The 144,179-nt window shown below is 41.3% G+C and overlaps 1 protein-coding gene and 2 long non-coding RNA genes across 3 annotated transcripts; 2 read left to right on the top strand and 1 right to left on the bottom strand.

The window, feature by feature from the left end:
- Positions 1–71,022: 71,022 nt before the first annotated feature.
- LOC117504127 lies at positions 71,023–93,397 on the top strand. Its single transcript, XR_004558730.1, has 3 exons — positions 71,023–71,035; positions 71,252–71,259; positions 93,206–93,397. It is a non-coding gene; the product is annotated as an uncharacterized LOC117504127 (long non-coding RNA).
- A 13,550-nt stretch (positions 93,398–106,947) lies between these two features.
- Positions 106,948–128,727, bottom strand: brd1a (bromodomain containing 1a). Its single transcript, XM_034163121.1, has 13 exons — positions 128,441–128,727; positions 123,250–124,663; positions 122,851–123,007; positions 121,605–121,736; positions 121,308–121,436; positions 120,662–120,974; positions 119,735–120,061; positions 117,948–118,523; positions 116,086–116,227; positions 115,311–115,444; positions 112,691–112,800; positions 112,240–112,394; positions 106,948–109,682 (listed from the first exon to the last, which is right to left on the bottom strand). Exons 2-13 carry the CDS (start codon positions 124,644–124,646, stop codon positions 109,499–109,501), a joined length of 3,756 nt encoding a protein of 1,251 aa, XP_034019012.1. The 5' UTR covers positions 124,647–124,663; positions 128,441–128,727; the 3' UTR covers positions 106,948–109,498.
- LOC117503851 lies at positions 125,800–138,725 on the top strand. The gene is made up of 3 exons (XR_004558685.1): positions 125,800–125,810; positions 128,676–128,680; positions 138,535–138,725. It is a non-coding gene; the product is annotated as an uncharacterized LOC117503851 (long non-coding RNA).
- The last annotated feature ends 5,454 nt before the right edge of the window (positions 138,726–144,179 follow it).

Here is a 144,179-nt window from a genome sequence, read left to right as displayed (position 1 = left end):
GTTAAAGGAATACTCGGCTCAATAGAGCTCTGACTCTTTGTCAGCCTGGCTACAGTGCTGAAAAGAAACCTGGGGTTGTTCTTATTTTCTTCAATTAGTGATGAGTAGTAAGATGTCTTAGCTTTACGGGGGGCTTTTTTATAGAGCAACAGACTCTTTTTCCAGGCTAAGTGAAGATCTTCTAAATTAGTGAGACGCCATTTCCTCTCCAACTTACGGGTTATCTGCTTTAAGCTGCGAGTTTGTGAGTTATACCACAGAGTCAGGCACTTCTGATTTAAGGCTCTTTTTCAGAGCATCCAAAGTTGTCCTCAATGAGGATATAAAACTATTGACAAGATAATCTATCTCACTCACAGAGTTTAGGTAGCTACTCTGCCCTGTGTTGGTATATGGCATTGGAGAACATAAAGAAGGAATCATATCCTTAAACCTAGTTACAGCACTTTCTGAAAGACTTCTAGTGTAATGAAACTTATTCCCCACTGCTGGGTAGTCCATCAGAGTAAATGTAAATGTTATTAAGAAATGATCAGACAGAAGGGGGTTTCAGGGAATACTGTTAAGTCTTCAATTTCCATACCATAAGTCAGAACAAGATCTAAGATATGATTAAAGTGGTGGGTGGACTCATTTACATTTTGAGCAAAGCCAATTGAGTCTAATAATAGATTAAGTGCAGTGTTGAGGCTGTCATTCTCAGCATCTGTGTGGATGTTAAAATCGCACACTACGAGCGTTCTGGCAGTTAGTGTGACTCGGGGGTGTTGACTCATTTAAACTAACATATTCATCCTGCTGTAACCAGGTTTCTGTAAGGCAGAATAAATCAATATGTTGATCAATTATTATATCATTTACTAACAGGGACTTAGAAGAGAGAGACCTAATGTTTAATAGACCACATTTAACTGTTTTAGTCTGTGGTGCAGTTGAAGGTGCTATATTATTTTTTCTTTTTGAATTTTTATGCTTAAATAGATTTTTGCTGGTTATTGGTAGTCTGGGAGCAGGCACCGTCTCTACGGGGATGGGATAATGAGGGGATGGCAGGGGGAGAGAAGCTGCAGAGAGGTGTGTAAGACTACAACTCTGCTTCCTGGTCCCAACCCTGGATAGTCACGGTTTGGAGGATTTAAGAAATTGGCCAGATTTCTAGAAATGAGAGCTGCTCCATCCAAAGTGGGATGGATGCCGTCTCTCCTAACAAGACCAGGTTTTCCCCAGAAGCTTTGCCAATTATCTATGAAGCCCACCTCATTTTTTTTTTTTTTTTGGACACCACTCAGACAGCCAGCAATTCAGGGAGAACATGCGGCTAAACATGTCACTCCCGGTCCGATTGGGGAGGGGCCCAGAGAAAACTACAGAGTCCGACATTGTTTTTGCACAGTTACACACCAATTCAATGTTAATTTTAGTGACCTCCAATTGGCGTAACCGGGTGTCATTACTGCCGACATGAATTATAATCTTACCAAATTTACACTTAGCCTTAGCCAGCAGTTTCAAATTTCCTTCAATGTCGCCTGCTCTGGCCCTTGGAAGACATTTGACTATGGTTGCTGGTGTCGCTAACTTCACATTTCTCAAAACAGAGTCGCCAATAACCAGAGTTTGTTCCTCGGCGGGTGTGTCGCCGAGTGGGGAAAAACGATTAGAGATGTGAACGGGTTGGCGGTGTACACGGGGCTTCTGTTTAGGACTACGCTTCCTCCTCACAGTCACCCAGTCGGCCTGCTTTCCCGGCTGCTCGGGATCTGCCAGAGGGAAACTAATGGCGGCTAAGCTACCTTGGTCCGCACCGACTACAGGGGCCTAGCTAGCTGTAGAATTTTCAACGGTGCGGTTCGCCCAGCCTGGCCTCCAAAGCTACGAATAAGCTACACTTATTACAAGTACCATTACTGCTAAACGAGGCCGAGGAATAACTAAACATTTCACACCCAGAGCAGAAAAGTGCAGGAGAGACAGGAGAAGCCGCCATGCTAAACCGGCTAAGAGCTAGTAGCTGCGCTAAGCTAGCGGATTCCTAAAAACACACAAAGTGAATAATGTGTAAATAATTTAGAGGTGATTCAGCAGAGGGAGTGCTTTAGTTAAGGCACGTGAAGATTACACTGTGAAACAAATTGTTATCTAGTTAACTAGATCAATCTAACTGCGCAGATTAAACAGCTAACAGATACAGAAAAACACCGCTGTGCTCTGGAACAGGAAGTGATACAATACCGCAGTGAGAGCCAACCACCAACCACAAATGACCTTCTTGCTGTGAGGCAACAGTACCTCACAGCAAGAACAACAGTTATACGAGGGCTGTCAATAAAGTAACGGTCCTTTTTATTTTTTCAAGAACTATATGGATTTCATTCATATGTTTTTACGTCAGACATGCTTGAACCCTCGTGCGCATGCGTGAGTTTTTCCACGCCTGTCGGTGACGTCATTCGCCTGTGAGCACTCCTTGTGGGAGGAGTCGTCCAGCCCCTCGTCAGAATTCCTTTGTCTGAGAAGCTGCTGAGAGACTGGCGCTTTGTTTGATCAAAATTGTTTCTAAACCTGTGAGACACATCGAAGTGGACATGGTTCAAAAAATTAAGCTGGTTTTCAGTGAAAATTTTAACGGCTGATGAGAGATTTTGAAGTGATTCTGTCGCTTTAAGGACTTCCCACGGTGCGAGACGTCGCTCAGCGCTCTCAGCCGCCGTCGTCAGCCTGTTCAAGCTGAAAACCTCCACATTTCAGGTTCTATTGATCCAGGACGTCGTGAGAGAACAGAGAAGTTTCAGAAGAAGTTGGTTTCAGCATTTTATCCGGATATTCCACTGTTAAAGGAGATTTTTTTAATGAAAGACGTGCGGACGGGTCCGCGCGTCGGGACGCAGCCGCCGTGATGCTCCGCCACAGGAAAAACACCTCTGTTGAAAGCCTTAAGGACAAGTTGGAACATGTCCTGCCTGTTAAACAATTTCTCATATACTCACTCCACTGAAAGCCATCAAAAGCCGCCTGGATTTTACAAATGGTTATCAACACGGAGGTGTTTTTCCTGTGCCGCCGCACCGCGCCGGCTGCGTCCCGACGCGCGGATCCGTCCGCACGTCTTTCATTAAAAAAATCTCCTTTAACAGTGGAATATCCGGATAAAATGCTGAAACCGACTTCTTCTGAAACTTCTCTGTTCTCTCACGACGTCCTGGATCAATAGAGCCTGAAATGTGGAGGTTTTCAGCTTGAACAGGCTGACGACGGCGCCTGAGAGCGCTGAGCGACGTCTCGCACCGTGGGAAGTCCTTAAAGCGACAGAATCACCTCAAAATCTCTCATCAGCCGTTAAAATTTTCACTGAAAACCGGCTTAATTTTTCGAACCATGTCCACTTCGATGTGTCTCACAGGTTTAGAAAAAATTTTGATCAAACAACGCGCCAGTCTCTCAGCAATTTCTCAGACAAAGGAATTCCGACGAGGGGCTGGACGACTCCTCCCACAAGGCGTGCTCACAGGCGAATGACGTCACCGACAGGCGTGGAAAAACTCACGCATGCGCACGAGGGTTCAAGCATGTCTGACGTAAAAACATATGAATGAAATCCATATAGTTTTTGAAAAAATAAAAAGGACCGTTACTTTATTGACAGCCCTCGTGTATATATATATATATATATATATATATATATATATATACACACACACACACATTTATTTTTTAATTGACTCCTCCCCTAATCGGTATTCATCAAAGACTTCTCAATTAGGAGACATCTCTGTTGACACCGGAGAGCTTTTCCGTCTAATGAAGTACCTCACATTATTGCCCTGCTAGTAAATTATTCAACTAAACTCCTGATGGGCAGCGAATGGCACTCGATGGCAAGATAGAAAAATAAAAAAAAATAAAAATGAAAGATGTCGCCTCATCATTTTAAATTCATCACCTTCCTTCCATATTGCCCTCCAGATCAGAGAGAATATTCACCTAATCAGATTTATGATTTATCCCATTTAAATTCACTCGAGTTTCTCAAAACGCAGAGATGGTGGGTGGAGAGAAAGAAAGAGAGAGAGAAAGGCAATTTATAATCTACAGAAGAAAGACACCTAGTGTGGGTGACCTCTATTTGAATGAATAAAGATTGGCTCTTTATATGTCGCGCTATTGTGCCATTTCTAATGAGAATAAATTATTAACAGCATCTCAAACTGAGAAATTGCAGTGCAGCTTCCTTTCATGAGCCATATTATACACCCACCATGATAACAGCAGAAGAAAAGCTACCAGACTATTATGCCATTGTTCTATTTTTGTATCACTTGTTTTTTATAGGAATATAATGATCTTATGTTTAATGACATCAAATCGTGCTAGAGGTTAAGCTGATGGGCAGGAGGGAGAATCAAAGACTGACTAATATAAAACATAATCATCACGACTAGAGATTAAGGCTGAATGGTAAATTGGTGCCTTGGGTTGAGGATGGTGATCACCCAGTAGACAACTGGTCCATCTTCGCCTCTTGAAAGTAACCGTCAATCTGCTGTAATCAGGTGAAATATGGGTGTTGCCTTCAACACCAAAGCACCTGGACGCTGGATCAAAGAAATGTACCACATGGCTAAAATGTTGGCGCCAATACCAGTGATACCCCTCAGCTGAGTCTCGTGGCACCCAAGGATCTTCCAATGACATCGATCCAGTTGTTGATTTAGGTCGCTGGTTTATGTTCCCCTAGGTCTCCCTAGGTGACCGCTTGTTTGACACGGTCATTCCAGTGGTACCCAAGGAACCTACAAAGAGTCCTGGTACCAAAGATATGGAGTTATTGCCTTTGGTGACTGACTAGCGTCCAAGTCTCGACAACCATACAGTAAGACAGGTAGCACCAGGAACCTCATGATTAGGACTTTTGTTCTCCTGCAAATTTATTGGCATTGTCAAATACCTCTCACCAGCAACCTCATGACTCCATATGATCTTCTTCCATACCCCAAACAACTGTCAAACGTGAATTCATAGGGTTGATGGCTAACAATGTTTTAATAAGATGCCAGTTTTTAACAATTGAACTTCTCCTTTAATAAATGCTCACAGCACAGTCGTTCATTTTTGTCAGCACAGTAGAGTCTGTGTGAAAGCGTGACTATAAATGCGGTGCTAAGAATTAAAGCCGCCACTATGACAAGATATTCTCGTAACTGGTCATAAAAGTATATCAAGTTTTACAATTTAATGGCAGAAAAATCACATTAGTTTAGATCTTTCTTCCCATTCTGAGCTACAGCAGCACATTATTTTACTGCATATAAACTACCACTGATGATCTGAATCTGCATTTTTGCATTAACTCACACTTTCAGGTCACACACACACACACACACACACACACACACACACACACAAGCAGATTGAAAACTCAACAGCATGAAGAGCCTGGAAATGATGATGGCTTGATTCCTGCCAATTATTTGTGCCTGTCTTTCTTCGTTAGAGGTCAGGTCAGGTCAGGTAGCATGCGCCGTCACTGCTTCCACACAACAGTACCGGGTTGAGTAAATGATCCCGACTTCACCCAATTTTAACTAGACTAAAAAAAAAAAAAAACAGTGGTAACATTGACTTTGGGAGCTTGGTGGGTGAGGAGGTTTGGTTCAATGGAGCTCTAGAGTGGAGCAGAGTTTCTTTTTTCTTCTTCTCCTTCTTCTTAAATTGGCTGTTAGTCCCGTCTCTCGTGTACTGTATATGTGAGTTAACAACATGTATGCAGTAGGCACTTCATTCATGTATATTCCTGGGCGCTGACTGGCTGGAGTACCACAAATTGGATTACCAGCCGATAGATCTGGCTTTAATCCCAGGTGTGTACCTCAGACAACCTGTCTGTGTCCTTGGACAAGACACTTTATCCACCTTGTCTTAGTCCATCCAGCTGCAAATTGCTTGGTTAGAGAAGTAATGACTTACTGATGTCTCCTTCAAAGGGAGTTTTTTTTGTTGTTGTTGTTGTTTTGCAGTAAACTCATCTGCATCAAGCTGCATTATCCAGGGATAAGCACCAATCTAAAAAGGCCTAAGGACCCGTTCAGGACTTCTTAAAATGTATCCCTAGGCTTTGACAGAGCTGATGTATGTACTCTATAAAAGGCAGTGAGTGAACAAATAGATCGATAAAATCATAAATGTAAGATTGAATAGTGAGTGAACCAATTAACAGTCCATCCCTTTCAGTTGGTGAACACAGTACCGATTAAATGGTCTCGTCTTCTGCAACGAAGCCAATATCTTTGCAAAAGAACAAAGGACCAAGTCTTTAAGGGTCTTGGTGCTTCTCATTTTACCGTATGGTTTTGAGGCTTAGACGCCAAGTAATGGGCACAGTTCAGCTAATCTGATAACAGATAATTATCAAAGATAATGTTTTTGTTAGCGGATTAGCTTTTCAGATAAGTTTACAAACCATCAGCGGACCAATTATCTTCCGATAAATTTAGTTCCGATAACTTTCAGTCCGCTAACAATTTTTTTTTGCTGGTAAAGTGAGCAAAGTTTAACAGTCAAAAACGTTTGTAAACCCTAAAAACAAACATTTTAATCCCTGTCGTGTGTACATCAGAGGTTTGTGGCAGGCTGGCTGTCACTTGCTGATGATGTCATCATTAAGCACAAGGCGTGATTGGCTGGTCGACGCAGGCTGCATTGTGGGTAGTGTAGTTCAGATTCACTTTGGATGTTACACTGTTACCGACCACTCAACACAAATAAAATGGACTAATTTTAACATTATTTTATTTATTTGTGGCTGAATGGATAATTTAATAGCCAAGACCCGGTGAGAGAGAGGAGATCTCACAGTGCAGCTATGTTACAGAGGGACTTTTCTTCACCATTTTAGACACTGTTTTGGATAATCAGGATGCTTTATGTGGATTATTTTCTTCATGAATCCCACTGAAACTAACAGGCAAGAATTTATGCCAATCAATGCATTAATGGACATATTTCGGTTATTTTTAAGCCACAGGGTTGAAAGCATGTGAAAAAAACAGCAGCTTTTAGTTCATAAATGACGGTGTATCTAATACCGAGATAAACTGTGACTTCTAATACTGCGTTTTACTGCTTTTGAAAGATGATGACAGTGTTTGGGGTTTTATTTATTTTTTTATTCATTCATTCTTCATGTGTTCTTTTAGTTTTTGTGATCCTTGAATTTACCCAGCAGCCCCTGCAGTGCTGCATGCATGGTGGAAATTAGGAGCAGGTGTGGGTTGAAGTTGTGAGCATGTTTTCAGTTTGTTTCATTTCCAATATCTGGGCTTGATGGTCACCAAGGCCACAGCTACATTTACAACAAATTACAGATCGTACAAACAATCAAGCCCCTACACAATGGCACCGAACAAACAAACAAACAACAACAACAACGACGACGACTCTGGAGCTGTGGGTTGTTGCAAGGCATGACAGAAATCTGCTTTCCCATTTGGATTACTGGATTACGAAATTTTCCGCAAGTGCATGTGAAAAATGGCCTTAATTGAAGACCAGGTGTCTTCTGGGTAAGATAAATCACACTGAGAGGGAACGTCACATTTATTGTTGAGCCAGTATGCAAGGATGTCATAAACACACACTCAATTTCACTGCAAACACTTGTGCATACACTTCAGACGCACAGAGAGAAGTTAAACATTGCTCACAAACATGTCCCAGCACACACACACACACACACACACACACAACAAATGACTACTGAACTCAAACACAAACACCCTCGGGCATTTTGACAATGAAATAGGTGTGAAATGAGTGCGTGACGGGTTGCGCCGTGGGAAGGTTTTCAACACATGCCTGGACACCATGGAGCAGTCACAGTCCTGCTTCCTGTGAGCTGGTCACCGCCACTTGCTAGACTGGCAGAAAACAATTAAGTGCATCATCTCTCGCTCTGAACCGTGTCTCACTGGAGGCTCAGGGCTGCAGCCAGAGGCTCGGTGATATATTCCTGAGTGTTACACGGTGATAAACCCAACTAATCTCCAAAACAGTTGGTCTTCAACTCAGATGTGTAGCCAGAAATAATTTGATGAGCATATACCTTACGGTGCAACAAAAATGCACCCTAGATTTGGGAAATCTGAGTGCGTACCTCGTTTGAGGTGGAAAAATCTGATCCAATGTCAGTAATTTGTTCCTAATTGCCACAAAACTTTGATGGGGTCTTCGTTGTGATGAGATTGTTCTGTTCACCAATTCTTGTGAAAATCACCTCAAAGCTATTTAGGTTTTATTAACTAACCGCAGTCGACTAAGTAAGTTTAGCAGACTGAAAGATTAGACCGCTTTATGAAACCGGGTCCTGGGTTGTTACCACTCAGGACACAAGCCAGTTCCGTGGTGTTATGGATGTGGCAAAACGCAGCACCAGAGCATGTTCCCAGACTTGACATGATCTGGCTTATTGCAGAAACATGGGGCCGCCTTGGCTCATCTTTTATTCACCACTAGGGGCAGCACCACATATAGTAGTAGAAAGCCTACCATAGAAGAAGCCCAGGACGAAGAAGCCAGTTGTTGTTGTTAGCATAGCATAAGCTCACTTCCTGATCATGTCGTTCTGGGGGAAAGTTAAGTTTGCTCTTTAACGTCTTGATTATTGTTCTTTACAACACTGTTTGTCCTCTTTGTTCCAGACTAATATATATAATATGTCTGAAATTCGGTTTGGCGCTTATAAATTCCACGCAGATTAAACATAGCAGACACGGATTTTTTGTTATAATTGTTTTAGCAAGTTTTCAGGGGTATCATGCAGCAGTCTCTTATTAACGTGATGAAAAGCATTTTAAAAATGACATTTTTGTAGTATAATATTCATTTATAATTGTCATCGCGTGGATTCTCTATGTTGTTTTGACTGCAGCGACTCTCTGGCACGCAAGGGATTATGGAATACGTGAAAACCCCGAATGAGACCATATTGCCAATCTTTAAACTTTTGTGAGAGTTTGAGGACGTGGGAGAAGCACAAACATCATTAAATTCAACGTATTTATAACGCTAAAATGGATCCATCAACCAGTTCATTGTCCAGTTAAATGGATTCAAGGGTTTATGTATCGATGTAGTCATATCTATTACTTTAAAACCAAATTTTGATTTGTATAGCTTAACCACTCTGCAGTACGGTTGCGAGACTCTTACTTGTATTTGAGAAGAAAACTATAATTTATGATGAGTACAGGAAAAAATGAAGGCGCATCACTGTCATGTAGAAAAATTGCAAAGTGGGTCCCATAAAAAATCCTGCAGAGCGATATAGTGCACAGTGGTGCCAAAACCAGAATATGACATTTGCATGCACTTTTTATTACAAAAGCTTTTTCCACATTTTCTTTGTTTTTTACCATAAAATTACACTGAACAAGGATTTAGACATTTCGTTACCCATCTGAGAATTTGAATTTACCGCCTCCGAGTTGACCTACTTTTTCGCTGCGACGGATGTGATGTCATGCGAGTAAATGTGTCTAACCACGGCTCGGTTTACCAATACGGCAGACACGGACAGCGAAGGCATAGTGAGTGATTATAGTGAAGATTTAAGTGACATATCGATTGTTTCTGAAGAAGATGAGGAAGTTTCTGATGAAGAGATTAACGGTGTAAATAATGAGTGGCTTCAAACCGTGTATGTTCGAGCCGAACACGATAGAAAGAGAATGTGAAGCGCAGCTATCAGCTGACAACAACTGTCGGATATAAGCTGCTTACAAAACACAGAATGTTTGTTCACTCACCACCTTTTCTTATAAATAATCATTTATTCCTGGCACGGTGTGTTTGTGCATGAAAAAAATATTTCAGCAGCACAGTATGCTTAAATTCAGGAGTTTGTTCTAAAATTACTGAAAATAAATTTTCTGTACATTCTGTATATATTTAATCATTTATAAGTCAGTTTCTTGTGATTGCTAATTCTTGACATTTTATTCAAAGCAAAATATTGCAAATTTTTATCTGAAAAGCTGTAGACCCACATGGGATGGGGAGAAAGGATTTCTAAATAAAAGAAAATTTTACTTCTATTTCTGTTGTCAAATTTTATCAGGCATAATATTGTAGAAAAATGTTTATGCTAAATGGAGACTTTCCTGTCTAAAATGCACATACAGAACATCTGTAATCATAAATTGTATCACATCTAATCTACTTTGAATGAACAGACATCTGAACAAAAAACAGGCTGTTCAGTTTACATGCATATGTATGTTTGGAAAACACAAACATGTCAATGTTGTTTTTTTCCAGTGCTCATGTGAACACAGTTGTTAACCCTTTAATGTCAAATTAACAGCTGCAAGTTTGTCAATTCATGACTCATCTTTATATAGTTTATCTTCCTTAAAAAAAAAAATCTGATTGAACATAAGTTCTGATGTGTTTACGTGATGTTTCCAATTCAAATAATCTTGTAAACAGTCATTTCATTGTTTCACTATGTCAAGAGAAAAAGTGCTCCGAGAACAGTGACCCCGTGGGCACAATTCAAAGTATCAGACATGTAACAATATGGTCCATGGGCTTTTAGACAGTCAAGTTCATATACAATAAAACATATGAATTGCTATGTGTGCATGTACCTGTTTTTAACTTACCTTATCCTAACCATTTTCCTTGATGTCCACCAGCTATCCCACAAAGTGCAGACAAATCTAGAGTTGAGAGGTATGAAAGTTATTACCAGTCTTTATTCAAGGGTGCATGAAGGTCATTCCCTTTATTCGAGTGTGGTCTTTCAGTTTGAGAGCATGATTTATTGTGTCATTTGTTCTAAGATCCAGCAGATCCTCCTCATTCAAGGAAGTAAATAAAAAGTGTGACTAATGGGCTGGAAAATATAGTAATTTCTATCACATTAGCAGCTTTCCTATATATTAGCAAAGGGTTGGAAATTCAACTTCTACCTCTGCCCAGTCGAAGGTAAAATCAAATCACATCTTCATGACTGGTAATTAAATCAGCCCTCAGGGTCCATGCTCAAGTAGTTCTACTTTATTATAATAGATGTACCATTGTTTACACATTTTTATTAATTGTATTCCAGTAATACTGGTGTTTTTAATTTGTTTAACCATACATTTTATATTTTGTTCAAAAAAACTACATACTCTACATCAAGAGAAAAAGCACTTCTACTTTTATTGTTTGCTTGTTTTGGACTTGTAATAATTGCAGTCATGATGGAAAACTCCATGTAGCAAAAAATACATAAATAAATAAAAAAGGACATAATTCCATCAAATGTGATAATATATTCAACACCATCAACGACATTGTACAGGAGCGCAAGATCATTGGATAATTAATGTAATTTGCAAAATGCCAAAATGGTGCAATGACAATCATCTTCCCCACCACCCAAGCTAAGTTTTATTAAAATCCAATCACTCCCATCTGTGATATTACCATGACATTTGGATGGATGACCAGCATCAATCTATATTTTCTCTCTGGATTTCATTGTGTGGGAACAATTAAAAAGATGTTCTAATCTCATTTCATGTCTTGGCTTATTGCAGGATTATTGTTGGGTTTAACAACATTGAGATGCCATTGAGAAATGTTTACCAGTACACCCTTACATTTCTCAGAAACAGCGATGACAAATAAATTGTAAATCCACATGGATTGCTCATTACCTGAAAGTACTCATTTCGTATGTAAAACCAAACACTCAACTTTGAAGTTAAGACAAAGAAGAATAACCTACTTATGTGAAGGTTATCTTACCTTCGAAACAATAAAGCTGTTTGTGTGGCTTCAAAAAACTTGATTCAAGGTTCAGGCGAAACCAAGAAAGGTAAAGTTTGAAAAACAAATTGTGCAAAAAGACTTTCTACCATCTCATACAACAGATACAGTCTCAGTGTTTTAAAGAGTTATGTGGCTTTCACACCGGAAGCGCCAGAAGTGTCGCAAATCAGTCTAAAAAGCATTATTTTCAATGAAACGCGTTGCAAGCTAAAAGCAACGCTTCGCCGGATGCGCGCATTGCCACTCGTCGTCAAGCTACTGCGGTCAAAGTTTAACCTAATCCAACGTTCGCTGCTGTGCACTGTGACATAGCTTCGCGCTATCCAATAGAAACAAGGCATCAGGCCAAAACACGGAAGATTGCAGTGCAGAAACCACTGAGGTATATAAAACACTGTGTTATATACAGATCAGTGGCAGAAATGTGTCACAGAACTGCTTATTTATGCACAGCAGTTTTCTGAAGAAAATCTTTGCAAATGTTTTTTTGTTGTTGTTGTACCTCGAAATAAAAGAATCTTTAGAAACCTTTCTTCATCTGTAAATTAAAACCATAACTTACCTGTTATTTCAGATGAAATGATTTCTTCTTTAACATAAGGAACCTTGGTTATTTATTTTTACACAAATAAAATAGCATGGAAATGTGCACATTTTTAAGTCCATCCATCCATCCATTTCTTCCACTTTATCCAGGGTCAGGTCGCGGGGGCAGCAGTTCAAGCAAAGCTGCCCAGACCTCCCGATCCACACACACCTCCCCCAGCTCCTCCGGGGGAACCCCAAGGCGTTCCCAAGCCAGCCGAGAGACGTAGTCCCTCCAGCATGTCCTGGGTCTTCCCCGGGGCCTCCTCCTGATGGGACGTGCCCGGAACTCCTCTTCAGCGAGGCGTCCAGGGGGCATCTGGAAAAGATGCCCGAGCCACCTCAACTGGCTCCTTTCGACGTGGAGGAGCAGCGGCTCGACTCCGAGCTCGAGCATTTTTAGGTCTGGTAGATTATTCATATCTCATTTCAACCAGAAAAAAAGACACTGTAAATTAAAAACAAATGTTTATTATAAATGCAACAGATGATTTAACAATGACTGCAGTGTGATTGTAAATTATGTGACAAAAACCTCATGATGAAATCATTAGTCATTTTAACTTATAATTATGTCAGAAAATATGATTGACTTTAATGTTGTGGTCAGGACAGAGTAATTTCTAAAATATTAATTTGACTAGCACAACAGGGGCAGGGCTTCTACCTGTGCAACTGACTTTTGACTGAACTTTGACTTAATGGACATTTTTAATGATCCATTCATTTAATGATAAAATAATAAAATAGTTTCTGATTTCTGATTGTTTTATTTAGAAGCATAGATGTTGGTTTGCTGGACTCTCACGACATTTAACCAGATGAAGGTCTCTTCTGCTGCTTTGACCTTTTGACACTTTTCTCCCATTTTGAAGAGCAGAGATGTTTTCTTCCGACTGGACTTCATGGTGTTCAGCTCATCACTGGAGGTTTTTGTAATTCGTCTGAATTTAGGTTGCCTACACAGCAAATCTACTTGATTGTGGGACAAATAAATAAATAAATAAAAAGGAAAAAACGCCCCCTCCCCCCACCCAAAAAAAATCTAATTTATTTAAAGTTGAGCTTTTTGTGGTCTCAGAAGTACCCAAAAAAAAAAAAAAAAAAAAAAACTGTAGCTTTATTTGTTAAAAATAAAAATACACGGAACCATTTACAAATTAAAGCGTTCACTCAGCTCAACTGCGCTAAAAGGCTAAGCTAACAATAGCTGAGCAATCAAATTTCAGCAGTGCAATAAGCGTCACATTTAATTTTTAAATTATTCTCACAGAGTAAGCTGCAGTACTAAGCTCCGTTGGTCAAATTGGGTGTTTGTATATATCCAAAAGTGGGGAATTTCAGATTGAGTCGATCGATGAGTCCATCATCCAGGCTGGCTGTGTCACTCTGCCCTGGAATGATGCCACTCCGGCTCCTCCGTGTGCTCTGGGCACCGTCGCAGTTCGATCGATCCCACCAAGTCCTCGGTCCTCCCTCGGCTCGGCATCACTTTGAAAAGTAGCTGAAGAAAGCTTCTCTCAGCAGGATGATGGGAGACCCATTCTAATGCTGTTTTTAAAGCTTTTTTGTGTATGTATACCAGTACACCCTTACATTTCTCAGAAACAGTGATGACAAATAAATTGCGAATCCACGTGGATTGCTCATTACCTGAAAGTACTCATCTCGTATCTGAAACCAAACACTCAACTTTGAAGTTAAGACAAAGAAGAATAACCTACTTATGTGAAGTTATCTTGCCTTTGAAACAATAAAGCTGTTTGTGTGGCTTCAAAAAACCTGATTCAAGGTTCAGGTGAAACCAAGAAAGGTAAAGTTTGAAAAACAAATTGTGCAAAAATACTTTCTACCATCTCATACAACAGATACGTCTCAGTGTTTTAAAGAGTTATGTGGCTTTCACACCGGAAGCGCCAGAAGTGTCGAATCAGTCTAAAAAGCATTATTTTCAATGAAACGCGTCGCAAGCTAAAAGCAACGCTTTGCCGGATGGTTCTGACGCAAATCCAAGATGGCAATCGTTCAGCTTTCCCGGGCTTTGGAAAAAGTCAGAGTGTGACATAGAAATCTCCGCCCCCTTGCAGCAACACGTCGTCCTAACGTCTGAATGTTTTATTAATTTTGTCTCCATAAGACCTTTACATTTAATATTACAACAATTTGATCATTTGGATTTTAAATATGTGTATATATCATTTTAAAAAGATTAAGGAAGGGCTCCAGTTTAGCATAAACCTTCATCAGTACTACATGTTGACATTAAAATCATATATGTACTTGTGTTTTGTTATTACAGCACAGTGTAGACTGAGTGTAGTAAAAGAACATTTCAGGCATAAGATTGTATTTACTGTATGAACTCTAATTTAGTTTGCCATGATGCTTTGTGAACCGACCAACACGTCATAATATTAAACTGGTCAATTATGACTGAAACAACAGTTAAAAGTTATGTGTCCAGTTTAATAAATCACACGTACCGTACTGCCGTAGTGCTGTCTGTGGACACGTTTTTGGTTCCTCCACCAGTCAGCTATTTATCATCTATAAATTATTGTTACTTTGAATTGTAAATATTTGTATGTGTATTCTGTTTTAATTGTATTTCTGTCATGATTAATTTATTTTGGTATGTTGTGTGGTCTTAGTCTGTTTCTATGTTACTGGGACCATGGATGGAAATTAGCATCTTGCTATAATCTGGTATATTTACACGTAACTATATTCATTAATATGCATTGTCCCATTTCAAATATATATATATATATTTGCTATTTTTTAATATGTGAAATACTGTGTAGTGTGTGGTTCATCAACTGGTGCCATTAATCGTCGCTAACCCAGTCGATGTTGCTAACAACAACACTAATTATAAAAAAATAGCAAATATAAAAATAGCATAAAAATATGCTATTTTTATATATGTAAATATATATATATATATATATATATATATATATAAATAGGAAATATATATATATTTGCTATTTTTTAATATGTGAAATACTGTGTAGTGTGTGGTTCATCAATTGGTGCCATTAATCGTTGCTAATCCAGTCGATGTTGCTAACAACAACACTAATTGTAAAAAATAGCAAATATAAAAATAGCATAAAAATATGCTATTTTTATATATATAAATATATATATAATATAAAAATAGGAAATATATATATATATATATATATATATATATATATATATATATATATATATATTTGCTATTTTTAATATGTGAAATACTGTGTAGTGTGTGGTTCATCAATTGGTGCCATTAATCGTCGGTAACCCAGTTGATGTTGCTAACAACAACACTAACTATAAAAAAATAGCAAAAAATAGCAAATATAAAAATAGCATAAAAATATGATATTTTATATATATAAATATATATAAATATTAATAGAAAAATAGCATATATATATATATATATATATATATATATATATATATATATATATATATATATATATATATATATATATATATATATATATATATATATATAAATAGGAAATATATATATATTTGCTATTTTTTAATATGTGAAATACTGTGTAGTGTGTGGTTCATCAATTGGTGCCATTAATCGTTGCTAATCCAGTCGATGTTGCTAACAACAACACTAATTGTAAAAAATAGCAAATATAAAAATAGCATAAAAATATGCTATTTTTATATATATAAATATATATATAATATAAAAATAGGAAATATATATATATATATATATATATATATATATATATATATATATATATATATATATATATTTGCTATTTTTTAATATGTGAAATACTGTGTAGTGTGTGGTTCATCAATTGGTGCCATTAATCGTCGGTAACCCAGTTGATGTTGCTAACAACAACACTAACTATAAAAAAATAGCAAAAAATAGCAAATATAAAAATAGCATAAAAATATGATATTTTATATATATAAATATATATAAATATTAATAGAAAAATAGCATATATATATATATATATATATATATATGCTATTTTTTAATATGTGAAATACTGTGTGTTGTGTGGTTCATCAATTGGTGCCATTAATCGTCGCTAACCCAGTCGATGTTGCTAACAACAACACTAACTACTCTGCGCTACAAACCAAAGAGAAAACTAAAACACTCATGTAACTTGTGCACCATTTGTCCTCTACCATGAGGTCGCTTTGGTGGACAGACAATTTCTATAACACGATATGCTCAAATCTTGGAGGCGTCCAGCTTTTCCAACTTGCGGTGTTGCGTGTAAATTGAAACACATTGACCTGAGCTATGACATCATTCCCAGTTTATGACTTCAGAGGTAACGGACTGCAGCATTAGAATAATGGAGTGGCACCTGTGGTGGGCAATTAGATGCCGGGGGGGCCCCACACCACTCATGGCCACTTCCTAGACTCACCAATTAGTATAAAGTACTTTTGTTCATTTTATTTACAAGCATTAAAAGTGCTTGCACTCAAATTGACTGCTTGAGTCTATTAAACTTCAGACTGGTCGCGTCTGATGGGTGTGGATTTTTTTTTTTTTTGTGGATAACCCTGTCGATGAAGAGCCGCACTTCCACTTGGTATGTGCGTGAGCATTTGTGCGTTTGGAAGTGTTCCCATGTGCCAAGCGTGTCTTCATGACTCACTTCTAGTGACAAGCTGGGATTGCAGAAAAAGAAAGATGGGGTTAAGAGGTTAATCTGAGCTCGGTATAGTTCATCAGATTCCCGAAGTAATGTCAGGCAGCAGCAGCAGCAGAAACGGGGAGGCATCAAGCCGACAGCCGAGGAAGCTGAATTTCATATTTGCAGAATCAACAACACGGACTAATAATACCTATACTTACTTTACTCGGTAAACACAAGGTACGTCTGACAGTTGGAGACATCATTACGGTTCTACTGCTGCTTTGTTTCCATTTTTAATGGCAAAAACAACACTTTTTAAATGATGTTTTCCTGCTACCTCCAGCTTTTTGCAAATATATGCAGTATATGATTAATACAGTAATAATGATTTGACAGGTTGTGCACAACAGGGGGAAGAATGCATTTCTGTGATGGCAGTCTTGAATATACGTATGTACGGTGTGTATTTTGCAGCATTGTGTGTGTGTGAGTGTGTTTACTTTAATGGTGTTTAGTTGAGATTTAAATAAAGTACAATCCACAGAAACATTCCGTGCAACAGAGCTGTTTGATTATGGCAAAAATTGTAATCAGTGTTATGTTAACCAAAGTTGAACTCTATTATGTAACGCGATTATTTACTGACTTTCAAAACATCCTGCATTTATTGAAATTTTTTTTCAAACTTGTAGGATTTTTTATTTAAACAGTGGATTTTCTTTAAATACATAAGTACAAATATAACACCTAGGGAATCCATAAAATGGTAAAGAGGAGGAGCCTGGGCAAGAACGGTGCATGCATTAAATTGGAACACGCCCCCATTTTGTAGTTACGAAGCAAGCTAAAGCTAACTTTAGTATGAGTGTTTGATTTACACATTTTGTTTTGTTTTTTTTTTGCAGACTGGTGTGATTTTTGTAAAAGGTGGCTTGTGTGTTGGTATAAAAACAATGAAAACTATATGGCAGTGGGTATTAGGGCTGCCACAAACGATTATTTTGATAACTGACAAGTCACCGATTATTTTTGCGATAAGTCAACTAATCGCGATCATACGTAAATTGTGGCTTACCGCACCAGCAAGCAGCTACTCTTATATAGCCATCATTACCTTCAAGATTGACGTGTTTAAGGTATGTGTTAACTAAAAGTAAAAGACAATTAAGATGGTAGTTCATTCAACTTTTACTTGGTAATAAAGTCATCCACTGAAGAGGAACGTATATTTTTTAGCACTGTAACGTAGCATTAGAAAACATTAGCATGATCACATTTCCTATTCAATCATGACACCGCTGTTATAGCATTACAGCAAACACGTGTGCACTAAGGCTAATGAAATCATTATCGTTAATGTTAAAGTTTACAGCTGAGTAAATAGCTCACTACAGACGTTAATGTTAGCGGCTAACTCACCAGTTAGCTTACTGAGACAACTCTCCTTTCGTCAGAATCAGCCACACGCATTTCATTCTCAGATGCTCCTACATCGCCGTTGTACTGCCATAGAAGGCAACCTCTGCCTTGCAGGTTTTTCTCTTTTATGTGGTAAAAATGCTCCCAAACTTTTGCGCTTCGTTGCTGGCTAACCATGATATTATTTGGGCATAACTTTTCCACTGACATCATGGCTCACCAGGATTACCACTACTGCGCATGTGCATCAAGGGCAGAAAGGCAGCGGAAGATGCAGCGGCAGTTTTGAGAAAAAAAACAAAGCTTAAAAAAAATTAACTATGGCCGATTATTAAAATAGTCGCCAACTATTTTAATAGTCAACGTAATCGTGACTAGTCAACTAATCGTGGCAGCCCTAATGGGTACTCGCAGAGCCGTAATATTACAAAATTCTATTCACATGTAGCCCTTCTGATTGGTTAATCTAGTTCATGTCATTACACGCCTTTACTTGTTTTCCATCTGTACGCGGGGCCAAAATTACGATTTTGAAGTAATGATCTGAAACACTTTGTGTTTCCAAAGTAGTTGGACTTACCTATCTCTCTAACTTTTACAGAATTGAGATACAAGCCCATGCCACTGGATCATTAGTCCAATAAGAAGTAAGTTCAATAAGTCCTCGTACTCTCCATGCTGGCGGAGAAACATTAAACTTCATTTAAAAGCCAACCTTAGACCTAAACCTATCTCCCAACCTTAACTATTAGCCCAAACCCATATTATTAATACAGCTATGTATGACTATCCGCATTGAAGATATATTGTCTCAGTAACAATGGCAACACCAGAGGAGCTACTATTACCAAGATATCAATCCCTGTTAAAGCTGTACGACCTTTCAAATTTCACAAAATTGAAAAAATTTTGTTTCTACCGAAATCCAAGCATTATAATGTCTGTTTATTTTTCAAACGTGTTGCGAAATTACAGCTTATTTTAATGAAAACAACACATTAAACCGGGGGGAATTCCGTAGTGAAGATTTTCCTTCTTACGCCATCTACAAGAGGAAGCACATGAGGTTTTGACCTAACTCACTTGATGTGTATTCCTGGGGCGTGCATGCCAACATCCCTAAGAGGTCTTCTAAATCAAGTCAGAGGTGTTATCTGGTTTCAAAAGCACTGTTTTTGAATTTATAAAAGTGTTTATTTCTTGCTAACGTTTACAAAATATATGATAAATATATTAGATTTGGACAGAAATATGTTGTTTTTGAGTGTTGTCCACCATCTCTGTTTATTTTATTCAAGGAAACAGCCAGCTGACGTCAGGTTGCCTTTTGTTACTCTGATTGGCTGTCGCCACGTGCTTCCCAGCATCCCTTCCTCAATCTGAAGTCACTACCAAATGTAGCATCCAATTGCCTGAAATTCTAAATTGTTTCGAGACAGTGCAAATTTTTATCATATTGGCAATATCATATTATGAATCCCTTATTTAAAGGCTAAGGAATAAAATTATACTGACACCAAAGAAAATTATTTTTATTACTCAAATCTTTCAAAACTACAGAGGCTGTGCAGCTTTAATTAGTGCTAACAGTGCTAACATACAATTGCGATAACACTACAATTTCTCTCTCACACACAGGAGATTGGTGTATTCATCAAATATGGCAAAAGCAGAGAATCATTGTAAAATACAATGCGACAAAACAGTTTATAGATTTGATTACATTATTTTTGCAATCATTAGAAGCCAAAATCATAATTTAAATTAAAATCTGATTAGTCTCCCAGCCTGAATGTGTAATTCAGTTGTATACAAAAGCTCTGTAATTATTGAGCAGGATGTGTAATTTACTACCCCGTCGCACTGCAGAAAACCTCAAATGGCATTAATGCGGTCAAACATGACTCCAGGAGTACATGCTTTGTGTGGCATTTTGTTGAGAGTGTGTGCACGGTTTTCACGGGGATGGTAGCAAACGCAAAAAAAAAAAAAAAAAAAAAAGCAACTGAGATTAAGAATGCTAAGCCTCTAGAGGCGCATCCTCTTCTGCCTCCATATGAAAAGAGCCAGTGTGAGACCTGACATACGCTCTGTTGGATTACAGGGGAAAATGCCTTCCATCAAAAAAAAATATGATTACAGCACCTCTTAGCCAATGTGCATGCAATGAGAAAGCTGAATAAATGAATAATTATGGCAAAGAGAAGCCAGAAGGGACCAGTGGAAGGGGGTGGTTGAAGGGGTGGCGGGTTTGCAAAACAGGTATTTAAAGTCTGGCATTTGTGAGGTATTCATGAACTGTGTGGTTAGATACGGATTTTGTCTCGTAATAATGCATGCAGCGATCGGTACATTTTCTTTCGCGCTGGTCCCCGAAGGGCCTTCGAAGAATCGGAAAAGAAGAGGCAGGACGGGTAAGTTCGACAAGAGCAGCACCTCTGCAAACATGAAGAAGGATAAATATACCAAAGCCTTTCTACAATAAAAGCACCGTTTAATGTTGTAGTACATATGCCAGGCCTGTGTGTGGTGCTGTAACATCCCCAGAAAAAACAGAAGACTACAGCAAAAGCAAATCAATGTAGCACCAGAAGCTACAACTTCCCAACGCGACACACAGAGTAAAATAAAGCCTTTTAAGAGAAAGAGGGTCCACGCTGATCATCTGAAATAGACTTACTGCACATTTAAAGCAAAGCAGTATGTTTGTGTTTTTTAAAAACACACGGTTTGGTCCGCTGGCTGCGCTCCGCTGGCTGCGCTCCGCTCTATGCGCGCTTTAAGTCAATCAATTTTATTCAAAAACTGCCTTTATTCAGATTTGGTCAGAGTTTTCATCGACAAGGTGCAGAGCGGATTTATCAAAGTGGCTTTTGTGGGAAAGCTGCACTCCAGAGATCAGTTTTTCACCCGCTGTACTCATGTTCACATGCAGCCGGACTGACTGAGGATTACACTGACCGCCTGCACTTATGGTCTGGGAAAGATTTTTTTTTTCATTTTATTTTCAATTTCAATTTATTTTTATTTATATAGCACCAAATCACAACAGAGTTGCCTCAAAGCACTTCACACAGGGAAGGTCTAACCTTACCAACCCCCAGAGCTACAGTGGTAAGGAAAAACTCCCTCTGAGGAAGAAACCTCAAGCAGACCAGACTCAAAGGGGTGACCCTCTGCTTGGGCCATGCTACAGACATAAATTACAGAACAATTCACGGACGAATATACAAGAAATACTATTGGCGCACAGGACAGGAGGATCGCCAACACGAATACAACTCCCATCTCTGGATGGAGCTGCACCTTAAACAGAGAGAAAAAACAGAATCAGGCATCAGAAAGACAAAAAAAAAATACTGTATAATTTGCAGGCATTAAACAACAAGAAAAACAACAAGAAAAACAGAGAAATACTACGGTGATCATCGGCCACTAGCCCTAAACTTCACTAAAAGCCCCAGAATTTAGGTAAAGTTGAGGCCGCAGCCCGCTTCAATTACAAATAAATGACTTAAAAGAGTAAAAAGTGTAAAACAAGACTGTACCAGTATGCTAGCCATATGAAAGGGAAAAGAAGTGCGTCTTAAGTCTGGACTTGAAAATCTCCACAGAATCTGACTGTTTTATTGACGCAGGGAGATCATTCCACAGAACAGGGGCACGATAAGAGAAAGCTCTGTGACCTGCAGACTTCTTATTCACCTTAGGGGCACAAAGTAGTCCTGCACCCTGAGAACATAAAGCCCGGGCCGGTACGTAAGGTTTAATTAGGTCAGCTAGGTAGGGAGGTGCCAGTCCATGAATAATTTTATAGGTTAGTAGCAGAACCTTAAAATCTGATCTCACTGGGACAGGAAGCCAGTGAAGGGATGCCAAAATGGGTGTAATGTGGTCGAACTTTCTGCTTCGGGTCAAAAGTCTGGCTGCAGCATTCTGAACCAATTGGAGACCCCTAATGCTAGACTTCGGTAAACCAGAAAATAGAACATTGCAGTAGTCCAATCTAGAAGAGATAATTGCATGGATCAGGGTCTCAGCATCAGCCATAGACAGGATGGGACGAATCTTCGCTATATTTCGCAGGTGGAAGAAAGCAGTCCTAGTAATATTTCTAATGTGGAAGCCAAAGGACAACGAAAGATCAAAAATTACCCCAAGGGTCCTCACTTTGTCAGTGTGATGTATGACACATGAGCCGAGGCTGAGCGTTAACTGGTCAAATTGATGCCGATGTCTCACTGGACCAAGAACCATCATTTCAGTTTTATCAGCGTTTAAAAGTAGGAAGTTTCTAGACATCCAACTTCTCACTGCTGCAAGGCAAGGCAGATCCAAAACTTGAAAAGACATTAAAAAATAAATCATTACCCAGGAAAACAGAACGGGATACACTAAAATTGACAATCTGCGCAATGGCGCAGCGGCATTGTGTCACTGCTTAGGGAGAGCGTTGGACTATTGATGTTGTTTAAAAATGCAGAAGTAATTTTTATCAGATTACTTGATTAAATAATTGGTAGAATACCCCATTTCAAAAATATTCTACAGCTGTAGCCTTAGCACTATTTATCCAAGCACAGGAGCGCGCAACTCCTTTAAAGTCACCATGGGCGTCTTGGTGGCTTCTCTAATTCATCAACTTCTGACGTGATCACCCAGTTTTTGAGAAATGCCAACTCCGAACAGATTTGCCAGCAACATACTCTTTGTATTTCTTGACTATAAATGGACATGAAGTCCGTGATAACGGTTAGAACAAGGCGCTCAGACGGATAAAGAAGTGGCTGACCTGGATTTGAGTCTGTGTCATTGGACAAGACATTTCTTCTGCGCTGTCTCCGTCCATCCATCTGTAAATGCACACCGATCTTGGCTGGGTAAGTAACCTGTGTCAGGCTCTGATTGTCAGGGGAGTCAGTCTTGGATCCACTTTATGTTACAGAATCCAGAGATAAACACTGACACCAGCGGGTCTGTATTGCTTTAATACAAAACAATGGCTTAACTTAACTAAATAGTTAATGTGATATTTTTGTTCAACCCTTTGAATTAAAGCTAAAACTCTGTACTACAAGGACATTTTGATTGTTTTCTTGCAACTCCATTGCTGTGGTGTCCATCGGCGTGACCACCTAAATACTTATGGACCCGTCTCTCAAAGTTGGTGCAAAAATGTCTGTAGATTTGCAATTCTTTTTCAAAAAGGGGGCACAATTTTATCAACTTCATTGTGTGTAATATGAACCACAGTGTTTACATCATGTCGATTGTAGGCGTAAAATGGGAAATAGGGTAAGACAAAACCTGTAAGTGCTCAACTTTCTTATTATGGGCCTCATCTTACACCCAGAACAAAGCAGTGTACTGTGCACTGCTAGCTATCACACCCCACGCCCACGTTATTTAACATACCTCTGTCACCTACACGCACTGACAGTTTGCAAGTAGACCCATTCCCTCGCCAGAAAACCTCTCACTTCAGTCACCTACCGTCTAAGCGCACACTTTCTGGTGAAGTAATGGATCCCCGTGCAAAGCATGCAACCAGAGTGTTTACGGAGTCCAGGACATGCTGGACTCCGAAAAATGATGCCCACCTCTTCCACCATTCAGAAGATTCAGACAACTTTCGGTGGCTTTTCAGTCGTGTGACTATCCGAGAAATTGTGGAAGAGGTGGGCATGTCACAACATGTCCTGTGAGGCTTCAACACAAAGGGGCTTTTGCTCCGCCGTCAGAAGCTTCAGGAAAGAATTTCGCCGCCACTCCTTTTCATGGCTAAATCTTCTTTCACAGTGGAATGTGCCGAAAAAATGCTGATGTCCACCTCTTCCGCAATTTCTCGGATAGTCACACAACAGTCTCGCATCACCACAGCATTCACTTTGGAAATGATCTGGTCATTTCAGCATGTTGATGGCCGCCCGGAGCGTGGCTCGCTCTCCACCATTGTGCGGACTTCTTTAAACTGGTTGCACCGCTCCTTAATCTGTGTGATGCCCATAGGATCGTCACCAAAAGCCGTCTGAATAATCCGAATGGTTTCCACCTGGCTGTCACCCAGTTTCTGGTAAAATCTGATGCAGTCGCGCTGCTCCAGTTGTTCCGTCTTTTTCCTTGAAATGAAAAAATGCCAAGCACATGACACATGCCTCACACAAAGGCTGCTTACAAGCAAATGGCGCAATCGACAGGCGTGAAAAAATTCACGCATGCGCACGAAGGTTCAAGGTTGGCTCATGCAAGCACACGTGATTCAAATCGATCAGGTTTTTGAAAAAATAAAAAGTCGGATACTTTTCTAACAGACCTTGTATGTGACTAATAAATGCAATTCAATTCAACCCATTTGTGTAAGGTGTGTTTGAATATTGCACAGTGTAAATAATAGAACAACTCTGTGCTCAACTTTAAACCAAGGTTTTACTGTCCTATGGTGCCATCCCTTCCTGCTGCCACACAAAAGCAATATTTCAACACTACGGTTAAGCACACCAAAACACCCATGGGTCAAGCCTCTGTATCGAGGACCCCAGCTGCTGGCGTAGGCCAAGAAAAGATAGATGGTTACCTTTGAGAGGTTGGGATGGATCGGTTTCCATCCAGGACCCAAGGCAACTCCGTGGTACGGTGGATGGGGCAACGTGTGGCACCGGCTCACGCTCCCAGACTCAACTTAGTATGAAAATGGCACCTATATGGGTTGGACCATAGTAATGACATTTCTGCTGCACACTGCCTCCCACAGGGTGAACGATAGATCACCAAAAGCTTTTGTTTTTGTCTCGCTGTATGTAAACGTGTGTGGGGGGGGTGCTCCTCTGAATGAAACCCAGTATTTGGGTGCCACTTTCTGGTGCACAAGACGAAACACTGACCGACTACACCATCAGGTGAGAGTACAGCCAGACGATCAATCGGTGGCAAATACACTCCCACATCTCCTTCTGATCAGACTCTGGTGAGAGTCTCTGTATGGCCGCTCTCCTTGAGCGACACGTCTGTTCAACACAAACGAGCTTGCATCGATTCCTTTGCCATCTTCTGCCAGTTCTGCTGTTTTTTCCCCCAATACTCCTCCCCTCTCACCATCTACTTCTGCCTTTCCCGTTTGCCACAGTGTTTCGCCATGCTCTTACCTTTTCCCCTGTAAGGCTGTGTGTCTGCTGTAATGAATTGTGCTTAATTGCCGACTGGGACCCGCAGCTTTAAATATAATTCTCAGGACACTTAACCTGGGTCAGTATGAATGATAAACACACCTTAATAAATGGGCTTGGGCTTGGAGAAGAGGAGAAACCCATTTCTCTCTGCGAGCTCCCACAACAGCAGGTCGGCAAACACACAAAATACACAGCAACACATACCGGTGTTTTCTCGCAGAATCAGAAAATTACGTTGCATATTTTCTGAGAAAATCCAATGTAACTCACGCAGGAGAAAAGCCTTGTTTATACATTCTTCTGTGGTATTCCTCCAACACCATAGTTGGCAGTAATGAGCAGTTAAGAAGAAAGTACTCACTTGAGCAACAGGAATCAGGAAGATAATGATAATAAATAATAATAAAAAAAAACATTTAAGAAATTCTCTTAAGTGAACAACCTTGGCAAATATACAACCCTTCCACCATATGCAATCTATAATGGCTGAAATGTTGACCTTGAGTTTGAGCTTTCAAGGTCAAAGACCATACGACCAATAGAAGGATGATATGGGACTCCATGTTCACAATATATAGTAATAATAGATGTATCTTTAACCAGATACTAACTAGACATTCTGTAATAAATATCCACTTATGTTGTTGGGGGTTAGGGTTGGCTTCACATTTTGACCTTCCTATGTTAGGGTGACCATATTTTGGCCCAACAATGACACTTGGCCCGACAATGAGATAATCAAATCATACTCGAAGTTTAAGATCTCTCACTCGAGGGGAGGAGGACTAACAGGAAGACAGAGAACAGGAAGGAGAAGAACCGCAGTAGCAGGACAGGACATGTCCGGGGAAAACAGGTCGTTTGGTCCCTCTATCCTATGTGACCTTGACTTTTACCTAATTCTTCTCAAATTCAAACCACATCTAGTTATTTGTTCGTATATAAACACAATGTACAGGGCAGAGAACAATACCCCCTGCGTGAGCTAGCGCATGTGTGTGCAAAAATACTCCAAGGGGTGTTTGTGTCAAAGCAATGAGGGTACTACACATTTTTCACAGACACACCAAGAGATGTGGGATTGGCTGTGTAGGACGACGAATTTTGGCCAGAGGCTCTCAAAACTTTTCAAAAATGTTGACAACAAGAAGTTATTGCAACCACTCGTCTGTGCTAGCTAGCCTGCTAGGTGGCTACTTGTAAACATTAAATACTTCCAGTTTAAGCACAGTTAATGACTTGTTTTTGGTATTTAGGTGGAATAGGATTTTATAAAATTAGATTACACTGACTGTGGGCCAGTACTAATATGACCAATGCCATTTTGGAAATGTGTTTCTTCTTAAACTTTATAACTCTTTCCAACTAGCTAGCAGGCTGCGAAAAGGATCAGTGTGCAGCCAAACTTTGATAAATTATGAAAAAAACAACTTTGCTGAAAGCTTGTTCTTTATGTTTTTACACACATTTACATCTTTTAGCAGCCAAAAAAACTAAGTTACTGCTAATTCCATTTTCAAGTGACCACAATACCCTTGCTCCATTTCTCAGAAAACATGTCTAAATATTTAAAAGAAATTTCCATCTACCATGCTTAGAAAATGCATTTTTATTTATTTATTTATTTATTTTTAGCAAGGTACGTGGTTTTCCAAGGTAGATTACGCATTATATATATATATGTGTGTGTGTGTGTGTGTGTGTGTGTGTGTGTGTGTGTGTGTGTGTGGAAAATGCAGTTAGGGAATCTATCAGAAGTAGCAGCACTTAGGTAGAAGCCTTATTAGAAATTTGCAAGATGCCATTAAAATAAAAATACATTTCTACCCATTTTTGTGGCTTTTCACAGTCCTGCTTTCTTGTTTGTATGCTTTCTTAATGACTTGAGTTTAATTATGGATATTCTGGGATTCCTATTCCCCAGCACGTTGTCAGTGCCGTTCCTAGTTATTGATACAAAAAAGGTGGCTAGAACCTGTGTTATGTTTTCCAATGTATATATCGAGCAAACCCATGCAGTTGCAGACAAATCAGTGCTGTCTACGACCAGCACATTGACTGCAGTGGTTAAGACACACACTCACTCACTCATCTTCAACCACTTACGCCTTGGGGCTGGAGCCTATCCCAGCAGTCATAGGGCGGGAGGCGGCGGACACCCTTGGACAAGACGCCAGTCTGTGGCAGGACCACATATAGACAAACACATCCACACCCGCACATACTCTTTTGGATGTGGGTGCAAACTCCACACAGAAGGGCCACAGGTGGGAATTGATCACATGACCTTCTTACTGTGAGGCAACAGTGCTAACCACTAAGTCACCATGCTGCCCGTGGTTATGACACTCATGTGTTATGGGCACAGGGATTGAAGGAAGCACGGAACATCAAAAACTGGTACGGTGACCAGTTAGGGTATCTGGCCAGTAGGACAACCTCTCGCTCTGCTTTCACCTGCTAGTACCTCCCTTTCCCCGCCCCCACATCACACTTATTCTTTCTCCATCTTCAACTGGCACATGCTGCAAATGCAAACTAAGATCAAAGTTAGCGTAGCCCTTATGAATAAAAGAGTGTAACCCATCTGTGCAGCTGCAGAAAGACAGAAGTTTTATGTCGGCAACTAAATCCAACTACACTTGGATTGATGGTAGCTGCAGAATCCATGTGGCCGACGGCACCTCTGGGATAAACACATGGGTCCTGCAACCGTTAGTGGCAACAAGAACCTGAATCAGTTGCTTTAGTCAAAAAGAGTAGCAGTGACATTTAAATAAGCACAAGGAAACTACAAAGAGGGCCGGTCGATATCCAAGAGACATAAGTAGACGCCAAAGAGGATGCACCATAAAGAACGTATGGCTTCATGGAGCAGTTTCTTCCCACTGATTGTTAAATCGTTCAAGTGGAACCCCGGGGAGGACAGAACCTGACCAGCAGCTCACAAGTAATTTGATTTCAGGACCCCTGATGTATACTTAACAAAAGCTACTGCCATGGTAATCTTTCAACAAATCACGCTCCTTATGGTGTTACTGTAGCTGTGGATTGGTGGTCTGTAGACCAAATGAGAGAGGCATCTCCATTTAAGATGAAGTTTACACTAAATATCTTGTTTTTACATAGATGTCCGAGATAGAAGAGGAAATCGAACAAAAGCTATACCTAACAGACATTGTTTAGTTCCATAGGTTTTCTTGACTCTTGCTTGCCTCTACTGGTGGTTGGCTCTCACTGCGGTATTGTATCACTTCCTGTTCCGGAGCACAACGGTGTTTTTCTGTATCTGTTAGCTGTTTAATCTGCGCAGTTAGATTGATCTAGTTATCTAGATTACGATTTGTTTCCCAGTGTAATCTTTACGTGCCTTAACTAAAGCACTCCTTCTGCTGAATCACCTCTAAATTATTTACACATTATTCACTTTGCGTGTTTTTAGGAATCCGCTAGCTTAGCGTAGCTACTAGCTCTTAGCCGATTTAGCATGGCGGCTTCTCCTGTCTCTCCCGCACTTTTCTGCTCTGGGTGTGAAATGTTTAGTTATTCCTCGGCCTCCTTTAGCAGTAACGGTACTTGTAATAAGTGTAGCTTATTCGTAGCTTTGGAGGCCAGGCTGGGCGAATTGGAGACTCGTTTCCGCACCGTGGAAAATTCTACAGCTAGCCAGGCCCCTGTAGTCGGTGCGGACCAAGGTAGCTTAGCCGCCGTTAGTTACCCCCTGGCAGATCCCGAGCAGCCGGGAAAGCAGGCTGACTGGGTGACTGTGAGGAGGAAGCGTAGCCCTAAACAGAAGCCCCGTGTACACCGCCAACCCGTTCACATCTCTAATCGTTTTTCCCCACTCGATGACACACCCGCCGAGGATCAAACTCTGGTTATTGGCGACTCTGTTTTGCGAAATGTGAAGTTAGCGACACCAGCAACCATAGTCAATTGTCTTCCGAGGGCCAGAGCAGGCAACATTGAAGGAAATTTGAAACTGCTGGCTAAGGCTAAGCGTAAATTTGGTAAGATTGTAATTCACGTCGGCAGTAATGACACCCGGTTACGCCAATCGGAGGTCACTAAAATTAACATTAAATCGGTGTGTAACTTTGCAAAAACAATGTCGGACTCTGTAGTTTTCTCTGGGCCCCTCCCCAATCAGACCGGGAGTGACATGTTTAGCCGCATGTTCTCCTTGAATTGCTGGCTGTCTGAGTGGTGTCCAAAAAATGAGGTGGGCTTCATAGATAATTGGCAAAGCTTCTGGGGAAAACCTGGTCTTGTTAGGAGAGACGGCATCCATCCCACTTTGGATGGAGCAGCTCTCATTTCTAGAAATCTGGCCAATTTTCTTAAATCCTCCAAACCGTGACTATCCAGGGTTGGGACCAGGAAGCAGAGTTGTAGTCTTACACACCTCTCTGCAGCTTCTCTCCCCCTGCCATCCCCTCATTACCCCATCCCCGTAGAGACGGTGCCTGCTCCCAGACTACCATTAACCAGCAAAAATCTATTTAAGCATAAAAATTCAAAAAGAAAAAATAATATAGCACCTTCAACTGCACCACAGACTAAAACAGTTAAATGTGGTCTATTAAACATTAGGTCTCTCTCTTCTAAGTCCCTGTTGGTAAATGATATAATAATTGATCAACATATTGATTTATTCTGCCTTACAGAAACCTGGTTACAGCAGGATGAATATGTTAGTTTAAATTAGTCAACACCCCCGAGTCACACTAACTGTCAGAATGCTCGTAGCACGGGCCGGGGCGGAGGATTAGCAGCAATCTTCCATTCCAGCTTATTAATTAATCAAAAACCCAGACAGAGCTTTAATTCATTTGAAAGCTTGACTCTTAGTCTTGTCCATCCAAATTGGAAGTCCCAAAAACCAGTTTTATTTGTTATTATCTATCGTCCACCTGGTCGTTACTGTGAGTTTCTCTGTGAATTTTCAGACCTTTTGTCTGACTTAGTGCTTAGCTCAGATAAGATAATTATAGTGGGCGATTTTAACATCCACACAGATGCTGAGAATGACAGCCTCAACACTGCATTTAATCTATTATTAGACTCTATTGGCTTTGCTCAAAAAGTAAATGAGTCCACCCACCACTTTAATCATATCTTAGATCTTGTTCTGACTTATGGTATGGAAATAGAAGACTTAACAGTATTCCCTGAAAACTCCCTTCTGTCTGATCATTTCTTAATAACATTTACATTTACTCTGATGGACTACCCAGCAGTGGGGAATAAGTTTCATTACACTAGAAGTCTTTCAGAAAGCGCTGTAACTAGGTTTAAGGATATGATTCCTTCTTTATGTTCTCTAATGCCATATACCAACACAGTGCAGAGTAGCTACCTAAACTCTGTAAGTGAGATAGAGTATCTCGTCAATAGTTTTACATCCTCATTGAAGACAACTTTGGATGCTGTAGCTCCTCTAAAAAAGAGAGCTTTAAATCAGAAGTGCCTGACTCCGTGGTATAACTCACAAACTCGTAGCTTAAAGCAGATAACCCGTACGTTGGAGAGGAAATGGCGTCTCACTAATTTAGAAGATCTTCACTTAGCCTGGAAAAAGAGTCTGTTGCTCTATAAAAAGCCCTCCGTAAAGCTAGGACATCTTTCTACTCATCACTAATTGAAGAAAATAAGAACAACCCCAGGTTTCTTTTCAGCACTGTAGCCAGGCTGACAAAGAGTCAGAGCTCTATTGGGCTGAGTATTTCATTAACTTTAACTAGTAATGACTTCATGACTTTCTTTGCTAACAAAATTTTAACTATTAGAGAAAAAATTACTCATAACCATCCCAAAGACGTATCGTTATCTTTGGCTGCTTTCAGTGATGCCGGTATTTGGTTAGACTCTTTCTCTCCGATTGTTCTGTCTGAGTTATTTTCATTAGTTACTTCATCCAAACCATCAACATGTTTATTAGACCCCATTCCTACCAGGCTGCTCAAGGAAGCCCTACCATTATTTAATGCTTCGATCTTAAATATGATCAATCTATCTTTGTTAGTTGGCTATGTACCACAGGCTTTTAAGGTGGCAGTAATTAAACCATTACTTAAAAAGCCATCACTTGACCCAGCTATCTTAGCTAATTATAGGCCAATCTCCAACCTTCCTTTTCTCTCAGAAATTCTTGAAAGGGTAGTTGTAAAACAGCTAACTGATCATCTGCAGAGGAATGGTCTATTTGAAGAGTTTCAGTCAGGTTTTAGAATTCATCATAGTACAGAAACAGCATTAGTGAAGGTTACAAATGATCTTCTTATGGCCTCGGACAGTGGACTCATCTCTGTGCTTGTTCTGTTAGAGCTCAGTGCTGCTTTTGATACTGTTGACCATAAAATTTTATTACAGAGATTAGAGCATGCCATAGGTATTAAAGGCACTGCGCTGCGGTGGTTTGAATCATATTTGTCTAATAGATTACAATTTGTTCATGTAAATGGGGAATCTTCTTCACAGACTAAAGTTAATTATGGAGTTCCACAAGGTTCTGTGCTAGGACCAATTTTATTCACTTTATACATGCTTCCCTTAGGCAGTATTATTAGACGGTATTGCTTAAATTTTCATTGTTACGCAGATGATACCCAGCTTTATCTATCCATGAAGCCAGAGGACACACACCAATTAGCTAAACTGCAGGATTGTCTTACAGACATAAGGACATGGATGACCTCTAATTTCCTGCTTTTAAACTCAGATAAAACTGAAGTTATTGTACTTGGCCCCACAAATCTTAGAAACATGGTGTCTAACCAGATCCTTACTCTGGATGGCATTACCCTGACCTCTAGTAATACTGTGAGAAATCTTGGAGTCATTTTTGATCAGGATATGTCATTCAAAGCGCATATTAAACAAATATGTAGGACTGCTTTTTTGCATTTACGCAATATCTCTAAAATCAGAAAGGTCTTGTCTCAGAATGATGCTGAAAAACTAATTCATGCATTTATTTCCTCTAGGCTGGAATATTGTAATTCATTATTATCAGGTTGTCCTAAAAGTTCCCTAAAAAGCCTTCAGTTAATTCAAAATGCTGCAGCTAGAGTACTGACGGGGACTAGAAGGAGAGAGCATATCTCACCCATATTGGCCTCTCTTCATTGGCTTCCTGTTAATTCTAGAATAGAATTTAAAATTCTTCTTCTTACTTATAAGGTTTTGAATAATCAGGTCCCATCTTATCTTAGGGACCTCGTAGTACCATATCACCCCAATAGAGCGCTTCGCTCTCAGACTGCAGGCTTACTTGTAGTTCCTAGGGTTTGTAAGAGTAGAATGGGAGGCAGAGCCTTCAGCTTTCAGGCTCCTCTCCTGTGGAACCAGCTCCCAATTCAGATCAGGGAGACAGACACCCTCTCTACTTTTAAGATTAGGCTTAAAACTTTCCTTTTTGCTAAAGCTTATAGTTAGGGCTGGATCAGGTGACCCTGAACCATCCCTTAGTTATGCTGCTATAGACTTAGACTGCTGGGGGGTTCCCATGATGCACTGAGTGTTTCTTTCTCTTTTTGCTCTGTATGCACCACTCTGCATTTAATCATTAGTGATCGATCTCTGCTCCCCTCCACAGCATGTCTTTTTCCTGGTTCTCTCCCTCAGCCCCAACCAGTCCCAGCAGAAGACTGCCCCTCCCTGAGCCTGGTTCTGCTGGAGGTTTCTTCCTGTTAAAAGGGAGTTTTTCCTTCCCACTGTAGCCAAGTGCTTGCTCACAGGGGGTCGTTTTGACCGTTGGGGTTTTACATAATTATTGTATGGCCTTGCCTTACAATATAAAGCGCCTTGGGGCAACTGTTTGTTGTGATTTGGCGCTATATAAAAAAATTGATTGATTGATTGATTATTGATTTTGCAGTCATTCAAGTGGTCCTCACGGGAGGACAGAACCTGTCCAGCAGCCCTCAAGTAATTTAATTTTAAAATCCCTCATATGTACCCAAAACCAAGCCACTGACATAATCTTTCAATGAATCGCGCTCTTAAAAGTGATTTACTAACAATACCTTGGTGGCTTGTAGGCCAAAAGACTTAAAAATTTGACTACATTTGGTAACTTAAGGGAGCTTTCATGTGTTCAATTTGTTTGGTCCTACACATGAACAAAATGTCACAGTTACACCTCCCACTAAATTTCCGATTATTATTATTATCTATATATAAATAGCCAAGTGGTCTCTGTGTGCATACGTGCATGTGGCTTCAATCACGGAGAAACTGTGGAGAGCAGACATTTGCCGTTTGGTATGCTTATGTATTTTGGGTCAAGGATGATCGCTGTGAAAACAAAGTTAATAGGACTAATATTTTCAGAAAAATTAGCGATTTTAGCTAACAACTGTGAACAATGGATGTTGATAAATAGATTCTGGACTTGCACGCCATTTCAGCAGGTGGGGGTAAATAATCTATATATTAAGTGGCGTCTGTATACGTGTGTTTAACTTTGATCATGGACAAACTGGGGAGAGCTGACATTTGCCGTTTGGTATGCTTATGTATTTCAGATCAAGGATGAAAGCCACCTAAACGGAAAGTTGATAAGACAAATATTTTTGGAGAAACTACAGATATTAGCTAACAACACTGAACAATGGACTTTGATCATTGAATTCTGGACTCCCACGACATTCCAGCAGGGGGCGATAAATCATCTATATGTATACTAAAAGCAAAGTAGCGTCTGTGTATGTGTATCCATACATGCGTGATTTTATTTAATGTAAGTGCATAATATAATTGTAAATACATTAAAAATACATTGATGACACAAGAAAGTGAAAACACCCATTCCCATTGTGGTCCATTTAAAAATCACTTGACAAAACAGACGTAATAATAAAATAAAATAGTAATCATAACAATGATAATAATAATAGTGTGTGTGTGTGTGTGTATGTATATATATATATATATATATATATATATATATATATATATATATATATATATATATATGTATACTCAACAAAAATATAAACGCAACACTTTTGGTTTGGCGCCCATTTTGTATGAGATGAACTCAAAGATCTAAAACTTTTTCCACATACACAATATCACCATTTCCGTCAAATATTGTTCACAAACCAGTCTAAATCTGTGATAGTGAGCACTTCTCCTTTGCTGAGATAATCCATCCCACCTCACAGGTGTGCCATACAAGATGCTGATTAGACACCATGATTAGTGCACAGGTCTGCCTTATATATATATATATATATATATGATAAGAACCTAAACAATTTCTAAATAAATTAAGACAGTAAATTAATATTTTAAAATTACATAATTAACAGGAAATAAAATGGTTAAGTTCTTCCTCTTAAAAACCGTTGAGGACTAAGGTTCTAAAAACATTCTGAACTCACACGCCATTTCAACTCATTATAGAAACTTTTCACAGTTTACTACCACCCTTGAAGAATGTTAGCTACCTATTTAATGAACACTACCCAGTCTACCGTGGATCCCCACTGGTAACGCGCTAGTTATTATTATTTCAAGTCCTGGGGCTTGTTGATGCTGGTGCTCATCTCCAAATTCCGTAGCCTGAAGCGTTTGAGACTCCACAATGAACGCCTGTCAGATGCAGGTTACTTCGCCAGGCAAGGCCGGTTCCCATTTCCACATGGGTGGACTGAAACAATGCAAATTCAGTGTCTTGTTTCCAATTACGAACCAGTATGGTGACCTTATTTACTCACTTGAGGTGCAAAGTAACCCAGTAACTGTTAGTCATTACTGGTTTAGACCCAATAATCTATTAGTTTTTTGCTTTTGCATAAACTATTTTCCATAATTAATTTGCTGACTGTACATCTTTCTCTATAAACATGTTTTTGTCTGAGCAAATTTCGCTGAGGTACGTCTGTGTTCCATATGAGCACACAATTCATTCTGCAGTGTTTTTCCTCAACATTTGCAAACCATACTATGGTCAACTCAAGTCGTATCTGTCAAAAAAATATATCACGAAGAGGAAAAAAATCTCATACCTAAGATTAAGTTGCAGTTCATTTTGAATCATATACAAGTATTTCACAGGAATTCAAGAAAAATAACATTTTGTAACAATCTGGAAAGATTCAATCACACACTGGCCTACGGAACATAGGCTAAATATCGTTAATAGTGGATTTGTTGTTTCCACCGTACCAAACCATGACTTTTGTTACACCCATATTTTTGACATACAAGGGGCAATTGGGAGGTTTTGAGCCTGACCCAGAAACAACAGGATGTGGTTCTCCATCTTTGCAATTCTGAGAAACCTCAATGGTCCCTCGTACATCTCAAGCTGACAGCAAAGACACCACATTCCAAATGAAACAGCGTGGTTTGACATAGATGTCTTGTCCTATAGAGGAGAAGAAGCAAGACCTACATAGCACCTGTTGGTGCTGGTAGTCATTTTCCATGTTCCCATGGACAAGGTGGCAGTCTGACGCAGGTTCCTTCCCCGCCCATTTTATCCATCAAGGACACAGATGGGTAAGGTGACTGGTAACCAAACCCAGGTCTACCTAGTGGAAGCCCAACTCCTTACCCACTCAGCTACCTGTTGTACGTGATGTCTTGTCACATCAAATGATTTAAGTGGGATATCTTTACGTGACAGGCTTCACGCCCTTCTGTAGTCGTCATAATCACGGTCTTCAAAAGTAATGCAGTTACATTGCTACAAAAAAAACCATTTGGTCTTGTTTCAGCGATGCAGGAAACTGCTTCCTCAGATAAACTTCAATAGAGCGGCTTTATTCTCTTAGTCTTACCCCCGAGGAAAACAACACAAGCAGGGAAACAGCCTTTGATGTGATACGCGCGGTGCAGACACGTTTACAGAGTGTTATTCATCACAGGAAGATCATTTGCTCCTCTAAGCCGCCCAGGAGCTTAATTTCATTTGTTCCCATTGATTTAACAGCCATTTCAGAAATGGTGGGGGGTGACAAGTATAGGCTCAATACAAGCTATTGATCAGAAACTAAATGACCTTCGTGTACATTTAGTAACTGTGGAAACCGACGGAAAAATTACATCATTCAAAAGGTCTCGGTGAGTTTAACATGTTGAGATGAAACGGTTCCGACGCGGTCATAAGGTCTGCTGCTTGACATCATTTGACAAATTTAAGGTACGACAATACTTACACCGGCCAATACCACCGTCACACTCTTCTCCCGAGTCTAATTAGTCTTTCGGTTTGCATTCATTGTGTACGTCGCGCCCCAAGAGCACCGTCATGACAACAAGAGAGTTATTTTTGGTGCTTCTGCTCATGTTTGGCACTGGGAGTCAATTACGAGCACCTTACGACCTTTAGCCGGACCACACCTGAACTACTATTCCCAGGTATAACGTGAGATCACAGCTAACTGGAGTCTAGGGATGCCGGGGAGTTGGGGGGGGGGGGGGGGGCTTCGCTCTATTGGTGCACAAACAAAACACTGTTTACACGAATTACATGCTATAGGAGATGATTAACTACGCAGCTGCACCCAAGCTCTGCTTTGGCATTGGTCCCATAGCACAGTTTATGAGGTTTTAGTCAGCGGGGTGTGTGTGCAGGGGGGGGCCTAGGGGTTAAAGGAATAATGAGAGTGCAGTACGGTGAAGCCGCCGCATCGGAATTAGTGGCACTAAATGAACTGATCTTTTTGTTCAAAGCTGTTTGATTACTTGGGTGGCGGTAGAGTGCGATTCCACTCACTCTTCTAATCCTAATCTTGTTATAGTGAAGCACCCCCCACCCCACTCCAAACACCCGCGACCACATATTCAACCCTTCAGACGCGCGCACTCACTGACTCACACGTATGTAATTGTGTACGTGTGCGTTTAAGCAGCTGAGTGATGGATATATCTCGTTGCCTAACTTACCTTATCGGGAAAAAGGGCCAGTATAGGTTTCATCAGGAGGCTGATGAAGCTGGAGATACAGGTAAGCCAGGCAGCTTTTGAGGACGGGAACACACACATGCAAAAAACAAAAAAAAACAAAACAAGATTGGCTTGTCTTCACAGCTGAATAGATGGCGGCGTTGTTGAAGCCGAGATAGTCAAAGAAGAAAAGAGGAGGCTGCCTTGAAGGATGTAGCCTCCTTGATAAAGGCCCCCGGCGTGATTAAAAGAAGGCAAAAGGAAAACACGGAGCTTAATGTAGTTCCCGCTGATGGAAAACCATCAGGAACGCTTCTAAGTTGCATGCTTACCAAAGGAAAAGACTTTTGTATGGCCTTCACAGATAACGCTGACACACAAGAGGTTTAGAGTAGTGCTTTAAGAAGCCAATAGGTTTATGGATGAAGCTCCAATATTAATCAAGTCTGCAGGTTTCGGTGTTACTTTTTCTCTTTTTTGGGATCCAAGATATGCAGAAAATCCAAACTGTGTACGTTTTGCAAGTCATTACAAATTTGAAGGCATTCCAGGATATTTTACGTCAATATGATCAATCTTTTGGTTTATATGCCGAAGGACGACGTCTGGTACGCCGCTGACCAGGAGGTGAATCGATCCAGCCATCTGAAATGGTGAGTTAACCATTGGATTAGCAAAGTAATTAAGTTCAGAGATGAGAATGCATAATATAGATTCACAAAAATACAATTAAATCATTAAGGCTCGAAGGCAACACAGGAGCAGCTCCATGGTCTCTCTCCCTGTAGCAGATATGGTCTCAGTTCACTGACTTTAAATTATTAAAGAAAAGCAGTGGTGGGCACAGTTCAGCTAATTCGATAACAGATCATTATCAAAGCTAATGTTTTTGCTAGCAGATTAGCTTTTCAGTTAAGTTTTAAAACCATCATCAGACCAATTATCTTCTGACAAATTTAGTTCCGATAACATTTTTTTTTCTTTGCTGGTAAAGTGAGCAAAGTTTAACGGTCAAAAATGTTTGTAAACCCTAAAATCAAACATTTTAGTCCATCTGTTGTGTTTGTGGCAGACTGGCTGCCTGTCGCTTGCTGATGACATCATCATTAAGCGCAAAACATGATTGGCCGGTCAATGCAGGGAGCATTGTGGGTAGTGTAGTTCAGGTTCACTTTAGACATTACAGTGAATGTTACCGTCCACTCGACACAAAAACAAAACAGACTAATTTTAACATTATTTTATTTCTTTGTGGCTGACAGTATAATTTAATCGCCAAGACTCAGTGGGGGAGAGGAGCGCTCATGGTGCAGCTGTGTACAGAGGGACTTTTCTTCACTGATTAGACACTGTTTTGGATAAAAAAGGACGCTTTATTTGGATTATTTCTTCAGATGAATCCCACTGAAACTAACAGGTAAGAATTTATATTTACTACGTGTCTTTTACTCTTCCAATCAATGCGCTAATGGACATATTTTGATTGTTTAAGCTGCAGGGTTCAAAGAGTGTGAAAAAAGCAGCAGCTTTTTAGTTCGTACTTCTAATACTATGTTTTACTGCTTTTGAAAGATGATGACAGTGTTTGGGGTTTTATTTTTTTATTCATTAATTTTTCATGCATTCTTATGCGTTTGTGATCCTTGAATTTCCCCAGCAGCGAAAACTGAAAGTAAAACTGGTTTATCAGAAGCCAACAGTGTAATCCTATGTGGCCGCGTCCGAATCAATACTAAAAGCTATCGGTTATCTGTAATAAAGATTAATTTTTTTTAGCAGTTTATCGGTTTAGCATCATAAAAGATAACTTTTCAGTTATTGGATTAATGTTATCGAAGCTAACTTTTTGGTTAGCTGTGCCCACCACTGAAGAAAAGATACCGCTGTATGTTCTAGACTGGAGGCCTGACATGAAACAAGAAGACACCGTCTTCTACCAGGGTGTTGGTCTGGAGTCTTCAGTCCGGGTGGCTGGATCAGATGCAGGAGAAGTCAGCCCCATGTGTGAATTGGGGCTGGGGCTAAACCTAAACCCTTAACCCTAACCCAACCCAGGACGAGTTCTCCCAAGGGCTAAGTTCTTTCGTTACTACTGCATGGACAGGCCTTGGTCAATCTTGGATCTAAATGGTGTGGAATGAACTCCTGTATCTGGTTTATGACATCACAAAGCAATGTTAGGAATTGGTTTAGGATGCCGTGAGGCAAGCTTATTATCTTCCTAGATGACAATTTTTCTCAAGAATGTTTGACTTTTCTTTGTGATGTCTTGAAGGTAGGCATTTATTTATGTGTGTGCTGTTAGAGTTTATAATGCGAAAACCTAGCATTCTCCTTTCATGACGTCATAAAGAAAAATCAAACATACTGAAATTTTGAAGTAAAACTGCCATATGACAAAAAAAAATGTAAAACATTTTGCTTCATGACATAAACCAAATCCCAGCCCACCTTCATTATGATGTCATTAGGTGAGACCATCATCAGACCAATTATCTTCCGATAAATTTAGTTCCGCTAACATTTTTTTGCTGGTAAAGTGAGCAAAGTTTAACGTTCAAAAACATTTATAAACCCTAAAATCAAACATTTTAGTCCGTTTGTTGTGTGTTTGTGGCAGACTTATGATGTCACAAAGATGTCACACAATCACTATGATCCTGTCCACAGATACAATTCAAATAATAAAAGAATCAAATTGTGACCGTCGTCTGTTTATTATTTTTAATCACAGCAAAGCTGAGTTGAACGCGAATAACGAATGAAAGAACAAAAAAAAAGAGCAACACAAAAAGGAGAAAGCCAAACATGAAAGAAGGTGTAGATTGGCATAAGACTGAAGACCGGAGGGTGCAAGTGAATGAGAGGGAAAACGGCGAGTGAACGAGTGAGACAAAAGACTGTTGCACTTCAGCTGACATGTCTCCTCATCTTGTCACATGGATAGAGGAACCTAGCCGGGGGAATTGGAAGGAGTCAAACACACTGGATTCCGGACCAACGGAGCCCATCACTGTCAATCACATCAGGCGGCATCGTGTCGTCTGGTGACACGTAGCGATCCTGCAAGTCTGAAATGGGATGAGACCCTCCGTGTTCACCTTTCTCTATCTCACAGCTTCCAGGGCTCATGTCTATCCTCCCAATTTCATATTTTCCTAATTTTCCTGCCCTCTAAATGTTATCTCCATCTCCCTCTGGTGAAATTACTGCATTTGGCACATGTGTTTTCCAACTTGCCTGCCTCCTCACCTTTCTTGTCTGCGAGCCCGACTGTTTTCCTGTTCGTATGCAATTGCTACACGCCTAGGTACATGGAAGTGGTGGCCGGCATGGCGGTGTCAAACAGGAAGTGCAGGCATGTTTTAGAGCAAAATGGAACAAGTGTCAAGAACATTACTGTAAGGATGGAGCTGGTATTCTGGTGTGAACCAAAATTCTTGTAAGCAGCATATGTGTGCGCGAGCTGAGCAGCTGTGATGCTCACACGGGCTGACCTCTGGCTCCAGCCTTATTAGCGAGGCACCAGATTGAAGGACCCACAGATCCGACCCAGGAGAGCCGAAACGGAGATGGGGGAAAGCGGGTGGGGAGCACAACCGGAGAAAGACAAGAGTGAACAGCCACATTATCACATTTCCTGCTGCTATTTTCCAATTAGCCGCTATCGATCAGCTCACAAGCCTCTTGATGTGCGGTGCTTTCCGCCGACTGGGCTGGAAGCCACATTCAGTCCAAGTTCTGTCAAGATTTCATTACAGGGTTGCCTAGAAATCATCAAGATGTGTTGGCCTGGCTAAGAGTTGGGGAGCGCAAAGGTAGCCAACCAATCAGAAAACAGAATTGGGAAAATGTTATTTATGCATCAGGGGAATTCTAGGATTTGAATTTTGTTTTCTAATTGCAAAACAAACTGTTCCACATGTGAAATCCACATACAAGTTGGATATCTGGCCTGTTCATCTGGGTTGCGTTCACAGTTCACCTGGAACTGAACCAAGTTGCACTTTTTTAGCTTCACTTCTTTGGTTCGGTAGACTTCAAATGCAGGGTTCTTGCCATTGCAGTTCAGCATAGGGAACCCTATATTGTGATTTGGATCCCCTATGCTGTGATTTGGGCCCTTATGCTGTGATTTGGATCCACTATGCTGTGATTTGGGCCCTCATGCTGGTTCGGATTCCTTAAGCTGTGATTTGGGCCCTTATGCTGGTTCAGATCCCCTATGCTGTGATATGGGCCCTTATGCTGGTTCGGATCCCTTATGCTGTGATTTGGGCCCTATACTGTGATTTGGATCCCCCATGCTGTGATTTGGGCCCATATGCTGGTTCAGATCCCCTATGCTGTGATATGGGCCCTTATGCTGGTTTGTATCCCTTATGCTGTGATTTGGGCCCCTATGCTGTGATTTGGATCCCCTATATTGTGATTTGGCTCCCCTATGCTGTGATTTGGGCCCTTATGCTGGTTCAGATCCCCTATGCTGTGATTTGGGCCCTTATGCTGGTTTTGATCCCCTATCCTGTGATTTCGGCCCTTATGCTGGTTCAGATCCCTTATGCTGCGATTTGGATCCCCTATGCTGTGATTTGGACCCTTATGCTGGTTCAGATCCTTTATGCTGTGATTTGAGCCCCTGTGCTGTGATTTGGATCCCCTATGCCATAGGTGTCAAACTGATTCCAGAAAGGGCCAAGAGGGTGCAGGTTTTCTTTGTAACCACCAACTCCACCAGGTGATTTCTCTGATGAACTCTTCCCATCTGCTCAAAGTGATGTTCATCAGTGAAATCACCTGCTAGAATTGGTGGTTACAAAGAAAACCTGCACCCTCTTGGCCCTTTCTGGAATCAGTTTGACACCTATGCCCTATGCTGTGATTTGGACCCTTATGCTGGTTCAGATCCCCTATGTTGTGATTTGGGCCCTTATGCTGTGATTTGGATTCCCTATGCTGTGATTTGGGCCCTTATGCTGGTTTGGATCCCCTATGCTGTGATTTGGGCCCCTATGCTGTGATTTAGCCAGCATAGGGGGCTTTTTTTCTTTTAATATTTTAAAGGACATGTCGCACATTATTTAACATCCCAATTAGCAACACAAAATGGCCCTCAAAATACAGAAACTAGTGTTTAAAGGGTTATAAATTTCTAAATTTTTGTTGGGGGGGTGAAGCCCCGGGACCCTCCTACAATAGTTGCACCTGCAACAGTCATTGTGCGGCTATGTCCCGCTAAATTCCCCTCTATGCTCTGAAAATAAATCCTGGTGAGAACCCTGAAATGTGTTGTCAAACCTCCAAAAACAAACCCCTTTGTCAGAATAAATGCACCACAGTCTGATTGAAGTAGAACAAACAGGGTAATATAGGTATCAAAGCCTTGAAGAGCTTTTTTGTGTACAGTTAAGTAATGTCTTCCACTTCCAGTTGCAAACATAACCAGGCAGGTTTAACTGATGGAAATGTTCACCACTAGAGATTAAGCTGTCCCAAGGGACGGGTCTGCAGAGGATCAGTGTCCTGTGTCGGTGAGAGGGATTGTGGAGAGATGAAGAACCAAAGGGCTCCCATCTTGAGGTCAGCAAACTGGTTGCCAAAGTTTTTTTCTGTGTATAGATGCATTTTTGCACATGAAGGAAGGTACATAGGTCAACTGATCAATAGGAAGGCAGGTCAATAGATGAGTATGTCAGCAGCTCAAGAAATCAGGTGGCAGTGATGTAGATGGGCTGATACTTCAGGAGGTACGAAGGTAGGTAGGTTGGAAGACAGGCTGATAGATCAGGAAAAGGTCAGGTTGGTTGATAGATGAGTAGGTACATAGGAAAGGGAGATGGGTTGATAGAGAAGGAAGAAGGTAGGTAGATGATAGGTCATTATGTAAGCAGAAGGGTAGATAGGATGGATGGATAAATGGACAAGTGAAACATGGCTTGCTCGTGTATAAACAAAGTGTTTAGTTGCTTTTCAGTTTCCATACCACTCCTGACATTCACCTGTCTTTGTGCCCAGTGACATGTGGCAACACTGAAAAATATCAGATTTGACACGCAGTTTCCTTCTTTTGCTCATGATAAGCCACTTCCATTGGTGTCTCAGTGGGGGAAAAAAATAAACACTTGCAAGAATAATGTTCCTACAGTCAAACACAATTCCTCCATCAGCTGCCAGCATGTTTGAGAGAGTGTCACAGAGTGACAGGGCAAGAGAGGGGGGAAGGTTAAAGCCCGGCAAGAAAATGGTGAGATTGTCCTGATGACCCCATGACACAAGAAAGACAGAAAAAACAGTGAGTACAAAGGGTGGCCTGTACCTCTGACGCCTGTCTGATTCACCCTCTGTATTACTCTTTGCTCCGTAATGGCAGGTTCCCTTATACACCTGTTCTTCTTTTACAGGGTTTACCAGACTGATAGAAGGGGCAGCAGGTTTAATCTCAACCTTCTTCAAGAAGCAAATGCACTTGAGAATGGAACACTACTAATGATGTTATTTTAACTGACAATGAGAGGAATTATTACCTTTCTATTAAGGGGAAGTTATATTTTGAAGCAATCACACATGGTTTTTCAGTACGGTGCATCAGGAAGTATTCAGAACACTTCACTTTTTCACATTTTTTTATGTACCGTAGCTGCTTTATTCCAAAATGGATAAAATTCATTTTTTTCCCTCAAAATGCTACACACAATACCCCATAATGACAATGTAAAAAGATTTTTGCAAATTTATTAAAAATAAAAAACTAAGAAATCACATGAAAATTCAATAGGGTATATCTTATATATTATATTCCAATTCTAAGGTGGAACTATGCTAGTATATAAAGGTATATCTAAATATCTAAAAAGAATACATGTACATGTATTCACAGCCTTTGCCATGAAGCTCAACACCGAGTTCATGTGCATCCTGTTTTCACTGATCATCCTTGAGATGTTTCTACAGCTTTATTCGAGTCCACCTGGGGTGAAATCAGCTGATTAGACATGATTTGGAAAGACACACACCCGTCTACATATAAGGTCCTACAGTTGACAGTGCATGTCAGAGCACAAACTGAGAATGATGTCAAAGGAACTGTCTGTAGATCTCCGAGACAGGATTGTCTCAGGGCACAAATCTGGGGAAGGGTACAGAAACATTTCTGCCGCGTTGAAGGTCCCAAAGAGCACAGTGGCCTCCATCATCCATAAATGAAAGAAGTTCTAATCCACCAGGACTCTTCCTAGAGTTGTCCATACTTCACGAGGTTTGTTTACATTGAGTGCTGACTTGCCAAAGGTGCATCAACAAAGTATTGAACAAAGGCCATGAATACTTGTGTACATTTTTTGATTTCTTGTTTTTTTTATTTTTAAGTTAAAAAATATATATAACTTTTCATGTTGTCATTATGGGGTGTTGTGAGTCAAATTTTGAGGGAAAAAAATTAATTTACTCCATTTTGGAATAAGGCTGTAACATAAAATGTGGAAAAAGCACTGTTAAACATTTCTAGATGCACTCTATTGAATCGGTGATAGACAGATAAATAAGCATGGTACTCACTCTTCCACACAATTTCATTATGGAAACTATATTTCACACTATATTAGCAGATTTCCAACAGTTCCTGAGAAAATTTCAATTTATGGATAGAAAGCAGTCGGCCCACACAATGGCAACAGGTATTTATATATATATATATATATATATATATATATATATATATATATATATATATATATATATATATATATATATATACTTTGACATACATGTGTCCTGGTAGTCAGAAGGATATGACTTTATTAGTTAGTGCACTTGATGCTTGAGCAGACAGTTCCCAGCTCAAGTCCATGCTCCATGTAATGTGGAGTTGCACCAGGGAGGGTATCTGGTGTAAAACTTGGGCCAAATCAACATGTAGATCCACCTTGGATCTACTGTGCCAACTCCAACTGAAACAAGGGAGAAGCCAAAGGTTACTTACCTTATGACACCATAAAGGCTGATTCCTGAAATGTCAGAAAACATATCTATCTGGAGGAGGATGAAGAAGAAGTAGTAGGAATAAACAGTCATCTCTCAGAAAGAGGATGATTACTACCAAGGGCAGAAGGATGGAAAAAAAAAGTCATATACAAGTCCCAAGGCACATTGAACCAGTGCTTATCCCTGGTGTGTAGCGGATGAAATAACGTTTCCCCAGCTAAGGCTAGTAAATATTTACAGCTGGGTGGACTTGGACTATGTAGATTAAGTGTCTTGTCCTCAGGCTCAGAAAAGGTAGTGTGAATCAAGCCAAGGTCTATATACTGGTGGTCCAACAAATGGTGGTCTCACAGAGCTACCTGGTCTATGTATCTTTATCTTCCTCAGAATTTAATAAACTCTTCCTGAACCTAAGGGCCCGCTCACACACCGATAGCTGAACGAAGGAAAAAAAAGTCACAAATCGTTGACAAAAAGTGGACAAATGAGCCTGCACTTCTCCCATCACCGAAAAGCCTGTGAGTCCAGAGTGCATAAAAGAATGAAACAAAACCGAAACTAACAAAAGAAAAATGACGTGGCGGCTGTGTGCACACAGACCACTGGAACGTGCGTAAATAGTTAAAGTAGTTGATCAAACATTCTTGCCGCTATTGTTTCTGTATGAATACGTTGCTTTTCGTCCCGCACATGGACGAGTCACGTTCAGCTCATCTGAGCTTTAGTTACTGATTCGTTCAAATATCATCAATCTTTGTGCAAGACGTCGGACTTGGGAGGCTAGACAAAGTTGGCCGACAACCAAATGGAACGCTGATGATACGGGAACTACGCAAACGATTGAGGTTGTCGCTGGGATTCACATTTTCAACAGTTTGAAAATTCTGATGAAGCGCCAGCTACAGGAACGAAGCTGAACGACAGTTAAACGATGTCTCCGAAAGTCAACGCGAGTCCAGATTTCTTCCTTAGTGCCTTCCTTAGTGCCGTGTCTCCCCAAACATATGCCCATATCTGGCATAGGCAGAAAAAAGGCAAATTCACCAATGACAATCACACAAGTAGGAAGAGGTAACAACTGGTGTCATGCTACACCGTTTTAAAAATGCCAAGTGGCCGGAGAAAATTCTCATGTTTTCCCAGTCAAAGCTGAAGACAAAAGAACCCAGTGTTATCTCGTTATTGTGTGTACCGCGCCTCTTGTTTTGCAGCAGTGTCACCTCGAACAGCATGAAACTCATGGGCACGGGAAACAAAAGCTCCTGTCAGTGAGGATCTGGTTGTGCGTCCCGATCGGCCTACGCCCACTTATCTGTGCTCAGCAAAAGTCCCTATCGATTGGCCGGCCGATTGTGTGTCTCTCAGCCTACCTGTCCAGCCATCCCCTCCCTTTGCTTCATCCATCCTCCTTCCCCTCCCATCCACCAAAAGGCTCATTGATCACCCGTGCCCTGGCTCCTGCCTGTTGATCAGTCAGGTTGATGCCTTTGGTGTCTGGGTGAAGTGAATAAACTATTGGGCCAATCGAACGGGGAAGCACAGGGTCGGGACTGCTGGTGCTGAGCCCTTGAATGGGGACCAAGAAGGACAGAGGAAAAAGAGAGAAACAGAGAACAGTACACAGCCGGAGATGGAGATACAAATGATAAAACAAGGGTGAGCAAGGCGAAGATAAGGTCAGCCAGCACAGCTCTCTGCAAGATCACAGCACAACAAGCAAAAGGCTGGCAAATAAATAAAAGGCAGAATCCTAAATAAAGGTGCGGAGGGTGGCGCCTCCCGCGGGGCCAAGTTCACAAAGCTCAGCGGGCCTTTCCCTCCGCAGTGAAAGAGAACATCCTTCTTCGATCTACAGACTTGTGACAAGCTCTTGAGATAAACACAAGGAGCGGCGTCCGATCCGTCTCCCAACTGTCAGCATTCATGCGATTCTTCACGACTGCAGGCAAAGAAAATAATTGCGTCCATGAGGCTGCATAAATTAGCCGGCAGCTGCAGCAAATCCATAGGTAAGTGGACAAGGCCTGGGCATGAGGATCGGGGGACTCTTAAAACCTTGAACGATGTAGATTGATGGAAAGAGGCTGACGTAAACTATTACTAGAATACTTTCATTTCATTCCTGTCGATAAATGTTTAATATTGAGAGATAAAACATGAATAGGGAATTCATGAGTAAATATGAGACCTTTATTATCATGTTTTGCAGCGGGGTGGCGGAGAATTGCACTGATGCACAATACTATAAGATGGCACTGCGGATAATTTGGATGTTAATGGAGGAAAATATTGGCTGCTATGGAAATGAATGCAAAGCCTGCCTGCTGAAGCAAGGAATCGGAGGGATATAGTGTAGAGCAAGTAGCTGAGCGGATGAGCTGGATTGCCAATATGTAGACCTGGGTTCGAATCCCACTCATGCTACCTGTCTGTGTCCTTGCACAAGGCACTTAATTCGGTACTTTAACGTTTCCCATAATCCCCCTGGTGGCCCCCTGTGCTTTCCAGAATGCACTGTGGCGCTAGCCGAGTTCCGCCGTCTCACAGTGCATGTAAACAATGGTAAAGCGAGGATGTGGATGGTGTTGATCCAGCAAGTTCACAGGCGATTATGATGATGATATGTTCTCCCAAGTTGAGAAGGTTATCTAGAGAATTTGTAGCACTTGTGATGGACTTCTTCCAGGCCCTGATGCTGTCTTGTTGTCCATACTTCACGAGGTTTGTATACACTGTGAGTGCTGAGCTCCTGACACTGGAACTCTGCTGAAACTGACCTCTTGCATGAGTCAGGGGCCGTGAGATTCACAGCTGTGAAACAGCAAATGCATCGTCGTATTCCACCCAGCTATAATTGGGTACTGGCCACGTGTGGGGAAGTAACCTGCGTCGGACTGGCGTCCCATCCAGGGGGTAGTCAGACTCATCCGCATGATGCTACGAAATCCGAAGATGAGCACTGGCACCAACAGGCCTCTGAGCTTTTCTAGGACTTACTTCTTCTCCTGTTCATCCATCAAGAGTTGGGGACAGATTGGTCTTCTGCCTCGGTTGTTACAATCTGATACGTGGCAACCCAGTCTTAACCTGGCTGTCCGTCTGTCCTTACTTTTGCCACTTCAAATCACTTGGCCCCAAACTAACCACGAGCAGGGGACAGCCCCTTTATTGATCAGGTAGGCCAGAAGTCCTTCTCCAACTTGCTACGACACCAGATTCATCTCCAATCACACTTAGATGAAGTGAATGCATAAACAAACATTTATGTGATTTAGAAGCCCCTACCTTGCTTGGGGGTTGGCGTGTTTTCTTTCCATCCTCCATGTTTTCAGTCAATCAGCCCTTAGATAAAAAGAGCTTAGAAAGATTATCCCCTTGGCTTGCATGCCATTATCATTAATCAGTGTGATATTGACTGCTCTGTCCTTTCCTGTTTCAAGTTCAGCCCTCCCTTAATCCACAGATTTTGCCTAGAAGACACACACACACTTGACTCCAGGAGACTAAGTGCAGCTTGAACCATGCCCATCCTAGCAGGCACCAATCGATTAATTGCAACAAACGTTCTCCCGGTTTCCGATCACAATATTCAAACACTAAATGGTGATGATGTATGTCCTCCACTGACAGCATTCATCTGCACCATCGTAGACTTGATTTGAAGGTGTTTTACAAGATCCAAAACCTCTTACTCTGTCACATTGTGTTCCTGTTATCAACTGAAGTGACTTGAATGTGCATTTTTTGCTAAGCCTGATGTTTTTGCAAGAGCAATTGATATTCATGTAATAACTGATCTGTAACAAGGTTAATAATTTTCATTAATTCATTTTCAGCCACTTATCCGGGTCTGGATTGCAGCGGCAGCAGAGCAAGCAGCTCATCCCACACTTCCCTATCCTCGGTTAAGTCCTGTAACTCTTCCTGGGGGATCTCAAGGCATTCCCAAGCCAGCTGGGAAAAATACTCTCTCCGGCATGTCCGGGGTCTTCCCCAGGGCCTAATTGTGGTCAAAGGTGCCTAGAAGCCCTCCCTAGGGAGACGACCAGAGAGCATCTTCACCAAATGCCTGAACCATCTCAACTGGCTCCTTTCAATGTCAAGAAGTAGCAGCTCTACTGAGAGTCCCTCATGGATAATCGAGCTTCTATCCCTGTCCAGGAGAGTAAGACGGAGGAATCTCATTTCTGTCGCTTTTATCTGTAATCTTTGTCTTTTTGTCATTACCCAAAGCTCATTACCACAGATGAAGATAGAAGCATAAATCGTCTGGTTAATGAAAGTGTCATCTTCCAGCTCAGCTCCTCCTTTACTATTACTGTCCAGTACAACGTCCATAAAATTTCAGATGCTGCCCCAATCGGTCTACATATCAATCTCCCACTCCAATTTACCCCCACTCATGAACAAGACTGCTAGATACTTAAACTCCTGCACTTTGGGCAGTAACTCTCCCCTGACCCAGAGGGGACAATCCACCACTTTACGACAGAGGACCGTGGTCTCAGATTTGGAGGTGCTGATTCTCATCCCAGTCGCTTCTCACTCAGCCTCAAACCGACTCAGAGCACATCGGAAGTAATCGCCTGATGAAGCCAACAGAACCACATCATCTGCATAAAGCAGAAATGCAACTCTGGAGTCACCAAACTGGACACCGACTGTGCCTTGAAATCCTGTCCGTGAACATCACAAACAGGACTGGTGACATGGGGCAGCCCTGGCAGAGTCCAACTCCCACCAGAAATAGGTCTGATGCAATGCCGAGAATGTGGACACAGCTCCTCCTTTGGTAATCTAGAGACCGGATCGCACGTTGCACCAAATGTCAGCCCTAACAGCCCAGGAACATCCAGAGACTTCAGCAACTCAGGATGAATCTCATTCACCCCCGGCAACTTGCCACCAAGGAGTTTTTGACTACCTCAATGACTTCAGCTACCGGCTAGGTTGATGGCACCAGAATCATCTGAAACCAATGTGTGGCTGCGGATGGTGCTAAATTTTTCATATGTACTGTGAATTAAGAGATGACAAACTCAAAACATTGCAAACATTTTGGGCAATATCAGCCCAATACCAACCTAAAATATCGGCTCGGTGCACCCCTACTTGTTACCCATAAAACATGGAGGTATAGGGTGTCTTCTTCTGCAAGCCTCCTGTCCTGGACACCAGTATGGACTCCCAAAATGTCCTGTCAGTAGCATGGCCCAAGCAGAGGGTCACCCCTTTGAGTCTGGTCTGCTTGAGGCTTCTTCCTCAAATCATCAGAGGGAGTTTTTGCTTACCACTGTCGCCTTTGTGCTTGCTCTAGGGCATAGGTGTCATTTCACTGATTAACTGATTCCATCTGCTCAAAGTGATGAAATCACCTGGTGCAGTGGGTGGTTACAAAGAAAACCTGCACCCTCTTGGCCCTTTCTGGAATCAGTTTGACACCTATGTTCTAGGGGTTGGTAAGGTTAGATCTTACTTATGTGAAGCGCCTTGAGGCAACTTTGCTGTGACTTGGTGCTATATAAATTAAATAAATTGAAATTGTAGCCTCCTCTCAGCAGAGGATACAAAAAACATCAAACTAAAATAAGTCCAAAACAAGAATAGCGTCCCCAAATCCGCCAGTATGTTTAATATTTATAAGACGACAATCATCACCATAAAACAAAGTTATAATGAATGAGATGCTGAAATCACTGCGCCTCTCCGCAGTTTGACCTTAAAATGTAAAACACTCACTTGCAAGGCATTCCCGGGCGTTCCCCGTCGCGCCGCGGGAATTGATATTGCTAGGCGTGTTTGCGCTGCAGTACAAATCACGCTGTCAGTTTCAGTGTGCCTGTCAAAGAAGCAAGACATCAACACTGCCAGACGGGGACGACAGGAAGCACACTGACATACGAGTCTGCAGGGAGGGAAGTAGCCTTGAGCGGTGATTGTAGGTGTGTGTAGTAAGATAGTGCGCGCTCCTATTTGTGTGGCTTTGACTGTTCTTTGCTCACACATACACACATTGCGTGGGTGGGTGGGGAGGGGGTCACGTATCCTTTGATAAATATGAGCCCAGCCTGATCAATAATCTGAAGCAAAGAGAAGCTTGGGGTTTAAACGAATCAACTCTGCCAAAATCTATTGTCCCCGCGCCGCTGCTGCGTTGCAGTGCATGCACAAACATGTATGCGCGCAGGTATGTTTGCTTACAGGAAAGGCGTGTTAGCTTAACCGCTGTCGCGTGCGGTGCCGTTTCTGTTGTTTGACGTGTGCCTGGTATGGTGGAGGCGTCACTCGCTTCCCTCTTCGGGTGTTGACTGCAGGTATTTACCGACTGAAATGTGCAGCCTGGTCAAACAGGAGATAATCTATGCAAATGTTACAGTGTTTTCTCAATCAAAAACTATTTAGCTGCCTGTGTATCATCCTGTATGTGTTCATGGTAACGGCTCCCAGCGAGCTTTCAGTGGCGCAGGCTTGGTGAGGAGATAGATTTTATTTTTAAAAAGGACTTACAAAATCACTTTGTTTAGCTGCAAGAGCGCTAAGTGAGAAGTGAGAAAATAAGTGGCTTGTTATAAATAATGCATCGTATTATTTGTTGTTGTCATACAAGAAGTCTATCAGCAAAAACTATGAGACCGCAGAGAGAAACACCTGTGCTCTATGTATTTGACATCCGTTCATGCAAGTTAGTTTTGTGATTGTTTAGTCATAACTATCGGTGTACCTTTAAGCAATTCTGACAAATAGCCATTCTTCATATCCCCTTATAGATAAGTACTAGTGACATAACTGGGGATCAGTATATGTTACTCCAAAATCTAAATGTACTTTTCTGCATCAGTGCTGCCATCAAAGAAGTGTAAACTACTTTACTTTATTACAAGGGCACTGAAACAAACCCATCCCAGATGCCTCAGAGCCCAGAGAAGTCAATGCCACATCTGGAATGGTTAACATATGGCTTCTTTTTAGTACAGTAAAGTTTTAAGTGTAATTTGTAAATGCAACTCCATATTATAGTGTCTGACAAAAGTTTCCAAAAGTAATCCCTTGACCATGTGGTTATATCAGCTATTGATGAATGACCGTGCATGATTCGGTGCCATCACAGGTGGTCAGCTCAGGCTTGTGAGCGCTGAAATTCCTCAAGATTTCTTGAATCATTTAATGATATCATACACTAGAGTGAAAATGATGCAATGCCTTCAAATCTTTGTCTGAGAACCAAAGATGGCCGGACAATCTTCAGTTTGTCGAAACGTTTCGAAACGTTCTTCCTCAGAGAAAAATCTAAAGGGGTTTGCAAACGACAGTTGCAATGATTAACCATTTAATTGTCTCAGCTCTTGTTCCAACTGGTTCGTGAAGGATCATTTTAAGGTGGATCCCAAAACCAGAAACATGAAAATACACATTCAACTTGAAAAGAAAAAAACTGTTTGAAGAACAAAAACATTTCTAGTTTGAAGCCCTGGTCAAAACTCTTGGTTTGTTTCTTTCACACACAGTTGGACAGATGAAGAGCGATACCCTTTCATGCAATATAAAAGCAGCAGTAAAAGCAGTTTCTGAAAGTGAATCTTTTGCACACTTTATTCCTGAATGAACCATGGAAACGGTGACGTTAAGCTGTTTTTATGTCGACCAACATATTCTTCAGTGTCACTGTGGATTTGAGCTTCATTTACTCAAAAGAACTTAAACTACGATTATTAGCACTATTCTAGAACTATGGCTTTGTTCTTCACAAAAAGCTTCTAAGTGCCTTATGTAAAGGGGAATAAAAGAAATGTGACTAATTTAGTTCATTCAGGCACCTTGCAAAAAATAAATGCCTGTTGTCTCTATGCAACCTCGTCACGTGTTCTAGCCGTCCATACTGAAGGCATTCAGCTGTCAGAGTCATCCTGAGGGATTCTACGTGAGTTAGCAGAGGCTCAATGTCTTGCTCAGAGGCACTTTGCCCTTAATATGCGCTGACTACGAAGGCATCAAACTGGCCCCAAATGGCTGAACTGCGTCTCTAACTGCCGAGACACGTCTCCTTCTCAGTCTCGTCTTAAACTCCTCTCTTCCTTCCTCCCATCGCCTTGTTTCTTCTTGAAACCCGTCAACGCCATTCCTGTGTGAATGCCATGGCCCTTTTTTTTTCCTTTTGGTGCCCGTCCTACTTTCAATTCAGATCTTATCTCCGCAAAATGAGGCTGAGTCAAGAGCCAAAAACCTGCCTCTCCCAAACACCCGACCCCGTCGTCAAACTCACTCCCGCTTCCACCCCTCCTCTTCGCCACGCGTTCCAACGACTCCTAATTCCCGTCATGCTAATTGGAGCTGACAGACACAGCTAATTATGCACAGATAATCTGCTGCATCTGACTAATTATAATTCCCATTAGCTGCCGATAATGTTCATAAGATTAACTTTCACCAGGAGAAATTGGAAATAATAGGCTGGGCTCCACACTACATCTTTTTGGTAATCACCAATAAGAGTGCATTTGGCAGGGAGAGCCAGAGTTTGTCTGGTGTTGCAGAGTCAGGGTGGTCACCATCAGTGCCCGCAGTGGAACCAGATACTATGCCATCTGATCCAAATGATAAGTGGCAAAAACTGCTGGTACTGAAACAGACAAGAACAGGGACACCAATGCTATACATGGCACTGTTCTAGGACACCTTTCTTTTAGGGTCACCACATATTGATTTTGCCCTTCCTGATACATCAGATGTACAAGAATCAGAGCATGGGTGACTTTGAATAACTTGGTAGGTAAATATAGTAGCCACTTGTGCCACCAAGCTGCCCAAAGGGTAACTCTGGCAGAAACAGGATGGTATATATGGTCTTAAAGGCATTTACAAAGGCCGCATTAGAGCAGTGGTGCAGGTTGGTCCCAAAGGTGGACTACCTTACTTGGAATAGAATTCAGGAAGTTAGACAAGTGGTCCACAGTCCGATGATATTAGAAGTTGACTGAAAAGCACAAGATGCATGACGTCGCAATGCAACTGCAGTTGTCCATATCTGTGCTACCAACATTCATGTCACTGGTTCCTTGGACTTTGAGATCAATAAATGCCTGGGAAGAGCTTACAGAGGCATGAATTCACTGTACAGCAGTAACTGGTGATGCCAATACCTTTGTAGGAGATGGAAGATCCAACTCTACGGTCCTGGTGCTTCCTGTCTTACTGCGTGGTTGAGACTTGGATGCTAAGCACCGAACGCAGGCTAGGAGTAGCTGTAACTGCTACTAGGTCTGTTCAGAGACTATTTGGATACCCCTGGAATGGCTTTGTATAAAACAAGCAGTTGCTTAGCAAGACTCAAATGTGGAGTATCAATCACATGATAAGAGAGCATCACCGACAACATTTTGTCCATGTGGTGAGTTTCCAGCATGTAGGTGTCTCAGTATTAAGGACCTCAGTGGCTAGAAAAGGCCAAGGACACACCCACATTTCATCTAGCAAACTTTTGAGAGGTGAAGATGGACCGGATGTCTGCCTGAGTGGTTCCCATCCAAGACCCAGTGGATGTGGCAAAGTGCAGGATCAGTGAATGCGCCCAGATTTGCCTTGTATGTTGTTAAGAAATTTTCCGCTTATACTGGTGAATATTTTTGCCAAAATTCGAAAGCAGGTGTGGAGAACTTTCTGGGACGGCTACTCCATGAAGTTCCACCTTTGGCCGCATCATTCTGAACTATCTTAGACGGCTAAAAAAAATTTTAAAAAGACTACACCCTCAGCAGGCGCCTCCCTTCAGATGTTTGTGTTTAGTTAGTGCCCGTCCACCAGTGACGGAAGTGAGTGACGGAGTGACGGAATACAAAAGCAAAGCCAGTCGGAGGCCGGAGCAGATCGTACTACACAGTCGTGGCAATGATGGTGGCCATGGTAACCATGTGGGAAATAGTTATAATAAGCTAAATAGCTGTAGCTCATTAGCTCAGTCTGCACCAAGATCACTAAAAAAAAAAATTAATTAACTGTACACTTTCCCATACAGAACAAGCTTTTTATTTGTTGTCCACTCGGGTTTACAGCTGTGTGATCTTCACTTGCAAGATGCAGTAAATTCTGTACCTTTGGCTCACCCGCTGCCGCCACCGCAGTAACCACCTGCTTAGATTTGCTTTTAAGTGTCAGAGGAAGGGATATTTTTCACCCTCTGATGTGTGTGTGTGTACAGGGAGCATAAAAGCAGATCTATGTACCGCCTTAACTTACATGCTGCACCACGGTGCCACCTTGTTTAGTACTTTAGATAAAGTGAATATATCAGCTGTCCTGAGTGAAACACCTTTAAAAGTTAACAGGAGATGGAGCGTTCTGAAAACCACAAGAGCCCAGTGTCGCCATGCTCAACCCAAATTTTGTGATGCCATCATGAAAATCTGCTATATTTCACGAACGTATCACAAACTAACAGATTAAAAGGTAAAATGAAGGAAATTAGGAGCAGGTGTGTTACATTTATCTTGAAATTAGCTTGTTTGTCAGTTTCTTTCATTTCCAAAGCCGAGGTCTGTTGGCCACCAAGGCCACCATTTTTTGTTTTAAACTGTACTTTTAAATAGTCGAGTTTTAAACTGAATAGTCAAGAAAATTGTGAAGGACTAGTTAATGTAAGTCCCATACTTCATTCAGAGTGTCTGGGATGCGCTAGTTAGACTAGCACATATCCTGGCCATGGAGTGACCAGGTTGGTCTACTTCCACCGCCTTATACTTTCTCAAATGAAATTAGTCAGATGCAGTTCAGCACATTATTTTTTTTTAAGAAATTAATCAAAAATTTGAAAAACAACCTGCCTTGCAACATTAACGAAAGTGAGCCACTAAAAATTTTAATTGGTTCTTCTTTGGTCTATGCCCCACCCCTTCACAGAGTCTCATTAAACTTACTTTTACTTTCTGAATAACCATCACCTCCCTGAGATATATATATATATATATATATATATATATATATATATATATATATATATATATATATATATATATATATATATATATATATATATATATGAGGTCTGTGAGAAAAGAAACAGACCTTTTTATTTTTTTCAAAAACTATATGGATTTGAATCACATGCGATTACGTCAGCCAAGCTTGAACCCTCGTGCGCATGCGTGAGTTTTTTCATGCCTGTCGGTTGTGTCATTCGCCTGTGGGCAGGCTTTGAGTGAGCACTGGTCCACCCCTCCCGTCGGAATTCCTTTGTCTGACAACTTCCTGAGAGACTGGCGCTTTGCTTTATCAAAAATTTTTCAGAAACTGTGAGGCAGATCCGAGTGGACACCATTCGAGAAATTCAGACGGTTTTCGGTGAAACTTTTAAGGGCTGATGAGAGATTATGGAGTGTTACTGTCGCTTTAAGGACTGCCCACAGAGCCGGACGGCGCGCCGCGCCCCGAGCCGCCGTTGTCAGCCTGTTTCAAGCTGAAAACTTCCAAATTTAAGCCTCTGTTGACCCAGGACATCGTGACAGAACAGAGAAGTTTCAGAAGAGGTCGGGATCAGCAGTTTATCTGGACATTCCACTGTTAAAGGAGATTTTGTAATGAAAGACGTGCGGCCGGATTTGCACGTCGGCACCCAGCCGCTCATGGCGCAGCGCCACAGAGAAACACCTCTGTTGGAAGGCTTACAGGACAAGTTTGAACATGCCCAGCTGTTAAACAATTTGTCGGATACTCACTCGACTGAAAGCCATCGAAAGCCGCCTAAATCTTACGAATGGTTATCAACACGGAGGCGTTTTCATGTGGCGCCGCGCGATGAGCGGCTGCATCCCGAAGCGCAAATCCGGCCACACGTCTTTCATTACAAAATCTCCTTTAACAGTGAAATCTCTGGATAAACTGCTGATCCCGACCTCTTCTGAAACTTCCCTGTTCTCTCACAACGTCCTGGGTCAACAGAGGTTTAAATTTGGAAGTTTTCAGCTCGAAACAGGCTGACGACGGCGGCTCTGGGCGCAGCGCGCTGTCCAGCTCCGTGGGCAGTCCTTAAAGCGACAGTAACACTCCACAATCTCTCATCAGCCCTTAAAATCTTCACCGAAAACCGCCTGAATTTCTCGAATGGTGTCCACTCGGATCTGCCTCACAGTTTCTGAAAAAATTTTGATAAAGCAAAGCGCCAGTCTCTCAGCAAGTATTCAGAGAAAGGAATTCCGACGGGAGGGGTGGACCAGTGCTCACTCAAAGCCTGCCCACAGGCGAATGACACAACCGACAGGCATGAAAAAACTGTTTGTCAGGCAACGGCTTCCATACTACAGCGTCCCCGTGAGGGGAGGGTCTGGCCTGCTTCAAAAATTCGTGAGCTGCAGCTTAGCATGGCGGACGAAGAGCTAATTCCACCAGCACCGTCTTTGCTGAAGGCAAATGTTTGAGCGCATTTTGGATTTTATTATTTGCTGCGTAAGAAGGAGCTTGACATGACTTATGCAGTGTGCAAAATCTGCAAAATGAAAGTCAAGTACTTCGGAAACACTTCAACTCCGCAAGCCCACATGCTACGCTATGACCCGGAGCTAAAAGGAGCGACGACTGACCAGCGCTTCACTAAACTGCCAGCCAACTCTGAACGAGCAAAGCAGATAAGTAAATTTACATCTTTAGAATCACTTGATTAACCGTGTAAAGCTGCATTTTCTTAAACATAAACATTGTTAAAGTAATATAACAATTTCTTAGAGCTGTTTGAATCAAAAATCGATTCTGAATCGAATTTTCACCCCAAGAATCGGAATCGAATTGAATCGTGAGTTGTTGTACGATTCACATCCCTAATATATATATATATATATATATATATATATATATATATATAATTACCAGCGCTAACAGTGCTAACAAACAAATAGATTTTCAATCACCAAAATAGAGGAACAACAACTTTTTAGATGGTCTGTTAATCATAACAACACAGCAAGCCATAGTTTTTCAAATTTGTAATAAAATATTCAGAAAAGAGCAACTGGCTTGTTAGCAAGCAACCACTAGCATCTTTTTAGGAGCTGGATGCTAGCTGCAGACCAGGCCTTAAATATGTGCCACTTTATGGCTTAAAATGAGCATAAACTAATGAGTGATATGAAAAATCTGCAGGGTATAGTTGATGTGAAAAAAAAATTAACTATTGGGACCAAAAGGATTTGTTGTACCATAGACTCTATATATACACTGTGTGATGTCACCCATTTCTTTTCTATAGAAACCCAGAATATGAAGCACAAATCTGGGCGTCACCATGCCACTGCCTAACGATTTATTTTGGTGTGGACATTAAGTCATGAGCCGCTTAATTTTTCAGTAATCACGCATTGTTGGGGTTCAACAGATCAGAGTGCGACAGCTGCTAAACCTGCTAACACCATTAGCATGCAACATTAAATAAGACGAGAGTTTCACTCAGTACGAATATTGTAGCATTGATGATTTACAAGGTTTGTTAGGACGTTTCACCACACAAGAAAATATTATGAGCAGACAGATGGTATGAGAGTCGGAGTCACTCAAAGCGAGCATTATGGCTTAAACTGTTGTGAAAGTGTAGTGACACGGACCCACAACAGGGGGCGTAAATGAACGGACAATGAAAGAGTCGAATATAAACACTTTACTGTTGTGAATGAGCACAACACAGAGGAATGTGAAATTTTGCACAGTCAATCACAAGGGTGATGTGTGGGCAGGCTCGAGGATAGAAGACGTCTGTCCTGAGATGAATCGGAACCACACGATTTCCTCCGCCACCGAACCCGGAGAATACTGGAGCCGCCACGTCCCGAGTCCCCAGGTGGCCACCGCCCTCGGAGGTCGGATCTGGTACTGCTGGCAGGGAGCAGAAACAATAAGATATGGGTGTGTGCACACCCAGCAAATACAAGCAGCGACAATTCCTTAATGGTGGGTAAGACACCTCCACCTCCAAAACAGGAACACAATAACAAGTACAGTAGCACCTACTGAATACGGCTGAGAATATACTACCTGAACGGTTTGACGATATCTCGGCGATGAGGTGGAGATGACGTCCGGGTTTTATGGAGTGAGTTGATGAAGCATGAATGAGTGACAGCTGTCAGGAGATAATGAGTGACAGCTGTCACCCCCGGCTGTGTCCGTGGCGGCAGCGCCCTCTCGTGCCTGAAGCCCGCACTTCAGGCAGGGCGCCCTCTGGTGGTGGGCCAGCAGTACCTCCTCTTCTGGCGGCCCACACAACATAAACATCTTAAACTATGAAGGCAGAAAAAAATTCATCCCTCATACAACTGGAGGAGGAAATGATCGATAGAGACCAAAACAGTGTGTGCCAGGCAGTAAACATGTTTATTCCTGCTCTAAAGTTGAACATTTTAACATAGACTTCTATGGGAATGTGTTCAGTTTTGGAGCCAGCCTCAAGCAACCAGTCAAGAAACTGCAACATTTAACACTTCCAGGGGGGTTTCATCTGAGTCCATCTGTGGAGACTGACTTTGGAGCCAGCTTCAAGTGGTCATTTGAGGAACTGCAGCTTGTGGCGCTTCCACTTTGGCTTCATTTTTCTGATGCTTTGTGAAAGCGGTGTGGAAGTTGGTTTTGTTTAGTGAGAAAACCATGCTTTCAAGACAAGCTGATGACTTCTTGAACAATTTTTCAACTTGGCTAAAGCGGCTCTTTTAGTCTTTAACTTGAACGTTTGTGTATTTGACCTTTACGGTTTACATTGCACCCGAGGAGATCAGAGGTGCCTGAAACCTTGCATGGAGAATACAAAGCTTCAAGAACGTCACCACTTAGAGGTGTTTTTTTTAATATATAATTCCAGACAGACAGCTGGATTTAGGTGGAACTCATTGAGAAAAGCGTCATTTTTTTTCACCCCCTTCTCCCAAAACACAGTTTTAGCGCTGGCTTGTGTTTTAAAATAAATATCAGCCAATGATGCAGGAAAGCAGATTCCGTTATCTTGTTTGGTGCTCTTCACGAGCAGACTTTCTTATACTTGTCACTGCCTGGCACTTGATCTGATGCTTGCAATGATCAAATTCAGGACACAGCAAACGGTACACGTGCAAATTGGGAATACGTGCGGCACGTGCACGGTGGATTACCGTTGGACCCCGCGGCGGGGGGAGCTGCACGAAAAGATGAATGCACATAACTGGCGCGCAGAACACAGCCCTTCTCTCGTCCTATCGCAGAACCGTACAATACGGCACGAAGCACATCCACTGCAGAATCAGGTGTAGTCTGATCAAACACCCTGAGGTGCTGTCAGCGCCGCTCCCAATAGGCGATTTGATAGGTTGTCATAGGAACGCACACTGTTGAATGTCACCATGCTGTTCAATGCGTTGTGCTTTGGAGGCTGAAGTAAAAGAAAGCAAGAACAAAAAGGAGAATGTTAACCACTCGATAGAGTAAGTGAGCCACTTCATGGTTAACTAACTTTCCCCCCCCCACCCTAGTCTTCAACGCGATCAATATCCCATTTGTGGGGTAGGGGCCTGCTGTGTTCCTCAGCTTTGAGCTCCTCAATCTGATGTTGTATCTGTAAATTACATGTGGTTTCTGTGTCCAGTTGCTCTTTTAGCTTTTGGCATTGTATCTATGGGAAATGGCATTGAGTCCTTCAACATATTCATTCTTTAATTCTTCTTTCTAAAGCATTCACAAATGTGTCAATCCCTTCCAGGTTCTGAACATATTAACTCAAAAAACAACGTATGCTATCATTTTTTATGTCTGTGAATTCAAAGTGCACATAATGAGGATATTCTGATTAAAATTTGATGAACTTTGATGCACCAGATCAATAGAAAAAGCAAGCTTGTTTTGCTTATGTGACAGACTATAAACGTGTCTGACACCTGGGCATGTCAGGGCTTGTTGCAAGGAATAATTTAATCATGATATGCATCACAGGAAATTAGGGTGGTAATGAGCTTGTTTGTCAGTTCCTTTCATTTGCAAAGCGTAGGTCTGATGGCCACCCAGGAAGTTGTTTTCACCCGTGTCTTTCCAATTCATTATCAGGATTATCCAAAAAGTGAAAGTAAGTTTAATGAGAGTCAGTGAAGGGGTGGGGTATAGGCCACAGAAGAACAGATTAATTTCATTTGAGGAAGTATAAGGCGGCAAAGACTTACCTGGTCACTCCATCACTCTGAATGAAGTATGGGACTAATGGGCCTTTCATACTGCACGTGGTATTTGCATATTTGGACACATCAAGGTGGGGCAGGAAAACATTTTCCCACTTTCCAAAACAAACACTGTACTGACCCACGTTTCCACATAAAAAGTCATTTTCTGCTGCTATTGTCAAAAGTTAGGGCCCCTCCACACATAACATGATATTTGGTGAAAAAGGCCAAAAAAGGCTGCCTCAAATGACTCGCGTACATTCCGCATGCAGCAGATCGAGAATCGAGGAAGCCTTCACCTGGAACATGGTACAAAACAGGAAAAAAAGAAAGAACACAGAACAAATCCCACAAGGCAGCAGAAATATGCAGAATGTACCCCCAGTCCCATACATGCCACCGGATGTCTGGGTGGCACCCGATGTCTGGGTACAAGCACTGTCATCCACACATCGGAAGACCTGTCATGTCCCACATTACACATCAGTACATGGGTTGGATTCCCCCCTGCACACACTTTCTCTCTCTCTCTCTCTCTCTCTCTCTCTCTGGAAATCAGCTGTTTACATACATATTGTGTCACCTACAGATATAAAGGCAGATAATTATGGCATTTGTAAAGATGTTGTGACAGAAAGAGAAGCTAAACTAATTTGCATTGAGAATGCAGTCAGAATGCAGTCAGAATGCCGTGAGAATGCAGTCAGAATGTCGAGAGAATGCAGTCAGAATGCCGTGAGAAGGGTGTGAGAATGCAGTCAGAATGCCATGAGAATGCAGTCAGAATGCCGTGAGAAGGGTGTGAGAATGCAGTCAGAATGCCGTGAGAATGCAGTCAGAATGCCGAGAAAATGCAGTCAGAATGCCGAGAGAAGGCAGAGAATGCAATTAGAATGCCATGAGAAGGCAGTCAGAATGCAGAAAGCTGTGAGAATGCAGTGAGAAAGCCATGAGAATGCAGCGAGAATACAATCAGAATGCCATGCCATGAGAATGCAGTGAGAAAGCCATGAGAATACAGCGAGAGTACAGTCAGAAAGCCATGAGAATGCAGCGAGAATACAGTCAGAATGCCATGCCGTGAGAATGCAGTCAGAATGCAGCGAGAACACAGTCAGAATGAAGTGGGAACGCAGTGAGAATGCAGTGAGCAAGTCATGAGAATGCAGCGAGAAAGCCATGAGAATGCAGCTAGAACACTGTCGGAATAATGCTGTATCTGCGAGGGAATAAGAATTCCAGAGGACAACCGTCGGAACACCCAGACTGCACTCCGACCCTCCCCGACTGATTGATGTACGTACTGTACACATGAGCCTCCCAACGGAGTACAAATGTATGTGGAACACAGTAAGAGTACCTCAACAGCTGCCGGCATGCAGTAACAACAATTAGAATGTACTCACAAGCTGTACGTTTGCGTTCTGTGGTAAAACCAGTTCAAACCAGTTCCACGTGCATGGTTAAACAGATAAGAGAGTAAAAGTATACCAAACCATGGGTGGTGCCAGGGGGGTGCTACAGCTCCCCCTCGATTTGTCATAGCACCCCCAAGAAAATAATTCCTCATTTATTATTTTAATTTAAATTCATCCCATGTTTTTAAGGCCTTTCTAAACTGAAACTGAACTTCTACTATCCAATCTTTTTCTTTGTCATTTTCAAAAAGTGTTCCATTCAAGAAATATTGCTGTTCTCACAGATCTCAAAGATCCAGTGAAACCATGTGAAAATGCTGTAGTGCACATGCCAGGCCTATGTATGTAGCGCTGTAACGCTTCTATGAAAAAAAGGACAAGAAGATGCGGGGCTAATTAATATAGCAACAGATGCTAAAACTATACAAGGTGGTACACAGATTAAATAAAGTCTTTTAATCTGACCTATTGCCAGAATTCATCACCATAGATAAAAACCTTTCTGCACATGACAACTTTGTTTTGGAAGATGATGTCTGGAAATGCGTTAATTCATTATGACGGAAGTTACTTGTTAAGGGTTTTTTGTTTTGTTTTTTAAGAGTTTTTAAAGAAGTCCCTCAGTGTTTGTCTGCTCTGGGTGAGTTTCTCAGCCTAAGCTGGAGGAAGCCAGCACTTTGTCCCACCACCAACAAGAAAAAAAAAAGAAATAACATGCTAAATTAGACAATTACACTGTTAACAACATGTTACAGAGGCAGGCCGATGACATCACCCTTTCAGTTTTCCACAGTAAGACACTTCTTGTTGTGAAAGTGTAGGAACACGGACCCACAACAGGGGGCGTAAATGAACGGGCAATAGATAAGCCAAACAGTATCAATTTAATGTTGTAAATTGTGCACAACGGAATACAGACAATAACAAGTTTGGAACTACAGTCAATTACACGTTGGGTGACGTGTGGGCAGGCTTGAGGATAGGAGACGCCCGTCCAGAACCGAGCCGGATCCCACACAGCCCTCACCGCCAATGGACCTGAAGAACACCGGAGCCGCCAAGTCCTGAGTCCCCAGGTGGCCACCGTCTCCAGCTGTCAGACCTGGTACTGCTGGCAGAGAACAAAAACAGCACAGGTGAGTGTGAGTAAGCACACTCAGTAATCCCACAGTCTGTGTTCTTTAGGGAGGGAGCACCTCCACCTCCAATCACACACTCGTGCAGCTCCTGTTTAATCACTTGTCTGGTTGGGGTGTGAGGCGAAGTCGTCGCTAATCACACCAAACTGCCAATCCAGCAGATAAGGAAACACCACAGGAAAACCGTTCATGATAATAATAATAATAAATTTTGTTTATAATGCACCTTTCATTAATAAAAATCTCAAAGTGCTACCAGAAAATAAATAAAACCAAGGATAAATAAAGAATAAAAACAGAAAATCTTAAGATAAAAACAGTCAGCAGAATAGAATAAAAAAATAATAATAATAATAAAAGAGAATAAAAAAGACTAAGATGCAACAGATTCAAAATATTGAGACCTGTGGTAGGCCTGTCTAAACAGGTATATAAACAGGTATTTTTTAAAAGCTTCCACAGTTTGTGGAGCCCTCAGATGGTCAGGGAAGGAGTTCCAAATATGAGGGACAGCTGAACAGAAGGCCCTGGTGTGAAGTTTGGTGCGAGGTGGTCGAAGGAGATTAGTGTTGTATGCACGGAGGAAACGGGAAGATGTGTGGGCAGTGAGGAGGTCTTTGAGGTATGTGGGGGCATTGCCATGGATGCACTGCTGGGTGATGAGAGCAATCTTAAAATGGATTCTGTAGGTGATGGGGAGCCAGTGAAGGTTATGGAGTATAGGTGTAATGTGCTCCTGTTTACGTACTCTCATCAGAATTCTAGCTGCACTGTTTTGAATGTATTGGAGCCTTTGAAGGTTTTCTTCCAGTGATCCCAAAGAGCAGGGAGTTACAGTAGTCAAGCCTAGAGGAGAGAAAGTTATGGACAGGTTTTTCAGCAGCAATGATGACGCCATACTGCAGTGAGTGTAGTTTCGAGTTACTGAAATGGTTCGTTTTTGCTGCCCAAATTGGAAAGAAGTGAAGTCTGTGTCACCTAAAGAACAGCAGTACAGACAAACCAGTGACTCACAAATGGCCCTTGAGCAAGGTCCTTAATCCCCTAGTTGCTCCCAGTGTGTAGTGAGCGCCTTGCATGGCAGCACCATGACGTCGGGGAGAATGTGAGGCATTATTGTAAAGCGCTTTGAGCATCTAATTCAGATGGAAAGCGCTATATAAATACCGTCCATTTACCATTCTGTATGTCATTGGTGACTGTCACAGATGACAATGTGGCTATGTGTACGCATGCCTGTGAATGTGGCAAACTACAACCCCTGGCAAAAATTATGGAATCACCGGCCTCGGAGGATGTTCATTCAGTTGTTTAATTTAGTAGAAAAAAGCAGATGACAGACATGACACAAAACTAAAGTCATTTCAAATGGCAACTTTCTGGCTTTAAGAAACACTATAAGAAATCAGGAAAAATAATTGTGGCAGTCAGTAACGGTTATTTTTTTAGACCAAGCAGAGGGAAAAAAATATGGACTCACCCTGTAATTTTTCATCCCCAAAACTAACACCTGCATCAAATCAGATCTGCTTGTTAGTCTGCATCTAATAAGGAATGATCACACCTTGGAGAGCTGTTGCACCAAGTGGACTGACATGAATCATGGCTCCAACATGAGAGATGTCAATTGAAACAAAGGAGAGGATTATCAAACTCTTAAAAGAGGGTAAATCATCACGCAATGTTGCAAAAGATGTTGGTTGTTCACAGTCAGCTGTGTCTAAACTCTGGACCACATACAAACAACATGGGAAGGTTGTTAAAGGCAAACAAACTGGTAAACCAAGGAAGACATCAAAGCGTCAAGACAGAAAACTTAAAGCAATATGAGGTCTGTCAATAAAGTAAGGGTCCTTTTTATTTTTTTCAAAAACTATATGGATTTCATTCATATGTTTTTACGTCAGACATGCTTGAACCCTCGTGCGCATGCGTGAGTTTTTCCACGCCTGTCGGTGACGTCATTCGCCTGTGAGCACTCCTTGTGGGAGGAGTCGTCCAGCCCCTCCTCGGAATTCCTTTGTCTGAGAAGTTGCTGAGAGACTGGCGCGTTGTTTGATCAAAATTTTTTCTAAACCTGTGAGACACATCGAAGTGGACACGGTTTGAAAAATTAAGCTGGTTTTCAGTGAAAATTTTAACGGCTGATGAGAGATTTTGAGGTGATTCTGTCGCTTTAAGGACTTCCCACGGTGCGAGACGTCGCTCAGCGCTCTCAGGCCCCGTCGTCAGCCTGTTCAAGCTGAAAACCTCCACATTTCAGGCTCTATTGATCCAGGATGTCGTGAGAGAACAGAGAAGTTTCAGAAGAAGTCGGTTTCAGCATTTTATCCGGATATTCCACTGTTAAAGGAGATTTTTTTAATGAAAGACGTGCGGACGGGTCCGCGCGTCGGGACGCAGCCGACGCGGTGCGGCGGCACAGGAAAAACACCTCCGTGTTGATAACCATTTGTAAAATCCAGGCGGCTTTTGATGGCTTTCAGTGGAGTGAGTATATGAGAAATTGTTTAACAGGCAGGACATGTTCCAACTTGTCCTTAAGGCTTTCAACAGAGGTGTTTTTCCTGTGGCGGAGCGTTGCGGCGGCTGCGTCCCGACGCGCGGACCCGTCCGCACGTCTTTCATTAAAAAAAATCTCCTTTAACAGTGGAATACCCGGATAAAATGCTGAAACCGACTTCTTCTGAAACTTCTCTGTTCTCTCACGACGTCCTGGATCAATAGAACCTGAAATGTGGAGGTTTTCAGCTTGAACAGGCTGACGACGGCGCCTGAGAGCGCTGAGCGACGTCTCGCACCGTGGGAAGTCCTTAAAGCGACAGAATCACCTCAAAATCTCTCATCAGCCGTTAAAATTTTCACTGAAAACCAGCTTAATTTTTCGAACCGTGTCCACTTCGATGTGTCTCACAGGTTTAGAAAAAATTTTGATCAAACAAAGCGCCAGTCTCTCAGGAACTTCTCAGACAAAGGAATTCCGACGAGGGGCTGGACGACTCCTCCCACAAGGAGTGCTCACAGGCGAATGACGTCACCGACAGGCGTGGAAAAACTCACGCATGCGCACGAGGGTTCAAGCATGTCTGACGTAAAAACATATGAATGAAATCCATATAGTTTTTGAAAAAAAAGAAAAAGGACCGTTACTTTATTGACAGACCTCGTATGTCTCAAAAATCGAAAATGCACAAGAAAACAAATGAGGAACGAATGGGAGGAAACTGGAGTCAACGTCTGTGACCGAACTGTAAGAAACCGCCTAAAGGAAATGGGATTTACATACAGAAAAGCTAAACGAAAGCCATCATTAACAACTAAACAGAAAAAAACAAGGTTACAATGGGCTAAGGAAAAGCAATCGTGGACTGTGGATGACTGGATGAAAGTCATATTCAGTGATGAATCTCGAATCTGCATTGAGCAAGGTGATGATGCTGGAACTTTTGTTTGGTGCCGTTCCAATGAGATTTATAAAGATGACTGCCTGAAGAGAACATGTAAATTTCCACAGTCATTGATGATATGGGGCTGCATGTCAGGTAAAGGCACTGGGGAGATGGCTGTCATTACATCATCAATAAATGCACAAGTTTACGTTGATATTTTGGACAATTGAAAGGATGTTTGGGGATGATGAAATCATTTTTCAAGATGATAATGCATCTTGCCATAGAGCAAAAACTGCGAAAACATTCCTTGCAAAAAGACACATAGGGTCAATGTCAATGAGCAGATCTGATTTGATGCAGGTGTTAGTTTGGGGGATGAAAATTTACAGGGTGATTCCATAATTTTTTCCTCAGAATTGAGTGATTCCATCTTTTTTTCCTCTGCTTGGTCTAAAAAAGTAACCGTTACTGACTGCCACAATTTTTTTTCCTGATTTCTTATAGTGTTTCTTAAAGTCAGAAAGTTGCCATTTGAAATGACTTTAGTTTTGTGTCATGTCTGTGATCTGCTTTTTTTTCTACAAAATTAAACAACTGAATGAACATCCTCTGAGGCCGGTGATTCCATAATTTTTGCCAGGGGTTGTAAAAGTATAACCATTTAGGTAACGTAATTACGTAATACCAAAACAAAATAATATATAAACACACACATATCTAACACTAGTAAGAACAGGATCTAAATTGTGGAGTTGTTGCTGATATTGTTGTCTTTCTGTTTCAGTTTTATAATCATAAGATTAATCAGCAATGAATCAAAATCCCCTTTTATCAACACCTGAGAGGTCAGATGTTTAACAGATCATTCGGATTGTTTTCTTGTGCACCTGCCCAAGATCAATAGCAAATACCTTCGTACGGACCTGAAGGCATTTTGGCGGCCTCATCTTGCTTTTATGCTTTCTGTCAAAGTAAGAAATCCTGCTGTGTAGCTTGTTTGAAAAGAATTACTGATGAAAAGAGTGAAACAGTTCTTTAATTCACGAGGCCAATTTCAGTTTTTGATGAAGCAAAACTGCAGCATGAAAGAGTTTAAAATGACTCCCAGTCTTCCTTGCTTTTTTGCGAGTCTCTCTCTTGAGAAGTAAGGCAGCTAAATGCCTGAAATGTAAATCAACAGGACAGGCGTGAAAATCCTTGATAGAGGATTGGATCAGAAAAGCAACTTCAGTGCCCTGTGAATGAAATATATATCACTCAAAAAAGAAAAAAGTTTTACTCTTGGGCATCAAGTTCATCTTTATCAAAACCCTGTTTGTATAAGAGACACGTCTAGTAAAAGTAGCTTGAACACATGTTGGGGGCACAGAGAATATGTATACTGGATAAATCCTCCAGGATGTCACCCGTAGCTTTTCTGAAGAGCAGGTATGGCCGAAGAGGTGGCGCATGCACAGGAAAGAACCTCAAACATGCCCGCCAATCTCGGCTAGCTACTGCAAATAAGCTGGGACACATGAAATCATACTAGCATACTAGGAGTCTGTTATTATAACCAGTAGTGGGCACAGCTAACCGAAAAAGTTAGCTTCAATAACTGCTAATCCGCTAACTGAAAGGTTACCTTTTATAATGCTAAACCAATAAACTGCTAAAAAATTTTTGCAGGAGTTACAGCAAGCCATGACTTTTAGTATGACTCGGTACACTGTCGGCTACTGACAAGCTAGTTTTGAGTTTACACACCACAGGGACGTCTGGGTAATTTCAGTCATGATCACAAACTCAAAACAAACACACAAAAAAAATAAATTAATTAATTAATTAAATACCAAACTGTAGAAAAACACAACAAATGTATAACACTAACACCACCGCTAAACTAACATAAAAAACCAACAAAAACCCCAAAATCCCATAATGCATGGGAGTTATGTTGCTCGTCACAGTGGCCTGACTGTTGCAGATACGCAACAGACAGGAACTAACATGTATGATTTTAGGGTTTTCACATGTTTTTGCCCGTTAATCTTTACTCACTATGCCAGCAAAAGAATGTTACCGGACTGAAAGCTAGCGGAACCAAATTTAGCTGAAGCTAATTGGTCTGCTGATGGTTTTCAAAGTTAGCTGAAAAGCTAATCCACTAACAAAAAAGTTAACTTCGCTAATTAGTGGTTAGCGGAACTGTGCCCACCACTGATTATAACGACCAGCTTGGGCATGGGTATTAAATCTATAACCAGTATATTTACTTTCTAACCATTGCACTATCACTGTTGCTAGCATTACCAAGCAAGAGATACATGCAAATTAGCTCCAACTGTACAAACGTACAAATTAAACAATACTAAAATTTCAGTTAATTAAAATACTGAAACACAAAACATCTCAGATGATCTGTTAGTACAATTAAGTGCATGGTAAAACATTATTTCAGATATTTATACTAAAATGCTAAAGGGCTAACACAGTTGAATCCACAACAGCTAGCAGCCCATCCTTAAATATGCATAAATTTATGGCTTAAAATAGCTTCAACAGAAGAGTTATATAAGAATTCATTGCCCATTCTGTCACAAATTAGGAAACTCACTTTTGAGACCAAACAACAACAGAACAAAAAAAAACTTTAGACATTGCAAAAGTGTATTTTTGCTGTAAAGGTTGGACACTGTAACATGGGCTCCACCTGGGTACAGCTATCACACAGGAGAGGTTGATGTATTTAATGTTATTTATTTTTTTGGAGACCATAGCATACTAAGGATGGTACCAGTTAGGTCAAAATTGGTCTGCAGATCCATATAATAATCTACCACGTCCTGAACACTGACACCTTCTGTATGATTTGTGGATGATGGAAATTAGAAACAGGTGTGGTTGAAATTACACATAGCTTGAAATGCTATGTAAACTATCTTGCTTTTCCAAAGTCTAGCTCTTGTGGCCAGTGGAGCAGATATCAATTTTTCAGCAAAACTGTGCAAATGCTTGTACAAGCATTTGCACAAAAGTCACAAAATCACAGTCACGTCCCAAAGTCCCAAAGTCCCAAAGTCACAGGTGCATTTAAGCATGTTCTGCGATGACCCAGTCAACTGCCACATCCTGCTGACAACGCCAGTTTGTGACCGGAGGACTTATTTTTGCGGCAGGGATGGCGGTGGGATTCGAACACTGGATTGCTCACACTTGAGACCAAGACTCTACCAGGTCAGCCAAAGGGGAATTCCCTGCTAGTACATCTTTTCAATCTGGGCTTCACCTTGCTACAAATGTAATAAACTTTGGCACATAAGCAAAATACAACATAAATAGTAAATAAAATAAAATATACCTAAATGGAATTTTACATCAGTATCTTAAAAAAAAAAAAACAATGAAATGGGAGCATTTCTACGCAAAAAAAAAAAACAAATTAGATTTTCAATAGGTTATGTTGGCGGCCATCTTGGAAAATGGCCACCATCTCACATTTCTAAATGGCCAATCAACCAGATATGCAGAATAATATCATGAGAATCACCAATAAGCCACCAAGGTCATTGCTGTTCATCTTACATCTTATGAAGACTCGTTTAAAACAGGAAATCGATGAAGTTTCGACGCAGAAAGACAGATTCACATACGGACACAAAGACAAGAAGAGGGCATGTGGTCATCAGCCGGCGCATTTAAACCGCTGCAATAAAGGATTTCTATTCCTGTAACTGCCAAATTACAGGCCGTTTACAGCTCTGAATCTCATTGTGTCTGCCATTACAAGCTACACGGCAGCACTTTAAAGTGCAGCTGCCACGTTTATGCGTCCTTCTAGGACCAACCTCAAATACAGCTTTTATGTGCAACACCGTGAGTCCTCATCATCGGTCATTGCAGGGGTGGACTTTGAGTCAGTGGATGCAGACGGGCTAACGAAGGTGTCAACGGGTGTCCGTTTTACCGGGCGGGAGCTGTCAAGACGTCTATTCACGCTTGATTCACATCTGATAATTACTGCCGTCTCAGTCTGGCGTCCGCGGCTACCGTCCAATCGGCGCGCTGCGCTGATGAGAGTTCCAATAACCACCTTGAGAGGTGCTCAGCGGTTGTAACGACGTGGCTGAGAGCACCGCGCAATAAGAGGATGGGGAACTAGATGTGGGAGTGAAGTGCTCGAGCCATCAAAAGCAAGTACACCCCTGACCCTGTGTGTTCTGCAGCAGTGCATTTTCAGCCCCCGCGCACTCAAACATGCACAAGCTCACACATTTATACAGATAGATATATAAGTGCAAGCACAGAAGCACTCAAAATCAACCTTGCACTTCATCATGAAATCCATTTTGTCTCCATTTTATTGTCCCCTGGTCTTCTGCCTGCCCTCGGTATCAAACAAAAACACTTGTAATGTTTCGGATCGCTCTTAGATGCATTTCTGCACTCTGCTGTGCCCTTTTCTTATTCTCAGCGGAAAACAAACTATAATTGCTGTGCAGCAGGGGCGTAGCTAGGGGTGGGTGATCTTTTTCTGAAGAGTGGGTTTGAACCTCAAATGGAGTGGTTCCAAATGTTGTGTTATTGGCTGTGCCTAACCCCTAGCCAAATCATAAATAGGTCAATAGGTAGAGCTAGGGAAAGACTAGCATGACACCTGAACACAATGCTATCTCAAAGTTCCCAAACAAGCTCAGGCTAACAGGCTAACTTTGGTTCACAACGCCTATACTTTTGGACTGGGCGTAGCATTCAGAACAGGTGTATTGGAGCTACAAGCTATGACCACTGTCTTAACATTTCATTCTACCTATCGAGACATCCTAAAGAGGTTTAGCGCTCATGCACACAACACAAACATATCATGTTTTTTCCACTTTAGTGAAGTTAATACTTGATGTCAAATCGTTGAATTTGTAGTGTCATGCAACAGCGAAGTCTTGCCTGAGTTGTTGACTGTCTTAACTTATTGTTCGTAGCTTGTTTTTTGACTGCTGTCCTCTGCATTAGCATACTTGTAAGCATGGTGTTAGCTTTGTGGACCCTGTCCATTTGGTGTCACCAATAAAGTTCTGTTTAGATTGATCCTTCATTCCAGTTTTGCTGGTTTCACATCATTCGAAATAACAGATACTGGGTAAATGATAGAATTTATAACTACTGTAAGCTACTCAACAGTTGCGTCTATAAATTCAGCGTATGGTAGAATGTTTTAACAAAGTAGGATGGTTAGTCAGAACACCAGCCTACTGGCCAAGATAACATTTGCACTGCAGTGGATATTGAATTGAATTTGAATTTATTGAATTAATTTTTTTATCATGTCATAAAGCTACAGATACCTGCTAATTAGTGCCAATCTGTTGCTAACGTACATATTAAGTAATACCAAACTTTCACACAACATAAATACTGGAGCACAAACATCTTAGATGGTACACCAGCTCATTTAACCACAAAGTCAATAAAATTTTCTCATACTTGTAATAAAATGCTCAGAAAGGACAAAAACAGGTAACACTATAGCAGCTAGCAGAAACTGCTAGCGGGGCTCTGGAGTTTGTCACTCAGAGTGGCCATGTCTCTTATTATTCATAAGTGCTGAGTTCTTTTTTTTTTTTTTTTGAATGAATGAATGAATGAATTGAACAAATGACAGATGAGTGCAAGTACTCTCGCTATTTAAACAACGTGGACGGGAAAATGACAACTGTGTTGGATGCAAACTAGCGCCGGGTGCAAGATGGGGCTAGCTAACCTACAATGAATTCCTGTCTATGCGCGTGACCTGCAATGTCCTATTTTTCCATTTCCTTGCTGGACACCGGCTGTCTGCTGGAATTATTTTGGAAGCACAGAGAGAAAGATGTGGGATGTTCAAAAAGAACGTCAGCTGTCCAAAAAGAGCAGCGGTGAAGAAACCGAGAGGACGGTAGCATTCTATTTGCATTTGAAGACAGAAGGTTAATAACACAAGCCCTGCTGTGACAAAGGAGAAAAAGAACACAAAGGAGGAGAGAGAGAAAATGCTGATCCTCCGCTTTTGGCTCCTGAGAATCCATCTAACACACAAGGGAGGAGTGTGGAAGTAATTAGAGCCGTGGATGTATGATGGGTTTCATGTACGGCACAGCCTCCTTTTCTCTGCGGCATCTCGTTTCCCCCATAATGCACGCCGAGATGGGACGTGGCGGCCAAATTATTCAATCTCTAAAGGCGTTTCGTGAGACGCTGGGGGAAACGAAAGGAGGGCGGGGGACTAAATCCCGTTTGTTTTATCAAAGAAGCCAAAACAACTTGATGTCAAGCTGAACAAACACAAATGCCTCAAGCACACGGACAATCTGACGCCTGCCGGTGTGGAAAGAAGAAAACTCTCCTGCAGAAGTTTGAGGCTTTTTTTTAAACACACTGCAGCGTGGCTGAAGAGAGCAGTTCAGAAGTCACCAGAGGGAATTGATTATCAACAGGTAGGGGCTGGATCCTTCCCCGCTTTAGCATAATGAAGCTCTATTTCGGGACCATCAGGTGCTTTTTAGGCTTCCCTTCGCTATTCCTGAGCTCGTTTGCCACATCCTTGGATCACACCAGCCCAGATATGAGTGCACTGGGAATACAGCATGAATACATTTTTTTAAAGTATAATTCAAAGTTACAAAGTCTTCTCTTTGGGTATAAAACAATGGATTGCAGTTATCGCATTAGCACGATAATTTTGCACACGACTGTGCTTCAGCAGTGTTAGGCAAACAAAAGCTCACATTTGAAAGAAAAAAGAACACTATGGCATGCAAGAACAATGGCGATTAAAAGCACGCAGGTGCATAAGCACCGGGCGAGCGAGTGCGCATGCGGGAAGCCGCAAAAAGCAGCCTATAAATAGCAGAGATCCATGGCAACCTGAGATTTGTTGTTTGCCATCACATGCTGCTGAGAGCGAGAGAGGAGCGGGGACTTAAATAACACCGGGAGATTGGTTTGTGTGAGAGGCAAAGTCAAAACAAATTACGCCTTTTCTATCACTTCGGGCCCACCAGTAAAGCATCTGAAATAGCTTTGAGCCTGGGGACGTTTTACCGCTGAAAGAATATGGTGGCGATATCCTCCGAGGAGCTTGAAAACAAAGGGATGAGGGGGAACAGAGGAGCGGGGGAAGGAGAGGGTTTAGTTTTTACTGCGGATCACAGGTGGCGCGTTGACCACCAAACTAACTCTTTTCACTTTATTCCCTTTCGCTGTCCCCTCTCCCCCTCCGCCGCCACACCGCCTCCTTCTCTTCCCGCCTCACAGTGGCGCGCTGTTGTTATGCTGAAGGTCTCCTCTGCTAAAAAATGCGGACATGCCATTACACAAACACATCCTTCCACTCTTTTTTGTTTGTGGGGTTTTTGTTTTTTTTCTTTCCCCCAGATTTACGATGGCGCACGAACGTGATGAATATGGTATTCACACGCTTGCTACGCAGCCCTCAAGGTTTTATTTGATTCCTATCAACTCAAGGTTGTTGATTCAACTTGTTTTTCAGGAAAACCAGCTAAAAAAAAATTGATGTCTGCATTTTTTTTTTTTTTTTTTTTTACTATTTAGAGTGACCTTCACTGGACCTTTTACTTTCCATGGACTTCCCAATGCAAATAACCCGCTGAAAGCTGCAGCGCCGCACTATCCCATTCACTTGTTGCCTTTGCAACATGAGTGTTATAGCAACACCAGATACAAATAAGGCTACAATTGATTTTTTTTGGCATCACCAGATACAGCAATTCAGTGAATTGTTTCAGTTTGATTACGCACTCACCCTGCTCCCTCGTGCCCTTCATTAATTTGGAGCTAAGGGGTGATTTATCAGCCTATTACATATGGGCGTGGGCCCTTACTGCACATTGCTGCCCACAGTTCCCCTGGTATCCTGAAGAGGTGCTGTGGCGAAGCTTTGGGGCCTGTAATGGGCACGCTGAAGTCCCAGCCGGCAAATATATCGGATGCCTGCACTGGCCCCGCTGTAACTGGGCCCAAGCAGCTCAGGCGACATGGGAGCCCAAATGTGGCTAATTGAGTCAGGATTAAAGTTGATTTCACAGCCAAACTGCAACTCAAACAAAAAAAAACGTGCCTTTGTTGGTTTTGGGAATACTCACCATTAAAAAAACAAACAAACTAATAATTCATGAATAGGTTTTATTGAATTAATTATTCATTCACTGGACAAACTGCTGACATTATGGAAGAATTTATATTTGCAAAATTTTTTTTTACTTTCACTTTTGATACTCTGTGTGCTGTTATACAATACTGCTGGAAATTCAATTTCCCTGAGGGAGCAATAAAGTTCTATCTAATCTAATCTCATTAAGAAGCACTTCAACATGCAATCCCATGAACATCAAGAGTAGAAAAATCTTGGCTTCTGAAGGGATGCAAAAGATAAAAATTTAAAAAAAAAAATGTCAATATACCTTGAGCAAATGCTGAAAATATTACAGTCTCCTGGCCATGAAGTAGATTAAATATGTCCATTTTAAATTTTATATTATTCCCAGTTCTTATTAACAGAATGCGCAAGATAGGACAGTTTTATTAAAAATGGATAAACAGGATGGTAACTCTTGACAATAAAGCTTTTTACCTAACAGTAAATTTTAATTAATTCAATTTTTCCATAGAATTTGCCAGCAATGACTATAGCATTGCTTGCCATTACTACATGCCTTCAGAAATTGTGTTATACATCCAACAGATGTCAGCATTTGTTGAAGCATTTGGTTGGGCGTCTCAAGGCATCATCTTGCCATCACTACTTCTTTGTTGCATAATGTTCCTTAAAAATGACATTTGTGCCAAGTTTCATCTTGTAAGAGAAGCTGCGAGCACACACTCCATCAGCTTTTCCACAAACATATGTTTTTTTTTTTTTTTTTTACTTTTGTCCACTTGAAGAGTATCCCGAAAGTTCTGTGAAAGAGCCAAACATGAGGTATAGTTTTGAATGTATATAAGTTAACGTGCTTGCTCTGTGGCACTTTACTTGAAATGAATTCTGACAAAATCCAGTGATTAGCGCTGTGTAATTAATTAAAAAACAACAACAACAACAACAACAACAAGGAAACTTGCTTGTGTGCAGCTCTTTAAGACAACTTTGTTGTGATTTTGTGCTGTATAAATTTAAGTGAAATTAAAACATTTAATCTAATGAAGCTACTGCATTTTTCCCTGAATTATACATACGTCACATGTCTGGAATGAGTTGTTTCAGCTGTAAATGTTATTTATAGGAGGAGAGTCTCTATACAAAGTCCCAGAATTCTGGGACTTCTGGACTTTTAACATGAAATTCCAACAATATGTAACTGTGAAATGTGGACTTTTTTTTTTTTACACAACATGACTCCTTTAATATCACATTATACTCTTATTATTTTAAAGATATGTGTCACTGTTGATGTGTATAGAATTGTGTTGTGTTAACTACATATGATGTCAAATCTCACGCTGTTTGTGCGAAACACTGATGAGAGAAAAACAAAAGCCTGTGGTCACGGAGGCAGCGGAACAGATTGTTTTTCCGCAAGTGGCTGTAAAAAAAAAAAAAAAAACAAAACAAAAAAAACCTTCCGAACAGAATAAAACCATATTTGTCGTGGGTTTCACAGCCTCTTTGCTTTTCACAGTGACAGACAACACACTCAGAGCTAACAGTTGGATTGGGTGTGAAAGGTTGCTGCCAAGTTTGCAACGTTTGTTAAAAACAAACAAAGCAAACAATAAAAAGCAACTCTATAGTGTACTGTGGTGGGACTTTGTGTGGTGTGGGGGTTAGTATGGGAGGTCTAGCCTGGAAGTCTTTACTGGATGTGTGTCCTGATCAGGGTTTGACCTCGGGATGCTCCGATCCACATTTTTTTTCCCACTTCCGATCCTATCCCGATACCTGAAATTGGATATCTGCTGATACTGATATTATTCTGATACCAGAGCTGTATTTGCTTTAATTTTATTCTCATCATTATTGTTGATTTCATGAGGATATTTTGTATCCCCAGTTATACAGCTTCATGATGAAGTGGTATAGAGGAGGATTTTCTCAAAAAAAAGACCTGAAAGTTGAGCTACAAATTCCCAGAAATTACATCCGAGATGCAAGCCGATATTTGAGCCATTTTGGTGAAAGAATATTCTTCTCCGCTGTACTCCACTATGAAGCTAAGAGTGCTGATGCAAAATTTGCACTGTGCACAATATCTCCAATCACAGCCACATCGGCCTATAACTTCTTCTGGGTTGTCTGGGTGTCTTGGTGGCTTTCCTCACTCTTCTTCTTGCAGTGTCACTGTCTACTCCACCCAGATTTACCATAGAGTTCCATACTGTTTGTATTTCTTCGTAATTGATGTAAATAAAGTTCAAGACATATTCAGCGGCAGCTTCACCATCAGAGAGCCTCGTCCACAAAAGACTCCAAGCTGTCACTGATTTTAAAAGGAGCATTACACGGTATTAAGAACAGGGGTTTTGATCAGGGTCATTTGGGTAGTTTCTGTTGTCATTATGATTTTAAAAGGGTAAATCCCATTATTTGACAATTAAAAAATCCCATATTTGAGTGGGAAAAAAGTCTGAGTACAATAGTTACTGTATTGCACAGTAACTATTTTTGGAATTTTACCTCACATTTGATCAAAATGCACTTATATTGTAGATATTCCGCTTTAATTCTAGGACTGTAACAAATAAATAAATAAATAAAGTAAAAGTAATTAAAAAGTAATGAATTCACAAGTATGAAACACTCATGTAACAATTTATTAGGGTTTTCATACAAAAAAAAAAATCAGAGTAGATATTATAGTGCAAATTTCAATTTATATAGCACCAAATCACAACAAAGCTGCCTCAAGGAGTTTCACACAAGTAAGGTCTAACCTTACCAACCCCTAGAGCAAGCACACAGGTGACAGCGGTAAGGAAAAACTCCCTCTAATGATTTGAGGAAGAAACCTCAAGCAGACCAGACTCAGAGGGGTGACCATCTGCTTGGGCCGTGCTACCAATACAATTAATACAAATATACAGGAAATTTTGGGAATCCATGCTGGTGTCCAGGAAGGGAAGCTCTATGACTCCCGCCGTCTTCCACCTGGAATCGAACCCTGTGGGTGATCCACAAAGGCAAAATTCCAACTATTGCTTCACTGTCCAAATACTTCTGGGCCTGGCGGTACATGTGATGTTGCAATCAAGAAATCAGACTTTTTACTGGTCTTCAAGACGTTTTTGACACTCATAAGTGAATTCGCGACTGTAAAGCTGTTGGTTTAATAACATCACCTTCTCGACTGGATACTTTATACGAGATGCTTCCATTTATTCAAGCATGAATTCGACAAATACAACACAAGGGATTATTTTGTAGTCTTACGTCAGACACGTTTATGAGGGATGGAGTTTTCTTAAGTATTTTATTATAAACAATTCTTATAACAATTTCGAGCTGGGAGGGTGTCTTGACAAATTTAGATTTATGGATGCAATATTTTTTCATTATCCACACTGACAGATGATGACTGGAGGAGAATGTACTGTACGCATGTCCTTAGTTCGTCACAAAGCATGTGGTACCCGTTCGCCACATCCATAAACATCTAACGTTGGCATATTCAAAGTCTAAACATGTTGACCAATTACCATGACAACCATCAGCCATCTTAACAATATATGACGGTGATGAATGTAATCAGTTAGCGTTTTACCGAGTACGGCCTTGTGTCCATGAAGTGCTTTTCTCTGAGCGGTAGCATCTTTTATTCAGTTCTAATTGAGAACGGAGCGTATGCGGCCGCATGCCGCCTCGTCCAGAAAAAGCACTGCACCCTGTGTCTTTTTTCCAGAGCACTCATCTTTTTCGTGCAGCTGTTCTGAGCATTTTAAACTGAAAATCCTTCCAACTTTACAGAAAAGTGCTGCATTTTCAGGCAACCAATAAGACTGAGCAAAATTTGCCACTCTGTGAATTTGAAGCTGTGAAGAGCAAAGTCACAACATCTGTCACAATGGAGACCAAAAACTCATCTGTGACAGCAGATTGGACAGATGCTTGATTCCTGATGAAGGAGAGTGCCTTTTAACTGCTGCAGGATAATATACTAGTCATTAGTTGTTTATTGCCATCATAGAAACATCTCAAGGACCATTTTTTCCTCTTATTAATGCACTGAGATTAAGCATTCTGGACACCCTCTCAGGAAAAAAAAATTCCATTCTATAGGGCCATGGGCTTGCAACTCTGGATTCCTGCACCAAAGATGTTATGTGATCCCCAGTGTTTGTGTGAGAGAAGAGGTGGTTATGGGCCCTGGAAGATCAAAGAAATCAGTTGACCTTTGATCCTGATTACACAAAAGTAATCATTATCATATTATCAGCCATCTGAGATCAAATATGTGATTAGTCATCAAAGGTCAGTGACCACCTCAAAGAATTCTTTTCAAAGATCACCCAACAATATCAAAGATCTGGATCAAATTTTGCTGATCAGGATCAAAGACACCATATGTGATTAGGTATCAAACATCAGTAACCTGGATCAAAGACCATATTTGAAGAGAGATCCAAGGTCAGGAATCACCATATACAGTCAGGAATTTGATCTGCAATCACTATCAAAGATCTGGATCAAGCTTTGGTGATCAGGATCAAAGACACCATATGTGAGGAGGTATCAAATATCAATTACCTGGATCAAAGACCATATCCAAAGACAGAGCTACAGTCAGGAATCACCATTATCTGAAGAGAGAGATCCAAGGTCAAGAATCACCACATGCAGTCAGGATTTTGATCTGCAATCTCCATCAAAGATAAGAATCAAATTTTGGTGATCAGGATCAAAGATCAGTTATGAGAAAAAATATATACTGTGTGTGACATGGAATCACTAAAATATGGGCAGTAATTCAGTTACCATAGAATTGTCCCAGTGGCAGTGTAGTGTTCATGCACAAACATAGAAATGTGAAACTTTGAAGAAACCCCAAGCATACACAACAGTAAAAAGCAGCTAACAAACAATCCTACAACAATACGACTCTTTTATGCGACTGATCACATGATATGATGGTTATTTTTCAAGAATTTGTGCACAGTCACCGATTTGCTGGCTGTTACATACAGTATAAGGAATTTGGCTTCATTTTCAGCTACCAGCGTGTCATAGCACGGCTAATCCTCAAGGCTAGCCGCACACGCAGACAAACACACTCAGGACCAGCATGCAAATGAAAACATAGCCGACATTAACAGGTAAACACACCAAAGTAAATAAACTCCATTAAAGAAGCTGACATGTTTAATTTAGCTAAGTTTTTCGCCTTATCGGGTTTGGCTGTTTTGTGTTAAGAAAAAGAGAGCAAGCGAGCGAAAGAAATGAGATGCAAAACAGCGAGAGAGCATCATGGGTAATTATACACTATACATTTGTAATGCGAGGTCGGCTGGAGTTCCTCCCTTTAGTCTGTAAAAGCAACAGCATGTGGGAGATAGGGAGAGGAAAGGAGAAGGGGAGAAAGCGAGGGAAGCCGGGGGAGGAGGGGAGAGGGTGTTTATATTCAACATTAATCATTTAACAGCACAAATGTGTGCAAAAACACCGCGCGACGCAAACGCTTACAGAGTCAGGTGCAACAGGGAAATGTTGGGTGGCATTAATAGGCCCCAACAGGAAAACCGAAACTAAGCCTCACAAATAGATTGGTTTGGGGGCCAAGGGAGGGGGCGGTGGGGGGGCGGGTGCAATAAAACCGCGACAGGACCACAGACAGAACTACTTTTACATAATACAGCACTCTGTGGGGGGTAAAAAACAAAAAAACTGGTGACTTTATTGTCACCGTCCACCAAGATAAGTTGCAGAGTTTGACCGTACAATGTTGCCAGATCCAGTAGTTTAAAAAAAAAAAAGGAAAAGACAACATGATCTTTTTCATCCTTTGTAATTTTAACAACCTTCCTTTCTAGAATTACTGACTTTCACTTAACTAATACATCCTTGGCATTATGGGGAAGGTGGGGGGAATAAAATTAAATCCCGATTCAGGGATCTGGTGAGGATGCCCCCTGGTCATCTCCTGGGGAAGACCCAGGATTAGGTGGAGAGATTATATCTGCACATTGGCCTGGGAATGCCTCAGTATCTCCAGTCAGAGGTGGCTAATGTGGAAGGGAAGGGAAGTTTGGGATGCCCTGCTGGAGCTGTTGCCCCCACGACCCGGTTCCGGATAAGCAGTTGAAGATGAGTGAATGAAAATAAGTAAAACATCAAGAAGTAGTGGAAAAACACTTGAACTGTGATTAACTACAACCCCTGGCAATAATTATGGAATCACCGGCCTCGGAGGATGTTCATTCAGTTGTTTAATTTTGTAGAAAAAAAGCAGATCACAGACATGACACAAAACTAAAGTCATTTCAAATGGCAACTTTCTGGCTTTAAGAAACACTATAAGAAATCAGGAAAAACAAATTGTGGCAGTCAGTAACAGTTACTTTTTTAGACCAAGCAGAGGGAAAAAAATATGGAATCACTCAATTCTGAGGAATAAATTATGGAATCACCCTGTAAATTTTCATCCCCAAAACTAACACCTGCATCAAATCAGATCTGCTCGTTAGTCTGCATCTAAAAAGGAGTGATCACACCTTGGAGAGCTGTTGCACCAAGTGGACTGACATGAATCGTGGCTCCAACACGAGAGATGTCAATTGAAACAAAGGAGAGGATTATCAAACTCTTAAAAGAGTGTAAATCATCACGCAATGTTGCAAAAGATGTTGGTTGTTCACAGTCAGCTGTGTCTAAACTCTGGACCAAATACAAACAACATGGGAAGGTTGTTAAAGGCAAACATACTGGTAGACCAAGGAAGACATCAAAGCGTCAAGACAGAAAACTTAAAGCAATATGTCTCAAAAATCTAAAATGCACAACAAAACAAATGAGGAACGAATGGGAGGAAACTGGAGTCAACGTCTGTGACTGAACTGTAAGAAACCGCCTAAAGGAAATGGGATTTACATACAGAAAAGCTAAACGAAAGCCATCATTAACACCTAAACAGAAAAAAACAAGGTTACAATGGGCTAAGGAAAAGCAATCGTGGACTGTGGATGACTGGATGAAAGTCATATTCAGCGATGAATCTCAAATCTGCATTGGGCAAGGTGATGATGCTGGAACTTTTGTTTGGTGCCGTTCCAATGAGATTTATAAAGATGACTGCCTGAAGAGAACATGTAAATTTCCACAGTCATTGATGATATGGGCTGCATGTCAGGTAAAGGCACTGGGGAGATGGCTGTCATTACATCATCAATAAATGCACAAGTTTACGTTGATATTTTGGACACTTTTCTAATCCCATCAATTGAAAGGATGTTTGGGGATGATGAAATCATTTTTCAAGATGATAATGCATCTTGCCATAGAGCAAAAACTGTGAAAACATTCCTTGCAAAAAGACACATAGGGTCAATGTCATGGCCTGCAAATAGTCCGGATCTTAATCCAATTGAAAATCTTTGGTGGAAGTTGAAGAAAATGGTCCATGACAAGGCTCCAACCTGCAAAGCTGATCTGGCAACAGCAGTCAGAGAAAGTTGGAGCCAGATTGATGAAGAGTACTGTTTGTCACTCATTAAGTCCATGCCTCAGAGACTGCAAGCTGTTATAAAAGCCAGAGGTGGTGCAACAAAATACTAGTGATGTGTTGGAGCGTTCTTTTGTTTTTCATGATTCCATAATTTTTTCCTCAGAATTGAGTGATTCCATATTTTTTTCCTGACTGACTGCCACAATTTTTTTTCCCTGATTTCTTATAGTGTTTCTTAAAGCCAGAAAGTTGCCATTTGAAATGACTTTAGTTTTGTGTCATGTCTGTGATCTGCTTTTTTCTACAAAATTAAACAACTGAATGAACATCCTCTGAGGCCGGTGATTCCATAATTTTTGCCAGGGGTTGTATAACTGTGATTAGGATGGGTTAAATGCAGAGGACAAATTTAATTGTATGGTATGTATGCATATGTACAATAACAATAAAGGGTATATTGTTATTAGTTGTTTGGTCTATAAAATGACAGAAAATGGTGAAAGATGTCTAAGACGACATCTCAAAAGCCTTGTTTTGTCCACAACCCAAGAATATTCAAGTTCCTGTCAGAGAGAGCAAAATAAAACTAGTCATGAACCTGAAAATATTCACATTTAAGAAGCTGAAATCAGAGAATTGGAATTATTTGGAATAAAGACTCAAAACCTTTTATCAATTATAAAAGTAGTTGGTGGTTCATCGTTGCAGCTCCAACAAACGTCCCCAAAAAGAATTTTCAGTGCTTACAAAAACAGAGTTTTTAAGTTTTAGATGTGTTTATTTCTCACTAACCTTTACAAAATATATGAGAAACATATTAGATTCATAAAGAAATCAACTGTTTTGGAGCATCTTCTACTGTCTTAGTTTATTTTGTTCGAGCGAGCAGCCAGCTGATGTCATACTGCCTCTCTTTACTCTGACTGGCAGTTGTTGTTTCCTTACCAGCATCCCTTGCACACATTGGTGGAAGCCTCCACATGATCTAGGACATCGCCACCAAATGTAGGTTGTGGTTTCTGATCATTTGAATTTCTACCCATCAGGGGTCAAAATTCAGTGTGAATTTTGATCACATGGCAATATCATATTATGAATCCCTTACTTAAAAATGCTAAGGAACAAAATTATAGTGGTGCCAAAGAAATGTTTTAGGATGTAAATCTTACAAAACCCAAAGGCCATACAGCTTTAATAGTAGGTGTATCTTCAACCAATGACTCCAGATAACCATGTCCTGTGTATCTAAAAAGAAACAAAACATAAATTTTTTGCTAATTTTCTGTCAATATCTCCCTCGACAAATAGCAGCTTTGCTGCTACATTTAGCAGTGATGGTCCTCACAGTCAAGATAAATTCATTTTAAAAACAGAACATAGCTGCTTTCAAGATATAAAACCACATCAGTGGATATGCGTATGCTTGTGCACATCCATATGAATGATAAACAACGACATTTCAGCAGTGCCTCCGTGCATAACAAAGATACAAAGCCGGCGTTTCCTCCTTAGCTAAAACAGGAATTCGTCTTGGTTTGCAGTCGCTGCCTGAGTCTCAGGAAGAGATGGAGATAAGGAGGGACGCTATTGCAGTAATGTCAGTCTTCGCCCAAACGAATAAACCTGGATGGCAGGCTTTGCTGCGGCGATAACAGCGTTACCGCCACAGATCTCTGTGAGACAAGAGTGAGCTATCTAAACACCAGGGAGAGTGGGGCCTGTGGATTTAAAATACACAGCAGTGCCTGTTCTGCTAAACCGAGTCTACACTTTGGTGCGAGCTGAACGGCGTCCCGGGAATGACAACTTCGACTCATCTTGGAGTGGAAGGATGCAAAATGCAGTGCGTTTATGGAAACGCTGACAGCAAGTGTCTCCTCGGAATGCATTCAAATGCCTTAAAAGCAATTTTATTTCCAGCACTGTGCTGCTAATAACAGACAAACTTGGGAATTAAAGGGGACATATTGCACAACACCACCCATTTATAAACCATCTTGTTATAAGCCAAATTTATGCCTGAAAGCTGTAATTATAGTTCTGACTTATTTAATCTCTTGATTTCAGGTTCTTCAAATGACATTTTAAATGACATTGATTTCACAGCCAACACGTATTTTCTATGTAAAGATGTCGTAGGATAATGGTGACCTGTGTAGAGAATGATGGAACACTCCCTCTGACTGTGTTATAACCTGAGCTTTTCAGTTTCTTGTTTTTTATCATCAAACCTGCCACTAGTGCACATTTACTGAATGCGAGTCCCGTTCCTGTTCATGAAACCTTTGCGTCTTTCCGTGTTTATAAAGAGACAAGTGGGGGGTGGTGTTTTGCTCATAACCTCATCACAGTAGAGGCTTGAATGAGGCCGAATGAAAATTTGACCAACATGCGGGAGGTGATGAGATGCATTCTCAGCCGACGGACAGTATTCCGAGCACATTCCAAACCGTAGGGCTCAGTCGTGCGGCCGCCCCGAATGTTTTGCTCATTTGAAAACATTCAGGACGTAGTCGAAGTGGAAAAATATGGAAGTGCCTGACGTAGTCGAAGTGGAAAAATATGGAAGTGCCGCCTGACCGCAGTCTGTATTCTAAACAATCTGACAGCATGAAAACACCATTCGTGACATTCTGATTATGTTCAGGAAGACGTTCGGCATGTTTCCGCCACGTCGAACCCTGGCCAACTGTCTCAAATGTGCCTGAACACACCACGAGTGCACCTCAAGCACTGCTGGAATATATTCTGCCAAACTGCAATCGGACTGCAATCGTACGGCTTGTAAGTGCATTCTGGGAGCTGTCCAGGTACTCTTACAGTGTTCCACCTACATTTGTACTGCATTCCGAGGCTCATGCGCATGGCATGTGCACAGATCAGTCAAGGCGGGTCGGAGCGCAGTCTGGGTATTCAGACGGCTGTCCTCCGCAATTCTTATTCCCTCCCAGATGTAGCACGAACTATGTTTTGTTGACATTCCACCTGATTCGGCTTGGCTCGCACTCATTCGTACCAAGTATGATGCTACTGTTTCAGTGAAACATCTAGTGGCATAGTTTGATTTTATTGAGATGGGCATAGTCAAGAACATGAGTTGCCAGCGGTAGGCTTGCAGTTAACTTGGTGCTTACGGCATCAGAAACTAGCAGATGTTCAGCGAAACTCCATTTTCACTTTCGCAACATCTGAAAGCGGAGCGTTTGCAGTAAAGCGTAGTGCTACAATATAAGGTTTTACGGGAATCCCAAATGGACAACATGAAAATTCAGTAAGGTATATCTTCTATTATACATAGCAGTTCTAAAGCAGAACTCTACTAGTGTATACTAAAGTATATCTAAATATCTAAAAAAAAGAATAGAGCCACTTAGTTGCCTGGTCTTGAGAACCAGGGATGGTAGGTTGAAAAGCTATTTTATCCCACGGGAACTCTCCCTACCCACTTAAGTGGCTCAAGAATATGGACAGCATGTATATAAGTGATATTTACACGATCAGGGAAGTACGAGGTCTGTTAGAAAAGTATCCGACCTTTTTATTTTTCCAAAAACCTGATGGATTTGGATCATGTGCTTGCATGAGCCAACCTTGAACCTTCGTGCGCATGCGTGATTTTTTTCATGCCTGTCGGTTGCGTCATTTGCTTGTAAGCAGCCTTTGTGTGAGGACGTGCAGTGCACTCGGCGGATTTTCATTTCAAGGAAAATGGCGGAACGACTGGAGCAGCACGACTGCATCAAATTTTGCCACAAACTAGGCAATAGCCAGGTGGAAACCACTCGGATTATTCAGACGGCTTTCGGTGACGATCCTCTGGGCATCACACAGATTAAGGAGCGGTACAACCGGTGTAAAGACGTCCACACAACGGTGGAGAGTGAGCCACGCTCCAATCGACATCAACACGCTGAAACGACCGGATCATTTCCACTGTGACAGAAGATTTTGCCATGAAAAGAGTGGCAGTGAAATTCATCGGCACGAAGCTGATGGCGCAGCAACAGCACCTCCGTGTTGAAGTCTCACAGGACATGTTGTAACATGCCCAGCTCGTCAACCATTCGGAAGATTCAGGCGGCTTTCGGTGGCTTTTCAGTCGTGTGACTATCCAAGAAATTGTGGACAAGATGGACATGTCAGGGCATGTTACAACATGTCCTGTGAGGCTTCATTACGGAGGCGCTGTTGCTGTGCCATCAAAGTGCCGATGAATTTCGCCGCAACTCTTTTCATGGCAAAATCTACTTTCACAGTGGAATGTGACGAAAAAGTGCTGATGTCCACCTCTTCCGCAGTTTCTCGGATAGTCACACGACGGTCCCACATCACCACAGGGTTCATTTTAGAAATGATCCGGTCGTTTCAGCGTGTTGATGCCGATCGGAGCGCGGCTCGCCCTCCACCGTTGTGCGGATGTCTTTAAAGCGGTTGTACCACTCCTTAATCTGTGTGATGCCCAGAGGATCGTCACCGAAAGCCGTCTGTATAATCCAAATGGTTTCCACCTGGCTATTGCCCAGTTTGTGGCAAAATTTGATGCAGTCGCGCTGCTCCAGTCGTTCCGCCATTTCCTTGCAAAGAAAAAACGACAAGAGACTCCACCCGTCCTCACACAAAGGCTGCTTACAAGCAAATGACGCAACCGACAGGCGTGAAAAAAATCACGCATGCGCACGAAGGTTCAACGTTGGCTCATGCAAGCACACGTGATTCAAATCCATCAGGTTTTTAAAAAAAATAAAAAGGTTGGATACTTTTCTATCAGACCTCATAAGCAACATATAAAATAAATATAGTTACGACATAATATTATAGGAGTTAGCTTATAAAACCTAAATATTCATACAGGAGAAGATTGTAGTATACGTCTACCTAGTCTGTAGACTTGTAAAACTAAATTATAGCTAGTAGGCTATATGTTTTAGGTATCTATCTAAAGTTCACCCTGCTAGCTTACTATAGGAAGACAAAATCCATACTCTATGTGCTTTCTAATGGAAAACCCCAAACTTAGATACTATCTGTTGATATCTATTAAAGAACCCATAAACTGAAGAGCCACTAAAAATCTACATCATGTAAAATAAAAGTATAAGTAAGCTAACTATAGCTAGATGAGCTACTGTTAATTTAGACATTAATAAGTCAACCGTATCTTTCTAGCCAACAAAGCAGGGGTGGTGGCCAAGTGGTTAATGCGCTTGGTTTCAGTGCAGAAGGCTCCGGGTTCAAATCCCACCCCTGACACAGTTCTCCATGTAATGTGGAGTTGCGTCAGGAAGGGCATCCGGCATAAAACCTGTGCCAGTTCAACATGCAGATTCACCTTGGATTTGCTGTGGCGACCCCGAGTGCAAACAAGGGAGCAGCCGAAGGGACTTACTTTTTATCTTGCTAGCCAACAAAGCTAAACAAAAATGGTAACTGGTGTATAAAGTACAATAGCGTCGCTTCACACTACAATAACGTATTAACAACAAACGTCTTCCATTTGAAGAAGACCTATACACATACTGAGCCCCATTCATGGCATGAGGTAGAGGAGAGTCTACGACTCCCCCTGGATGTGATGCCAGTTCAATGTAGGTTACTTCCTGAGCCAAGGCCAGTACCCCTTTACAGCTGGGTGAACTAAGCTAAGCAGCCAGAAGAGAGCCCAGGCTCAACCTGGCTCCCGCAGACAGTCGGTTGTCATCCAGGACACCGGGTGGTTCCGTGATGTAGTGGATGCGGAGACGTGCTAATGCAGATGAAGGGTATTGTCCAAAGCCATAGGCAGTGTGACTGGGGATCAAACCAAGGTCTACATATTGGTAACCCAACTCCTTATCCCTCTGAGCCGCCTCTTCTATGCTTTAAATTGGGACAAATTATGCATCCGGAAGTTGCAACACCATCTTGCCTAAGACTGAGCTGGGTGCAACTTTTCTGACAGTCCCGCCACAAATCATTGTTTTGTTTCATCTCGTCGGTACTTTGCAGCTCGAGGCGCCGGTGGGGGGGAGTACGATTATTCAGCTAAATTCTGCAAAGGAAATTACAGCTCTCTGGCAGCAGGTGCATCTACAATCCCCCCCCCCCCCCCACACACACACACACACACATCCTCAGGCATAAACAAGAACGCGAGCATGGACCAGAGAAGCAGGGAATGGCATATGCCACAAAGCACACATGTGCTAGCATGTGCGCATGGAAGCATGAAATACATAAAATGAAATGCGTATATTAAAAAAATTGCTCATAGAGCCGCACCTGCTCTGTCTTCACTCACTCCCACGTGTGTAAATCCTCCCATACATCCTCGAAAATAAATAAATTAAAGAAAAAACCCACAAGCAACACAATCACCCAGCGACAAAGATCCGCACATGATCTCGCTACAATGCAGCGAGCGGACAAGCAGAAGCCCCTGCAGAAGAGGTAATTCTGTTTCTGTTTGTTCGGCAGCAAATGGGAGGGGAAGCTGGGAGTGAGTGGGGGGGGGGGGGGGGGGGTGAAGCGTAAATCTAAAATGGGGCCTTGTGGCGGAGCCCCGGGATGAAATCAAATTCTGCCAAGATACACATTAAGCCCCGTCAATCACAACAGTGTCCTTGGAATGGCAACAAGAACCGCGGGGGAGTCTCTTTTCCAGAGTGCAGGGGATGAAGCCACTTACGCTCGTGTGCACATCTGCCAACGCAAAGAAGTACGTGCATGCATGCAAAAAAAAAATCCCACATTGCCCCGAGGGCACCATATGTAAACCCAAACACACACAGAAGCAACCGTGGGACGTCAGAGACAATGTAGCAGGTGGTGGCGGGGGGATAATGCATGAATGCAAAAGTATGGCAAAATGCACGTTTTGAAGATCAGCTTTAGGTAAAACTTCCAAAGAGGACAATCTTGCTTGGCTCACGGCTCCCCTTCAGTCAGGCTACAGTGGAAGCGACAGTTAGCCGATTTACTTTTATTCTGGACTTTTGCTAATTATCCTAACTACAGAAATAATTATCTTCCACATCAAAGGGCCACGCTCGCAGTCCCGCTGCCTGTCGCTCCCCTCCCCCACTCCCTGCTACCACCGCCACGCTTCAGGAGCCGGCTGAATCATGACATTAAACAGATAATTAGACGATGGCCTTCCTCGCTGCATTTGATGGCGGGGGGAGCACACGCAACTACGGCAGCCGTCTCTGAGTCGGCGTGCCGAATAAGAAGCGGAGAGGAACCCTCGACCTCTCAGATCTACATCATGCGCGGAACTCCTCGTTCTTACACCAGCTATGTCCAAAGTCCAGATGGAAAACCCTGTAAAAGAGGTGCAGATTCATGATCGGGTGCATGTATTTTAAGACACATCCTGCAAGTTCTTGTTCTCATTTCCAGATTTTATCATCACAAAGTATTTACTGGGCAATCAATGAGCAATGTTGCTGTGTGGCTGAGGGCTCGACAATTCCATATAATAAAGAAGCAAGAAAAGGGCCACCCAAAGTTCAAATACCTTTACAAACACCTGCCATTTTCAGTGACAAATCCACATTTGTTTACAGAAAATCTGTTTCATGAAAGAGGAAAATCAACTCACATATTTGAATTTTGTTGCAGCAGGAATGTTCAAAATTTTTGGAATTAGTTTTTCTGTAGACCCACTTGTGGAAAAGAAAAAACCTTCATGCATCACATAACTATGAATGGTTCAAGGTGCATCAAAACTTTTCACAATACTCTAAGCTTAACAAGAATTCACCTACTCACAAAGGAAATGGAAAAAAAGACAAACATACACACGCATATATATATATATATATATATATATATATATATATATATATATACATATACACATACACATATACACATACACACATACACATATACATATATATATTTGGCTACAACAGGGAACTTTTACGTATGTGCATTTACTGATGTGAATAAAAGAAAGACTAAATTGATTGATTGACTGACAACTGATTGGTGGCCAAAATATAGTTATACTGTGACTCAAAATGTGCTCATAAAAACACCTCCACCATTTGGATCACACCTTAGATGTGCAACGTTTAACTCAAAATAGACTGTTATATATTTTGTATGCATTACACTTTGATACACTGTGATAATAAAGTTTGATACTTGAACATGTGATCTTATTTCTGAAGACAGAAAGAACAAAAACCATGACAAAAAAATATTTAAAATGTTTATGTTAAAATATTGAAAAAAGAAAGAAAATAATAAAAAACAGAATTTGCAGTTCATCCTATAGAAACGTCCTACAATCTGACAGGACACCAGTCTATCACAAAGAAAGAAGATAATAAAAAAGAAAATAATAAAAAACAGAATTTGCAGTTCATGTCTGAAACATCCTATATTCAGTGTCCGAAATGACCCAGGTTGATGTCCGATGTCCGAAACATCCTATATTCAGTGTCCGTAATGACCCAGGTTGATGGCCGATGTCCGAAACATCCTATATTCGGTGCCCGTAATGACCCAGGTTGGTGGCCGATGTCCGAAACATCCTATATTCGGTGCCCGTAATGACCCAGGTTGATGGCCGATGTCCGAAACATCGTATATTCGGTGCCCGTAATGACCCAGGTTGGTGGCCGATGTGCGAAACATCCTATATTCGGTGCCCGTAATGACCCAGGTTGGTGGCCGATGTGCGAAACATCCTATATTCGGTGCCCGTAATGACCCAGGTTGATGGCCGATGTGCGAAACATCCTATATTCAGTGCCCTTAATGACCCAGGTTGATGGCCGATGTGCGAAACATCCTATATTCAGTGCCCTTAATGACCCAGGTTGATGGCCGATGTGCGAAACATCCTATATTCGGTGCCCATAATGACCCAGGTTGATGGCCGATATCTGAAACATCCTATATTCGGTGCACGTAATGACCCAGTTTGGTGGCCGATGCGCAAAACATCCTATATTCGGTGCCCCTAATGACCCAGGTTGATGGCCGATGTGCGAAACATCCTATATTCAGTGCCCGTAATGACCCAGGTTTATTTATTTATTTAATATGGACATAACATTCACATTGGACAAACCAGATGCAATGTTTTAAGTGTTATAGCAAAATATGCTAATTTTCAACACCTGTCCAAAGAGGGCTTTTAGAATTAACACAATACAAAATTTACACAATTGCACCTACTATATACGATACATTTCATTTTATACATCACCATGTGCACAGTTCTGTCCTGATTTTAGCCACAGTTTCACACACCTATTAAAGGTGGTCATATCAGTCTGCAGTTTTAAATGTGTGGGGAGTGAGTTCCACATTCGGGCTCCAGCAGAGAAGCTGGACTGTCCAAAAGATGATCTGTGCTTTGGAACCACACAGTCCCCACTCACAGAGGCTCTGGTGTTTGGTCTGAGAGAGCCTTGACGTCTGACAGCCAAACGAGAGAACAGTGGTGACACATGATTATGTAGACATTTAAAAAACAATTTCAATGTGCAAAAATGTACAAAATTCTCAAATGTAAAAAGTTTGTGCTTTTGGATGATATCACAATGGTGCCACCTCATAGGCTTTCTGTCAAACACCTTGATAGCCTGCTTGTACAAAGATATTACAGGCTTGAGCGTGGATGCAGACGTTTGTGACCATGAGGTGAGACAGTATGAGAGATGGGAGAAGACCATGGCATGTAAGTACAGCAGAGCAGCTTGATGTGACAGCTCCCGTCTTATGAAGCGAAAGCAACATAAGTTTGATTTTACTTTTTTACAGATGTACTTTACATGACTTTGAAACTTTAAGTTGCTATTAATTATGATCCCAAGATATTTTGTTTCTATTGCCTCTTGGATTATTTCATCATTAATGGATACGACAAAGGGGTCATTTAAAGATCGTGATTTGATAGAAAAACAAACGGCAACAGTTTTCTTTACATTTAGGGTTAAGTGTGATTGCTCAAGCCAAGAGGAGATGTGAGATAAGGCCTGGGTCAGCTGCTGCCCTGCCTGAGTGGAAGTTTTGGCAGACACATGGATGACTGTGTCATCGGCATAGAGCTGACAGTTTACACCTTTGCAGCAGTCTGGAAGGTCATTTATATACATGGTGAACAGCAAAGGTCCAAGCACAGAACCTTGTGGTACCCCCATGTTATTAGGCTTCAGGATTGATTTACTCCCATTCACCCTAACACATTGTTGTCTGCCTTCAAGATATGTTTTCAGCCACTGTAGTGTGTTGGATGAGATTTTGAAAGACTGGAGCTTGTTTAATAAGATTCTATGGTCGACAGTATCGAAGGCCTTTTTAAGATCTAAAAACACTGCACCAACAACTTGGCCTTTGTCCAGACAATTCTTAATTTTCTCCAACAAAAAACAATTGGCAGTCTCTGTGCTGTACTTTTGTCTGAACCCAAACTGCTGGGGATGCAGCAATTGGTTTGACTCGAGATGTTCTATTAGTTGTTCTGCAATGACCTTCTCCAGGACTTTGATGGCCGATGTCTGAAACATCCTATATTCAGTGCCTGTAATGACCCAGGTTGATGGCCGATGTCTGAAACATCCTATATTCAGTGCCTGTAATGACCCAAGTTGATGGCCGATGTCCGAAACATCCTATATTCAGTGTCAGAAATGACCCAGGTTGGTGGCCAACGTCTGAAACGTCCTATATTCAGTCTCCGAAATGACACAAGTTGGTGGTGGATGTCAGAAGCATCCTACAATCGGACAGGAACACCAGTCTATCACAGGGCCTTCACCAGTCACCACTTGGAAAAACTCAGCACTAAACTTTGCCATGTGCGAGAGTTGCATTAATACCCTCCTTTATCCAACCACTTACAATTTTTTGTGACAGATTAGGCAAAAATAAAGGCCATTTGCAGGGAATGCTAAATACTTTTCATGTTTTTGTTGTCAGTACAGCCTCATTCACACCAAGCAGCCGTTTGATGTTGCCCATTAACAAGGTTTCTTCTGTTCACAGTCCGCTCTGATCAATAAATAGCGCAGCTGATTGTGTGACTGGTGTCTAAAAGCCGTGACTAAATGGCAACAGGACTTTGTCACTGTATATGCGAACACATAAAGTGCATGTATTCTTTGCACGAGAATAAACAACCCATAGTTATGTGTGCTTCTTCCCCACTCCATCTGTTTACTTGATGATGCCTCTGGGCTGATGTTCTGTGGACACACACTCATCTTTAACCGCTTATCCATGATCGATTCGCGGGGGGCTGGAACCTAGCTCAGCAGTCATAGGGCGTGAGATGGGGTACACCTTGGTCAGACCGCAGTCCTACGGACAGTTTATATTTTCCTATCCACCTAACCTGCATGTCTTTAGATGGTGAAGAAAGCTGGAGCACCCGGAGGGAACCCGGGTAATAATCAGGTCATCTGGCATCAGCCGCGAATCCTTCATTAACAATCTAATGATAATCTCTGCGGAAACACGCAACATTTACATGAAGTGTATTTAAATTCCTTTGAAGTTGTTTATTTTGCTCACCTTGGGAACACACCATTTCCACTTCTCCTCTGTGCTACCAGTAAACACACCCCATAAATATTTATCTACAGAGGGCCCGTGCTATTCTAGCCCAGTGTTTTGAACGCAGCCACTGGAGATTGGGCCTATCAGGGACCCAGGGAGAGCGGTACGGGAAAGAGAGAGAGGGAGACAGAGGATGGAGCTGGCAGGAACCGTGGGTAATGGCAGTTATGCCTATGATGCAAAGTGGACTATTTGGGTGATGTTTTATGCAGGAAATTGGCCCTGGGTTCAGGATTACATCTTCACCTACAGTACAAATAAGACTACATTAAATAAGTTCACTTTTTCATAACCCATTACGTTAAAATTTGGTTAGCAATCAAGCCTCCGACAGCTCTATTCACCTTTGACAATCCCTGCTTTTGCAAAGAAACCCTTAGTTAATAGGTTTTTAAAAAGAAATAGGATTTTAAAAAGAAATGGTTTGCACCATGTGTCATGGTCTTAGTTATCATGTTACGGGTTAAGATATGTCACGTCATAGAATCCAATGGACGCTGACCTTGTTTGACCTTTACTTTGGAGCCCAACCATGATACATGGTGCAAACCATTTCTTTTTAAAATCCTATTAACTCAACTAATAATTTGCATCCCTTTTTATAAAAATTGGAGTAACTTTAACTTTTGACCCCTGTACAAACTGAAACTGACCTTTGTCACCATTCTTGCTGTTTTTATCCCATAACTTCAAAACATTCAGTCATAGATAGTACAAACTATACCATTTTGGTATCTTTATGATCAGACAAATAATGTGGTGTAGTTTTCAATATGATTGGAGCATCTTTATAGTCTGACCCCTGTGTAATTCTTCACTTGACCCCTACCTGGCTGCCTATTGAAAATTCAAGTGGCCAGTCAGTTTTGTCAAAAGAACATTTGTGCCAAATGTTGTGCTTGTATCACCATTTGAAGGATTCCTCTGTAAATATTCTGTTATCTGCTGCACTAATTATATATATATATATACAAGGTCTGTCAATAAAGTAACGGTCCTTTTTATTTTTTTCAAAAACTATATGGATTTCATTCATATGTTTTTACGTCAGACATGCTTGAACCCTCGTGCGCATGCGTGAGTTTTTCCACGCCTGTCGGTGACGTCATTCGCCTGTGAGCACTCCTTGTGGGAGGAGTCATCCAGCCCCTCGTCGGAATTCCTTTGTCTGAGAAGTTGCTGAGAGACTGGCGCTTTGTTTGATCAAAATTTTTTCTAAACCTGTGAGACACATCGAAGTGGACACGGTTCGAAAAATTAAGCTGGTTTTCAGTGAAAATTTTAACGGCTGATGAGAGATTTTGAGGTGATACTGTCGCTTTAAGGACTTCCCACGGTGCGAGACGTCGTGCAGCGCTCTCAGGCGCCGTCGTCAGCCTGTTTCAAGCTGAAAACCTCCACATTTCAGGCTCTATTGATCCAGAACGTCGTGAGAGAACAGAGAAGTTTCAGAAGAAGTCGGTTTCAGCATTTTATCCAGATATTCCACTGTTAAAGGAGATTTTTTTAATGAAAGACGTGCGGATGGATTGCAGCGTCGGCTCACAGCTGCCGCGACGCTCCGCCACAGGAAAAACACCTCCGTTGGAAGCCTTAAGGACAAGTTGGAACATGTCCAGCTGTTAAACAATTTCTCATATACTCACTCCACTGAAAGCCATCAAAAGTCACCTGGATTTTACAAATGGTTATCAACACGGAGGTGTTTTTCCTGTGCCGCCGCACCGCGCCGGCTGCGTCCCGACGCGCGGACCCGTCCACACGTCTTTCATTAAAAAAATCTCCTTTAACAGTGGAATATCCGGATAAAATGCTGAAACCGACTTCTTCTGAAACTTCTCTGTTCTCTCACGACGTCCTGGATCAATAGAGCCTGAAATGTGGAGGTTTTCAGTTTGAAACAGGCTGACGACGGCGCCTGAGAGCGCTGCACGACGTCTCGCACCGTGGGAAGTCCTTAAAGCGACAGTATCACCTCAAAATCTCTCATCAGCCGTTAAAATTTTCACTGAAAACCAGCTTAATTTTTCGAACCGTGTCCACTTCGATGTGTCTCACAGGTTTAGAAAAAATTTTGATCAAACAAAGCGCCAGTCTCTCAGCAACTTCTCAGACAAAGGAATTCCGACGAGGGGCTGGACGACTCCTCCCACAAGGAGTGCTCACAGGCAAATGACGTCACCGACAGGCGTGGAAAAACTTACGCATGTGCACGAGGGTTCAAGCATGTCTGACGTAAAAACATATGAATGAAATCCATATAGTTTTTGAAAAAATAAAAAGGACCTATACTTTATTGACAGCCCTCGTATATATATATATATATATATATATATATATACACAACCCCTGGCAAAAATTATGGAATCACCGGCCTCGGAGGATGTTCATTCAGTTGTTTAATTTTGTAGAAAAAAAGCAGATCACAGACATGACACAAAACTAAAGTCATTTCAAATGGCAACTTTCTGGCTTTAAGAAACACTATAAGAAATCAGGAAAAAAAATTGTGGCAGTCAGTAACGGTTACTTTTTAGACCAAGCAGAGGGAAAAAAATATGGAATCACTCAATTCTGAGGAAAAAATTATGGAAAGAACGCTCCAACACATCACTAGTATTTTGTTGCACCACCTCTGGCTTTTATAACAGCTTGCAGTCTCTGAGGCACGGACTTAATGAGTGACAAACAGTACTCTTCATCAATCTGGCTCCAACTTTCTCTGATTGCTGTTGCCAGATCAGCTTTGCAGGTTGGAGCCTTGTCATGGACCATTTTCTTCAACTTCCACCAAAGATTTTCAACTGGATTAAGATCCGGACTATTTGCAGGCCATGACATTGACCCTATGTGTCTTTTTGCAAGGAATGTTTTCACAGTTTTTGCTCTATGGCAAGATGCATTATCATCTTGAAAAATGATTTCATCATCCCCAAACATCCTTTCAATTGATGGGATAAGAAAAGTGTCCAAAATATCAACGTAAACTTGTGCATTTATTGATGATGTAATGACAGCCATCTCCCCAGTGCCTTTACCTGACATGCAGCCCCATATCATCAATGACTGTGGAAATTTACATGTTCTCTTCAGGCAGTCATCTTTATAAATCTCATTGGAACGGCACCAAACAAAAGTTCCAGCATCATCACCTTGCCCAATGCAGATTCGAGATTCATCACTGAATATGACTTTCATCCAGTCATCCACAGTCCACGATTGCTTTTCCTTAGCCCATTGTAACTTTGTTTTTTCTGTTTAGGTGTTAATGATGGCTTTCATTTAGCTTTTCTGTATGTAAATCCCATTTCCTTTAGGCGGTTTCTTACAGTTCGGTCACAGACGTTGACTCCAGTTTCCTCCCATTCGTTGCTCATTTGTTTTGTTGTGCATTTTCGATTTTTGAGACATATTGCTTTAAGTTTTCTTCTTGATGCTTTGATGTCTTCCTTGGTCTACCAGTATGTTTGCCTTTAACAACCTTCCCATGTTGTTTGTATTTGGTCCAGAGTTTAGACACAGCTGACTGTGAACAACCAACATCTTTTGCAACATTGCGTGATGATTTACCCTCTTTTAAGAGTTTGATAATCCTCTCCTTTGTTTCAACTGACATCTCTCGTGTTGGAGCCATGATTCATGTCAGTCCACTTGGTGCAACAGCTCTCCAAGGTGTGATCACTCCTTTTTAGATGCAGACTGACAAGCAGATCTGATGTGATGCAGGTGTTAGTTTTGGGGATGAAAATTTACAGGGTGATTCCATAATTTATTCCTCAGAATTGAGTGATTCCATATTTTTTCCCTCTGCTTGGTCTAAAAAAGTAACCATTACTGACTGCCACAATTATTTTTCCTGATTTCTTATGGTGTTTCTTAAAGCCAGAAAGTTGCCATTTGAAATGACTTTAGTTTTGTGTCATGTCTGTGTTCTGCTTTTTTTCTACAAAATTAAACAACTGAATGAACATCCTCCAAGGCCGGTGATTCCATAATTATTGCCAGGGGTTGTATATATATATGCTAAGACAACTTAAAAGAAGGCAAAGAAACAACAGCGGTTCAGATACAAAATAATGGAATAATCATTCACTGTTGTTAATATTCTTTTGTAGAATTAATTTACCAAGTCTACAACAACAAGAAAATGCAACAAAGCAACCAAAAAAAAAAAAAAAAAAAAAAATTTATTTCCCTTTGTCACCAAAATTTCGGAGACAGAAAAACTCTTCAGGGATGAGTTGCCAGGTCTGCCACCAAAAGTGCAATGTTGGCAGTTCTGGCTGTCATAATTCAGCATACATAAAGCCAAAAAAAAAAAAAAAACCCTGCTGGAAGCATAACTTTCTAATAATCACTTCCAGGAATAAGTAATACGTGTGCACACATTTCCACGTAGGTGTGAGTGAGGTTGGATGGCGTGCAGCTTCACACGTCAGAGTGTGACACTGTGCCGGAATGTGACATTGTGAATGTGACAAGCAGTGTGCGAGGGGTTGGATTATACGTCTGTCACATACACATACACATACACACACACATACACACACACTCTCTACCTGTTAGGCAGTGAGCTCTGCAGGACTGGACAATTTCAGAGCCCGCCACCTGGATAATATCGCCGCCTCCCCACCCCCACCCCTCCAATCATCGCAACTCAGACAAAGTCATCTGATGACACTGATGTGGCGAGATTGATATTCACACTTGACTTGTCGTCCTCTACACTCGATTGCTGTGTTTATCTCCACGCACAATTAGTATCAGAAGAAGGCAGACAAAGAGAGAAACAGTTGCCAGGTTGTTACAAGCAACTTTGCCCTCTCCCCTCTTTATAAAGTTGCTTGTAGGGATTTACAGATACAGGGTACAGGGCTTTGGAGTTTCTTCCTCAAAGCAGAGTTGGTTATTTCAGCATTATTCCTCATTAATGTCAAGATTCTACTAATTTGACTTACAAAATAGACGTAAAAGCCGTCAAACAAATTTGATTATAATTTGGTAATATCTGATGTACCAGATCAATGCAAAAATAAATAAATAAATAATCTTCGTTTTGCTTATATGTCACAGAGCTGTGTGTTACCTGTGAAACACTGCCACCTGCTGGAGACGTCTGAGCATGCTTCAGGGATTTTTTATTTTTTTTTAACACTTTGCATGCATGATGGAAATTGGGAGCAGGTGCAGTTGATGTTAAATCCAGCAGGGGTGAGCATGTTTGGCAGTTTGTTTCATTTCAACAGCCTCAGTGTGGCCACCACTGCTTTTTTTTTTATTGAGAAAGCTGAATTATTTGTGTGTGGGGGTGGGGGTGGGTACCATGTTAAAATAAATAAATAAATAAAAATTATGCATAAAAACCCAACGATTCCCAAACTTATATTCTCGCGCCGTACAATTCTCACCTGTCTGATGAAAATAAATATTTTATGAGTAGTAATAAGTTACGTTCAGCCACAGTGGTGGCCAAGCAGTTGGTGCACTTGCTTTGAAACCTGAAGGTTCCTAGACCAAGACCACCCATGTCCATTCTCTATGTACAGAGCACTTGGTGTAAAAACCTCTACCAAATCCGAGTCTGATCTGCTGTGGTGACCCCAAACAACCTATTAAAAAATGCCTCTTAAAGCTACACCTAGTTTTACATTGCTGATGTTAGATATCAAGGTCAAACAATAAGATTTAAAGCATTTCCATAGTTCAACTACATTACCATAACAGAGTAATAATTACACACTGAAAGGCGGTCTGAACAGCTTATAGCAGGTAAGTGCCTATGATCATTAAATAGATTGACCGTCTCATCCAGCAGATGAGGTTCAGAGAGAGAGATTAACTGAAACCCAGCTACATGTTTATATTACTGGTTATCGTTCAAGTGCTACTAAAATTATGCGCACATAAAGACAACAAAAGTGACATTGCAAATGCAAATGAGCCACAAAATTGGAATCTTTATTCCAAAATTTTCATCAACTTGCACATTTAAAATTGCCACCTATGATGCAATTTGTGGAACACCCTGTAGTAGTAGCCTTTGCCAATCCATGGAAACAGAGGTGGGTAACCCCACCTCAGTGGGTAAAAGTCCAGGTGGTTCCAACTTGTTCAACTCTTCAGACAGGTAGATGAGCTAAATAAGTGAAAGCACCGGTACACAGGTAGAAACAATCCATGGACATTTGCTTCCTGAAGCCAGGTTACCAACCTCTGCTCAAAAGTAATGTACATATTCCAAGAACATTTGGGGGAGTCATTCCTGAGGCCGGGAAGACTTTGGTTAAAGTTCTTCAAAGATTGATGTTGTGAGATGGACTACTGTTGAAGAATTCTCAGATTTCTCTATGAAGGATGTTGAACAAAGCAGAGAAAGTCCAAGAACGTCTCAAGCAATTAACTACATCTGCTACATCGGGCCAGAGTTTCCCATCAAGGGGTAAGAGTACCTCTGCGGGATTATCAATCAATCAATCAATCAATCAACCTTTATTTCAGACACCAAGGGGTCCATATAAAAATACATAAAAATACATACAACACACAGACAACACAGACAACACAATGATATGAGTCTATAGTCCATACAAGCAGTTCCTCCAGTGCCTCCAGAGCTCAGAGGTAAACCGGACACTGGTATGTCCAGGCATTGTCAAAACCTTTATAATTTCATTCTTTGAGACCTCAAGACGCTTTATGAATGAATATGCAAAATGTCTAATTGCAGCATTCAGGGTAACAACATTATTTTGCACAAACAACAAGCTGGCACTTGTCCATCGAGGCTCCTTCAGTAGGATGTGAAGAGCATCATTGTAAGCAACCTGCAGTCTTTTAAATTTACTCTTACTATACCTGCACCACAAGTGGGCAGTGTAGAGTGGTGTGCAGTATGCCTTAAAGAGGGCAATCTTAACAATGTTAGTGCACCAATGAAATTTTCATGCTAAAGTGTTAGCCTGTGCGTACAGTTTGCAATACTGCCTTTGTATGTCATCATCATCTCTGAGGTCACTCCTGATGATGTGACCGAGATATTCGACCCTCTCAACAACCTCAAACTCCCCTCCTGCAAGATGAAACGCAGGGAACACAGTCTTCACATGCTCTTTGGCCCTCATCACCATCATCACACTCTTTTTGGAGTTAAACTTGATGTCATATTGTGCTCCATAAACAGAGCAGACCCCTAATAACTGCTGCAGACCTGCAGAGTAACAATTAACAACATTCAATTTGGCTTTTACTGTCATTGTATGTGGGATACAACAAAATTTAACGTGTCCCTCCAGCCGTAGCTACCAAACTACCCCCAAACAACCACATACCCATCACAAACCAGGAGCAGGGGAAATGCAAAATGTAAGAAGTATTAAAAATGCATAATAAATCTCAGTATATTGCACACTATAGAACACAATATGGAATGACTGCTATGCGCCTGCCATTTCTACATGCTCACATTGAATATTGCACATAGAAGTCTGGTTTATGCGCCATTGAGTGCTATTATTGCTTTGGGATGCAATTTTTTTGTTTTTTTTATATTTGTCTGTATTTTATTGTCCTGAACCATTTGCGTGAGGGCATCAGCTCAAACAGTGAGTGTCCAGGATGAGTTGGACCATGTGGGCTCTCCTGAAGCATCAGGAACTGTATAGATCTTCCAAAGAGGGGAGAGGGTAACCGATGATGATCTTCCAGGCGGTGTTAATGATCCTCTGGTGCGCCTTCCTCTCAACCACTACACAGCTTGCAAACCATACACAAGTGCAGTACATTAGTATGCGCTCTACAGAACAAGAAAAGCACATGAGCAGTTTTTTTGAGATTGTTCATCCTGAGTATTCTCAGGAAGTGGTCTAGACTCGGCAATGGGGTTGGCAAACCAGATCAAGTTTTCCTCGATGTGGACGCCCACAAACTAGATGTTCGGGACCTTCTCCACTAAGTCCTTGCCGATGAGAAGAGTTTTATAGTTGATGATCAGCTCCTTGGTCTTGGTTGTGACCACAAGCAAGTTGTTTTCTGTGCACCATACAGACAGTCGTTCCACCTTGTCCTGGTATGTGGACTCATTGCCCTCACCCCACGGACATGAGCCCCACCCCAGTGGTGTCATAAGCAAATTTCATGGTCTTCTTGGTAGAGTGACCAAGTGTGCAGATGTGAGTGTATATGGTGTACAGAAGGGGGCTCAGCATACAGCCCTGTGGGACTCCAGTGTTGAGGCTGAGGGCTGAGGAGATGTTGGGGCCTACATTCACCTTCTAGGAGCAGCCAAACTGGAAATCCTTGATCTAAGAGCAGATGGAGTGAGACAATCCCAGATCTGACAGTTTGGACACCACGCTGTGGGGGAGGACGGTGTTGAAAGCAGAACTAAAATCCACAAAACATTGTGGTTGATCCCCAACATAAGTCTCAATGTGCCTACAGGTACAGAAATTGTATTCCAACACATGAATTCTGCAGGTGTGTTACGAGAAGTAGTAGACGCATAGAGAGGTACAACAAACATTTATATACATCGGGATTGATTGATCCCCATTGATCAGGGTTAGGGTTAACGAATCAGCTGTTTACATAGAAACTCTGGGAAAAAGGTATGGTATGGGGGTTGTCAAGTCACGACAACCAGCCAATCAGAGTCATTCTGTCTTCTGTATGTGTAGGCACTGCCTACAAGATTTGCAAGTAGTATTGCCACTGATAACTTGGAAAAAATACTTTTGTATCTAATGATGACAATACTAATCACTCACGAGATCCCCATCTGGCTCTTGGGTCAATTTTAAGCTTTTCATGAGATCCCAAGAGGTCATTTTGCAGTAGTTAAGGATTTTTTTCCCTGAATAATAAACCATCATTAATTAAAACTACCAGGTGAATATGTCCCATTTGGTCTTGATCCAGAACTGCCTAAGTTGAATATGATCCCCTACCCCCAACCATTTTTTTAACATGGTGAACTGGTAAGGCCACTCACCTGAACACACGTAGATGACATTTACACAAGCACATTTTCACATCATCAAACAATAAGGGAACACAAATTAGTCATGTATCCATAATTTAGGAAGGCTATTAGGTACAAGGTGGGTCGTGCACTAGTCAAGTTTGCAATGGCAAATTAGTTTTGTTAGTCTTGTTCTTAGAATTTTGTGTTTGAGGGATGGAGGAATAGAAAATAATAATCTTGTTAAGCTGAAGTGCAGGTAGTAGTTTCTTTGGTGCTTGTTTTTCATGAGATCTGGCAACATTGGGCAGAAGAACGTCAAGATTTTTTTTTTTACAGTTTTATGCTATGTAAAGTAGCAAGAACTGTTTTGTGGCGACGGCAGATGTCTTTCAACGTGACTTGAAGGTGTCTTTCCTCCATGGCAGTTCCATTACCACCTCATTTAATCCACATGAAGCTACTTTACCTCTCTCTGAGTGGCACTAGCTTGAAATAACAAAGGCCGGATTGGTTTAAGTAAAATGCATATTTCAACAGTTTTGCTGTCAATTTGCATGTAAAGAACGCCAAAGTTTAACCCTGCCCACGCAGCGCTGCTTTCACTTCTACCCTCCGTGTCTGTTCGATGACTTTTATCTCAGTATTTGCATGTAAATACATTTAAGAAAAAGTGGCTCGCGGAGGGGGGGAGGAGCTACCAGTGATTGGCATTAGCGAGTTTGAGCTAAACTCGGGGAAAAGCGCCACGCAGCAGCCGTGTCTTCAAACTTATTTAGCATTAATTGACATTCTATCTAATGGGTGCATTCACCATTTGAACACAGTGATGAAAACGGTTTATAAGCGGAATACTGATGCCTACTTGAGTGTGACATACGAGCAAAGCCGCGCACAAACACAACAGCCAATCAGCAGACGGCTGTCCTGCACCCCGGCTGAGGGTTTTATGTAGAGCCACAGCGACTCCCAGCGTATAGACTGAGAATTGCAGCAGGGACTGGCTGTGAATGGAATCTTTTGAAGCAATTGTTTTATTTCTTGTCTCGAGCGGGTTTTCAAACACTGAACCATTTCCTGAATTAATTCTTTCACTTAATGCTTCGAGTGTTTCCAAAAGTGCCACTTCCCCCTACCCCCAAAGCCATTGGTTAATTTAGTGCTTCATTTGTTTTGATTTTTTCCTTAATAAAATCAGTTTGGCAAATGTTGAGTGACTCATCACTGTTCCGAAGGACAAATCTTTTATTTATTTTTTTTACAATTTCGTTTTGAGCAATTTAAATCACTGAATTGTTCACATCAGTAGTTTAATTAAAGTTTAAGTGTTTTCAGTATTCATTTTGATATTTTCAGTCATTTTCTTCAGCAGACAGCTGAGTTTTGAAAATTTACAAACACTGACTCATATCCTGAAGGAAACATAACTTCTGAGCATTTTGAAACAGTAAACATTTGCTAAAACATATCGCACAGCGTCAAGAATTTTGAAAGTGCTTTGTTTCCTGTGTTACATGAAAATTCAGTAAGGTATATCTTATATATTATATTCCAATTCTAAGGTGGAATTATGCTAGTATATAAAGGTATATCTAAATATCTAAAAAGGAAGAGTAAAACAGGAGAGTAGAAAAGAGTAGAGTAGAGCCAGCTAGGTGCCTGGTCTTGAGAACCAGGGATGGTAGGTTGAAAAGCTTTTTTATCCCATGGGACCTCTCCCTACCCACCCAAGCGGCTGAAGAAAGACATCACAGGAGAAGATTGTAGTATAGGTAATTTAGTATGTAGACTAGTAGTAAAATTAAATATAGTAGTAGGCTAAGCTATAAATCTGGTATTTTATTATAGAAACAAAAGCTATGAGTGTATTGGTATCTATCTAAAGTAACTTAGCATACTATAGGAAAATAAAAAATATAATCATTATGCTATCAAATGGAAACCTAAGAACTTAGGTACTATACGTTATCTTTAAAAGAACACACAAACTGATGAATCATTAAAAATCTACACCATGTAAAATAAAATTGTAAATAACAAAAATAAGCTAGTTATAGTAGAAGAGCTAAATTAGCCGTTCTCTGAAGCAAAAGTTCATCTATTGAAGCATCTTTTTTTGAAGCAAGTTTCATTTACTGTTGCATTTCTTCACTTCATTCAACTACTTTACAAACTGATTTTCCCCCTCCTTGCCCATTGTTTTACTCTCATTTTGTAAATAAAACATTTTAAGAAATAGTTTGACATATCCACACAACTGATCATTCTTTCTGCCAATAGTTTTGAAACAAATCTTATTTGAATTATTGATTTATAGAATTCTTTACTTAAGCATGTTTTATCTATTTTTTTCAGTATTTTCAGTCATTTTCTGAAACAGATGCTTCAGTGTTCCTTCGCAAAGGAATCTATTCTTTTTGGAGCATTTTCAAAACAATCATTTCAAGAAGCATTTGATGTATCCACTTTCAAGGTGTTTGAAACTGTTTTGTTTGTGGATTTTCGAAACAAGTCCCTTTGGCTGCTCCCTTGTTTTCACTCAGGGTCGCCACAGCAGATCCAAGGTAGATCTGCAGGTTGATTCGGCACAGGTTTTACGCCGGAAGCCCTTCCTGACGCAACTCCACATTACACAGAGAAACATGAGGTTTGAACCAGGAAACTTCCACGCTGAAACCAAGCGCACTAACCACCAAATGATTCTCTTCAGTATAGTTAAAAATTTAAAAGTGAACAGCTACATCTTTCTGAGCACTTTGAAACATTTTTGGCTCATCGAGCCGAGTAGCGTCAAACAGATGTCCACAATTACAAAGTGTGCTTCTTCTACAGTTTGTATCAAGCGTTTTGAAACAATGACTCAATTTCTGAAACAATGTTAAAAAAAAAAAATTCCCTCCCAAATATTTTGGGACCACAAATCATTTTCAACACACCTGGCCTGAAAAAGCCTAATTTCTGGCAAAATCAAATATGTAATATTTTGTACCAAGTTTAAAACTCACAATTGCTAACGGTGATCTGGGGAGGGGGTGTTTTGCTGCTCAACTTAAAATTTAGCGCAATTTTTGCAATTATATCTTTTCAATTTACTTGCCAGCTCAATTAAAAGCAGTTTCATGACTTCAATCATTCAATTCAAAAACCAACAGTTGTCACTGGCACCATTTCTTAACAATTAATGTTAAAAAAGAAAAGAAAAAAAAAAGCTGTGAGCTCATATCGCTCCTTTATTTTTTTTGTGTTTGTTTTGCTACAAAACACTCAGCAATATACTGTATGACCCGATTTAGAATGAAAGACTACAGTTAAGTACAAAATTAAACATAAAAAAAAAAACAACCAGTGCTACCCAGGAAATAATAATGCAAAAGTATAAAATGAAATGTCTTGAAGTTTATAACAAAATAAAAAAAAAAAAGTTATTTAAAAAAAAGGCAAGAATTCACCCCAACATGTGCTGTTTTACTACAATCTGCATGTCTTGCCTTGAATATAAAGTAATGTAAATACATTACAATAAGTTAATACAGGCACATCTTCCTAATTCTACAGCAAAACAGAGTAACAGATTTTTCATCAAAGTCCCACCCCCCTTTCTTTTTTGGCAATACTTTCACACACACAAATAAATGAGTCTGGGTAGCAACACTTTTTTGTTCTTTTTTCTTTAAAACAATCTCCATTCTGTGTCCACAGCATCAGACAGCCTGTATGAGCTTCACAGACTTACTTTATGTTTAACAAATATTCAAATCATATAAATATATAAATCAACAAAATAGACACTTAAAAAAACTGATTAATGCCAAATGGAAGCTTGTGGTTATAAACCTAAAATAAACTTAAACATGAGAATGGAATACTTTCATAGGGATGATATTTTAGCCCTAATCTCATCAATACTAAGGCTTTTTTTCTACTACTTCTTATTATTCTTGATCACATCACTGGCGAAATACCACGTACACGTTTGGGCCAACCAACAACGTATCAAGTATAAATACTAAGAAAACCTTTGTACAGTACCCAGTTTATGTCAAAACTACAAAATAAGTTAGTGTTCGCCAACTGTACACATTATTTACAGTTTAAATATAAAGAAAGGTGTTTGCACGTGGAGATACACGGGCGACCGTAGCTCAGCTGGTGTGTTCAATCCCCAAGAGAAGCTGAGCACTGAACAACTCAACTTTGGGGCACACTGCCGTTTTCTTCAACCCCATAAAATATGTAGGATAAAGCTTGTGAGAAAGAATAATTCTAAGTGTATCTTGGTTTGCTTCTGAAGGTGAACAGGTATAAAAATTTGCAAATTGTCCGCACCTGTTTGAGTAAAGAAACTTTCATGTTAGGATCCACATGGGTCTGTCCATATTTTCTGCAATGACTGGAGAATTTTTGTGCTATTTTAGCTACATTATCAACTAGCTAAATAACATTCAGTGACTAACGTTTTCCAGGAATGACCAGATTTCTGTTTGGGGCAAGCCACGATTTATAAGCCAAAGAAACAAAAACAAGATGGAATGCAAAATCATGAGCAGCGACAGTAACTTTACCACTAGATAACGCTAAATACTACACACTGTAGCTTTAATGAGTTGAACAGTCACCATTTTTATAATTCTGCCTCGTTTCATTTTAACGCCACAATGGCGTAAAATGAAACAACATGGGCATGTAGCGTAGACTTTTAGATTTAATCCAAGGGGTTAAGAGTTAAAGCCTTTTTTAATGTCTAGTGCCTCCATAAGTATTTGGACAAACTACATGATTGGTCACACAAGTTATCACTTTTTCTGCAATTTTCTTGAGATGAGTCAGGGATGAATATGTTAAAATTTTACAAACAAATATTCATGCATCCATCCTGACATGTTTGAAGAACACTGGCTGTAAAAGTGATGATCTGTGTTAACGATTTTCACAATTTGTCCAAATACTTATGGGCTCTGAAAATGGCAAGACTATAAAAACACATATCAAAAGTCTACAGTACAAGCACATCTTTATTATTTTATTTTAACTAATGTGATGATGGACAGAGGCAATGCTACAGATGGCTTTTGCTGTCCAAATACTTATGCACCTGAGTGGACAGTGCAACAATTGTTGAATAATGATGGGCGGTCTTAAAGCAAATGCTAAACGTGGACGCTTTACTTAACATGACCACATGCACGCTAACAGTACTCAGTGCTTTTTTTTTTTTTTTTTTTTTTAAACTTAGCCCGTCAGTAAAACGTACCATGCTAATGTAATAACTTTGGGCATAAACAGACATTTGCTACAAACTCAGGAATCTGCTCATTTCCAGAAAATCTGCTGCTTATAGAAAACAAAACCCAAAACTACAGCTGAGACAGTTAGCCCAAATGTAGGATCATCTGTTTAGCTATGGCAATGCAAAATCAGTGAGATGTGGTTGCGTTGTGAAAATCCCCATCTTCAACCACGTGATGAATCAAAACATAAGATGTTGTGGGTGAAGTGAGGGTCAGAGTAACCAGGAGCACAGTGAGTCGAACCACGGCGAGGACAGACGAACACATTCATTTCAGCAGCAGCCGTAACCAATCGGCAATACGGAAGGGAGTGTGGAGTTGTAGGAATGAATGGGTGAAGAGAAACACGGCCACCTGTTAGAGCAGGCGTCCGGTAAACATCTGAGGTTCCTGCAGAAGTGCTGATGGTAATGGGCGGGGGGGTATTTGGTACAGAAGAGGTACAAGTTTGTGCGTGTAGACAGCAAACATCATTAGTCCACGTCACTGAGGTCACTGACTGGCTCGTCCTGCACGATGCTCAGGTGGTTCATGGCGCGGCTGAAGGCGATCTGAACAGCTTTACGAACGCTGGACGTGCGGCCTTCCATCATTTTGATCTTGTCTATGGTCTTGTCCATCCCCAGAGGAACCATTTTGGATCTAGGAAGCCACTGCCTAAAGGCAAAGAGAGCAAAATGGGGAAAGAAAGAGTATTACGACAACAACACTAGAATCTATATAAATACACCTGCAGTTGTATATAGCATATGGTGCATCTGGAAAGTGTTCACAGCGCTTCACTTGTTCCACATTTTATGGTACAGCCTTATTCCAAAATGGAGTAAATAAATTTTTCCCCCCTGAAAATTTTACTCACAACACCCCATAACGACAACATAAAAAGTATTTTTTATTTATTTATTTAAAAAAAAATTGTACGTGTACATAAGTATTCACACCCTTTGCTCAATACTTTGTTGACACACCTTTGGCAGCAATTACAGCCTCAAGTCTTCCTGAATATAATGCCACAAGCTTGGTGCACCTATCTTTGGGCAGTTTTGCCCATTCCTCAAGCTCTCAATGGGGAGCGCCCGTCGTACAGCCATTTTCAGATCTCTCCGGAGATGTTCAATCGGATTCAGGTCTGGGCTCTGGCTGGGCCACTCAAGAACATCCACAGTCATTGTCCTGCTGAGAGATGAACCGTCACTCCAGTCTAAGGTTAAGAGTGCTCTGGAGCAGGTGTTCAACCAGGATGTCTCTGTACATTGCTGCATTCATCTTTCCCTCAATCCTAACTAGTCTCCCAGTTCCTGTCGCTGAAAACATACAGACCTGATTGGTGGATTGCTGCAGAGAAGTTGTCCTTCTGGAAGGTTCTCCTCTCTCCACAGTGGAATGCTGGAGCTCTGACAGAGTGACCATCAGGTTCTTGGTCACCTCCCTGACTAAGGCCCTTCTCCCCCAATAGCTAAGTTTAGAAGGGCAGCCAGCTTGAGGCAACTGTCAACTGTGGGACCTTATATGTAGTCAGGTGTGTGTCTTTACAATCATGTCCAATCCACTGAATGTACCCCAGGTGGACTCCAATTAAGCTGTCAAAACATCACTGGAATGATCAATTTTGAGCTTTATGGCAAAGGCTGTGAATACTTCTGTACATTTTCTTTCGTTTTTATTTATTTATTCATTTTTAACAAATTTGCAAAAATCTAAAAAAACAAATATCACACTGTCATTATGGGGTACTGTGTGTAGAATATTGAGGAAAACAACGAATTTCATCCATTTTGGAACAAGGCTGTAACATGAAATGTGGAAAAAGTGAAGAGCTGTGAATACTTTCTAGATGTGCTGTAAATTAATGGAGGGGGAAGTCATCTCCAGCTCATTCAATCCGGTATGGAACTGGTATGTTTTGACCTACACACTGATTTCATTTTATTTTGGGTGTTCTTCATGACACAACTCCAGATTTATAAGGAGAAAGAACCTAATGTGTGTGTTTTGACGGTGGGAGGAAACCAGAGTACCCGAGGACGCCGGGTCAACACAATCTTCACTAATCTGCAGAAACTGATTTTGTTCCATTCTATACAGCTGGAAAATAGAGCTACACGATATCATAAAAACAGTTTGATATCCAAACTGTTGGGAAATGCAGTCAATGATGTGACAAATTGGACGTAAGTTGCATCACATCAAAGTGTCTGAGTGCAAATAAAACCATCATCAGCATCACAGTCTTTCAGATTTGTCTTTGTGTTTTTACTTAATTTATACTCTTCATGTCTGTGTCTTATGCGGTGGAAGCGGTTTGTTGAATTTCATTTGTCAGTCGCCACATTCAGTGGTTTGCACAGTACCTGCTTTTGTAATTGGCTGTCTCATTAAAAGCTGAGGTGCTGAAACGTGACAGATGTTGCTTCATTTGGAGACCCAATCATCATCTTTCCCCCACGAGTAAAACACGAGCGGATTTGTGATTAGAGAGTGAATTAAAGGTGTGAAAACAGGTAAAGTTTCTACTGAAAGCCGTCCCCATCTGGTACAGCTGTGCGTGAACTCAGTCACACAGCTGTGCGCGTTCACCCGATTTTATGACTGTTAAAAACATTGACGTATTTGCAGAAATGCTACGAAGCACATTACAGTGATTTCTCTTTAATTTTTTTTTTTTTTGGAGTTCTTTGTCGCTCTGGGAATTTTAATGCCATTTCGTGTGCACCTCCGAGCTGTGTCTGTGTCCGTGCCTACACAAACACACACAATCAGCTTTTCCCGTGTGCCAGTAATTACTTCCGAGAATGTTTTTTCTCCTCTTTTGACTGGAGAAGGTGGCAAAACACCTGGTAAAAGCTGATTCCACGAGGAACACAGACCTGTGCACCACCGTGACTTCATTAACTTCATTTGTTCACCATTTATCGTGACCTTAATGACAAATTTATTGGGATAACACTATAGATGTTAAATATTCCTTTTGTATGAGATAAAACGGCAACAGCTTGTTGCCAGACCCAAATGTTTCAGCAGCATCTTAACTGTTGAGCACAGAAGAAAAAAAAGAAAGAAAAAAAAAGGGTTTGACAGTCCAATAAATTATGAGGTAGGAAGCTTTTGTTGTCTTCATGCAGTCTGCAGAAAGACAACCAGCTGAGGCACAGGGTCTATGTGTTGGAGGAACCCTGCACCAGTTTAAAGCCTCCCCACTGATGGCGACACTCACCAGCTGCGCTTGGTGTCGAAGAAGAGGACAAGGAAGAGCTTCTCTTCGGCTTTGTATTGCATCTGCTCGCCGATCCGGAGCACGTCGGGCGGGGGCGTGGGGATGGAGACCCCGTTGTGCTGGCAACCCACCCGCGGCATGAGGGGGTCGATGATCTGCGCAAAGCGAGATGTGTGCATGACTGCAAACGCACATTTATATATTGCACAAACACAAGCCCCAAAGCACACACACTCCTGTGTGCACATTCCCCTCATTTGTCCTTTCTCGCTAAGGTCAAATTAAACCAGTCAGACAGTGAGAGGCTGCCACCTAGAGGAGAAGCCAATCATCACAAAAATGATGCTCCCCCTCTAAACACCCACCTGGAACAGAGATGGTCAGAATAAAGAAAGAAAGAAAAAAAAAGTCAGTCAGTGATTGTCGTGCTTTCTCGTCCACAAACACTCACCAAGGCGGGGTAGGAGGGGTATCCGCTACATTTGGCCCAAACTAGCTTTAGGGGTTCCAACGCAACTGTTGCAGCGCTAGCGGGCATCCAAATATTGCTGTTGCCAACCTCTACGGAAGCGGGAACAACACCGAACAAGTTAGATGTGGCTTCAAGGTGCACAGAAACAGATATCCAAAGTCGTGCTTTAAGTTCAAGAGCAACGACCGGTCAGGGCGGGAAATTAACTTCGCTCTCAAAGAGACACGCGGAGTGACATATATTAACATTTACCAGACACTTTGGCCACTTAATCAGCCAAATATGAATTTTATATGAGGAAATGAATCTCCAGATGCAGATTAGCTGTGTGCCACGGGGACAGGCGGAGTGACAAGACTCACAAGTCACTGCCAAAAGTCGCAGAGATTTGGCCGGGAGCTGCTGTTAATTTCCCACCCTGCTTTTTTGTGTGTGTGTGTGTATGTGTGGGAGAGAAACCAGGTGTTTGCAAATTTCATCAAGTTACTTTTGTGACCTTAATGATGATGAAGATAGATTTCAATATAAGGCCATGGCAGCAGTTATGGGGAGAGGAGAAAAAGGAAAAAACAAACAAAAAAACTCTATACAACTTTAATAAAATTTTGAATGTGTACCTGCTCCGAGATGCATAAAAATGCACCTTGGAGCAGCCAAATCCAGGCTGGTTTCTGATTAACAATAAGTTAGAAATTATACCAAAAGTGACACATATGAAAAATTATTACCGCATTTTCTGGAGTATAAATCAGTTTTTGTTTTACTGTAATTTCCAGACTATAGAGGACACCTGAATATTAGCTGCTCCCACCAATTTTTAAAAGAAAAAAGGAATTGTACATAAATAAGTCGCAGTTGTCTATAAGCTGCTGGGTGAAATTTACCAGACAAACATGAGAAATTTACACAGAAAGACGTTAGAAAGATTTTTTAAACTTTTAATTAAATATGTACCGTAAATGCTTTTTTCCCTAAAGTGTTACACGTAAATATTAACGTGCACGTCATCCAGTGCATGCACGGTATTGTGCGGCTTCTCCGCTCCACACAGAGAACTGAGTAATTTTAACTTTTTCTTGAGATTTTATTGCGTGCAGCCAGGATCGGATGGAGTCTGTGGTAACTGAGACATTCATGAGGCGCTGTGACTTTTTCGACTTGTTGCGCCAAGACAGAGAACCAGTTGGAAGGGTGGGGGGAGAAGGCTCCGCTCCGCTAGCTGATCTGATGGCACAACTCGGGCGCAAGTACCGGAGAGGGACTGTTCTTCACTAAAACGAACAGGTAAGACCTATATTTACACTGTGTGAATTGCGCCACATGAGGCGCACGAGCTTTCAGGAAATCAACTGACAGCATCAACTGACATATGTCGACTTATGAAAAAGCCTGTAAAAATCCATAAATTAGCCACATCATTGTAAAAGCTGCAGTATTCAAAGCGTGTGGGAAAAAAGTAGCAGCTTCTAGTCCGAAATTAGGTAGTAGTTTGGGAGGACCTGTGACTTATACTCCGAATCATGCATTTGTTAATCATAATAATAATAATTTTACTAACTATTTGTATGGGCTTTCACATAAATCTAATAAAATAATATTAGTAATAAAAGAATAAATGTCAATATAAGAATACACTGCAAGGATGCACAAAATTCCCAAATTAATGAACTGACGATACAGGAAAAAAAGGTGATGAAACTTATACTCCGGAAAATATGGTATATTCATTAGAAGGCGATTAAGTGCAATAAATAGAAATATTATCCACTAACATATTATTCTGATTTGGGCCATTCCACATAATACTTTGACTTTTTGTAATTTAAGTATATTTTGATAGTAATAATTGTGATTTTACTTAAATAACATTCTGACTGCAGGACTTTTTGCTTGGTCAGTCTGCTGCTGCTTCACACAACCTGTCCAGTTGGTGGCAGTAATGTTAAGGTTTGCTAATAACCATTAAAGTTAGAAGAAGACAATGCTAACGTCACGCTGACTGAGTGCTGATTTTGCAGTAATATTATCCTTTCGCAGTTCTACTTTGACCAGATAAAAATATTTGGATTGGCGGATAATATTTATCACCGTTGTTCTCAAAACGTCTTGATGTTGAATGGAGCAGCTGCAAGATTATTTTACCGCACGCAGCACACAGACTCTAGGTTTTTAAACATATCCAAAACCTGATGATAGAACACAAACACCCTGATACTGGGTCAGGGATACTTTAGCACAACCACGACCCCATTTACTATCAAATTGGCTAAATTTTCTGTCTAGTTGTCTGTCGCCAGGTCAAATGAACCTAAAGAAACTACAAAAATGGCCACAGCCTTTGTCCCGCAAATTGTACTTTTTCGACTGAGAAACCAAATATTAAGGAATCAGGAATGGTGATCCTGTCTAAAAACATTTCTGCCATTTCACCAACGGCTACCTTATTGTTTGACTTTCTGGCCAATTTCATTTGCTCAATATAATCAAGACAAAACATGCTCCGTTTACCGTACCCGATTATGTGAATTTAAATGTTTTACTCGCCCACACATGCACATTCTTTAAAACACTCAGGACTTGTAATCCAAACCAAACCTACCAGCAGCAATTCGTGCAGCTTTTGCAAAATTCCCATTTTCGATGCAGGCGATTAATTCACTCTTATCGTCCACCGTGCTTCTCCGGACCAAGGCGGGCTTCCCCTTCCCACATTTTGGAAAACTGAGAATGGTGCTAGAAACAGAAGTCGCACATACAATGCACTCAATGTTGGAGAAAAACATCTTGGAGTCCCTTTAGTATCAGTATTCATTTTCTTCACCCTCCTATATTGTTAAGTATATTAAATGTTCTTCCCACACAAAAATGTCACTCTTTTATGTTTAACATGGTTCTGAACAGACACTAAATGAATTCATGCAGTAATTCCACGATTTACATTTTGTTTCTTTGTAAATGTGGCAGTTCTGCACATCAGCGTTTGGATCACGCAGAGATGCACTTAAAACAAAATAAAGTGGGGACATGAACGTGAATGCTCCTGTACAGGTGTCTGGAGGTGAGGCGCAGCAATGTTTGAAGAGTTCAGATGGTGTGGTGTCAGCCACAGGCACACCCATCAGCAATTATTTAATTAAGCCGGCTATATGCAGGTTTGCGGTTTTGGAGAAATTCCACAATCAGCAGGATATCCGGACACAAAAGCAAACTGGAGGAGGAGAGAACTGCTCAGCCAGGAAAGGCCAGCTGTTTTAAGTTTAACTGTCCACTGAACACTGTGACGAACATGAAATTAATACAAATTACATGCAGTTAGCAGATCACAACCAGCACGAACATCTGTGAGAATCTTGTGTTTACTGGGCAGAAATTACCTGGTGTTTCCAGGTAGACTGCTGCATGAGGAGATGGACGACTCAGAGGCACAGCGTCTTCGTGGCTCAACAAATCGGCAAGCTCGAGTGGAGTCTTCAAACTCTTTTTCCCCTCTCTTCTCCAGCAAACTCTTTAACAAACCTGAAAAGAAACATCGCGGATGACAACAAAGGTTCAAGTCTCGTGTTTTCTCCTACAATCTGACGCAGACTTAGATTAGACAGAACTTCACTGATCCCTTGGGAAGCCTCCCTCAGGGAAACTGAGGTTCCAGCAGCACTGTAGTGCAGCACACAGGGTAAGAAGTAAGTAAGTAAGTAAGTAAGCTTTATTTATAAAGCGCCTTTCACAGACCAGGGTCACAAAGCGCTGCACATGGCATACAAAAATAATCTAAAAATAACATACGAAAACAATAAAATACAATATTAGGCTAAAAAGCTAATTTAAAGAAATGCGTCTTTAGTTGCCTTCTAAAAGTATCTATACAATCCAGAGAACGAAGGGCACAGGGAAGCTCATTCCAGAGGCTAGGCACCACCACTTTAAAAGATCTGTCCCCGCAAGTTTTAAAACAGGTCCGAGGAACCATCAACAGGTTCTGATTGGACGACCTGAGGCTCCTGAAGGAAGCATAAGGCTGGATCAGGTCCCTGATGTACTCCGGTGCCTGTCCATGCAGAGCTCTAAAAGTCAATACCAGGATTTTGTAATGAATCCTGTAGGAGACAGGCAGCCAATGCAAAGTATTAAGAATAGGAGTAATATGGTCCCTCCTGCGGGTGTGGGTAAGCAGGCGCGCAGAATTTTGCACAACCTGCAGGCGGGCCAACTCCTTCTTATTCAGACAGGTGAAGAGACTGTTACAATAATCCAAACGCGATGAGACGAACGCATGAACAATCATCTCAAGCTCTTTTAAAGTCACCATCTTACGGCGCTTAGAGATGTTTCGAATTTGGAAAAAACAGTTCTTAACCAGGTAATTTGTGAAGCACACAAAGTATCAAACATGAAAGTAAAAAAGAAAAACAATAGTTTGCAAATGTAAATATAAATAGACAATATAAATTCCAGACATTCTGATCAATACTGGTTTATTGGCTACCACTGTTCCTCTCCCTCCTGTTACTCCTCTTCCCCCTGAGTGAGGAGTTGTATAGTCTGATGACCTAAGGGTCAAAGGAGTGTTCCAGTCTGTTGGTCCTGCAGCACTTCGGAATCTTCAGTGATTGTCAGGATTGTTTGGAGCGAGTCCTGGTGTTGCTCATTCATGTAGGAAATTAAAATTTGCTGCTACTTTTTGAAGTGTAGTCAACAGAACTGTAATTTACGAGCACTTAGGAGAAATATTATATATGCAAAGAAATGATTTTCAATTGCCAATTTACGGTGTGAACTCAGAAACATTGTCCACTTTCTGAGAGGATTCTTGAAACTCAACAGATTAAGAATTAAGAGTACAATTTTGTTCGCATAATCTATGATAACAGATTTTTTGCTGTTCATATTATACTGCAGAAATAGCACAAGGCAGCGCTTTCATTTTCTTAAGAAATACATCAAACCTGAAATGTCAAAGGATATGGGCATCATCAAGTATTACTCCAAATTATTTTGCAGTTTCTTTTATTAATAAAAGGCACTGGTTGAGAAAGTAACAGAAAATGATCTTTAATCTCTTGATTCCTCACTGGACAAGTTAATATCTAACAAGTACATGTGAGAATTACAGTGTGTTTTTTACTTCTATCAGGACAGGAATTGTAAAGTAATTTGAGTGTATTGTCTCACACTTTAATACAGAACACTTCTACCCAACTAGACACAAAAACGGCTCATTTATCTGTACATTACTTACCGGTCTGTCGTCGTTTGACTGACTGCACGCTCCGTTCGCGTTCTCCGTCTCTGCCCTCTTCCTCGCCATCCCTGCCACGCTTCCTCTTCTGGCCTTGAAGCAGAGTCTCTAGCCTGGGTATAACAACCGACAGAATGGATTTGGGAGCCATCTGCCCGTTGCCTTCTTCATCCTCCTCCTCACCCGCATGCTGGTGAGTTGCGTCTGCTTCTTCGTCGTCGGCCCTCGGAAGCTTTTGGGGACTGGTGGTGCTCTTTGATTTGCGGAAGAGCACGGCAGTCCGGCGGCTAACAGTGCCCGTGGGCTCAGCGAGCGTTGACGTGGCCACCACACTCACGTCGCCATCCAACAGCGAACTCTGAAAGGTGTCATGAGCGTAGCCGTTGAGGCGCGGCGTCGAGACGAGCAGGTCTGGCATTTCGCCGTCCAGTTTGGCAAGTATGCCGCCTGTTTTGTCCTCACAATCTGGAGCTGCGTCAATTGGTTTGAGGGTGGGGGGCTCGGGGTCGGCGTCTGAATAGTTGAGAGGAGGTATGGAGTTTGACGGCTCCAATTTAGGAGGAAGTGACTTGTCTCCTGTAGTGGGAACAGAAGAAGATTCAACATTCACGCCCAATATATCAACTAAGAAAACCACAAACTATGTTCATACAAAATGGATCAGCCGTTTGGAATCTATGCATGACCGCATAACTGAAAGATTACCTTGAAGCTCTGGTACAACTAAGCAGAGGCAAATTTCTGCCTCAAAGAACTGTTCCATCCAAGGACTGCGCTAGAAATTTTTCTAATTGCTCAGTCGTCATAATTCTCAAATCTGCTCATCAGTGTGAACACCCATAATGTGGCCTATTATGGAAAAAATCAGGCTGATGGAACACTTAATTCAGGAGCAATAATAATGAAAATGGGGATTATCATGCAGTATTCGTTTAAAAAACGGTCTGTGCATGTTTAAATTATTTACATATTCCAAAGACGTTGCCTAATTTCCGGCTAACCACCGCCAACTTGCAGCACTCCCCTCAAAGAAAAGATAAATGAATCTAATTGCAAACATTCCTTTTATTGTAAACCACTGGGTCTAATATGATCATGTGTTTTAATCATAAACGTAATCAACAGAACACTCAATCCTGAAAATAATCAACTGTTGCAATTTGACAATTTGTTTTTCTGTGGTTTGTAGTTGGAGCACCACTGGATCCAACAAACCTTTAATTTGGACTTTTTCTATGCTTTTATAAACAAACTATCAGCAAAATTACATTTCTTTCGGTTTCCTTATTCTTCCCTAAGTGTGACTTGGTGAGTCAACTCTGAATTTAAGTCTCTGCAGTGACAGAGTATTACAATGTTGCGCGAAAATCTTTAGCACTGTTGGGTCGAGTCATTTTGGTTCTGAGCCCCGGGTAAACATCTTGGATGCATTGAAGGATTAGTTCCAGGAAAGGAGATTCTAATGCTTGCAGTATTCACCGGCAATGCTTCTTTCCCCCCCGTTACTTGACCACCACCATCACATTCACAATCCTCAAGGTGTTACTGCATGGCGCCAAACCGCCACGTCTGTGACTGCGGATAGAGAGCTCAGAAAAGGCTTTGAGCAATTTTCAGTTTAGCCATCCATTATATTGACACCGTGCCAGTTATCTAACCCAGTCACCTAGAACTTGTTCCAGTGTTTCTTGGAACAAATCTGTGCACGACTTCTTCAGTAACGGTTCCTCTGATAAGTCTATTTCCCAAACATGTTTTCCAACAGCCCTAAACTCCCCAATACGTACCCTCATTATCTGGAAAATGCCCGTTGGGCTTCAGTCTGTCTTCTTGAGGTTCATCAAGTTCTGGCTGACAAGTTGCTGATGAAGTTAATGTTGATGTAGAAGGTGTAGGAGAAGAAGAAGAAGAAGAGTGGTTGTGTGATGGCAGGACTCTCTTTAAACTTATTTCGTTGCGAACATCGTTGATGGTCTTCTTGAGGAGCTTGAGTCGCTTGCTGCGGGAGGGGCTGGACTTCATGGCACAGGTTAAGTCAAACTTCTCCAACAGCTGTTGCAACTGCTTGTCCAGCGGCATGTGCTCCCGATTGGCTGGCGCAAGCAAGCGGTCCACTGAGAAGAGAAGAATCGCAATAAGGAGCAGGCGAAAGTTGGTTGTTGTTGTGCGTCAAATAAAGCAACTCTCACATCTGACCGAGTTTGGTGCCGTACTGAAATATTACAACTTTGTGCTCTTTAGTAGATTTCCCTGAACAACTCTCGCATGGCCGCGGTCGGCGCAGAGTCCTCCCGAGCAGGCACACTGATCGCCACAAGCTGGAAAAATTCTATTTTTTTCGGCACCAAATCACAACACAAGTCACATCATGATGGTACACAGGAGAAGCTTTTATAGTGTTTTTTTTAAGTACTTTCAAAATCCTAACCTCCACTCAAATTAGCCTGACGCAAGGTGTTGTAACTACGGGCGAACTTGTACTCAACTCCATAGTGCACATAAACAGTGGACGCCACATTGCACCCAACCTACAATTCAGCACCAGTGAAGCCAAGAATCTGACCAAGCTCCCGAAAATTAACGGGAACACGTTTAACTGATCGATTGCGACTAGTGCTGAGACACTTGGGAAAACTCATCTCCAAATTCGGCGAGCTGTGAGAGCTGCTTCAAGTGATTACATTTCGTGGAAGTGTGTCTCCTGCAGCGCTCACCGTCCTCCCACGAAAAGGCCGGCAGTGCTTTGACTTCAGGAGCCTCAGCCAAATGCATGGCGCTCTCTGTGTCGAAGCCAATTCTCTCCACGTCCCGCCGGGCTTTTCTGAGCAAGACGCCGCCCTGATCTCTGAGACGAACGGCAGCCCTGTAGAAATAGGTGTCCTTCGAATTGTATTTCATGCAGTTGTCAATGATGAGGTTGAAGTCGTCCTCAAACTGATCAAAGCTGGTGTAGCCCTGAGCATCAAGCCGCTGACGCATGGTGGAGAAATCCATCGGGTGTTTGATGTGTTCAAGGTAGTCAGGGACCTACAGGAAACGAGACTAGTTAGCATCACTAACCAAATTCAGCACAAAAAAAATTGCTCCAACTGTGTCCTTATAAAAATTGTATCAGATTACTACAATTTTAAAATGTCTAAAATGTATTTTTCCAAATGGGCGGACAAAAATGTCCAGGAGTAAAATAAATATTCAAATTTCAAAGCATATTTTACGTACTTCGAGTTTGGTCTTGAATAAAACAGTTTATACATTTTGAAGAAAAGCCACCCATCAGAATTAAAATGGAATCTTCCAAAAGAAAAACAAAATGAGAAAAACAAAACAAAAAAAAAAAAAACATTTTTTAATCAGGTTCACCTCATTCACATCAACCGGTTGGGTGAAGATCCGAGCCTGGTCTTTTGCCTGGAGCTGGTCCAAGAGGACTCTGAGAAGAATACTAAATGGAGTCAACTGCATCTCCAGAAAGGTTTCCTGCAACTTCAGCTGCAACAGAATAGAAAGAAAACCATCAGAAGCTCAGATCGTTCTGTACATTTAGGACCAGTGAGTGTCACCGTGCAACATTTAATCCACCAATGTAAAAAAAACAACAAAAAAAACACACGAACAAACCCACACTGTCCATGTATTTGGTGTCTCCATCATTCCTACCTCTTCTCGCTTGAGCTTCTCCCGCTTCCGAATTAGCTCCAGCAGCAGACGTGCTCTCTCCAAATCATGACGTAGACGGTGCCATTCCTTCAACTGGTCCTTCAGTGCCCTGCTCTCACCGTCACTCTTCCTCTAGATATCAGGATTTAAGCAGAAACCGAAAAAAAAAAATAAGCGTCCACCTTGGATTAGCAGCAGATTTCTCAATGCAGCAAGGACGTCTATCAATTTACAAGCGTTCAAGCAGTATTAAACAGCAAGGCTACTGCATAAAATACACCAGTGAACACATCAATAATAAATCCAAGATCAAAAGCCTAAAAGGAAAAACATAAAAACAACAACAAGTGTGCAAAGTTTCAAAAACAAAATGTTCAGTTCGTCTAGTTCTGGAGGAAGTAAACTTTCGGACAGTATCCATGTATCGCCATGATGTTTAGAAATAATAACTACAAAATGCTACAACAAACCAAAAGAGCTGATGTGCAAATTAAATGTCAATTAGATATTTAGATTTCATATTTAATAACAGCACCACCAGTCTTTGCATCTAGCCATTAGAATGCCAAGTAGTTTTCCTTCTACACAAAGAACTTCTTTGTATGCAGCCAATTAAAGTATTTTCATTTTCAACTGTATTTTCATTCATTAGGAAGCTCAGCGTTGTTTCTGTGACTGACTCACATGACGGCATCCTGCAACACACGACAGAAAAACACCCACAGATAGATTTTTTTTTTAAAAACATGTGCTTTCTAGCTAATGTCTCCTTATCAACACGCATGACTGTATCTCATAGTGCACCTTCACTTGCCAAACAAGGAACAAAATGAATGATATCAGTGATGCACGTTCCCACTGGGTGGACGTGACCTAGCTACCACACTGGTTAGCATAATTAGGTTCTTGGCTTTGGCATTTTGAAGACCTTAAAAACATACATGCAAATGTCAAGATCCAAATTAGATGCTAAATTATGTGGCACTTTGTCTGCAACACAATGCTTCCTGACCCCAGTTTGTATTTACAAGTGCAGTTCTGTGAACAAAGTGCAAACAAAAAGGACAAAGATTTCCATATTTTTAGTTTTTTGCACATTTAAAATTCTATATTTTTAGTCATTTTAAATAACGTCAAAGGGACCAAGTTATGAACCTTGGTGCTTTACACCAACCCTGTTTGCAGGAAGTGTTTCTGCAGGAAAAAAGAAGGAAAAGACAGGCTTGTGTGTGTATCTGTAACAAACCGGCTGTGCGTTGTTCTGAGCCTGCGTGCTTGTCTGAAGGCGTCTGATCAGAGGAAGCCCGTTCCTGGATCGCCTCTTTAATGTCCAGTAGCTGAGGGCAACCTCAACAAATGCCTTCTTCTTCTGCACGGACACCTGATTCAGAATAGTTTGTAACCTGCGGGAGGGAAAGAGTCATACAGCGCAGCAAGACAATAATAACCCCTTCATAACTTTTCCAGACAAGACATCCTATCACCTTCAATTAACATGAAATTATTCTTACAATGCCGCTAGTAGATACTTCAAAAGTACTCAATCATTTCACACTATGTGTATTTTCTTCCACCATCAGTTCAGTTCGTGTATGTGCCACTTATCGGCGATCAAATATTTTGTTGCAACAACATGCGAGTATACCTGTGCGTGGGGAAGTTATGCACACAGGGAGGAGTCTCGACTTCACTGTCTGGTTCGAGCTCGGCCTTCTTGCTCTTCTTCTTCTGCAGTTTTGCTCTCGACTTTCCCTTGCCACTTCCCTTGCCCTTGGCAGCTTTCTTAAACAGTCCGTTTTTGTGTTTGGTCTCATCGTAGATCGTCAGAGCTCTCCTTACACAGCCGTTCGGTGTGTGAGAGCCGCAGTATGCCGTCTTTTTTACACAGTAGGTAGGCTCTCCGGTTCCCGTTAGGTCTTTGATTGGCTCCATCTTCATGAAGAGTCCGGCCTTTTGGGCACAGCTGACGTGGAAGGCAGTGTAGCAGTTGGCTTTGTGGCACTGAATGCAGGCGCCGACGCCCTTCTCTTTGCACAGGTAGCAGGTGAGCTTCCAGCGGGCTGGAGGAATGTGGTTGATCCCGTCAATGGGTTCGATGAAGGTGACGCTGGAGAAGCCCACCTCTGGAACCCAGAGAGCACAAACCACGTGTCCCCAGCGGTCGTCATCTGTCTTCTTCACCGCGCCGCCCTTGTTGGGACAAAGGATGCACTCCGCAGGCTGGGTGGGCGACTGAAGGCAATGTCTGCACAGCCACTGGCCCTCAGGGATGTAGGGCACGCCGTAACATTCCTGGTGCACTGCCAAGTTACACAGATCGCAGAACAGGATTGCGTTGCTGTTGTGGCACTCGTCGTCCATGCACACGCAGCACACGGCGTCTTCATCGATGAGCGTTTGCTTTTCGCTGCATTTGTCCAGGCTCTCCAGAAACAACTCCTTCTCAAAGCGATCGATCAAGAACTCAAAAACGTTGTGAGAGACTTGACTGACCCCTTCGCTCCTCCGCTTCTCATTGACCAGGTCCAGCCAGGCGTAATCTTCCTCGTCCATGTCATACTCCGTTTCCTCATCCAGCTCCTCCTCAGTCTTCTCAATATATTTATAATAGCTAGCTGGGCGCTTCGGAACTGTGGGAAGGTTATATTCCACCGTGCAGAATTTTGGCTCTGGAAGCTTTGGACCAGCACTAGTACTAGTATGATGTCCACCTCCTTCTCCACGACTGGTGACGCCCAGAGCGGCGTTTCTCTTCTCCTGGTTCTTTTTTAGCCTGACTGACCTCAGGAGGACCTGCTGCTGCTGCGGCTTTTCGGCGTTCTCCTTGTTGCTGGTACATTCCATCATCTCCTGCACCACGGCATCATCGTCTGAGATCACATCCAACTTGTCATATATGCTGAGCCGATGGATTCGACCATCCATCTCGAACTCCACCAGGCGCTGGGCCTGAGCGTAAGTCAGGATCTGCTTGTTGGGGGAAGGCTTGATGGGAGACGTGGACCGCTGCGTGGCCCGGTGGTGCCGAGCTTTCTTCTTCATCTTGACGCTCCGTGTTGCTGTGGAGGCACAGAACCTATAAGAATCCAATCTCTGCGACTCATGAAACTGAAATACCAGCCAGATCTAACCCAGACATTATTTACAGGCATGGAACATTTTGCTGTCTGACTGCATTATAGGTAGCGCTAACCACAGTAAGGTGTCTAAATATGTCGTAGCCACATGTGTCACATCAACGTAACCATGTCCAGCATATACAGCAAGTAGGCTCCACGTCCAGAAATCCCTGGAAGACTTTCATCACTGAAATATAGACGTCTGTAACACGTCAAAAGAAGTCCAAACCCATTGGAGTGTCACCAAAATTGTGGTTGTAGCAATAGTTTAGACATGCACAATCATATTAGTTTTGCGGAAGTTTACATTAACCCCTCAACTATAACTAGCGTTGTGCATAAACTCTGACTCCTTTAATCAAACTCACACAGGTTAATGGGTAAATGTAATGGTTACTTTCTACTTTACATATGACTTTAATCCACTGAACCCCATAATCAGCATGCATGTTTCCTTTAAGAATAAAGGGGGAGTGGACAGAATCACCAGAACTACATTTATCATAGCCAGAAAGTGTAAAACAGAAATTATCCAAATAATAATAATAATAAAGTTACAACATCTTTGAAATCTTGAATATATATATATATATATATATATATATGGTAAGTCCATTCGGCTGCTCCCTTGTTTGCACTCTGGGTCACCATAGCAAATTCAAGGTGAATCTGCATGTTGAATTGGCACAGGTTTTACGCCGGGTGCCCTTCCTGACGCAGCTCCACATTACATGAGGAAATGTGGCAGGGGTGGGATTTGAACCCGGAACCTTCTGCACTGAAACCAAGCGCATTAACCACTTGGCCACCAGCCCTGCAAATATATATATATATATATATATATATATATATATATATATATATATATATATATATATGACTTGGCTGAACCAACAACAGACACGTAACAAAATTTAGTAAATCTTCAAATGATCTGAAGGACAGAGGAAAGCAAAAAAAAAAAAAAAAAAAAAAAGTTATGCTTAGAGAAGGAGAGAAAACGGGAAAGAAACTGTATATGTATAGAATGTGGAGTTCTACTTTTTCCTATTGCTAACACGTGTAAGCCATGAAGAAAATACTGCATGTATAAATGCCAACTTTTTTTTTTTTCATTTTATAAAATGAATTATCAAAGAAATTCAAGTTCTTCCTCTTATGATTTATGACTTAAGTGTGTTAACCAGCTCTTACACCTAAGTGAGTTATGCTCCCAGTTTTCCCAAGTACTAGAAACTGCAGTTGCCATAACTCGTAAATTTTGGGGGGAACTCCCGCTTACTACTCGGCACAAGTCAGGGAAAGCTTGTATTCCGTATGTTCAAAGTTTTTGAGAACTAGCTCGGCTTAAGTTGTACTCAAATCGGGTAGCTTGGGGTGAACTTGGTGTTACGCTGTGTCCAACAGGGATACAACTTTTTTGCAACCCCATACTCCTGTATCATATGCTGCTTAGCTTTTGCTAGAAAACAATGAAAATCAAAATCAAATGTTTTTTTGTATTTGATCAAAAAAGTTCACCCATGACTAACTTTAAAATTTTTATGCTCTGATGCATTTGGGTGAATTTCCAAAAACTGGAACCCTGGTTGATCAATAAGCAAAAAAAAAAAAGGCAAAAGGCATGATGACTCAGCAATACAATCAATCACTGCTGAAGTCTTACAAACGCTAATTATTTATTGAAAACCAAGGGTGCTATGGAACCTTACCCATAATTAAACAAGTTTGGCATGAGTACAATCATGAGTTCATGCGTGAACTTGCTCAAAAGTGAGTTGACTGCAGTCACTTACTGCATAAAAGCTCATCTGAATATGATACAGGAAATAGTTTTGAGGAAACAAATTTAAAAAGTTGTATCCCTAGCTTCCAACTTCCATACGACGAGTTTACCTGGAGAGTACGCAGAGCTGTCTGTAGTAATATCGAGTTTATGTCTATGTCATCTACTGAGAGAAATACGCTTGAATTGGCACCAAACTCAGCCCAATGTGCGAGTAGTTTTATGCTGTACAAGGGTGATTCTTAGACTACGGGCACTTATTATGTCCTTTGATCATATTGTATGAAAAACAGAAAAAAGGGGAAATTTCACACTTTTATAGTTATCTTTACAATGAAAGTGTGTTAAGAAATTTGTTCTAGTAGTCTATGATGACTTTTTCACCTTTTTTCAGCATCATTATATGCAAATATTGCCGTTTTGTGCTTGTCCCACACCCAGACTTTTGATCTTCAATGATAAAAATGAATGGTAAAGAAACGTTTTTTCTAATGTTTTAAAATATCTCTGAATAAAATATCAGTAAAATAATCAAAACATAATTGGGGTATTCAATGTCATACAACTGTTGTGATTTTTTAAACAAAATGTAGTTGTCCCACACTATTGCCGTAATTTCCACCACAACACTGTAATGTCCCTAAACAGTTTGTATGAAAGATTGTTTGGGTAGTTTCTATGGAGATAAACAGTGACATCAGAGCACATGTATATAGCGCCAAATCACAAGAAACAGTTGCCCCAAGGCGCTTTATATTGTAAGGCAATGGTGTGGTGGAAATTACATTTACAAGGCCAATAGTGCCCGTAGTTAAAGAATCACCCACAAAAGACATTTTGAGCTCTCTCTGCTTCTAGCCATAATTGTGTTTTTTCGACAGAAAAATGTTCATCTGGGAACATCCTGAAGACCCAGGTCACTTCCAACCATACCAACCAGCTAAAAGGGGCAAACGACAACCATCATGACTGTATGCCAGCACAGTGTGCACATCCTTGTGAATATCAGTTTCTAAGTGTGCGAACTTGGTTACAGCCATCATCCACACCAGATTTAAAATCGGGATCGAATTTTTAAGGCTTCAATCTTGTTTTTACCTCATTAAATAGGTCTTCGTAGTGACTATGGCTTGAAACTTGTTTGATCATGCTCCACCGGGGTAAATATTTGAAGGTGAAGTAACCCTGACAAATACTTGTTGCAGTTTTTGTTCAAAGTTGAACAGCTTGATCGTGTCTGGCTGAGGGCGAAGGGTAGAGGAGGCAAGCCTGCAGGTGCTAGCATAGGGGAATTAAGCCGTTTCATTCGGTTTTTGCACTTTTTTGGATTATGGACATTCGTAGTAGAAAGGCACCTTGTGGAATAGCCTTGTTTCACACATGATATGGAGCGGAGGTTACGTCCCCTCTCCATAGAGGTGCAGGACTTGCAGGTGTAGAGAAAAATTAGCCAAAGTGAGTAAAAATGTGACAAGAACAAAAATAAATAAAAGCCCAGAAATCGCTTGGGGTTCAGAGAATTCACATCTTATGGAGGCAGTAGAAGTTTAGGGACAACTTAAAGTTGACATTTCTGCCTCGATCGTTGTACTTTAAACTGTAATGTAGTTTTACAAATGAGATTTGGCGCTGAAACAGTGGGATGCGTTCACATGGGACAGTCTGGACTGCGCACCAGGTTACACTTTTACACGTTAGTTTACAGAAATGCATTTTCTGCAACGACTGGAAGTTGCTAACAAAAAAAAAGAACCGCTAGCTAGTCCGGCAGTTAGCAACGGCAGCTAGCCAGCGCTAAATGGCGTCAAAGAAACAACAGGAATTCTTTTAAACTACTATAATTCATTTAGAATGTTTTGAGAAAGTGTTGCGCTGTACTTTCTCGTAGTCTGCACTTTAAAAAGGCACCAAAATAAAACCAAAGCACCTACCTCGTCTTCACGAGCAGTGCTGCTAGCTGAAGAAGACGCTAGCTAGTCGGCAGCTTTCAAAGCGATACGGCCTCTGCCCGCTAAACGTAGTGTTAATTCCGCACAAAGTTCTCTCATCCAGACACAAATGAGTCTGTTTCAACTGCAGAGAAGAACACCACTTTAAGGCCCGTGGAGTTTCCGTGTCACATTGTATAGTGGACATACGAGTATCTGCTTAATGGACTTATTTAAGAGCTAGTCACGGGCTAGCTGAAGAGCCAGAGCAGCATCCCCCAACAATGCGTTTTTCAGCAGACAACTCCCACCCGTTACGTTTCTGCGTGTGACGCCGAGAGGTCGTTACTGCGTCACGGTTTTACACACAAAAGCCCATCTGTCACAGTATCGAGACTTCGGCTTTTATTTGTGATCGAGACGTTTAGAGCTCAGACAAAACCCGCCAACGGGCTTAACGACACAAACCTTAGCATAGCTATGTGAGTTCTGTGCTAAAAACATGACTCGGCACGTTTTCGTCGTGAGCTGCATAATCAGTTCCGAATCTCAGAGTTCGACACGGGGTTTACTTTGCAACTGTTTCGAATCACAAGTCACGTGGGTCCACTTTCATTCAAACGCCTTTGTAAATGTTGCAGTACCAGGTGTGGGCACTAGGTTGTGCACGAACAGCACAACAGAGGTCGCTGAGGGGCGGGGGAGGAGTGGCTTTTGCAAACCACAAATGTTTACTGAATTCAAACTTTTTTTTTTTTTTTTTTTTACTAAAACGACTGAAACTTAAGCTTGGATGTGCAACCCCACTGTTCCATATCTTTATGACCTGAAAAGTGTCATAATAAGTCAAAAACCATTATAGTATGAAACTTGCATAATTTCTTTTTTTTATTTGTTTTTATGCATGAGTGTTTTTTGTGTATGATTGAACACTCTTTATCAGAAGTGGAGTTTTATTTCTAACAGGTTATTACATATATGGAGCTTTTTTTTTAACCAAGACATGTAATTCTCTCACAGATGTTTCATTTAGGGGAGGTGATGGTCTACTGGTTAAGGTGTTGGGCTTGAATCCAGAAGATCATGGGTTCAAATCCCCACCTGACTGGAAAGTCACTAAGGATCCACTAAGGGCCCTTGGGCAAGGCCTTTAATCCCCTATTGCTCCCAGTGTATAGTGAGCGCCTTGTATGGCAGCACCCTGACATCGGGGTGAATGTGAGGCATAATTGTAAAGCGCTTTGAGCATCTGATGCAGATGGAAAAGCGCTATATAAATGCAGTCCATTTACCATTTAAAATTTATTTAGAAAAATTTTATAATTCTGACATTTTTATATAATTTTGTCTATTTGTACGTATGACATATAGTGAACTTAATCCATAGTGTCTCTCTCATTGGAAGCAGATACATATCCTTAACCACAGCCCCTAACCCTAACCATAACCCCTAACCATATGGCTGCACTACGTACGAATACAATTTGGAATTAGTAATACAGCTACGTAACAGATTGCCACTTTGTTTTTATATTTCTGGATCATTTTTAATATTTTTGACCATTTTATGGGTGATTCTTTAACTACGGGCACTATTGGCCTTGTAAATGTCATTTCCACCACACCATTGCCTTACAATATAAAGCGCCTTGGGGCAACTGTTTCTTGTGATTTGGCGCTATATACATGTGCTCTGATGTCACTGTTTATCTCCATAGAAACTACCCAAACAATCTTTCATACATACTGTTTAGGGACATTACAGTGTTGTGGTGGAAATTACAGCAATAGTGTGGGACAACTACATTTTGTTTAAAAAAAAATCACAACAGTTATACGACATTGAATACCCCAATTATGTTTTGATTATTTTACTGATATTTTATTCATAGATATTTTAAAACATTAGAAAAAAACGTTTCTTTACCATTCATTTTTATCATTGAAGATCAAAAGTCTGGGTGTGGGACAAGCACAAAACGGCAATATTTGCATATAATGATGCTGAAAAAAGGTGAAAAAGTCATCATAGACTACTAGAACAAATTTCTTAACACACTTTCATTGTAAAGATAACTATAAAAGTGTGAAATTTCCCCTTTTTTCTGTTTTTCATACAATATGATCAAAGGACACAATAAGTGCCCGTAGTCTAAGAATCACCCTTATATCCTTGTACAACTTTTTAAATTTCTATTTATGCGTGACGTGCATGTTTGCTGTACTAATGTACATTTTTTTTATCACACTAATAAATGAAGTATGGAAAAAATTATGAATTTAAAAGAATTGGCATTTGGCACATTAACTAAGTGTACAAGTAGCATTTAATCAAGATTAAGTATGGAATGCTGGGCTTCAAACATAAATGCTGAACTATCAATGCTTGGTGAATTCTCTCTGTTAAAAAAAGTTTGCCACTGCCAGTTCACATTTTCAATACTACAGCTCAACTTAAAACTTCTATGTTGCCTCTTACTCTACTGTCTTCTAATGTGATCAACTTCAATTTTCTGAAGTTGTCTTTGTAAAATAAATTTGCAAATTCTAGTACCAATTTTGTTGCCTTTCTCAGTACTTTCTTAGATGTGGAAACCAAACCTGCACACAGTATTCTAAATGCAGGCAGACATAAGAATTGATAAAATCAATAAAAAGAAAACTCCATATCCATGAATGAAAAATTACTTCACACAAACAGAAACACATGTAGTTATTATATATATATATATATATATATATATATATATATATATATATATATATATATATATATATATATATAGTCCCTCGCTATAACGTAGTTCACCTTTCGCGGCCTCGCAGTTTTGTGGATTTTTTTAGTCCAATTTTGCATGCTTTTTTCTTTTTTTTTACAGCGCATTGTGTTCTGCGTCCTCATCAAGCAGGCCGGTCGTGGCACTGCGAAGGCAGAGCGCGCGCATTGTGTTCTGCATGTCTGTTTATAAGAATCTTCTCACCCAGAAGAAAAAAGAGCACCAACAACTACCCATAACTTTGTTCTTCACTCGGAAAAAGACACCTGCACCGAGGTGTCACTCAGTGGGAAAATACGCTAGCGGAGCGGCGCCAGGATGAAGAGGCGCGATCAGAGGAACTGTGAAATACTGGTCAGTCACTATTAATAATTTCTTATGTGTCCAACCTCGTAGGTTGATCGTTAAAATGAAATTCGTTAGTTCTAAAAGCCATCATAATTATTTATAGGAAAATGTTCTATTTTTATTTCTCAAACAAATGTTAGGGCCTGAAAACAGGTTGGTCTTATTTTTCTACTAAAGTTTGTGTTGTGTGGGCCGCTGAAGAGGAGGTACTGCTGGCCCACCACCACCAGATGGCACCCTGCTTGAAGTGCGGGCTTCAAGCACGAGAGGGCGTCGGAGCCACTGGGAGTGACAGCTGTCACACATCATCAGCACCAGCTGTCACTCATCCAACCCATCACCATAAAGGCCGGACTGCAACTCCACCTCCTCGCCGAGAAATCAGCCACCAGAAGAGGTAATTTCTCTGCTGACTTAATACTGAACAATAGTCTGAACTCTTTTGCAGCCGTTTTCCTGTGGTGTTTGCCTTATCTGTGGTATTGGCGTTTGGTGTGAGCAGCGACGGCTTTGCTTCACACCCCAACCAGATAAGTGGTTAGACAGGAGCTGCACGAATGTGTGATTGGAGGTGGAGGTGCTCCCTCCCTAACGAACACAGTCTGTGGGATTACTGAGTGTGCGAACTCACACTCATCAATACTGTTTCTGTTCTCTGCCAGCAGTACCAGGTCTGACAGCTGGAGACGGTGGCCACCTGGGGATCCAGGACTTGGCGGCTCCGGTGTTCTTCAGATCCGTTGGCGGTGAAGGCCGTGTGGGATCCGGCTCGGTTCTGGACGGACGTCTCCTATCCTCAAGCCTGCCCACACGTCACTCTACATATAATTGTCTGTGGTACCAAAACTGTATTTGTCTGTATTCCGTTGTGCACTTCACAACATTAAATTGTTACTGTTTGGCTTATCCATTGCCCATTCATTTAACGCACCCGGTTGTGGGTCCGTGTTCCTACACCTTCACAACAGGATTTCTCGGCCAGCGTCATGGATCCAGAGGGGTGTCAACCATCGCTTGAACAGCCAATGGAAGAGCAAAGTGCACAGGTGTCAGCAGGAGGCGTGTTAGGTGAGCCGCAGCAGATCTTAACCGCTTTCACTGCTCGGTTGGACTTAGTCACCGAGCAGAATGTGATTCTCAATCGGAGGATGGAGGCTCTCACCGCCCAGGTGGACGCGCAGGCTCAGGGCGCTGCTGCAGCACCTCCTGCTGACCGGGGGCCTGAGACAGACATTCCGCTGGTCGTTCAATGAACCCCCACACCATCCCCTGAAGCATACATAAGCCCTCCGGAGCCGTACGGAGGCTGTATCGAAACGTGCGCGGACTTCTTAATGCAATGCTCACTTGTCTTTTCACAGCGTCCCGTCATGTACGCGTCAGACGCTAGCCGGGTGGCTTACGTTATAAATTTGCTTTGAGGAGAGGTACGCGCCTGGGCTACGGCGCTCTGGGAGCAGAATTCACGGCTCCTAACGACGTACACTGGGTTTGTGAGGGAGTTCAAGCAGGTTTTTGATCACCCCCATAGAGGCGAATCCGCATCAAACTTGCTGCTGTCAATCGGACAGGGGCGTCGGAGTGCAGCGGAGTACGCAGTCGACTTCCGCATCGCGGCAGTGAGGTCCGGCTGGAACAACGTTGCACTCTGCACCGCCTTCGTAAACGGACTGTCTCCGGTCCTGAAGGAGAATCTACTGGCTAGGGACGAACCGCGGGATTTCGATGGGCTTGTTGATCTGGTTATACGATTAGATAACCAATTAGAGGAACACCGTCGGGAGCAGGGCGGGGGGCGTGGCCGGGCACGAGCCGTCCCTCTTCCTTCCGGGTCCGAAAGGGTGCCGTCTTCCCCACGCTCCACAGCCCGTGACTCTCGTGTGGTAACAGCTCCCCCTGCTGATGAAGCTATGGACACGAGCAGGGCTAAAGTCAATACGAAGCTCAGACAATGGAGGCTGGTCCGCGGGGAGTGTTTTTTCTGTGGCTCGAGTGAGCATTTACAGAGGGACTGCCCCAAGCGGTTAAACGACAACGCCCGCCCTTAGAAGCTGGGCTAAGGGTGGGCCATAACACGCACGCGGGGAAACCCCATAAATCCGCACGCATCCCAGTTACGATCCTGTGTGGGGATCTGACCCTTCACGCCCCAGCACTGGTAGACACGGGGTCGGAAGGGAATCTGCTGGACAGCAGATGGGCAAGGGAAGTCGGGCTCCCTCTAGTGGCTCAACCTTCACCTTTGAAGGTACGGGCACTGGATGGCACCCTTCTTCCATTAATCACACACCAGACACAACCAGTGACATTGGTGGTGTCTGGTAATCACAGGGAGGAGATTGTGTTTTTTGTAACACCTTCTACCTACCATGTGATTTTGAGTTATCCTTGGATGATAAAGCACAATCCCCGGATCGATTGGCCGTCTGGGGTTGTGGCTCAGTGGAGCGAAACATGCCACCGGGAATGTCTCGGATCCTCGGTTCCGCCTGGTGTGACAGCTAGTGAGGAGGTTAAAGTCCCCCCCAATCTTACGGCGGTGCCATGTGAGTACCACAATCTTGCTGACGTTTTCAGCAAAGATGTGGCGCTCACCCTTCCCCCGCACCGTCCGTACGATTGTGCCATTGATCTGATCCCGGGCATTGAGTACCCGTCCAGTAGGCTGTACAACCTCTCACGTCCTGAGCGCAAATCAGTGGAGACCTACATCCGGGACTCGTTAGCTGCCGGGCTGATCCGGAACTCCACCTCCCCGATGGGTGCTGGTTTCTTTTTTGTGGGCAAGAAAGACGGCGGACTCCGTCCATGCATTGATTACAGGGGGCTGAACGAGATCACGGTTCGCAACGATACCCTCTGCCCCTGTTGGATTCAGTGTTCACGCCCCTGCATGGAGCCCACATTTTCACAAAACTGGATCTTAGGAATGCGTACCACCTGGTTCAGATCCGGAAGGGAGACGAATGGAAGACGGCATTTAACACCCCGTTAGGTCACTTTGAGTACCTGGTCATGCCGTTCAGCCTCACTAACGCCCCCGCAACGTTCCAAGCTTTGGTAAATGATGTCTTGCGGGACTTCCTGCATCAGTTTGTCTTCGTATATCTGAACGATATACTCATCTTTTCCCCGGATCCTGAGACTCATGTTACGCATGTACGTCAGGTCCTGCAGCGGTTGTTGGAGAACCGGCTGTGTCGGTTGCCCATTCATTTAACGCCCCCTGTTGTGGGTCCGTGTTCCTACACATTCACAACAGTTTGAACTTTGAGAGTGTTTACACAGGAGAGAAAAGTGAGAAAATGTTAATGCCTGTTTGAGAAAAGTGTATAAATTGTGTAGTAAGGGGTTTTACAGCCTTAAAACGTCTATAATAATTGTAAAAAAAATAACACTGACTACTTTGCGGATTTTGCCTATTGCAGGCTATTTTTAGAACGTAACTCCCACAATAAACGAGTGACCACTGTGTGTGTGTGTGTGTGTGTGTATATATATATATATATATATATAATTTTTTTTGTTTGTTTTTTTTGTTTGTTTTGCCAAATCAGTCTTTTTAATGTGAGATTTATAAACTTTTATTTTATTTACTGCAGCAGGGGTATGTTCCACCCCGCGGCGTTTCAGTGATGGATTACAGAGCCAGATCCACTGATCTGTACATACAAACCTTTGTCTTCTTACGGACTTAAATGGGGAAAAGCTTCAGAAATAAAACTGAGGAAGAAAAGAGAACAAAAGATCAAATGCAAATTGATCATGTTGACCGAACAAATTTACATTTAGTTCTACATTTACCTTTTCAAATCTAGTTGGCCTGAACCATGGTAATTAGGTAACAGTAACGCAAATTCATCATGTTGACCCAATAAATTTATACTTAGGTCACTCTGCAAAATTGTTTCTGGCTAGGTTAATGCATTTTACTTGGGTGGAAATACTTTACATAATTTTTTCATGTTCACTGAGCAAGTTTTTTTTGAGTGTAACTGCCTGTCTCAACAGTGACATCTTTAGAGTCCTAGTAGTTCCTGTCTTTATCCCTGTTCTCACTTTCACTGACAGCCATTCTGGATAATCACAATTTGAACCCTTGTCCATACTTTGGAAAACTTTAGAGGGTTCAGGACAATATCCATGATGATCTCTCTGAGTCTGGCCTGCTTGAGGTTTCTTCCTTCAAAAAAAAAAAAAAAAAATCACGCCCGAGGGAGTTTTTCCTTATGTTGTGGTTTGGTGCTCTATATACAAGTATAAACTGAAATGAAATGAACCAGGATATTTTGTCATTGTGCCATGGTCTTTTTTTTTAACCCTGGTGGGACTTTGAAGATGTTGGATAATTCCTTTTTGTCCACTGTGAATTTAGATTTTGACATACACTGGTAATCCCTTGCAATGAGGATCTCCAGAAGTCCCATGGTTGTACTAAAGTTATAATACGGGAGTGCCACAGTGTCTACAAATGTGCTACAGTTAGGCAACAGCTGTTTTTGGACAGGTAGCACTCTACACATTACAAGTCTGCTGTATGATTATATGATCAACCCACATGTTAGATCGCATTTGTGAGCAACCATGATCTTCAAATGTCATGACCTTCCAGGATGCATATCAGTGAACATGAGAATGGGGCCTTACCGTATGGTTATGAGACTTGGATGTTCACCAATGACCAGGCACTGACATCTTTGGTACTTAGCCATTTCAGATGATCTTAGAGTAGGGCTGGTATGATGTTGTACCAAAACATCAGTAGGTTAGGGTTAGAGGATCAGTTAACTCTTTCAACAAACCTTGTCATATTAGCACGTTAGCTTCTGTTTGTTGTATTCACCATTGATGCTTCTTTTATTGTTTTGCAAGAAGGTGAGTTCCACTTCCATCTCCTCAAATGCCAATGGCACTCTCCAGTGTGTTCACATAGAGGTTACAAAAATGTCTACCTGTGATTGACAAACATCCTGTCCAAGGAGAGTTGCAGATCTTCATCCACTTCACACTACATTATCCAGAGTCCCAGCACCAATGGTCCTCAAGGCTTATCTACTACTACAAGCAACAGGTTGGTCGTTGTTGTGCCCCAAAATTCTCATAATAGAGCAATATCTCCATCTGGTGAACATTTACCATTAATGCAGGTGCAATAGAATTTCAACAAGAGCTCTTGTACAGTGTAGGACTTACTTCTTCTTCATGCTTTGTTAATAGGTGGTGCATGGCTTCCATGTGTGATATCCTATCTTCTGGCTCAATTTGTACACCAGTATCCAGCTCAGAGAATGGTCTGGTTAGTTGATTCAATTGGTTTGGTGACACAGGTGATCCCAAAAAAAAGTAATTCTGATGAGAGTTTTCAAGTTTGCTCTGTATATCTGAAACCTTGAACACCAGCCACGTGACTGGGCATAGCAACTATGTGACTGGGCATAGCAACAACATGACTAAGCATAGCAACCCTGTTGCCAAAGTTTTATCATGTGATACCCGAGTAGACTGAGTCAGTCATTTTCGTGCGGATGTAATATTTTCTGTCTATCGTGACAAATTAAGCATCCTCACACATTGCTGTGTTCCTGGTTGTACTGGAACTTTTGTTTGCTACCAGATGGAATGGCGAAGGAAGTGGCTGAAAACCACAGCAAAGTCTGTTCTCCAAAACTGAACTCTGCTTATGGCTGTAGAAGGCCATAAGTGGTCACAGGTAATATTTTTTAGAAGATTTATTCAATGACAGAAACAGTGATAATCCTTGATAAACATGCATTTTTTTTTGGCTTTTTTTTTTTTTTACAAGCATGCTGGTTTGTATGACTGCACATTTGGTACATATTAATAGGTTTAAAAAAAAACCCTGAACTGTTGAAGGGGTTAAAATTCATGAGGGGAAAAAAACTCCAACATTAAAGTTGTAAACTGAGGCGGAAAAACTAGGCTATTCTCTGAGATTCATGTACTATATTTTTAAGAAAAACTTTGAGAATTAATTTTTTATTTTATTTTATTCTTTTATAACTTAATTTCAACTGTCGTCATTTTTATTATTAATCAAAAATTTGGACAAGACGGTATTTTGTTTGTGAGAGAAAAATTTGAGAAATTTTGTCATTTACAGCACAAAAAAGGGTCAAAATCAGAACAAATTATATATATATATATATATATATATATATATATATATATATATATATATATATATATATATATACACACACACTCTCTTTTTTCTTTTGTACACAATGATAGTGGAGTTGAAAGGAAGCAATCAAGATGTGGTGAAGAGTAGCCATTTAACTAATTTTTAATAAAAATAAAAAAACTATATATATATATATATATATATATATATTGCATTCATCATTTTGGAATTGCAGGTATTTTTATACACAGTCCTCGTATTTTCAGAGGCCATAACTATTTGAACAAGGTCAATGTAAGGATGAGCGTTAATACAAATAATCTTTTTTATTGCCAGTTTATTTTAGACAAGTCCGGCAATGAATAGTTGAACATTTCAGAGTCATCAAATATGTTTTAGATGTCATTTACATTAATCATTAACGAATACAAAGACTGTGTTACTGCATGGTATACCTGTCTGCAGTAGGCAGATTTCAAAAGTGACTGTGAAAGAATGAGATCAGTGGTATGTTATAGTTTGGGCACCCCTGATGATTTCCATGATTTTCCTTTATAAATCATTGGTTGTTTGGATCAGAGATTTCAGTTAAATTAATCCTATAGCAGATGAACACACTGATATTTGTGTGTTTAGAGAAAAAGTTATAACCATCCCAAAGACATATCTTTATGTTCAGCTGCCTTCAATAATGCTGATATTTGAATTGAATTGAATTGAATTTTTTATTGAATTGAATTTTTATTTTATTTTGACACACATGGTTAAATAAAAAAAGAAATACAATATTTGCAAACACAAAACAAAACAACAATACAACTAAACAGAAAACAAAATACAACATTCCAAAACTGTCCAAAATCAAAATCCATGTGACCGAAAGGGGGTGGGTAGAAGCATAACTTATCAAGACCCACCCCTTGTTCCACAAATTCAATAAATACACTCACTACTAATTAAATTCATAGATACACCCAGACACACACACACACACACATATATATATATATATATACATACATACGAGGGCTGTCCGTAAAGTATAGGTCCTTTTTATTTTTTTCAAAAACTATATGGATTTCATTCATATGTTTTTACGTCAGACATGCTTGAACCCTCGTGCGCATGCGTGAGTTTTTCCACGCCTGTCGGTGACGTCATTCGCCTGTGAGCACTCCTTGTGGGAGGAGTCGTCCAGCCCCTCGTCGGAATTCCTTTGTCTGAGAAGTTGCTGAGAGACTGGCGCTTTGTTTGATCAAAATTTTTTCTAAACCTGTGAGACACATCGAAGTGGACATGGTTCGAAAAATTAAGCTGGTTTTCAGTGAAAATTTTAACAGCTGATGAGAGATTTTGAGGTGATTCTGTCGCTTTAAAGACTTTTCACGGTGCGAGACGTCGCGCAGCGCTCTCAGGCGGCATCATCAGCCTGTTTCAAGCTTCAAACCTCCACATTTCAGGCTCTATTGATCCAGGACGTCGTGAGAGAACAGAGACGTTTCAGAAGAAGTCGGTTTCAGCATTTTATCCGGATATTCCACTGTTAAAGGAGATTTTTTTAATGAAAGACGTGCGGACGGGCGCGGCGGCACAGGAAAAACACCTCCGTGTTGATAACCATTTGTTAAAATCCAGTTGGCTTTTGATGGCTTTCAGTGGAGTGAGTATATGAGAAATTGTTTATCAGCTGGAGATGTTCCAACTTGTCCTTAAGGCTTCCAGCAGAGGTGTTTTTCCTGTGACGGAGAGTCGCGGCGGCTGCGAGCCGACGCTGCAATCCGTCCGCACGTCTTTCATTAAAAAAATCTCCTTTAACAGTGGAATATCCGGATAAAATGCTGAAACCGACTTCTTCTGAAACTTCTCTGTTCTCTCACGACGTCCTGGATCAACAGAGCCTGAAATGTGGAGGTTTTAAGCTTGAAACAGGCTGATGACGCCGCCTGAGAGCGCTGCGCGACATCTCGCACCGTGAAAAGTCCTTAAAGCGACAGAATCACCTCAAAATCTCTCATCAGCTGTTAAAATTTTCACTGAAAACCAGCTTAATTTTTCGAACCATGTCCACTTCGATGTGTCTCACAGGTTTAGAAAAAATTTTGATCAAACAAAGCGCCAGTCTCTCAGCAACTTCTCAGACAAAGGAATTCCGACGAGGGGCTGGATGACTCCTCCCACAAGGAGTGCTCACAGGCGAATGACGTCACCGACAGGCGTGGAAAAACTCACGCATGCGCACGAGGGTTCAAGCATGTCTGATGTAAAAACATATGAATGAAATCCATATAGTTTTTGAAAAAAATAAAAAGGACCTATACTTTACGGACAGACCTCGTACACACACACACATCCATATATCTATATATATATATATATATATCAATCAATCAATCAATCAATTTTTTTTTATATAGCGCCAAATCACAACAAACAGTTGCCCCAAGGTGCTTTATATTGTAAGGCAAGGCCATACAATAATTATGTAAAACCCCAACGGTCAAAACGACCCCCTGTGAGCAAGCACTTGGCTACAGTGGGAAGGAAAAACTCCCTTTTAACAGGAAGAAACCTCCAGAAACCTCTATATACATACAGTCACTTCACAATGATCTCACTACAATACTTAGAAACAATTACTTTCTTGCAGAGTCGCTTAAAACATGCCAGAGTACCACACGTTTTGATCTCAATAGGAGACTCATTCCACATCTTCACCCCGTCACGGATACACAAAAACCTTTTACATTAGTGCGAATTAATGGTTTCCTGAATAATACACAGCCTTGTAAACTATACTCAGAATCCCTCATTTCAAATCGGCTCATTATTATCAAAACCTCATTATTTGGTTAGACTCTTTCTCTCCGATTGTTCTGTCTGAGTTATTTTCATTAGTTACTTCCTCCAAACCATCAACATGTCTATTAGACCCCATTCCTACTAGGCTGCTCAAGGAAGCCCTACCATTAATTAATGCTTCGATCTTAACTATGATCAATCTATCTTTATTAGTTGGCTATGTACCACAGGCGTTTAAGGTGGCAGTAATTAAACCATTACTTAAAAAGCCATCACTTGACCCAGCTATCTTAGCTAATTATAGGCCAATCACCAACCTTCCTTTTCTCTCAGAAATTCTTGAAAGGGTAGTTGTAAAACAGCTAACTGATCATCTGCAGAGGAATGGTCTATTTGAAGAGTTTCAGTCAGGTTTTAGAATTCATCATAGTACAGAAACAGCATTAGTGAAGGTTACAAATGATCTTCTTATGGCCTCAGACAGTGGACTCATCTCTGTGCTTGTCCTGTTAGACCTCAGTGCTGCTTTTGATACTGTTGACCATAAAATTTTATTACAGAGATTAGAGCATGCCATAGGTATTAAAGGCACTGCGCTGCGGTGGTTTGAATCATATTTATCTAATAGATTACAATTTGTTCATGTAAATGGGGAGTCTTCTTCACAGACTAAGGTTAATTATGGAGTTCCACAAGGTTCTGTGCTAGGACCAATTTTATTCACTTTATACATGTTTCCCTTAGGCAGTATTATTAGAAAGCATTGCTTAAATTTTCATTATTACGCAGATGATACCCAGCTTTATCTATCCATGAAGCCAGAGGACACACACCAATTAGTTACACTGCAGGAATGTCTTTCAGACATAAAGACATTGATGACCTCTAATTTCCTGCTTTTAAATTCAGATAAAACTGAAGTTATTGTACTTGGCCCCACAAATCTTAGAAACATGGTGTCTAACCAGATCCTTACTCTGGATGGCATTACCCTGACCTCCAGTAATACTGTGAGAAATCTTGGAGTCATTTTTGATCAGGATATGTCCTTCAATGCGCATATTAAGCAAATATGTAGGACTGCTTTTTTGCATTTGCGCAATATCTCTAAAATTAGAAAGGTCTTGTCTCAGAGTGATGCTGAAAAGCTAATTCATGCATTTATTTCTTCTAGGCTGGACTACTGTAATTCATTATTATCAGGTTGTCCTAAAAGTTCCCTGAAAAGCCTTCAATTAATTCAAAATGCTGCAGCTAGAGTACTGACGGGGACTAGAAGGAGAGAGCATATTTCACCCATATTGGCCTCTCTTCATTGGCTTCCTGTTAATTCTAGAATAGAATTTAAAATTCTTATTCTTACTTATAAGGTTTTGAATAATCAGGTCCCATCTTATCTTAGGGACCTCTTAGTACCATATCACCCCAATAGAGTGCTTCGCTCTCAGACTGCAGGCTTACTTGTAGTTCCTAGGGTTTGTAAGAGTAGAATGGGAGGCAGAGCCTTCAGCTTTCAGGCTCCTCTCCTGTGGATCCAGCTCCCAATTCAGATCAGGGAGATAGACACCCTCTCTACTTTTAAGATTAAGCTTAAAACTTTCCTTTTTGAAAAAGCTTATAGTTAGGGCTGGATCGGGTGACCCTGAACCATCCCTTAGTTATGCTGCTATAGACTTAGACTGCTGGGGGGTTTCCCATGATGCACCCAGTGTTTCTTTTATTCACCTCTTTTTGCTCTGTATGCACCACTCTGCTTTTAATCATTAGTGATTGATCTCTGCTCTCTTCCACAGCATGTCTTTTTCCTGATTCTCTCCCCTCAGCCAACCAGTCCCAGCAGAAGACTGCCCCTCCCTGAGCCTGGTTCTGCTGGAGGTTCTTTGCTGTTAAAAGGGAGTTTTTCCTTCCCACTGTCGCCAAGTGCTTGCTCATAGGGGGTCGTTTTGACCGTTGGGGTTTTTCTGTAATTATTGTATGGCCTTGCCTTACAATATAAAGCGCCTTGGGGCAACTGTTTGTTGTGATTGGGCGCTATATAAATAAAAATTGATTTGATTTGATATTTGAGAAGTGAAATGAAGTTTCTAGTATTTCCAGAAAGTGTGCAATAATTATTTAAGCAAAATTAAGCAGGTGCATAAATGTGGGCGCCCTTGTCATTTTATTGATTTGAATACATTTAGCACTAATTATTGTAACACAAAATTGGTTTAGGAAGCTCATTGACCCTTGACCTCCTTACACAGGTGAATCCAATCATGAGAAAGGGTATTTAAGGTGGCCATTTGCAAATGTTTCCCCTCTTTGCATCTCTTCTAATGAGTGGCAACATGGGAGCCTCTAAACAACTCTCAAATGACCTGAAAACAAAGATTGTTCATCATCGTGGTTTAAGGGAAGGATACAAAAAGCTATCTCAGAGATTTCAGCTGTCAGTTTCCACTGTGAGGAACATAGTGAGGAAATGGAAGACCACAGGCACAGTAGTAGTTAAGGCCCGAAGTGGCAGGCCAAGAAAAATCTCAGATGAGCTGAAGTGAAGGATGGTGAGAACAGTCATAGCCAACCCACAGACCTTCTCCAAAGACCTACAACATGATCTTGCTGCAGATAGTGTCTCTGCATCGTTCAACTATACAGCGCACTTTGTACAAGGAGGTGCTGTATGATGCTGTAAAGCAGAGGAAGCCTTTTCTGCATAAACGCCACAAACAGAGTCGCTTGAGGTATGCTAAAGCACATTTAGACAAGCCAGCTTCATTTTGGAACAAGGTTCTGTGGACTGATGAAACTAAAATTGAGTTATTTGGACATAACAAGGAGCTGAAAAAGAACACAGCATTCCAAGAAAAGCACTTGCTACCTACAGTAAAATTTAGAGGTGGTTTCATCATGCTTGTGTGGCTGTGTGGCCAGTGCAGGTACTGGGAATCTTGTTAAAGTTGAGGGTCACATGGATTCCAGTCAATATCAGCAAATTCTTGAGAACAATGTTCATGAATCAGTAACAAAGTTGAAGTTGCGCCGGGGCTGGATCTTTCAACAAGACAACGACCCTAAACACTGCTCAAAATCTGCTAAGGCATTCATACAAGAATCAGTACAACATTCTGGAATGGCCATCTCAGTCCCCAGACCTGAATATTATTGAAAATCTGTGGTGTGATTTTAAGCGGGCTGTCCATACTCAGAAACCAACAAACCTGAGATGTTTTGTAAAGAAGAATGGTCCAAAATACCTTCAACCAGAATCCAGACTCTCATTGGAAGCTATAGGAAGCATTTAGAGGCTGTTATTTCTGCAAAAGGAGGATCTACTAAATACTGAAGTATTTTTTCTGTTGGGGTGCCCAAATTTATGCACCTGCCTAATTTTGTTTAAAGAATTATTGCAAACTTTCTGTAAATCCTATAAACTTCATTTCACTTCTCAAATAACACTGTTTGTCTGCTTTATGATATATTGAACTGTTTTTTTGTTTTTTTTTATCCAAACAACCAATGATTTATAAAATGAAAATCATGGAAATCATCAGGGGTGCCCAAACTTTTACATACCACTGTAAGTGAGGGACGCCACCAAGACATCCATGACAACTCTGAATGACATCAACATGGATCAACATCATTTTGGCCGCTGGGTTTGTCATTTAAAAAGGTGGAAACTGGACAA

The sequence above is a fragment of the Thalassophryne amazonica genome, chromosome 22, assembly GCF_902500255.1.
Source record: "Thalassophryne amazonica chromosome 22, fThaAma1.1, whole genome shotgun sequence".
Classification (NCBI taxonomy): domain Eukaryota; kingdom Metazoa; phylum Chordata; class Actinopteri; order Batrachoidiformes; family Batrachoididae; genus Thalassophryne; species Thalassophryne amazonica.
This window is presented reverse-complemented; position numbering and strand designations above follow the sequence as displayed.

Bases quoted from the DNA above. Each gene is read 5' to 3' on its own strand.
- brd1a (XM_034163121.1), bottom strand. From the start codon at position 124,646: ATGAAGAAGAAAGCTCGGCACCACCGGGCCACGCAGCGGTCCACGTCT. The intron at 121,737-122,850 runs GTTTGTTACAGA...CCTGATATCTAG, and splicing joins CTCAGAACAACGCACAGCCG to AGGAAGAGTGACGGTGAGAG. The intron at 109,683-112,239 runs GTGAGTGTCGCC...CTTTGCCTTTAG, and splicing joins TTCGACACCAAGCGCAGCTG to GCAGTGGCTTCCTAGATCCA.